Source organism: Telopea speciosissima, chromosome 2 (assembly GCF_018873765.1).
Source record: "Telopea speciosissima isolate NSW1024214 ecotype Mountain lineage chromosome 2, Tspe_v1, whole genome shotgun sequence".
In the NCBI taxonomy this organism is placed as follows: Eukaryota; Viridiplantae; Streptophyta; class Magnoliopsida; order Proteales; family Proteaceae; genus Telopea; species Telopea speciosissima.
In genome coordinates this window covers 63,490,685-63,634,863 of record NC_057917.1, presented here as the reverse complement: position 1 = coordinate 63,634,863, position 144,179 = coordinate 63,490,685, and the positions used below count along the sequence as shown (strand labels likewise).

Below are 144,179 nucleotides of genomic sequence, written 5' to 3'. Positions count from 1 at the left end.
CTTTTCTATGTTTATTATGTTTATTATGATTTCTTATTCCAATAGTAAGATAATTCGCCCACCTTATTTTTTTTTGTTTTTTCCCTCAAATGCTTCCTCTTTCGTTGTAGGATATTTTTTTTCAAAAACATTACTGTCGTTCTCCTTAATTATAAACTTATAGTGTAGAACCACAGAAAATCCCACACCGCCTGGGGATGTACCATGATATGTGCATATATATGCTTTAACCTCATTTACTTAATGTGACATGTTTTGAAGCTATAAGACACACTCACACACTTGCTAAAGCAGGCAGTATCGTACTATTGATGGGGTCGGTTCTTCGCACTTCATACAGATGATCCACAAAGCAAGGGCCTCCGCTCCAAGGCTTAATAGACTTTCAGATCCCCAAACCTGTCCCCATCCACTCTCCTACCCTAATTCTGGCTTTTTTTGGGTGGTGTTTAATTTCCATCAAGAGACACGGAGAGAGACAGAGAGAGATGATCCAGCTGGATCATCCCTTCCCCAATTAAAAGCAAGCTTTTGGTTGAACAACTACCTGACCTCCACATGACGGCTATTCTCTCACTTTCAGAGGCCAACTCAATGCTTATTCCTAAGGATCAAATGGAAGATTTGGCAAGGAATATTTGTGATACATCCAATATTCATCGGGCCAATCAACGATCGCCACGTGTCACAGGTGACCCATTCCATAGCCAAGGAGAACGAACCGGGTCCCAGCACCCGGGCGCGGCCTCACCCAGGCGCAGCCACCACTCGGGCGCGGCCTCACCTAGGCGCGACCACACATCAGGGCGCGGCCTCACCTAGGCGCGGCCACACATCAGGGCGCGGCCACCACCCAGGCACAGCATCGTGGGCCCGTGAGGTGGGGGCTACCCATCTACGATCCGATCGTATCGCTAAGACTCATGCCCCTATCGGGACTCGGACCGCCGCTTAGGTCACGCCACCCGCATGCATTCAAGCACCAGGGCGTTATCACCACACGGGTATCTATCCACCAAGGATCCCGATGCCACCGGGACAATCCCTCCCACGGGAGATGGCCAATCGAGATAGAGCCCCGTTACCCAGGGCCTCTATCCACCCAACGGCACAATCGCCATCAAACGGGACTCTCCACACCGCCATATGCTACTATAAAAGGCAAGGTACACAACCCCATCGGGGACATCAAAACTCATCTTGAATAATCACTATTCATCTATTTGCGCTGGGGAGATCTAACTTTGGCATCGGAGAGCCCTAGGCCGGGACCACACCGGTTCTCTCTGTTGACCCTTTGGTCCACTTGCGGTGGCGGCACTCGTAGGACCGCCGGCGATTTCTTGACGCACAGTTAGCGTCGTGTGGGAACGACGCTAGCCATTACGCTACTAGCTCGCTTCCATACTCATTCAATGGCACGAAGGAAGACTACCACCACCAACAACGGAGCAAGGAATGGATCACCACCCCGAGTGCTCTCGCCGCGAGCCAACGACCAGGACCATGTCCCTCGGAGGAAGAGATCCCCCTTAATGACCGATTCGTGATCGCGGCCCAACAATGACGAGGCCGACGATGTGGTGGTGGAGGTGACACTGACCCCAATGCTCCGCCCACGGGGTCGGATCAGCGACCGCAACGGCGGATCCTCGATGAACAACGACTCTTTCGAGAGTACTTGACCCGGCGTGCGACGTCTCACCGTCGAAGGACTTCACCATCGGCCAAGGGTGGAGTCCGTACCTCGACAAGAGCCGAACCCTAGGAGATCATCTCCCGGGCGTGAGATCGAGAGACTAGCGCGACGAGTGACCCCCACTCCGCATGGGGGAACCTTCCCAAAGATCCCGGGAGAATAAGGGACCTCTCGCCATGGTCGAACGTGGGAGGACGCCAACACCCAGGGCAAGGGTGTCTAGCCGCGAGAGATCGGTCCCAGGTCTGTGTTCGACGACGATGGAAGAAAGTCACATACCATGATGAAGCGGACCTACAGAGAAGAAAGCCCCTCACCTTCACGACAGGATTCATCACGGCGTGACCATTCCCCATCCCACCAACACTCAAGGCGGGAGGGGACATCCAGAGAGAAGCGTGAATGGGGTCGCGGCCGAACTTTCGGCCAGCGTGGGGGCGGACACGGACGAGGAGCTCGATCAAAGACTCGCGACCTGGATGAGAAGGCTGGAAGGGTTGAAGAAGCGGACCAAAGGCGAGACGCATTCCATACCTAGGCAACACCCTTCTCTCACAGAGATCATGTCGACCACACTACCTTCCAGGTTTCGACTACCCACCTTTGAACTCTACGGTGGTACCACTGACCCCAATGACCACATCAACTACTTTAATGGCATGATGACGCGTATGGGGGTCGGACGTGGTCTCCTATCGGGCATTCCCGGCATTTCTCAAGGGAGCAGCCACATCATGGTTCTCCAGGCTACGATCGAGATCTATAGGCTCGTTCGCGAGCTATGCGAACAATTCGTCACCCGCTTCCAAAGCGTCAAGCGTAAGAAGACCACCGTCAATCTATCAACGTGGTACGAATCCTGGGAATCTCTTAGGGAATACGTTACCGAGGTTCACCAAAGAGTCCCTGGAGGTTCGAGACTTGGATGACCAAACACGACATGTAGCCCTAGCAGGAGGTATTAGGGACCTGGACTCGATCAAGGACCTGGCACGTCATGAGACCAGGACTATGAAAGAGCTCTTGGAGCGGTGCAACGAGTTCGCAAATATGGCCGAGGTACTACAAGCTAGAACGAAAATAATCGAGGCCAAGCCACAAGACAACAAGAGGTCGGACTTTGATGACCACAAAGAGGGTAAGAGGTCGAGGACAGGGCGTCGACAAGGGAAGGGCGACCGCCCATCTAGGAGGACAGACGCCGCCCGAGAGAGAAGTGAGAGGGCAAGCACCCCAGAGTTCACACCATCGAACACCACCGGTCCCGGATACTCATGCAGATCCAGGACCGTGACTTACTCCATTGGCCACGACCCATGCTAGCAAGACCAGAGAAGCGGAACCCTAACAAATACGCCTCTTCCACAAAGAGAATGGGCACGACACGAGGAGTGATATCAATTGAAGAGAGAGATAGAGCAACTGGTAAGAGCGAGAAGCCCGAACAAGTATGTGAAGGGGAGACGTGACAACCGCTCGGAGGCTAAGGAGATAGAGGTCGCGACGGAGATAGAGTGGAATCGAGACGAGAAGAGAGAAGAACAGATCGAGAGAGAGACCTCCCGGAAGAGCGGAGAGATGCAACAGAACCTAGTGGCACCAAGGGACCTCCTATCCTCACCATACTTGGAGGACCGGGACAAGAGTCCACCGTAAAAGCTAAAGCTCATGCCAGGTTCGTGGGAGTGGCGAGAAAGCCCAACAAGATAGCCAGGACCGAGGTGATGATCTCCTTCTTGAATGAAGACTGAAAGGACTAAACTTCCCACATGAAGATGCCCTGGTAATACAGGTGGAGGTAGCCAATCGACCATACACGGGGCGTCTGGCATACTCTGACGCACGCCCTTGGACGCCATTCGGGTTCGGGACGACCAGCTCAAACCGAGCCCACTTATCTCCATGGATTCTCGGTGCCACGCCTCCATCGTAGGTACCATAGAGCTACCCGTCACCTTGAGTACACCCTCAACAAGTAACCATCATGGTGAATTTCATGGTAGTCAAGTTCGTGGTGTCCTTCAACGCCTCTTAGGGCGACCATCACCGATGCCCTTAGAGGAGTCATATCACCACTTCACTGAAGATGAAGTTCCCCACCGAGAATGGGGTAGGCGAAGTTCGAGGAGATCGAAGAAAGCAAGGAGTGCTATGCCACCTTCATGAAAAAGAATAATGGCAACACCCGTGGAATGGCACTCTGCCTAGAGAGCATGGTCGAGTGACCGAGAGAGATGAACCGACAGAGAGAGGGGAAGGCCAGTGGAAGACCTCATCACCTGGCCCTCGGCCAGGAAGACCCCTCCAAGGTCGTTCAAGTTGGCTCGCGCTAAACAAGGAACAAAGAAGGGCTTGGACACCTCCTCCAAGCGAACATAGATGTCTTCGCATGGTCGACCTCCGACATGCCGGGAATACCACGTTCCATAGCCGAACATTGACTACATGTCGACCCAACCAGAAGCCTGTTCAACAAAAGCGGCGTAACTCGCCCTCGACCGACAAGCGGAATCAAGGAGGAGGTCGAGAAGTTAAGCCGATCAGGGGTTCATCGAGAAAGGAGAAGTTCCCAACCTCGGCTCGCCAACGTGGTCATGGTACCAAAGCCAAATGGGAAGTGGAGGATGTGTGTCGACTATACCGACTCGAACAAGGCATGCCCAAAAGATGAGTACCCACTGCCCAGGATCGACCTGCGATCGACGCCACCGCCGCCATGAGATGCCGAGTTTCATGGACGCCTACTCCGGATACAACCAGATCCTCATGTATGAGGATGATGAGTCTTACACCGCATTCCGGACGGACAAAGAGAACTACCGCTACAACGTCATGCCGTTCGGGTTAAAGAATGCGGGGGCCACCTACCGGAGAATGGTCAACAAGATGTTCGAGGAGCAGATCGGGCGCAACATGGAGGTGTATGTGGATGACATGCTCGTAAAGAGCATCCACGCCAGCCAACACCGACAGGACCTAGAGGAGGCATTTGCGGTGCGAGGAGGAACCAGGATGAAGCTAAACCCTGCAAAGTGCGCCTTGGCGTAACGTCAGAAAATTCCTGGGGTTCATGGTCTCGGTCAGTGTGGAATAGAAGCCAACCCATCCAAGATCAAGGCCATCCAAGAAATGGCACCTCCTCGAAGTCGGGGAAGTGCAGAGGTTGAATGGAAGGGTCGCTGCCCTTTCCAGGTTCGTGTCACGATCGGTGATAAGTGCTTACCATTCTTCAAAACATTGAAGAACCTCCGAAGCCCTAAAGATTTCACATGGACGGAAGAGTGCCGAAAGGCGTTCGAAGAATTGAAGGAGTACCTAGAGAGCCCACCACCGCTTTGGGGCGACCGTAACCTAATGAAGAGTTGCGGCTCTACGGCCGCCACCCTGTCACGCGGTCGTGCATCGTCTTGAAGGAAAAGACAAAGTCCGAGGCCCATCTATTACATCAGCCATGTCCGATCGATGCAGACCAGGTACACTAGGATCGAGAAGGTAGCCTATGCATTGGTAATGGCAGCCAGGAAGCTACGACCATACTTCCAAGCCCATACCATCATAGTCCTCATAGACCTACCCCTGAAGAAGATATCGCACAGGCCTGGACGCCTCCGGAGATTGATAGCATGGGCGGTGGAGCTAAGTGAGCATGACATCGGGTTCCAACCAAGGACAGCCATCAAAGGCCAGGCTCTTGCAGTTTCATTGCAGAGTGTACCCTGTCTCGAGATCGAGTCGAAAAGCAGGGGAGCCGGAAGAGAAGGATCACGGATCGTGGGACATGTTCGTGGACGGGTCGAGCAATGCGACAGAAGCGGCGTGGTCTCATATTAACCAGCCCCGAGGGATTTCGTATCCAATATGCTCTCCGATTCACCTTCCAAGCATCCAATAATGAGGCAGAGTACGAGGCATTGCTAGTTGGACTCCGGGTGGCCAAAGCCATCCAAGTCACACACCTATCCACCCCGAGCGACTCCCGGCTACGTGGTGAATTAGGTGAATGGAGAGTACGAGGCGAAAGATGAAAGGATGGCATCATACCTAGCACGTGCTCAAGCATTGATTGAGGGTTTCATGAAGTTTGAGATGGTTCAAGTTTCCAGGGAGGAGAACACCGCCGCTGACGCCCTATCCAAGCCAGCCAATGAGGAACTCCGAAATTTGGCCAGCGCGATCTATGTTGAGATCTCGCATAAGCCAACGTATAAGGAAAAGCAGGTTAACGAGATCATGGAGGGACCTAGCTGGATGGACCCTCTACTCAACTACCTCCGAACGATGTCTTACCGAAAGACAAGGCCGAAGCGAGGAAGATTAGGATGAGAGCTGCAAAGTACACCATCCTAGACGGGTCTGTACAAGCGGGGGCAACAAGACCACTACTCCTAGGTGCCTAGGACCCAAGGGGGCGAGTACGCCCTAGCCAAGTCCATGAGGGGATATGTGGAAGCCACATGGGGGACGAGCCCTAGCCTACAAAATCCTCCACCAGGGACTATACTCGGCCACGAATGCAAGAGGAAGCCATCCAATATGCCAAGAAGTGCGAGCAATGTCGGTTGTTCGCCCCAAGACCCCATCTACCCACCACCAAGTGACATCAATCCTCAACCCCATACCTTTTGCCATGTGGGGACTAGACATCTTAGGCTACTTCACCGCAAGACCGAAAATGGAAAGTACCGGTCGTCGCAATCGACTACTTCACCAAGTGGGTTGAAGCTAAACCCTTGGCCAAGATAACAGAGAGAGATGGAGAAGTACGTCCGCGATGACATCATCTACGGTTCGGGTACCACGGATCCTCGTCTCGCACAATGGAAAACAATTCAACAACCCTAAATTCCAAGCATTCATCACACTACACAACATCGACTATCGGCCGTGTCGGTAGCATACCCACAGCCAATGGTCGTGGGAGGTCACCAACGTAACGCCATCGAAGAAGTCAAGAAAAGGCTAGAAGGAGCCAAAGGCAAGTGGGTAGAAGAGCTACGCAAGCGTCTTGTGGGCATACTGAACTACGACGGACGCCCACAAGGGAGAGCCCATTCCGCCTAGCATATGGCATCAAGCATTGGCGCCGGTAGGAGTCTGCGCCATGTCCCATAGGGTTCTCGCACTTCAATGAACGTACCTATGTCGACGGATGCGGGCGAACCTAGACTTTATAGATGAGGTCCGCGAGAGAGCACTACTAAGGAACGCCTACCGAAAGAACGCTTCGCCAGTACTATAATGCCAGGGTCAAGGAAAGGCTATTCCACCAGGGAGATTTAGTACTACGAGGGCAAGTGCATCACGCCTGAGGCTGTATATGGGAAGTGTCACACCCAATCGAAGGACCCTACATAGTCTCCAAGCGATACGCCCAGGGACTTACCGCTTGAAGACTCCGGGGGGCAAGAAGGTAGACCGCACTGGAACTCGGAACATCCAAGAAGTACTACCAGTAGAAGCATAGCGAAGAGTGGTAGTGATAAGAAAGAGCAGAGGAGTAGCAGGAGACGACATCAAGGACAATGTGAATTTCATTCAAAATAAAGAAATGTTGCAAGAATACTTATCTTTTTCTACCACTCAATCGAATCACGGCCACTACATTAAGGCGATATGCCAACACTGAGGCTCCATGCCTCAGGCGATATGCCAACACTGAAGCTTCATGCCTAAGGCGAAATGCCACCACTGAGGCTTCATGCCTAAGGCGACATGCCAACACTGAGGCTTCATGCCTAAGGCGATATGCCAACACTGAGGCTTCATGCCTAAGGCGACATGCCAACACTGAGGCTTCATGCCTAAGGCGACATGCCAACACTGAGGCTTCATGCCTAAGGCGATATGCCAACACTGAGGCTTTATGCCTAAGGCAACATGCCAACATCGAGGCTTCATGCCTAAGGCGATATGCCAACACTGAGGCTTTATGCCTAAGGCAACATGCCGACATCGAGGCTTTATGCCTAAGACAACATGCCAACATCGAGGCTTCATGCCTAAGGCGACATGCCAGCACTGAGGCTTCATGCCTAAGGCGATATGCCAACACTGAGGCTTTATGCCTAAGGCAATATGCCAACACTGAGGCTTTATGCCTAAGGCAACATGCCAACATCGAGGCTTTACGCCTAAGGCAACATGCCAACATCGAGGCTTCATGCCTAAGGCGAGATGCCAACACCGAGGCTCTACGCCTAAGGCGATAACCAACCAAGGTCCGAGGATCACCAAGGCACGACACCACTAACAAAATCCTATGACTACCAAGGGTCGAGAGTATCAACGCGCAAACAACCACCAAGAGACAATGCGGTCAAAGAAAATCAAAAGCGATCACATAGAAAAGTCATAATATTTACAAATTCAAGTTCAAAAAAGGAAAAAGGTTGAGACGTCTACGGGATCCATACAGCCGTGGGGTCAAGGGATCACAGAGGGATGGGTCACCTCCGACCCAGCAGGGGACATCATGTCCACCTCAAGAGGACGCGCAGCGCACCCCCTCGAGGCGGGAGATGCCCTCCACCTCGACACCGGGACGCTCTCCATCACGGCTACACCCGGAAGCGCCGCAACAAACTCAGAGAACCCCAAAACCGAGAAGTCATAATCGGGGTCACCTCCAGACACAAGCGGCTAAGTCCCGACCCCTCCCTCATAGGCGGGCTAAGCTGCGCTGATACAACGTCGAGAACGCAGAGGATGCCTGAACTCGGCCACGGCTCGCTCACTGCAGATGCCGGCTCCGCCTCATGCCTTCCCCTCAATGAATGAAGCTCCTCCTCCAAAGCAAGAACCCTAGCCGAGCTCTCGGCCGCACCAAGAGAGGTCACACGCAGCTCCTCGAGACACCTCTAGGAGCTTCCGGACGCCCGCGAGCTCCCGACACCCTCTGCGCGTCGGCCTCGGCCCTCTCACGGACATCGATCCGACCACGGAGCTCCTCTCCACGTCACGCAGTGGTGCGTCAGATCTCGCACCTCACGAGAAGCGTGACCCTCGTCGAAGCACCGCCTCGGAACACGGTGATGGACCTACAATCAACAAGGCAAGCGATAAAACATTATAAAAATAAATGGAGCAATGGACATGATGAGACAGAAAAGGAATAACTCACCGAAGCCATATCATGGCAGAGGGTCCGAGCGACAAGCATCGCTAAGCCTCTCGCAAGGCCATCCTCGCGGTAGGGAGCCGCCCCTATCCACCCACTCCGCGACACGTCGGCTCGGCCAAGGTCGAGCCCTCCAAGCACGCCTAAGGTGATCACCAGGACTCACCAGGCGTGGGAAGATCATGGCGGCACCACCGTAGGAACCCACACCTTTCCCCTTGAAAGGGGCAATACGAAGATCCGAAAGGAACAACAATGGGAGGCGAGGCACAGAGGCACGAAACACCATCGTCACCGGGAGAAGTACGGGAAGGAGGACCCGCACGCCGAGCTCGTCACGCGGGCATGTCCTGGTCCCCCTTCCGCTTTGCTCCAACAACCACAGCGCAGGGGCACCACTAACGTCGGTCACTCCAAGAGACGGACCACCCCGAGAAGCGGCCTTCCTCCCAGTTGCGGGAAGCAAACTAAAGTCCGGACATGTATCCACCGCATAGACCGCCCAACCAATCGAGATGACATATACATTCAAATACCAACATGCCAATCAAGTACAAAAGACAATGCTCTTACCCGGACTCGGCTTCGGAGAGACAGGAAGGCCTCCGAGTCCAACTCCGGGCGTGGAACGATCGCGACCCAGGCACGGCTAGGGAGTCACCCTCAAAATCACTCGCTTCAAGCCCCTTATTGACCCTCTTAAGGTCAATAACTTCCCTAACGGTCCGTAATGGGCATCGGGGGACCGTGGCAAAAAAGAAGCGATCCCTCCAATACTTCACGTGACTAGTGATCCCCGTGAGAAGCTCCACAGAGGCATAGGGCCCTTGAGCACGCGGCGAGCAAAGTGATAGCATCCATGGTTCCCCTTCTTCAATGAGATAAAAGTGGGAGAAAAGGGGAACAGTGGCGTACGCCCTAGCGGGCAAAGAAGACCTAAAAACCCAAAATCACCCTCCAAGAGTTGGGCAACACCGCCGGGGGTGAGGTGCCAATGCTCTAACACTAACTCGACAAAGCGAGGGATAGGAAGGCGAAGGCCCTGGAGAAAAATGAACGGTAGAGACAGATCTCACCCGCACGGGAGAGAAGGCATACTCGCCGGCCCAGGAGCACGCAACATGACCTCGGCGAATGTGGAACTCCTCACGAAGGAGACCAAGTCGAAGGTGACAAGATGCTAGTAACAGGGCCTAACCTATCGCCAGGACCGGCGGCCGAGGATGCTGCCCAGAGGGTGCCGATCCCACGGGGACCGGAGACACTAGAAGGTCCCACTCTTCCATCGTATCACTAGGGGAGGGTATAGAGGGGGAGTACCTACGAAGAAGGCGATCCGGGAACGCTCCTCTCGAAGATCCAACCCGATCAAGCAAGGCCAAGGTCACCCGGAACGACATGAAGGACAAGAGGGGAACGAACTACTTACTCGAGAAAGCAATCTCCCCAGTGGCAAGAAAAATGAAAGGAATGTCACCCGCAAAATATAAACAAGCAGATCCATCACATACAAGAGGAAGAACAGGGAAGAAGAGCGAGGGTCCATCACACCCACGCCGTGGCCACCATAGGCGCGGCATCACCGGCAAGGCGAGGGCCACACCCAGGCACGGCCAGCCAGCCGGCCACCCTCGCAAGGCACAGCCATACCCAGGCACGGCCACCCCATTGCGGCCACCCCGGGCGCGGCCATCCCAGCGCCTCCAGGCGGCCACACCCACAGGCGCGGCCTCACCGAGGCGCGGCCACCCCGCAGCGCGGCTCACGAGGCCCGGCCACACCCGCGTGCGGCCTCACCGCTGAGCCACACCAGCAGCGCGGCCTCACCGCGGCTACACCAGCAGGCGCACCTCACCGCGCCACACCAAAGAAGCGCGGCCTCACCGTGGCCACACCGCAGCGCCGCCTCACTCACCCGCCACACCCGCGGTAGCGCGCCTCACCCGGCCACACCGGCAGCGCGCGCTAACCGCGGCCACACCCACAGCGCGGCCTCACCGCGGCTACACCCGCAGGCACGGCCTCACCGCGGCTACACCCGCAGGCGGCCACACCTCACAGCGCGGCCTCACCGCGCTACACCCGCAGGGCGCGGCTACACCCCGCAGGCGCGGCCTCACCGCGGCCACACCCGCAGCGCTGCCTCACCGCGCCACACCCAGCGCGCCTCACCGCGGCCACACCCGCAGCGCGGCCTCACCGCGGCTACACCCGGGCAGCGGCCTCACCGCGGCCACACCCGCAGGACGCGGCCTCACCGCGGCCACACCCCGCAGGCGCGGCCTCACTGAGGAACCACCCTACAAAAAAAAAAAAAAAGGGGGATCGATTTACCTCAGAAAAAAGGCGACCGCGCGAAAGGACAAGCACGCGGCGATGATGTAGCCACACCACGAGGCACAATCAAGGGATAGAGGTCACAAGAGGCAAGGCACTCAAGCCAAGCACCACTCAAGCCTTCCAAGCAAACCAAGGCACCAAGAGAACACAACTCAAACACAAAGACCCAAAAACAAGCACATGGTGGGCACCAAAGAGAAGACAAAAGACAAAAAGGGGAATGCAAAGGGGGAATTAAAGGAGAGCAAAAGGGGAGACAAAAAGTAAGAAAGAGAAATGAGAAGTGAAAGAAGAGAAAGTGAGAGGAACATATACCTACAAAAAAAAAAAAAAAAAAAAGAAAAAAGTGTAGGAGGAAAGGTTTGAACCCCAACCTCTCCTACCTCATTAGTGGATTTCTGAGACAAACCCCACAAGGAAAGTCTATTCGCGGGACCCCTTACTATGCAAGGCACTTACTCTCTTGGACATCCTATCCCAAGAGAGGGGGGGCAAATGATACATCCAATATTCACCGGGCCAATCAACGATCGCCACATGTCACAGGTGACCCATTCCATAGCCAAGGAGAACGAACCGGGTCCCAAGCACCGGGCGCGGCCTCACCCAGCGCAGCCACCACTCGGCGCGGCCTCACCTAGGCACGGCCACACATCGTGGCGCGGCCTCACCCGGCGCGCCACCACCCAGGCACAAGATCGTGGGCCCATGAGGTGGGGGCTACCCATCTACGATTCGATCGTATCGCTAAGACTCATGCCCCTATCGGACTTTGGACCGCCGCTTAGAGGTCACGTCACCCGCACGGATTCAAGCACCAAGGACGTTATCACCACACGCCGTATCTATCCACCAAGGATCCCGATGCCACCAGACACTCCCTCCCACGGGAGATGGCCAATCGTGATAGAGCCCCGATACCCAGGGCCTCTATCCACCCAACGGCACAATCGCCATCAAACTGGGACTCTCCACACCGCCATATGCTACTATAAAAGGCAAGGTACACAACCCCATCGGGGACATCAAAACTCATACTGAATAATCACTATTCATCTATTTGCGCCAGGAGAACTAACTTTGGCATCGGAGAGCCCTAGGCCAGGACCACACCGGTTCTCTCTGTTGACCCCTTTGGTCCACTTGCAGGTGACGACACCCGCAGGACCGCTCGACGATTTCTTGACGCAACAATTCGGGTACCCAAAAATTTGAATTTGATTCGCATCCGTATTTGTTTAGGGGGTATCAGTATTTTTATTCAGATAATCTAAAAAAAAATTTTCCGATTCAAATAGTTATCCAACTTATGATATAGAAGGTTTTTGAAGATTCAACATGTGCTACAAAAAAAAACAAAAAACAAAAGAAAAAATTCAACATGTTTTAAAGAATGAGGAAATGAGAATTATGAGTCTAAAACATGGATTGAGAGTTAATCGTATCTATTGGAGTGGGGAAGGTCTGGGAAACACAATCAGAGATGTAAACGGATAGTCGAAAATCTGAATTTGATTCGCATTCATTCAAGGATATATGTATCTGGATCAGATCACATCTGATCTGTATCCAATCCGTTTACATCCATATCCACAACAGAGGCGGTGGGAGGAGAGCAAAGGAGAAGGGTAGAAAATGACAAAAATGACCTTCCTATAAGAAGTTGTAAGAGATATAACTATGACCAGTTACATATAGATTTTGGATCTTTATCCCCTGCAATTCCCTGCCCGATACAATTCCTACGGATCCCTAACAAGGGGGGGGGGCACAATGACCATTCCACCCTAATTGAACACTCTGCCCGGGTGGGATCCACCCCCCTCTTATTAGAGGCACTAGGGGAATTGTACTAGTCAAGGAATCGTAAAAGATATTTTTCCATAGGTTTTTCCTTAAATAGTAATTACAATTTTTTTAAAAAGAATTTTCACTTTCGTTCCCTATATTTATTGGATTAAAAGCCTCTCCACTTCTCTGACATATGGAAGGCACTAAATCCAACGGTGTCAAGCTTGATTGACCTAATTTTTTTTTTTGGTTAATTCCAAATGCCCCCCTAAAAATGGCCAAACGTATGGTTGCCCCCCTGAACTTTCACTAATGCAACGTGCCCCCTGCTTTTCAAACTGAGTACCAATATAGTTTCTCCCGTTAGATAGAGACGTTATAATCTAACGGATCCCAATTTTTAAACATCGATGGACCATTTTACCCCTTGATTGGACAAATGATCAAAATGACCTTGCCTGGAAAAAAAAAAAAAAAAAAACCACCATCTTCCCCAAATCGTTTACGGTTTGAGGAAGATGAGTTCTTGAGCAATTGACCTTAGAATCTTCAATTGGATATGAAAACTAGTTGAAAATTTTACCAACATCGATCTGATCGAGAAATTTTTTTTGAAAGAAAAGCCAATGATGGAAAATTACCTTATTAGAGAAGAAAATCCTATTTCCTGGATTGAACCCAGGAGTTGCAGACGAAATGAACAGGACCACAAGCAAACCCTTCGATGGTGATGGTCTCCAAGAAGAACTCGTTCTGGTGCTTGTTGCTCACTGCCATGGCGACTGATCGGTTCCGCAGAGGACTTTCAAGGGTATTAGCTCCAGCCTCAAAGCTACTACGGGCTCGAGCTCACGCCTCCGAAGCTGAAGCCCAACAGGTCAAAGCCAAGGCATAAGACACCTCTTTGCTCAAGACCTTCTCCATCTACTGATGGAACCCTGACAACCCTTCCAAACCCCAACTCCAAGATTTCCAGATTGATCTCAAGGATTGCGGTCCCATGGTCCTTGACGCTCTCATCAAAACCCCAATCGATTCACATTTCACAATTCTCGTTCCCGTCTTGAACAAGAGAACCCTAAAGGCCCAAACACCATCTCTTTCCCTTGCCGTTTGCTGCAAATCTTCCCAAATAGATGCAGTTGATTAAATCTCCATTGGTTTGATCAGAATAATACAGAGTCGCCTTTTTTTGTTGAATATGAAATTAGTGTAAAGAGGACTCCAAAATCTATCCATTTTTTTTTATCCGATTTCGCTTTATTTTGCAGTTTTGACGCTGAGTGGGTCCTCCTGTCGAGAGTCCAGATTACCTCCCCAGATCGACGACGATCTTTATCCTGACGTTCTTTACTTGCGACTCTCAGACGAATTCAATTTCCAGAACTCATCACTGATTTTTGATTTACAGGTTTGTATCTGTTCGTCCTTTAAATTTTGGATTAATTTTATTTTTTTTGGTAACTTGTTGTCGGTAGATCGTCGGATAAGCTTATGCAATTCAGTTGTAGCTAGGTTAGGGCTTTGATTGAAAGTTCTTTTCTTTTATTTGTTTGCTGCAATTCAGATGTAGTTGTTCCATTTCAAATTAAAAAATTCATCTTCCCCAAACCCTAAACGATTTGGGGAAGATAAATTGTAGGGATTTTTTTTTTTTGTGTTTTTTTTTCAAACAAGGGTATTTTTGTCATTCTACCCTATCAAGGGGGCAGAATGATCCATAAGTTTTCAAAAACTAGGTTCTCTTATTACTTAACGTCTCAGACTAACGGGAGAGACTATATTAATACTTAATTTGGAAAGCAGGGGACACGTTGCATTAGTGAAAGTTCAAGGGGGCAATCGTACATTTAGCCATTTTCAAGGGGGCATTTGGAATTAACCCTTTTTTTTTTTTAACTTAACACCATTGAATTTAATATCTTTCACGTATCAATCTCTCAACTCCGAACTGTACTTTAAGGGAATTTGAGAGATTTTTTTCTGTATTGTGGTTATAACTTGTAACCACACAGAGCCAATCGATTGAAATTTGAATGACCAATACATTTTGGTTTCCTACATCTCTGTATGTTCAGCATGTACATCCGCACCGAGGACACATGTCAATACTGATGTGCTTTGCCAATGTTTTGGGTCTGAGCCATTAGTTAGAAGTTTCAACACAAGATCATGCCGTACAATAAAAAACTGTAGCGCCAACACGCACCGAAAGCTATCTTGCCACGCACGCAAGGTTTTTAATCATGCTGCGTCTGTATCGGTATCCAATCTCGCGCGTGCCAACTAACTATATTAACCTTTTCTGGTCACGTGTGAGAAGTACCATATCACACCGTCACACTCTCTTACTTTCTATGACTTCTGTGTCGCACAATTTACCATGGCTGGAAGCGTTGAAAAAAGGTATTCAAGTCTACTGCTCTGGTTTTATATAATAACTACCGTTGGATTACTATAATTTCATCCTCCGACTACAAAATGTTATCATATTTTTATTTCATCATCACTTCGAGATCCTTTATTATCCTGACGAAGATTCCAATCGGAGCATCCGAATGTGGGTTATATACTTATATCTCAGTGGAAGCAAATCTAAGACATATTGAATTTACACTTAAGCCCTAAGGCTACGAAAGAGGCGGGGCTGTCAGTGCCACGTGCCTGTATGTATGTGGGTCCCTAGGGTATATTTGTGAGAACTGAGAAGCCCCAGGGAAGAAGACTCAGAAGAGTGGAGGGTGGGCATCTACTCCAACAGTCCAACGCCACATAAAAGTGTAAAACCGGAAATCCGGATGTATAAAATTCATTATTTAAATCCAACAGGTTTTCTTCGCCACCATATTTCTTGGCTTTGGCTTTGGCTTTGGCTTCTCACTCCGCTTTATACCTCTTCTTTCCTTTCTCTCCCCGCTTTCTCCTCTTTCTCTGTGTGCGTGTGTCTTTGCTCTCTGTGTTTCTGTGGAAGATGGGGGAAGACGAGTGGGTTAGAGAGGCTATGACGGACGATTGGATGGTGGCGGAACTGCTGATGCGGCTCCGCCAGTCGAAAGAGCAGGCGTCGTTGTTGGCGAAGAGACTGGTGGTCGTGTTGCCTGAGTGGGGGATGAGGCAACCGCGGTCGAGGCAGATTCTGAGATGCAGTACCGTTCAGGCGAAGAAGGAAGGGGAGTCGACGAGGGCCAGTCCGACGACGCCACTCTCCTGGAGTGGGGGTATGTCTTTAAGCGGTAGCGGCACTGTCGATTGTTACGAGGAGTCCAGCTGTCCTGTGAAGCGCAAAAGCGTTGTTAGATCTAAGGTTAGCTTCACTTTTCTGTGCTTCTTTCCGTCTCCCTCTCTTCCTTCGTCGCCAGATCTCTCAGAGTCCGAATTTTAATCTTGTTGGCGAAGGAGATGTGGTGGTTGGTACTTGGTGGTGTTCTGTTGTCCGCCGACTGGAGTTTCGTTTGTTTGTTTGTTTCATTCGGAAAATTATTTTTCCCTTTTTTTTTTCTTGTTCTTTTTGGGTTTTGTTCAATTTCTCGTTTGTTTGTTGACCATAAAGCCCCTCTCAATGGTCGTATTTACTTGGAATTGTTTTTGAAGCGAGAGACTGCGAGAGGGACCTCCTGGAGTCCTGGTTCCCAATCTCCTGTCGCATTTCATCGTTATTTTTTCTCAGCAACTTTTTTTTCTTTTTCACCTTTTCCAACAAGATACGTTCCCTTTTCTTGTAAAAGGCCCATCGATCTGTAGAGCGTTCCCGTAATATCACAGAACAGATCAGCCATTCTCGTCGTCGGCTATTTCTCAGATTCCCAGTTATCTCTTTCATTACCAATGGATTGATGACTTTGAATTCTCCGGGTCAGAATAACGGCAGGAGTTCTGAATTGTCTCTTCACGTTTTCTCGCCGCCTGTTTTTGGTCACCTGTCATACCTAGTTTCTATTTTAGTATTGGAGTTGAGAATGGTGATTTCGTTTTAATGACATATATACCCTTTCCATAATTCCATACTCCCAACTGCTCCGCCTCCGTTACCATAAAAACTGCTCCGTCTCGATATAAGGGTATTTTTGTCAAAATGCGATGGCTTTTGGTCCTTACCGAGAATCAGGAAAGTGTCCAGGACCACCAAGTCGTCGTCGCGGTCTACGACTCTAGGGTTTTGAATCCCATGTTACTTTTACGTCGCGAAGATGACGAAACTGCCCACTGTATAGTCAAAATCTTCTTCGGAAGGGAATAATCAAGAAGGGCCTTTTCGTCACATAAAGAGGGCGGGATTTTATTTAAGATAAAACTATATATTCTCGGTGGCGTGATGTCCTGTGTGTTATGGATAGAGAGAGAGAGAGAGAGAGAGAGAGAGAGAGAGAGAGAGAGTGTGGGTTAGGTGGTCCCCACCAAGAGAAGGGTTGTTGGCAGAAAAGAGGAGAAGAAAGAAGAGGCGCAGAGGGAGGGAACTGGGAAGGAAGTGTTGTGGGCGTTAGGTCTGCGTTTGGTTTGATGAAATGTTATTAGTGGAAAGGGTTTATTGCTGGAAGAAGAAAAAGAAAAACTGTTTTTTGTGTAAACGTGGTGGTGGTTTGGTGTTTTTATGCGGCTCTGGCACTTTGCCTATCTATCAATCTATTTGTCTACCCGTTAATGTCCTTTTTTTTTTAATCTTAAAAACTGAAAGGAATTTATTTCCCCTTATATGGGGCATTGGAGAAGACGATCCAGGAATCCTCTCTCCAGTCACTTGAAAGTGTTAGTGGAAGAACAAACTAGCTTAAATATTTGGGAGGCGAGCATTCTAGAGGAATGGTTATCTCCAGTCAACCCCTTTGGATTTGGATTTTATTTACCCATTAATAATTGTCTTCTTTTTATTTTATGAATTGGAGAGATAATATCGGTTGAAGGGTTCCTCGTGGCCACTGGAGACTGGATCAGTGTCTCGTGGGTGGCAATTTTCCTTCTTTTAGAAAGTAATGGATAGGTATGGTTGATGGTTTTACAGTATAGCAGCACCATTGCAATACTAAATATATAAGCGATGGGGAAACCCATTATCTGGTATTGGATATGGATTGGGTCACTGAGAGTTATTGGGGGTGGATCTGATCTTTTGCGCGTGAAGAGTAAGGATAGACAGATGACGTAAACCAGATGCTTGTGGGGTCCACATGATGTGATAACCAGATTCATCCGTCTGAAGACCGTCGGATTAGTATAAGTAGCGGAACCCCTGAATGAATTGTTTTCATCTAACGGCTGTCGGAGTAGGTTTTGTTTAAGACTCGGTCATGTCCAATTATTTTCCATTCTAGGGATATGGGTTTGTGCCAGGAAGCCAATCAGCACTGCCTCATGTGATCCTTTCTGTCAGCCAAGCTCGGGATTTCAGTTACTGAATTTGCTCCTTGGCAGCTTTTATTCAATTTAGAAGGATTTTTGATCTGATCCTCCCAAATTTGTTTCTTGTTAGAAACAGTAGAATAAAACGAGTTCCTTTCTTACCAAAAAAAAAACGAGTTCCTTGATTTAGCCCTCATTTTAGATTAAATGCTTATTAATTCTGAAAATATTCGTCTTTCTAGTAATTAATGTCATAACTTTGTTTCGATTATATGTATATTGGGTTTTTATGGATTTTATTTACTAATTAGTGATGCTATTTTTCAGGTTATTTCTACTGGTGAAAATAGCGGAAGAAGGTCAAGAAAAAAGAAGGTACTTGTACATAATTTAACGATGACATCTTAAGTACAAGCCGGCAAGAAACCAAAATCCGCCTTGTGTCTCTCTGCAGATTTGATATGCCAAAATGTTAATTTTCTCGACCATCAAAAAGGATTTGATGTATTGGGTGGTTATCATGTTTAATTTTGGCATAGAAAATCTTATGAGGATTTCTTCTTCCCTGGTGCCTATTATTTTACCTAATTGGAAAACAGATTTCAATTTATTAAAGGAGATTTATTGCTTGTTAACAGACATACGCAGAACTTAAGGAGGAGGAGAGTGAGTTGTTGAAGGAAAGGATACATTTAAAGAAGGTACCTTTCTAGTGTATCTAGGATTCAGTAGCATTGTTTTTTCTTTTGGGATTTCCACGATTGACACCTATGTTTCTTGGGCAGGAGTTAGCAACACTTAGAACCGACTTTGGGGAACAGAGGGCTTGGAATGTGAAATTGAAGAAAATGAAGGTGAAGTCCATCTTCCTTTCTCTTCATTGTACTTATTCTTTTTGTTGTATTTCACTCATCTTGTCGCTTCACTGTTTGAATATTTGGGGAGGAACATTCCTGACATGTTTGCATATGTAGTTGCAGAACATGAAAAAAATGAGTTAATTTAAGTCTTAGTTGCCTAGTCTTTATTTTCTTGGAAAAAGTATAAGGGAAATGACTAACATGTATGAAGATAGGTAATACTACATATATTGCTTTCTAACTACTGTAATGAATCAAAATATTTCTGGTCTTAACTTATCTGAATTGTCCTCACTGCTGTAAGAAACCCTTTTGAATTTGCTGGTTTTGTCATCGAGGTCATTATTTTTTTTAAGATATTCATGAGTTTGAGTATGATTAATACACATAAAGTTGAACTGCATCCAACTATGTTTTGGAACTGTTTATAATTTGACTGCAAGCTATGTTACATTTGATTAATTTGTGCTCAACTTATTGCAATTTATTGGTTTCATTTTTACCTTTTGGGCAACTGTACGCAGCCTTACCCCCAGCCCCACCTGCGAAGCAGGGGGTTTAAGGCTTTGTACATTTGCCCCTCCCAGACCCTGCAGTAGTGGGGTACTCGTGCACTGGGACGCTCTTTTTTATTTTTACCTTTTTGGTAAACCATATATGACATATTGACCTGTAATGAAACATAACTAGATGACTAGTCATTGCATTGGGGAAGTGATGCCGTGATGTCACTCCAGCAGGCAAAGATCAGTAAGTTCAGTCAAATATGATATGGCCTTGTTGAAAATACAATTGATGCAATCAAAATTTCATTCCTGAGAGTATACAGCATTTCATGTGTAGCCACATTAGAGGATTGTGAAGCTTAGTTCTTATCCCACTCAAGTAGTAATCTAGCTCTCCTAACTGTCAAATTATTTGGTGCAAAACCTACTGAATTGTCAGAACAAGACTCAATCATGTGCAGTTATTGAATTCTGTAGCATGTAATAACTTTTGTAATCCTTTCTCTTCTTGTATGTTGATCATAGAAGGATTATTTGTTATTTTTTTTAGTAGCTAGAACAAAAATCTGATGAAACATCTTGGAATGTGTTGCTAACAAGAATTACCTGTGCAACTTGATTTTCAGCTCCAACCAGCAAAAGAAGAAGCTACAAATGTTGACTTGAAGGAAGGAGATTGTGATGTACTCAACCAGGAAGAGGCTTATTCAGTTGATCACTTTCCTTCAGTCTTGCCAAAACAGGACGTATCTGATGAACGTGATGCTGTTGCATTCCCATCTTCTGTTCCTGATTCTTGTAGAATACAAAAGGAGGATGGTGACAAGGCCGATAATTTATTTGTGCTACCTGATCTGAATCTACCTTTGGATGAGGACTCAAACTCTGAGGTATTATATGGAATAAGCTGATTAAAGGAAAGACGAGTTGTTTATGGATAATCTTCTTAAAAAGCTGGTTGGTTTGATGGGTTCAAGATCAGTAACTGTTACTTGGCTCAATTAAAGATGATAAGTGAGACTGATAACCATGTCATTGAGGGAGCATAATTGTATATATACTAAGAATGTGTAGTCTTCTGGCGCTGGCGAAGTTGGAAATAATGCCACAGCTGTTGCTGATAAAAGGGCAAGTTGGCTGTGAGTGATGGAGAAGGTAACTGAGGGTCTAATGTAGAGAGCCTAACCATTAGATAGATAGAGATTGTTTTTTAACTCAGGTTTCTACCTTCGTCCGCAATTCTTTTGGGGCTAACCCTCATTACCGTTTTTTTTTTTAAAAATTTCCTCTCTTGTGGGAATATTTACTTATTGATGAAATTGTAATTAACCATGGAGAATTAGATCTTGAATACCCTATCCAGGGAACTCTTTGAATCAAAATTTTCAATTTTTTGGTTGTTCACTGGGTTTGTTTGTTGCTTTTGTTTCCCATTTTGGCTGCTGCTGCTTCAATTTTGATAAGAAGATTGAGGCCTGCTTTGGTCTATGATGAACCAAACAGGCCTTTCCCTTTGAGGAAACTGAGAAAAAGTGAATTAAATATGTGTAGCATTCAATGTACAAGAGGAGGATAATGTATAGATCTGTCAAAAGCGTCAGCAGGCACGTCTTGGTGTTTTTGAGATCCGACGAAGAAATGACACGACAAGTCAGCCACTAATGCTTGGAATTCCTTTTGGAGTAAAGCTCGTCACAAATGCCCAACCTAGTTTTGGACTTGTGTCAAGGTGGGGTTGAATTGTCAATGATGGAGCAGAAGTTGGAGGCCTTGATGGGCCAGGGGTCTCCATACTAGATTAGAATGTGGGCCCATGTCCCATTCTTTTGTTTTCTTCCTTTCTCAAACTTAAGAGGAGCTTGTCAAACCCGTGAATGTACACATACTGTATAGGAGCTTTGGTGGTTGGGCGGTAGTGGAGAGTGGAGTGGAGAGGAGAGGAAAGTCAATAGCTTCTGTTTTGTGGACCCTGTGGTCTCTCTTTCTCTCTCTCTCTCTTCGAGGCTTTCAAATTCACAGATTGAACTATAAGCTGGCAAGATAAGATAGGTAACTGGGTCCTACTGGTTTGTTCAAGTTCAACACGAAGAATAGAAGGCCTTGATTGGAATTGCTTACAGCGTCAACTGCAGACTCAACACGGGGGACTTCGGACCGTGGGATTTCACCCACCCGGCCTGGGTCATTGGCAATCTCCCCTTTTGGTCAACATGGTTCAATTGGTACTAAGTTATTAACCTACCATAACGGCATTGAGAGAGAGAGAGAGAGAGAGAGAGAGAGAGCTAGAGCTGTCTTTGGCATAGTTTCTATTTATATGTAAGGAAGGATAATGGCACCCGCTCATGTAGCGCACGTTGTCCCTACACTCTGATACATGGGTCATTTTGGATGTCACTCGATCGGATGGTGTTTTTTCTTCCTTATATTTATGGCCTATTTATGAATAATCAATTATGATAAAATAGGTTGTGGGTTATAAACAATATTTGTTTGGTTACTACTAGATATAATCTAGTGAAAAATAAGTTTGGTCATACAAATATAACAACTTACCAAAGTATATATATATTTATGCTATTATAATATATAATAGTATATACATTAAATAATGAGATATATGTTAAGAGAGAGAGAGAGTGGGGGTGGGGGTTGGGATTGGAGCAAGAGAGAGAGAGAGAATTAGAGATGGGGGAAAGAGTTTTTGTTCTAATTTTCGTTAATTTTAACTATTTTACCTCATTTAAAATAACAATTTTGCACATGTTCATTATGCATGAACAAACATTAACAGTTTATGATGATTTATTATAAATAATTCTTGATCTGTTTGTTTATATTGATTTATTTTAAAGAAAAATAGAAATCATATATCATACCAAACACATCTATTTATATTTATATATCAAATAAAAATAAATTTAAAATATACCAAAGAGAACCTAGCTGTTGGATTAATGCTATATCAATCATGGGATAGATTACAGGTAGAAGCAAGATGCTGGGAGTTTTTAATGTTAATTTTTTAGACTTTGAAGATCAACTACTTTCTGTACAGCTAGCTCAAGTCCACTCCGGTATTGTTTGTGGAATTCCTTATTATTTATTTTCCTCTCTGCAGTCTGCAGACCCATTAAAATGGTAGTGGTAACTTTGACTTTTGAATATGGATGTATTACACATTTACACGGGCCACGCCACGGTGTCACCGACTGGTTTAGTGACGTTTATCCATATCACTAAAGTTGTGTTGGTTAAACATGGCTAGAGACTAAAGGGGTTAATATTTAATAGTCCTTCAGAGCAGTCTCATTGGATTTTTTTGAAAAGGGAGCGGGAGGGGACAAATAATACCTAAGGCATCAAGGTCGGCTAGATGGGTCGGCCTCAAATTCAACACTTATGAGTGGATAATCGTCTGAGGTCACATTATAAATATTCAGATATGAGGTTCAAACCTCATCTAATTTTTCACTAAATAAATGTAAACGTTGTTATTTTAGGAGATCTGATGTAGGCATCAGAGAATCTTCGATCAGAATCACATTGATTCTTTTTTGTTCACTCAATTTTTTATAGATTCAACCCAAGTAGATCAGACTAAAAATTTTCTGACGCAACAGATGAGGGGAGGGTTGTCATGCAAGGGTAATGAGCCTCTCATTTGGATTTGGGAGCAGGCAGGGATCCAAGGAAGGAAGATCGATCTCTTCTACTTGCGAAGAGCTATTTGGCTTTTGTATTCTTTCAGGGTTCGGTAGTGGCGTGTTTGACTTTTGACTAGTACAGGAGGTAAAGGAATAAAGGGCGTGAATTGATGAAGGAGGTTTTTTTCCCAAAAAAAAAAAAAAAAAAAAAAAAAAAAAAAGGATTTGGTGCGAAGGAGAGGCTCGGGTGCGAGGAAGGTGGTGGTGGAGCAGCGGACAAAAAAAACCAAATCAAACTTTAAAAAAAAAAAATGTAACTGAAAATTGGGGTTGATCGAATGGAAGAGAGAGAGACAGTATACAGTTGTTACTTTGTTAGGTTCTTTATCTTTTTGACTTTTTTACACAAAGCTCAAGGCGTCCACCACTACAACCGACGCGGTTCACGTCATGTTTTTAGTTTATTATACATCATAGTTCCTGTTCTACCCCGAAGAAACAAATAAATCTCCATTCTTCATGGGTAGGAATCCACCGTGACTGATACCTGATCAATACAGATTGGTGTATACAGTACGTATGGATATAGTTTGCTTTTTATAATTAAAAAAAAAAGAGAAAATGAATGCTACCTGGTTTCTTGGCCCCTGTGCTAGACATAGGAGTGCGGCAAAAATTTTGCTTCACCTGTGAAATAAAAAATCTCTTCCATATTGATGTCCTTATATTCGCTCTCTTAGGTTTTCATGCTAGTGTGAGTCTCGCAACCAGGCAAAAATATCATCCCCTTTAAAAAAAAGTGGTTTTGATATAAAATTGGGCTTATACACTTGGTGGATAGCGTGAGTTAAATCTATGCTCCCATTAATAAAATTTTCTTAGGTATATTCATCACCCTGGCCATCTTCTTAGGCTGTCACCCCTAGTGGCCTATGGGCCCTTGGTAGGCTCTGATAAAAAACAATTTTGGTAGGCAATTCTTAGAGGGATCAAGATCGTCTCCAGGAAGCCCAACACCTAGGGTGCTGCCAGGGGACATCCAGCGGCTGAGCTGTGCCGCACACATCTCAGTGCATGCCTAGGGATGTGTGATACACAGCCCAACAGCTGGCAGCACCCTAGGCATGCTGGGCTCCCTGGAGATGAGTTAAATTCTTCTTAGAGCCGACAGGATGGGAGTGCTAATCAATGTTAAGAGAGAGAGAGAGAGAGAGAGAGAGAGAGAGAGAGAGAAAACCTCTATAGGGTTTAAGGCTGCGTTTGGTATGCATTCTTGGCATGCATTTCAGGTTGAGTTCACATTCTCGAACGATAAAAACAACTATTTTTATCATCCAAGAATGCGAAATTGCCTTGGAATGCATACCAAACATAGCATTAGTATGTTTCCAAAAGGAAAATAGTGAATAGGTCTAGGATTGGATTAGTCACAAGTCAAATTTTAAAATCCAATTTAATCAAATACCCTCCTATGTATTAGCATTCATATTTCTGTTTCTATGTCATCCATGTATACCATGCACCCTTTTGTAGTCCTTAAATTTTTTCCGAGCAACATTTTGTCATTTGGTGAGTTTGTTTGAGCCAAAACTTGACACATCTACTGGACCTTTGAGGTTTATCTACAAAATTTGAGTCTCATCTAATCTACTTCCACAAGACAAAAATTTGGATATTCCTAAAAATCTGATAAAAATTACCAGTCCTGAATAACTTACGATGGTTAGACCAAAATCGATACAATTAATTCAACTTTTTAAAACCTTTTTTGGCTGCTCCAGTGGCAATTTCCCTTCCCAAAAGACACCCAGACACAGCCCAAGATGAAATGATCATTGCATCCCTCATGAAATTAAAATACCCCGTTTCTGTTGATACTCCCGCACACACTGTGATTGGTTCCTACGGCCATGCTGCCGGTAGAGAACCCTCTCCATAAAAAAAAAATCAAGATATATAATAGATTGATAAGGGACTATTAAAAGAAACTTAAAAGATCGATACCAATCAATTTTGATTTGGATTTCGTAGACCTAACACTTTATCGGTCCGAACTAAAGGGCCCCAGACCAACAAGAAAATAGAAGGACATTCTGTTTACTGAAAATAGAACTCTATCATATGTTCATACGTAGATAAATCCAATTGGCTATCTTTCTTCAAGTGAGAGTTTGGATCAAAAAAACATCGACCAAAGGGTGCTGCTCCGGTGGTGTTCCAAACCATTTCTATCTGACCTGATAAATGTAAAAAAAAAATACCAAAAATATGATTGAAACTGGACCAAACCGACCGTTTGACAGCCCTAGGTGCAACTCTGGTTGGCCCATGGGAATTTCAGGCCCGAGTTCTAGTCTATGTGAATTCGGGCATTGAGCTTTTGTGATACTCAAAATTATTTGCTCAACCAAACATGGGCCTAGTTGCAGCCCTGATCGATCTCAAATTAGTCTTCTCTACTAATTCCCAGTGGTTTCAACAAACTGCTCTTGTTGTTGGCCTTCAAATACCCAATTATAATTGAGCATTGTTCTGTGTTTGGGCTCTCCCTGAACAAAAATGGGTCAAAGTTGGGCTTTCATGCCGGTATAGGCCGCTCTGATCCCAGTCGGGGTTGGCTAAGGTAGAATCGGATATACAAACCCAAAGATGGTTATCTTGGGCTTGGGCTTGGGCTTGGGCTCAAGTGTGCTTTGGGTTGCCAGGGGCAACAGTCATAGCCCAACCCAACTCATCCTTAATTTTGTTTTCTCCACTGATGGTGGCCCACTTAGAAGTAGAGTAGACAAACACATTCAAAGACCTACTAATATGCCCAAAAGTGCAAGAACTTCAACTTCAAGATATCAATAACTATAGTGGAAATACCAGGAGAAGGTGGTTCCCTTGTCGGTTGAACCTATCATTGAGGACATTAGGTTTCTAAGTTCTTTTGTCTTGGATTGTAAGTTTTCTTTTGTTCTTAGGAAAGCCAACTCTAGCTGATTATCTAATCCGGAAGGCCCTGCCAATGCCGTGTACGATAGTTTGGCCAAACTCTACTCTGTGGTTGGTTGAAATTTATAATTCATCCATCACGTGTAACTCATGAGTTAATAAATAGATCTTCGTTTACCATAAAAAAAAGAAAAAAGAACTATAGTGGAAATACCGATTGGGGATTGACTGGGGGAGGGAGAAAGGTACCGCACGAAAACTTGATAGTTAAAAAAAGATGGTAACATTTGATGATTTGATCTGGAGAGCAGACGAGAGAGCCAATCTGATAGCAATAGCCTCACCTAACACAACAGGCATGAGAACAAGGTGATCAGAAGTTATCAGTCAAAGCCCCTCTTCGGATCAAGAATGATATAGTTATTTAATGATTGTTGATCTCTTTTTCTTCCTCCATCGCTGAGTATCTCTTAAAAAATTATCTCTGTTGTAACCAAGTGAAAAAGAAGTTGTAATCTTATTTTTTTAGCCTTTTATTAAAATAGTAAAGTTACTTATGTGTTCTTTGTGTTAAAAAACAATGAAAATTGGAATCGTTTATGAAACCAACAAATCCTTTCCAATCACGATTTTAGGGATTTGTATCGGGAAAAAGTTTGATTGCTCCATATACCAGTCATGAGTTATTGCTCATGCCGTCAGAGGCGGAAGCAATCGCTTCTAGGACGAAACCAAGCCGATATGATAGGCAGGCAACGGGAGCGAGACCAAGCCGAGCCACTAGTGGAGTGACGAAGGAGGCCTACTATTCGTATACTTGATTAGTAACAGGTGAAAGACCCCAAAAAAGAAGTCAAAAAAATTTTAGTGAACTGTTGAAGCTATCAGTGTGATTGACCAGACAAGTACCAAGGGCTTTCGGTTGCTATAGCCTATAGTCTGAATTGATACCGAACTGATCAACCTACAAATTTGCCCATTGTTTCAATAAAAATATTTTTTTGGCCTTTTTACCCTTAATCAATACTGATCCATTGGTACAGGATCACCCCACAATCAATATCACCCTCCATCAATTTTAATATGAATCGCCCAATTCAAATGAACCAATACTAATCCCTCAAACCGTATTTGTAATCCCTTAGAAAATATTATCTAAATGGTATTTATTTCTTGTATTTCAAATATTTCATAGAGTATCAAAACCTATTATTAATGGTTTTAGTATCTGCCGCATCATTAACGCTAGCTTTTTCTATCGAGTTAGTGAAAACTCTCAGGCTAATAGAAAATATGTAGCCTTCATTCTATCACTTTCAAGTTTCAATAATTTTTTTTTTGGATAATCATATGAACCACACGCCAATCCGAATAGATTAACCAAAAGTTTCAACAAGTTAATTGAACCTCATTGAGAAATACGAGAATCTCTTTCTCATCTCAAGTTATTATTGGAGTCAAGTCAAGTGGACTTCGTGAGTTAGGATGAGTCCCCAAGTTAAATGAAATGATATAAAATGTTTGAAAATCTGAATTTTTTTTCTTTGAACTCTTGCAATATTACAAATTAGAATTACATGATGAACCCCTCAATGTATGAGTGAGAGTAAGAGTACCCTCTTTTTTCTCTATTTCATGTTTTAAATTTGGGACAAAGTTCTTTGTCTGGGAGTGTGAGCTATGCCAGCACTCTTATGATTCTATCTCTCTCCTCCCTATATGAAAAGACACTTTTGCCCCCTTATTTTGAGGAGGAGAGAGATAGACACATGACTCTCACAGAGAACTACTTTCCTTTAAATTTTAATGCTTTTTTCAGTTGATTTGGATGGGTGTTATGTTTCATACTTTTGAGTCCACTTGGTTAATAGTATGTGTTATAGTCTTTCATTTTATACATTGATAGCGATGTATTTAAATGTTTGTTCCAAATTTATGAAGAAAAACATATATTTAATACTAAAAACTATATGGACTCATATTCTTTGTGCCACAGCGTAGGTTGCGCCCAGACACATGGGCCTGCCACTCAGGGGCAGGTGGTCATTCTTAAAACTTTTTTTCTCTCACAATTTTGTATGAATAAAAACTCCTTATTTACATGAAACCTCGAGTCGATTTGAGGATTCTTTACCTTCGAATCGACTTCAGAGTTTTTAGACTTCCGGAGTCGGCAAACTACTTTTTCTCTCTCTCTTGCTCGTGTCCCTAATGAATTAGTTTTCCTATCAACCATCTACTATATTTCATTTTCATATTAATTGAAGTTTCCAAATCTACCATTTTTAAGTTTTAATAAGTTAGCCGGAACTTATCCATCTTAAAGATCAAACCTTCTTTCTCTCTCTCTCTCTCTCTCCTCAATCACTTTCCCTCTTCAATCCCTCACCCGTTTTCTTCACATGTTCTTTATATTGAAAATTGGGTTTCTTTTTATGTTTTGAATCATATTAACTTTTATGAATCGGAAACCATAAGATAGTGACGATGCCTTTAAAATGCAGTTTTAAATAAGTTCTTGTTTTTCATTATTTTAAATACGTTTTGTCATTTGTTTCTCAAAAGGACAAACGACAAGTATTCCCATGTTAGACTCGTTTAAATATATTCTATTTTTTATTTTTTATTTTAAGATCTTAGATTTGTTGAACAATGACTTTTGAACTAACCATAACTCTCCAAACTTTGATCGACCTGATTCTTTCGTCGACATAAAGCTAACTCGAAGTGCTATATTTCTCATACTATAATCTTTAACTCACGTTCAATGCACAAGCCTCAAAATTGAGCTACAAAATTGATACATCTGCTGAAAAGGGTTTCTAAAACGATGACTGCCAATTCAAATTGGACATGCATAATTCTGGGAGTATGTTGGCTATGTTGACAACAATAAGCAACACTATAACCAAACCACATTGTCCAATAGGACTTTGGACATATATATATATATATATTTTATGATGTATTAATTTAGAATTGTACATTGGATGATATTGAATGTATGTCTTGGAACTTATAATGAGTATTGACATTTATAGTTGTTTTGAAACATTAGATACATGAATTCAAGTAATAATTCCTCAATTTATGTTTGTGTAACGTCGTTTTTTTTTTATCTACACGTATAAAACTTGTATTGTCCGTTTCCTTTTTTGCTTTTTTTCAATTTTTTTTAAATTGTACAATTTGGAGTTTTACACCGTTTAATACTCGTAATGTCCATTTCGGTTTTTGTTGTTCCCGATTTTACAATTTTTTTCCCACTGGTTGGTTTCAATCATGAAACCAAAACCGAATTGATGGAAAAATCCATATTAAAATCAAAATCGAAGCAATTTAATCCGGTTTGATTCAGTTCGTTTGATTTTAAACGATCGATTTTACTTTCAGTTTTAAATTGACACCCTTAATCTAGGGCTGCAGCTAAAGCTCATAATCTGACAATGAAGGGTGTTGCTGTGGAGGATGCAATTACTTTTTTATTTAATATCACCTTCTTTTAATTGCCCCTTGTTTTATTCCAAAAAAAATTATTAAGATAGGGATATAAAGAGGTTTTCAAACTTAAATTGAATAAAAGTGTATGTCATACTAAAAGGGTAATAAAAGTAGGAGAGAAAGAATGCTACTTGGGCATGTGCAGTGCACTGTCCCTGCACAGCTGCACCTAGACACAAGGGCATGCGAAATGACCGCCGTGCCCCCATGGAAAGGCAAAAATTCCTGGGTTCATGACAGTCATTTTGCATGCCTTTGTGCATGGGCGTAGGGGCAGCGCACCGTATGCACCCATGTAACATTCTTTCCCTAAAAGTAAAGTTACAACTTACTTAACACCTTGAGGAGTGTCAATAAGAAAATCCCTTATTTAATTAAGTTATGTTAATTTGTTTTTTTTATTAAAAAATGCAAAAGGGAATTTGTTCGATTGAGGCCATCTATGTCTATGTTTCCATGTTTATGTTGTTCTTCATGATTTTACATATCTCATATTCTATGCATTGTACTCTTATGGAATTATGTGCATGTTTCCTCAAAACAAAATAAATTTTAAATGCGTGTTAAATAATTTGTTTTAGATTGTTGGAAATTCATTCTTATCCACACTATTTAACTTGTATGGTTATTTTCCCCCCTTTTTTGGATAAAATATTTAAATCAATAGTTATATTTTGCCTATGACGTTCACTAAAAAAAAAAAAAAAATTTAAAAAAAAAAAATAAAAAAATCCTTCCTATCTTATGGGTGTGTCTATAACTTGTCACAGCACATACTTGGGATTTAATCCACCTTTTTCTTTTGGTAGGAATATAGTCCATCTTCAGTATGCTAGTTGTGCATCTCTCCCTCCCCCTCGACAATAATCTAAGTAAATTATAAGCAATTTATTAGAGCTTTTGAAGACGATTTGAATAACAAATTTTTAATGGTTATTAAATCTGATTATGACTTAGTTTTAGTAATATTTATAGTAAGAAAAATTATAGAACACAATAATCATAGCAGCATATTTTTATTTTTCAATCTTTCAAATTCTTAATGCACTGAGGGACAAGTAATTCGACTTATTTACGAATAGATCATAAATGTTTGGAATCCATATTATGCAAAAAGATGTTGCTTTTATTAATTCAAATTGAAAGATGATATCAAATCGATCTATATTTAACGTCACTTACATAGTTAGCACATTCGTCATAATCAATAACTCCATATTGATGTCATTATCCGTATCTTTACTATCATTAACATGGTCACTTAAAAAAGATTCCCCTCTTCTATTTGACTGATTAGTTAAATCTTTAAATCACCTTGAATCATATTGATTTAATACTAATTTATTAAGTTTTTAATTGTTGTTAAAGTGGACCTGGGATCCAATCCCACCTCATGTGAAGGAGGTTGGGTATTTGGGTTAGGGATGGGAGACTCTCTCTCCCCCATCTCTCATTAACTAATTAAATCCTTCCATCCTCTTAAATCCGAGTCACTCTGGCCACCACAAATTTATTAAATGGGAAAATATACTTTGTGGGGGCGCAGGCCTCCTGCAGACACAATGGGGCTGTTAAGGAGAGAGGGGGGGGGGGTGGTGGTGAATTTTTATCATCTCCAATTTGCTGCCCGTTCCAATTCTCTTTAATCCCTCAGATAGGAGTAGAAATGATCACCCTACCCCACCTTGGGCAGTGTGTATAGGTAGGGGATAAGGTGATTATTTTTGCCCCTATGTGAGGAATTGGAACAGGCAGTAATTGGAGGTGATAACAATTCACGGGGAGAGGGGGTTGGGTTGAGGTGAAATGATCATCTTGCCCCCATAAAAAATAGAAATCTCGCCTCCGAGATGTCAATACGCTCTCATTGGCTGGCGCATGCATATTTCGCTCCCATGTGCTCCTTCACAGAGAATGCTCCTTTTTATTAAATTCACAGCAATTCCTGGTTTGCATCGTCCATCATGGTGCTGACATAGGGAACAAATCTGCACTACTGCTACATCGAATCAATCCTTGCTACTGAATAGCTCAAACTTGAGACCAGTTCTTGACATTTGCATACAACGAGACAAAACCCCACCTTTTGAAGTCAAAATAAACTTGAAATTAAAGACCTTGATGTCACATGCATGGTTTGAGGAATCGGTATCGGACTGTTCGATTTGTATCAGTATTGGTGAAGACTGATATTGATTCATGATCAATCTTGTATTGATGGATTGGTATGAAAAGGGTAAAAATGTAATTTTCTTTTAAGAAAACATGATCGATTCAAACCGATAAGTTCCGATCTCACATAGCATTGATAGAGATCGACACCGATTAATAAAACCCTCATCACAAGTCGCTGAAAAAAGGGTTATTGACAAATCCTTGATTTCCCTTTAGATCCTATGAGATAAATGTTCATATGAACATATTTTATCAAAATCTTCTCTCATTTTATCAAAAAAACAAAAAAAAAAAAAAAATCTTCTCTCATTCTCTCTCTCTCTCTCACAAGGGTTTCATTCAGTTGATTTGGTCTGGTTTCTATTGCATTGAATCGGTTTTGATCTATTACTAGTCCCATCTGTTACCAAACTATTAAGAAAGTTTCGGTTCTGATTGGTTTTTTCGTTATCAATTTATAATTGGACTACTATTGGGTTTGGTCCAGCCCAGTTTCAGTTTCAGTTTCTTATCAAGTTACTATCGGTCCTTTCCCAAATTTTTATGGGGTTCGATCTGTTTTTCAGTTTCGGTTTGATTTGGTTCATTCAATCAGTCTCATTTAGTTTCAAGATCTACCAGTTCAATAAAATCCAACCCAAAACAAACCGTCAAAGGTTTGTTTTTGAAATGAACCGATCAGTCTCGTTTGGTCTGTTCAGTCCGGCTGAACTTTGATACCCTTAAATATTTCTGGACCAGTATTATTCACACGGTCAACAATTCGACCGTTGGATTACTGTATCCAACGGCTAAAGTGTTAGACGTTTTAATACCGTGTTTAAAACCTTCCAACTCGTAAAATCCAAACTTTCCAGCCAGGGGTACAGACAGCTGTACAGTGTAGTGTAACCACTGTCACGTTTCAATGTTTTATTTTATTTATTTGCCATTTTTTCCATTTTCGAGAGTGTGTGTCGACGAGTGTCTAGAGCTCCTCGAAGGCTCCGCTCTTCTCCCACGATCCCCCACCGTCCCCCATATTCTATAAACCACTCATCTTCCACATCTTCCATTTAGCTGCAACAACAAACAACTCCTACACATTCGCAGACCAAAACACAGAGAAAGCGAGAGAGAGGGAGGGAGAGAGAACGAACCCTCTCGCACACAAAGAGAAAGTGAGAGAGAGAGAGAGAGAGAAGGATGGAATCTGGTGCGGTAGAGGGATTGATCCAATCTGTATTCGAAGGATGCATATCTATGATGGACACAGAGATCGAAAGGAGACCATATCATCGCAATTGCAGCTGTGCTCTGCATAAGAAATCCAAAGAAGGTGGTTCTTCCAAGGCTTGTTCTCGCTGCGGTAAAATTTCTTTCCCTGTTCGAAGATCGAGGAGCGATGGTAGCTTGTTGACTCTTGCGACTTCTCAATTCTCATCTAGGGCTTCTTCTGCTTCATCTTCACCTGCTCATGGTGTTATGTTGGGAGGTGGATTACGTTCTCATGGATCTCAACTCGGACTTTCCTTATTAGAGGAGAATGAGTAAATTTTGTGAGGGCGTAAGGTCGTCTCTCTCTCTCTCTTCTTTCCTCTTCTTTCTGAAATCTGTAAAAATGGAAACAGGAAGAAAAAAAACTCAATTAGTCTACATTATAGATCAAGCATCCCCTTCCCCCTAAATAACCAAATCCAATTTTTTTCGTATGTTACTAATAATTCTTGTATCTAACTATTAATTCCCCGTATTTGATTGATTCTCTTGCAATCTACCATTCTATCTTCTCTCTCTCTTTCTTTGCGAAGAACTTAAAACTTCCAAGTAAATTTGTGTGAAAAATACATAGTTTTCAATTTCGGGATCAGAACAGGTGAATTGGTTGTTGATCCTGCGGTGTCCGGTCGCCGTTCTCCGATCCAATCTTTCCGATCCCAAAATTCATAAGCTTCGATTGGAATATTGAAACTGGATTGCCACAACTTTATGGAATGATCGAATTGTGTCATTCACCAACAGTACGTAATACCTGGATTTTTTGGAATTCAAATTCAATCCCAAAATTAAGTTCTCAAATTTTAGACATATGAACAGGAGACGCAGAGGTTCATTTTGTCCACAAAATTAAGTAGAGTCTCATTTTCACTTATTTTGTAGCAAAACCAGATAAAAAGATCAATTTGCATGACCCACATTAGATAGATTAATATAACAAATTTGTTATGTGGAAGAGGTACACTATTGTAGTCTGTACTAACCCTAATATGTGAAATTTTACATTTTAGAGTCTAATTCATTCACTGGGAAGTTATGTCCGCCATTGAAATGCTCTCATGATGAGAAAACCCTCTATGATCCGATATGTTGGAGGGTTATACCTAGATTCTTAAGGCGGCGGCTCTGAGTGTAGAGATATTTTCAACAATATGAAGGTATCAAGGATCAAACATGATAGGAATAAGTGTACAAAACTTCCCTACACACACAAAAAAGAGAGGAAAAAAACAAAATGGAAAGCTCAAACTCCCTTATTGGAACTTTTTCTATTTCCTTTGTTAGAAAAGCGAACTTTCAATCGTCTTTCTCCCTTGCTAATTCTAAATTCTTAAATTACCCTTGCTCCCTCTCCTCCCATGGCCTCCTTCGTAAACCAACTCCCGCAGCCTCTCTCCGGCATCTCCCCTTCCCTCCGCCCCTATCACCTCAATCCCCCCCCCCCCATTGTGAGCCACCCCTCTACAAACCCTAATTCTAAATCTAATTTAGGGATTTAGAATTAGAATGAGAGAAAGAGAGGTGAAAGTTTGCTTTTCTGATCGCCTTGGCATCCAGCCACCTTGACAATTAGTGTCACCTTGATTGCCATGCGTCAGGCTCCCTCCAACACCTTGGCTCGTCTAGGAGAATCATAAAAGAAACTTTGAATAGATGAGGTTAGAGGGTACGTATATGGGTTTTATTTTTTGGATCAATGGATTCTGGGGCATTTAATTTTTAGATCATTAAAGTGATATTTTTCCTTGTATTTTTGGTTGCCTATTTATTTTCAATTATTTCTCTAGAAATTTGATTAGTTAATGGGTTCTAATTTCTAAATAGTTATAAAACTTGGTTCACCGTTGCCTTGCGAACAAAGAAGTGTGGATCAGCCTCATCATTTTTAAACTAAAGGCAAGAGAATGTAGTTCCTAAACCACTGCGGGAGCCAATGTGGTTGAGTATAAGGGCATCAACGTTCTTTTTCCCTTTAAAGTAAACTTGAATTCTTTAAATTGATTGCCAAGTGACTAGATCCAGCCAATTTGGTTGAACCATCCAAATACTGGACCGGACGGTTATTTGACCAAGACAACCGCTTTTTAAGAAGAGGATCGATACCGCTAACCGTTTTCAAGGTTAACAAGAATGTCCTTTTCTTTTGGCATTTTTAGTTATTGACAACTGTCCAGTTGATTCGGTCCAGTAGTTTGGTTTTATTAGATCGTGAAGATAATGAATACAAAATCAAAATAAAGATGTGTTAAAAGAAAAGAAAAGGTAGAACTTTAACCCTGCTTAATATCCACCTTAACTAACTGCTAATTGATTGGTATGGAGACATTTTACCCAATTTTTTTGTTTTTTGTTTTTTGTTTTTTGTTTTTTTTTTTTTGATTGGCATATTGTGGAGGAAAAAAAAAATGTTTGATAATTAGAAAACCTTTTATTGTTTTAATGTCCACCAATAGACGACCTATGAAGCATGAAGAACGGAATTTCCGCCTTTCACGTGGGTTGGTCATTTTGCCCCCACTGTGTTGGGCATGATGTTCTATGCGGTCCCAAAGAATATTTTTCCTTAAATTGAATTTTGCTTTGAAATTTGATATCTGGATAATGTAGACTATGTACTCTCTCTCTCCAACAGTTAGAATTGTTACATTATCATTACTAGTGACACAATGAGGGTTGACAACTTTGATAAACTTATCAAGATTGGGCTGCTTAACCTCAAAGGGTAGCTCAGTTGATAAGGATCAAAACCCCACAATTAAGAGGTAATGTGTTCCTCTCCTCGGGGCTTAACCAGAAGAAAAAAAAGGCCGAACCACTCAAATTAGTTTATCCTCATACGACAAGGTTAATAGAAATTATAAAATGCACATGATGTATCATAAAGATGAAGTACCCAAAAATGATTGTTTTGAGAGCTCATTTGATTTGAGCCATGTGGATGATTGCTCTCGGTCATTTTGATCAGTCAGTTTAACATCTCAATTGTATGGTTTGTCATGTATTGAGTCTAATTTTAAATAAATTAGATATTCTTCTTTGTACTATTAAGAATAAAATAGTTTTAAGATATAAAAATTTATCAAAATTAATCAAACAATTATGGACTCTTCTTGTTTTCGGACCTAGTGGTGCCATGATATCAAGTAAAATCTTAAATTGGATAAATTTAGAATTGAGATTTTTTTTTATTCTTTTAGAGAGAGAAAAAAAAAAAGGCCCAATTTTTTCCAATGCAGGTAAATACTGTCATTTCATGACTTAATTGAAAAATATGCATGACAATTACAATTTTTTTGATAATGACATTATGATAAATCATTTTTGAAAATCCTTTTATACCCTTAACATAAATTACTTTTAGGAATAAGACAAGGGATTATTAAAAGATGTCTTAAGTTCTTCTAAATACACCTATAGAAGTGTCATTTAGACAATCCCTTCAGAATTTTAACTATTTCATTCATATACCTTCCCATATATTGGCATGTTTTTAATTGTCTATTCTTTTTATTAAGTTACATTATTTTCTTTTGATTTTCTAAACTTTGGTTTGCTACTTGTTCAACTTTGTTCAAACTAAGACTTGACGTAGGAACAAGGGACCTCAGATCTTTCTATCTTTTAACAGAAAACTTCAGACCCCTTTGACCCACCACGTGGCAAATATTTGTAGTATCCATGGATTATGGATCTTCATTGATCCCCTCTAGTTCCCTGCTTGGTCCAATTCTACAGTCCCCCTAACAAGGGGGGGGGGGTGCAATAACCACCCTGCCCTTATCCGAACACTTTACCCAGGTGGGGTCCACCCCTTCTCCTCTTATTAGAGGGACTGGGGATCTGGACAAGGCAGGGAACTGATGGGGATAATTTTCCTCCATAATATTAGAGCTTCCATAAACCAAGATCAGGCCACACCTCCATATTTGGTTATTGTCCAATGAAGTGTGTGTGTGTGTGAAAAACTCACTTATTTTAGAGTACTTTCTCTTACCTATCTTGCTGATCAGGTGGTCCGACAAAATGATGGGCTCAAATTAAAGTTATATCTCTTGCTGGAAGTAATTAATTTCTTCCACTTCACTTAATTACTTCCACACACTCTTGGGCAATTTCTAAACAAACAATATAGTGGGTATGAGAATGGTTTTATATATAAGACTATTGGAACTGCTAGCTACTGATATCATGTCTAATTAATTATTAAGCTCACATTTGATGCTAAAATGATATAATTAAATATATTGGTAATTAATAAAATCAGGTCACCCATGAGCACCTGCTTCCACCTTAACAAAATCCTGATAGATCTAGTCCCCTCTTCTCAAGTCTCAACCCATGACCCTTGACAATGGAAATAGCAGCAGGTGAAATAAAGAAGAACTAACTAGATGTGTAGAGTGTAGACCGTCTGATGCTCTAGAAGTAGAACCCCTCAAAAGTGGGTAATTAAAAGATATGCCTTGCTTGGTGTAACCATATCCTAATAATTTGTGCAATTAAAGGTACCATTAATTAACACAGCTACCTAATATATGAAGTATATATCCACTGCTAAGAATTAGACCTAATTAGTGTGCGTGAGGATTGCGATAGCGTGTGGTGAAATCGTGGACACCACTTCCACCTGCTGCTGCTGCTGCTGCTGGTGGTTTTGATTTTGCTTCAACGGATTGCTACCTACAAGACAAGAGGTTAGGGTTTGTTATTAATTAAAAGGGTGGTTTCTCTGCTCTGCTCTCCTCTGCTCATCTTGATTTAGGATCCAATATATATGATACTTATAGAAATCGATTCCCAATAATAAGGTGACACGTGTAATAAATTTGGACCAAAGGTAACTCATGAAGTACAGGCCTAATGTCCAAATAAACTGCTAAACCGCAGCCCCTCACACAGTATCCATGAATAAGGAACTTTACACGTGACCTGCAAGTAGGATATGAGTCCTCATTACGCCAGTTGCTAGTGCGAACAAATTCCATTAATCGTTTCCGCTTAGATCTCCCGTCAGCCTAAGCAACACATGATTTAGATAACAAAAGGGACATTCCGAGAGAACCATATATATAAATAGAGTTACACTACGGAAGAGAAGGTAAGTTCACTCTGATCTGACTCAATCTATCTTGTTTGCCCTTGATCTCCAATACTAATTTTTCAAGTCTCTGATTTCGATAACTGTTATTTATTTGAGATCTGACTTAAGCATCAGAGAGTCTCCCTTCCTGTGTCTCTTGATTCTCTTGTGTGCATATTAACCAGACCCCCCCGGGGAATCTCACCACCAACAACAATATATAATAATCCCACATAATTAATATTTGAGATGGTCAAAACCCGTTCCCTTCTCTAAAGGCAAACTTATAAATTTAATCACCAATTCGTCTTGGAAAATTCGAATCTAAGATCTCCCTTATTGGCCTTGTCACGTACGTTCTCTCCTAAATATCCTTCCAACCTGAACCCACCATAGATTCTCTCTCTCTCTCTCCTCTATTTCAAGATTGTGAAGATTGTCTTATATTATTATTACAGACATAGACGTACATAGTCTCATAGTCGTGCACGAAAGATGATTGGAATGGCTTGGGGGGGGGGGGTGGTTAGGACAACAAACTTTGGTCCGTTGGACGAACCCTCCAGAGTACAAACAGAGGAGTCTGGAATAGTTCGGTGCACTACTCATCAATCCAAAAGCTACAAAAAAACAAAAATAAAAATATTACTTTTTGGAGTGCAGGAAACCTTTTCTTCTTTCTTGTCTCTCTCGATTACTCTCTACTCTTCATCTGGCCGCCCGCCTTCAACCCACTCTTTCCCATATAAGAGAAAGCACAAACGCACATAGGAAGGGGAGAAACAGAGAGAGAGAGAGAGAGAGATGGAAACAGCAGCAGGTGTAGAGGGATTGGTTCGATGTGTAATGGAAGGGTGCATATCGATGATGGACATGGAGATTGAAAGGAGACCATACCATCGTAACTGTAGTTGTGCCCTTCACAACACTAAGGAATATGGTTTGTCCTCCTCGATCAAGGCCTGTTCTAGGTGTGGAAAGCTTTATTTCCCAAAACCTAAACGTTCTTGGAAAGAGGGTTGCTTGTCCTTATTGGTCTCCTCTACTCATCATCACTTCTCTAATTCTCAACTTTCTTCTTCATCTGTTAATCATGTATTGGGAGGTGGAGTTACATTCTATGAAGGATCCAACTTGGATATTGTTGATTAGAGGGCGATTCGACTCTCTCTCTCTCTCTAAGCACATATTTCTTCATCTTCAACTATATATATATATATATATATATATATATATATATATATATATATATATATATATATATATATATATATATCTCCCTTAATTTGTTATAAATTTGTTATACCCTAATTAATTTTATTCATTCAATTAAATTCTATATGTTTTTCTTTAAGTTTTGTGATGTTTAAAGATGTTATATGACAGATCTGAGTTGTTCATTTTCATTAATTTTTTAAATCTAAATCATCTTTTATTATTCGCGAGAGTGTATCGTAATTGTCTAGAGTACGTACTGGTACACATGCATGGGTGTACACATGATGTATGTCAATACAAAGTGATATTATTTGATTAAATTTACATTCTGAAATTTAACATGCGACCAATCTGGTCTATATCGATGCTCTCTATCTAACAATCGAAATGAACACATCATTTGTAACATGTAGAATAAACACTTTGTGATATGTTTTTTTCTTCAAAATTTTAACTTAATTCCCAACAATTATCTAGGTTGTGTTTTGTATGCGTTTTCATTCTTAGAATGCGTATTCCCATTTTTATAATGTAGAATGCATTTTTAACCAAAAATGAGAAAACTATTTGGATATATGTTTTGGCTAAAATTAGGGTTGTAAACGGATTTGATTCGGCTCGGATAGTGCTATAGCCGCATTTGCATCCGATTAGCTATCGGACAGATTCAGATAGTGCTAAACGGATATGGATCGGATATTTTATCCGTTTACATGTAAATATAGCTTTTCGGATAACTATAGCCTATTCATATCCGCATCCGTTTAGCTTTCGGACGGATTCGGATAGTGCTAAACTCGACTATTCATTTACACCCCTAGCTAAAGTGGATTCTTCATATTATATGTTGCCTTGTTCAATTGTTCCCAACCTATTAAACCATCTTACTTAGCTCCCGTTGTCGATTCTACAGCTTTGTTTTACGTCGTGGGATCCGAGATCACCATGTAAGCGTTTCACTATTCTCCATGAGTCGAAACTCGAACCGACGCAAGATGCAAGAATGAGAACACAAAACGGGCTCTTGGGCCTGTTCTAGAACGATGCCCATTCTCAAGAATTTAGAATGGGAATGCCTACCAAACAATAATTTTATCATTCCGGAATATATTCTAGACCTAGAATGGCCTAAGACCTAAAGTTTTATTATGATACAAAAAAAATTTTAATTTTTTTTTGGGGTGCAATATTATGATACAATAACTACACAAAAAGAAATGCTAAGACTACTACCACTTTTTAAGTCTCAACTAGCCTTTAATTTTGCATTTAATAGGGTTAACCAACTCCTAGGGGATGCTCAATTGTTAACCTAATTTCGGTACATGAATGTAAGGGCCGGCGGAGGGTCTCCCAGCACTAAGTGCAAGATGACCAATGTGAATGTAAGGTTGAATTAATATACATTGAACCAATATATATATATAATCAGCTTTCATATATTCCATTAGTGCATCATCCATCCAAAGATTTCCTCCAAAAGCAACATCTAACACCACCACCACCCTATCCATTATTAATTGAAGCGTTCTAACATATCACACTTTTTTGTTTTAAGAAGTTAGTTGAACCCCATTACCATAATTAAGCTCTCTCTCTCTTGGAAAATTATCTTCTCCAATTCCTTAAAGTGCAACAGTATTAGGTGGAGAAGTCAACACCTGGCAGTTGTCGCATCTAGTCGTCCATATCAATGAGCTCGGACAGTTGGATGCGACAGCTGCCAAGTATCAACATCTCCACCTAGCACTGCCGCACTGCCAGGTATCTTTCTTACAATTTTCTCTATCTCTCTCTCTCTCTAGTTGTCCCCCTCAGTCCAATCATCTTCATCCCTCTCTTTGAACCCTCTCTCTCTCTCTTCATCAGAATTCACATGGAAAATGTGTTTCTTTCTATTTTCATATTATACTAGCTTTTATGAATTGGGTCTCTTTGAGCCATAGATTCTTTTATTCATATCATTGAGTTGTAAGAAAGATTAATATCTAAGATGCATGTACTTAGTTTTTTGATAAACCATTTACATCAATATTACTTGATTTGCATGTGTTAATTATGGGAGAATGTTCTCTGTGCCGGGGGCGCCGGCTGCGCCCAGACACATGGGGGTAGGCGCAATAACCACATGTGTTTGGGCGCAGCCTGCGCTGCGATCCTGCGGCACAGAGAATATGAGCCCGTTAATTATATATATTGTTTTCAAATTTATAATGCTAAATACCGTAAAATATGTCTATTGATATAGGTTATTTAGAACAGTCTACCCATTGGAATGCACACAGACGGACCACCTAATGTGCCACATGAAAGGTCTGGTGATTTGGCAAATCTAACCGTTGAATAGCAATGAAAAAATCTTGATTAACAAGTCAAATTCATAGCAAGAGTCAAAATTTAGTCATCATCCCTTTGTTTCTTCAAATTACTAAAATTTTTGGCAAAAGCTTTTCTCGGGTGGCTAGTACTCTAAAACTTATCTCTAGTCAGGAACTAAATTTTTGCCATGCATGTTGAAGGATGATGGACAATTTCAATTGTATGAAGATCTAGTATATTGTAACCACATGTCAAATTTTAGACTCATATTCAAATATATATCCTCCATTTATAACTTATTAACTTTGTATTTTGAATTATCCTTTTCTTTTTTTTACCAAAGTTTTGTTTTTCTCATTGGATTTTAAAATCTTTAGTTTGTCGTATGGCCAACTTCGCTCTAGCTGAGAATTAGACATATGAGCAGGAAATCTTGGGATTTCACTATCCACAAAATGTCAGCTCTATCCTATCTTCCACATGACAGAGAGATTGGTACAAGTATTTCTAAATCAACTGGACTAGAAAATTGTGACCCTTGTGCTCTGACATATAGAAGTGCAAAATGGTCGCCTTACTCTCCATGAATGGCAAAATTCTCACCCATGTTGATGTACCATGCACACTCCTATTGGTCCCTCCACCAATGCAAGGGTCACACTGCCTTTCAAAGGAATTCTCTCATCTTTTTTAATTTATGAATCTACGAAGTTTCACATTTCCATGTTGCCAATTTTGATTGCGTTTACACTCAGACGTTTATTAAAGTATCATGAACAAGCTCTTAAAATTCGAATCCAAGTTTTAAAACCATGAGACCTACTTGCACATAAAATTTGGCCCTAACATTTTCAATCTTTAGTCTCTCCATTAATCTACATAAATGGGTTTTTTTATAAATTAAAAAAAAAAAACACCCATCACCATTTGACTATCCAATTAAATCCCTAAATCCCCATTCATCACATCCGATTAATGCTAACATATATTTTATCGAAAAGATTCCCCCCTCTAAATCATCTAATAGAGTATAGACTAGAGGAGGGACGACTTTGAAAACGAAAACCACGAACTCTCCAAAGTTTAAATTAACATGCGACGTGCAGTACTAATCCACGTTTTCCTTTCCCACTTTCCATTATGGATTTTCAAATAATTAGTTTCTCGATTGCTCCGCTCTGCCTACAATCCTACTCTCTTCTCCTATATATAACGAACCTGCTGCTCCAACTCCCCTGCCAAATGAAAAGGCACACGCTCTACACGCATACAGAGAGAAAGAGAAAGGAGAGCGCTTCCATTCAAGTTGGAAACGTTCTCACTTTCACACAGAGAGAGAAGTGCGATTTATATATATGGAAGCAGTTGGGGCTGTTGAAGGATTGGTTCGATGTGCAGTGGAAGGGTGCATATCTATGATGGACATGGAGGTAGAAAGGAGGCCATACCATAGGAACTGTAGCTGTGCCCTCCACAACAAGACTGGTACGGAAGGTGGTGGTTCTTCCAAGGCTTGTTCTCGATGCGGGAAGTTATCTTATCCTGTTAAACGGTCGTGGACCACCCAGGGTTACTTGTCCCTGCGCGTGGTGATGGCTACTGATCAGGTCGTTTTTTCTTACACTGATTTTTGGAGATAAGAGGAATTTAGGTGATTGTGTTAGCACCTCGTTGAGCTGCTCTCCACTTTTTTACTTATTTTTATCTTTCCTCAACTGTACCAAGGAAAAATAAATAAAAAAATTAGCAAAAGTAAGATCATCCCCATCATCAAACCGCGTCGGGCTCCTCTCCAACGAACCTCATCGCCCAAGGAGTGCCCAGTGAGCATCCATCGGCTGGGCTAACTGAGCCCATGCCAGGATGCGTGCCTGTCCACATCTCAGTGTGCGTCCAATCAGCCCAGCCGGATCCAACAAAATAAAATCCCAAAAGCAATAATTGTAGCAAATTTTTATCCAACAACCCCTTTCTTTTTTTTTCTTTTTTTTGATGTTGTTGATTCCAGTATTGGGCTCAGGTCATTTTTCGGTACAAAGCTTAAGTCAATTCTACGTGAAAAACAATGACTATCTCCATTAAAAAAAAAAAACACAAAGAAGAGGGGAAAGGGTTTCCTACGAGGTCAGCCTAAGAATGAATCTGCACACTACAACCAATGAAAGGTTAAAAAATGGTATCATTCATATGGACTCTACTTGAGGCTACAGGGACAGAGAAATGTTAGTGTGGGTTCTACTGTTTAATTTTGTAATAGCATACTTCAGCAATTGGAGAACCTATAGACTGCAAGACGTCTAAATAATATTGCTCTTCTTAATAAACTATTTCCAATAATTTACACATACATGTCATATACATGGCAGGCTTAGCACATCCATGCAAGTACAGCAAAAATTCAGCCATACCTTAACCACAGACCAGAGTTAAGCAGGATTCTTCAGCTTGTCTTCAATGAGTTCAATACAGCGATACAAAACCAACTCAATGGGATTTAAGCCACATACTATGTCAAATGCAAGCTGACAGTAATCCTTCTCATTTTCTGCCATAATCCCTGTAACTAACGTCCGCAAAGGTAGAAGCCACTCCATGTAAGCCCTACGTAAAGTGTTCTCTGATAGCACCCCAGTGTAGTTTGTCTTTCCTGCAGTTCATCAATCAAAACAGCCTAGAAAATCAGTTGAAATAATAGATCAATTTATTCATGACATGCAGGTGAGTACCTCATCATGCATTCATTCATCTCTGTACAATTTTAACATGACCCATTAAACCCCATTCCTACCAAGCTATCGTGGCTCATCTACTCATTTTTGTTTCGTGCTTATGAAATAACACTATACCTCAGAGCAAGGTGAAACATTCAAAAAATGATTAACTGTGGACATCATTAGATATCTTAGTCGTAGACACATGCACAAGCCAAACAAAATCTTCAGTGGCATATATCAAGCAACTCAGTTTCATGCAACAGTTCAAAACTTTACTGTTCTAAGGGGTGAGGTAGTCATCACATAGTAATCATGTGACACAAATGAATATTACCTAGTTATCTTCAGTTGCATAACATTAATCTTTTAGCTCATCGGTTGTATACATGGCCTTAAATTCTTAATCACTTATAAATTTTAAGAAATGGCTAGCATTGTTTGCATTTCTTATAATATGATGCCCACCCCTACTGGCCATCCATCTTGACTCAATTATCAACAGATAAATATCAATTAACCCCTTGGAATTCCTTATGAGGGCACACCAAATCCATTATACAATACTTGATTGAAAAAGAATCATCCACCATAAATTTAAACTTGCGCCAATTATTACGGATGTCCAGGATTCAGAAAAAATGTCATAAAGCTCTAGGTGGGACATCCACACCATCCCAAACAAAAACCATCAAACCTAAAATTCTTATTGTCAATTCAAATCCATTAAGCACACCCTTGAACCCAAGATTTCAACTGACCAGATAACCTATGATTGTTTTAACTACAGATTGCAATGTCAGATTGAACAACTCAGAACCAATACTTAACTCTGCCCACACTAGCCAGCAGGTTGCTTGACACAGCAGGATCATTTTGAACCATCTGAGTGTGAAATATAATAAATAATGATTAAAGGTAAAAATAATAACTGGTACCAGACTACCAAGGAACAGAATATCAAGAAATTAAAACAAACTAAATAAATTATGCATCTTTCATCTCACACAGAGTAGTATAAATGAACACACTTCTACTCCAATCCTATTTTTATTATTATTTTTTAAAAAACTTTTGAAAAATTACTTCTACTCTGCTCCTTTCCCTGATAAAACCTCTCTTTATGAAAAGCGTAAAACTCAAAGACTGCAAGTGATATATGATAGAGAGAAGCAAAGCTCCAAAAGGAAAGCAGAGGAGAAAACAGAAGAACATCCAAAACAACAACCAGCAACCAAATCCAAAACCCAAAAATATGAGCAGACAACCCAATAAAACCAACACCCATCAAAAGGCAGCCTGAAACCAGAAAACTCAGCACATCAGAAAATACACAGCTCCTATCCCCCCCCCCCTCCACACACACACACGCACCAAAAAAAAACCGACCGAAAGTACCATTTTCTCAGGAAAAACAAGTATATGGTCATGACCTAGCAAACAAACTGAGAGAGCACAACAATCCTTCTAGTACTATGATATGATGCCCCTGCTGTAAACCTGTAATTAGAATGTCCACAAAAAGATTGATAAGGATTTTTCTGCTTCTGGTGCTTCTCTTCCTATGTGTTTTAATGTTTATTTTCCCCTTTTTCACCTTAGGGTAGTAGAGCCAAATTTTTCCCCATTTTCACATTAATAAAATCTGCAACTATAAATCAAAATGTCTACAGAAATGATGTTATATTATCATCATGCAAGCACAATAAATAATAAAATTATCACACAACATTAAATTATACATAATAAATAATCAACATCTAAAGAGCAATAATTGAATAACAGAAACCTTTTATTTGTTCAATGTCACTACCTGTTGACTCAGATATCAATATGAATCTGTACAAGTTGAGAGCGGATAATACCTGCCCATATGATGTAATAATGTCATCAATAGAAGGAAAAACCAATTGCAAAAGAAAATAAGTGAATGCTACACCTCTGCCTGACTAATGGAAGGATCTGGCTTAATGGACCAGATTTTTAATCTGAGCGTGTCAAACCCTATCTAAATCCAACATGCCCATTGACAACCCTACATCTCACCAACTTTACAAGTATATAAGACCTCAGGCAGATAATTAGTGAATGCAACACCCCACATCATTGAAGGTCCCTTGCCCCAAGAGATTTCCATGCAAAAGACCCAACTGGGCCCAGCCTAGGGTACACCAACCCCACAAACCCAGTTTTTCAAAACTGTTGAAAAGTCAAATTAGTTCAGCCAGCTGGTTGAAATAGTGAACTGACCTATTGAACCATCATCCACCAATCACCTGGTCATTCTCATAATATTTGTACGTGAAGTGGATCTCAGCCCGAGAGTGTGGCCTACGCAAGCGCTCCCGGTGTCTATCTCTCTCCTCCCCAAAGGGCAGAGATGTCTTTTTATATGGGGAGGAGAGACATATGAGAGCACTAGCGTAGGCCACAGTCCCGGACAGAATTCTTTTCCCTATTTGTATATTAACATCAATGAAACAGTGTTACTAATTTAGTCCTACGAGTTGAAAACCTAACTTCCAACTAAGGATTTGATTAAACAATGTCTTGCCATTGCAGTAATAGCTGAATTGTAATAAACTATGGCTTTGTTAGTTATGTATATAATAGTTCGGAATATTTGAAGTTCTAAGCCTTAAACCGTCCAACAGGCCATGAGACCTTCAACTAATCTGATGACCCGTATGTGGCTTCAATAATGGGTGGGCAGGCCAAGTTTCAGAACATTGTTCTATGAAGTACTTTCAGGTAGAGAATTTTCAGCTCAATTGAAGTTAAAAACCAAATGGAAGGTAAAACCAACTAAAAGTTGAAATTAACTGATTTGAGAGGGGAGAGAGAAAGACCGCATCACTATCCTCAGGAAGGGAAGGAGGCCCTCCCTTTGGAGGCTTCAGGACCAGCTCCACAAATTCAAGGACATCAGCACTCCAAAATGGCGTGCTTTTATCAGCAGTATTCTCTACTTTTATGATTTCTATATCTTTTCGCATTTCCTCTCTAACAAGATCTAAAAGAATTGCAATCTGTAAAAAAAAAAAAACCACACCACCAGTTTAAAAAGATGTTAATGCGACTCCAGGGTTGAATGACTATTACATATAGCTTGTACTCTTGACTTGAACTGGCTTACCATGGAAGGAAAGTTATTATTTGTAAGCAAACCCTTTAAAATGTCAAACCTTTGATAAGATGGAATATCAGCAAGTACCTGGTCATATTGTCGTACAGAAATCAGAATAACATGAGAAAAACAATAAAAGCAAACATAGTCAAGATTGAAAAATATATTAATCAGGAAAATGATAGCCAGGGAATACTTGAAGTGAAAATCCCAAGGTAAATAGTTCCATGATAGTCAATGATTTAACCTAATACTATAAATTTCATGTCTACTAGTTCAAATGCAATCCACATCAATCTTCTATTTTATTTATTTTTGGTTGGGGATTGCCAAGAACATAAAGATTCCATTTAGATTCAGACTCAAGTCATGGCTAATCCTTTTGATTTAGTTGAGGACTCAATGATGTAACACATTCGATTTCCACCCAGGAAAAGGAGAAAAAGAAAAAGCTGTTTGGCGAAGAAAGACAGGAATCATTAAATATCTTATTAAATATATGGAGATTTCAGGAGTAATCTTGCAGTAAAAGAACAACGTATAAACAAAGTTAATGTAGCTGAGATTAAATAGTGGTAAAGAAAAGACAAGATAAAAATAAGAAAAGAAAATATTAGAGGTAATTTAGGAGTGGTTCCAATCATAGTTTTAAAAACTAGACCAAACTGGCGGTCGAACTGGAGAATAATCGAAACTACCCTCTTCAAAAACAGACAAAATCATCCAGTTTTTTGTGAACCATACAGTATGGTTCAGCAGTTTTCATTTATTTATTTATTTTGAATTTTAACATTAATTTATTATTTTTCTCTGGTCAAAATCACAGTTCTTTCTGTCAAATCCAGTCTGAATCACCTGATCAGACCAGGCAGCTATTTTGGTCACCCTCCGGTCCAGTTTTGAAAACTAAGTCTCCAATATTTGATATGCTGAGTGTGCAGAGATAAATGATAGTCAAACATCTAAAATTATATCCATATATTTAACAGGATAAAAAGATATTGATACAAATTCAGATGTCTTTTTGGTATTTGGATGGTAATTAGATGGAAATTTAGATAGTGATGTACCCATTCTGGTAATAATTTAAGATTACAGATAATCATGGTTCATAGATACTTAGGCTCTCTTTGGTATGCCAACAAAAATATTTTTTGTCAAGAAATTGGAATTGTTTGGTTGCAAACATTGAAAATTTTCATGAATAAGAAATTTATTTGGTAACTCTAATTTTTGCAAATAGAATTCATCTCTGCTTCTTCCTCTACCGAACAAGCATCCAAATCTCTAATGTAGATGCCAGTTCAATTATGAACCAACTCTAAAGGAGGATTGATACACTGATGTGCAGCAACTTCAGGAACAGACTAGTCACTGAAATCGATAGAAAATAAAGATAACAAATAGAAGAAGAAAGGACGGATTCACCTCTCACTCTTCCTTGGGCCTCTTACCCTCTCAGAGGTCTCTCACCTCATTGCATCTCACAACCATTAATGGTTGCAAACTGAACCAAACTCAGAATTTTCTCTAAAATCGACTTGGCTGGTTATCAGCCTTTTCGTTTATTTATAAATCCAATCGATTACATCCTATGTTCTTTTGGAAATATCTTAAAACAAAAACCCCAATTAAAATAGAACTCCCATACCTAATCTATAATTAGAGACTAACCGATTAACTATTACATGAAAATAGAAAATAACTAAACTAACCAATTTCTAAAACCCCACACAAGGTAGCAACTGTCTTGGACTCCAAGTACTCCACGCAAGCTGTCATGGGTCCACCAAATCTGGGTAGATACCTCCTCTTTAGTCTTTACTGCAATGAAGAAAATAATCCTAAATTATCTCCTTAACAGCTCATTCACTTGGAAAGAAAGCCTCCACACAACTGACCATGGGGTTCACCCAAAATCTGGAAAATATCTTCCATGCGAGCTGGCCATGATCTTTTCCTTGTTTGATGGTCTTTGCCTTCCAAAATACAGCGGGTCAATCACCTTTATAGCACAAATCAATATGGGCTGATGTGAACAGATGCACTGATTTGCGAACTGTAAATCATATAACTGCAACCTGTGAGGGACATGATTTGATTTGAATCTGGTCATTGTATGTAGCAGATCATGAACATAACTGAGTAGCAATGAAGGTTTCTATTTTGGATCCTTTTGAGCACTCTGGATAATTCACCCAAAAAAAACTCTCCGGATTCTCAAAGCAAGAGAAGGGTGAGCAATCTCTGCGTTTCTTGGCCACATTTCAATATTAGACCGGCACTGCATTTTTAAAAAATATAAATAGGCCATGGGTTTCTAATAACACGTATATAACCCAACCCTAGACTTATTCTTAATAAAACAAGCTTATTTTTGGTGATGAATCTGCATCAGTTTCTAATTTGAATTTGTAAACCGCAAACCTTGAGGAATTAATGTGCATTATGTATAGAGCTACAACTTACATAAGAAGACAGAATTTATACAGAGAACAGCGAAAGAAAGAAGAGTGAAATCATCAGCAGCGGTGAAATCTGTGAAGAAGACAATGATGGCAGCAAGACCAAGTTCAGATTGGGAATGGAGAGCCCTCTTGGCAATCAAATTTCTCTTGGGATTTCCAGATCCAAGAGAACCCATCGAGCCTCTGATGTGAGAGAAGGGAGATGCAAGAGACCAAATCGAGATCCTCACCTTGGTTCCCACCTACTTTTTTTAATGCACCTGGTCGTCCTACTCTCGTAATCCTCCACAATCAAGGGAGCGATATCCTGTAAAAGTGTAAAATGTTTCAAAGCACCAACAGAAAGAGAAGTGAAATTTCTGAGTGGATTGTGAATGTGGAACATCGTCACTCTTTCTCTTTCTTCTCTCTATATATACGATGTATGGGAGGTGGAAGAGAAACAGGGGGGAAGGGGGGATAACAGGGAGGGGATGGGGCGGGATAACAGGGATGGGATGGGGATCCAAGGTCACAAAAACCCAGTTCGGATCGCTTTAGGGCCCACCCAGATATTAAATACCAAATTGTTAATAAACCAGACTTTGCAAGGGTTTAATTGAAAAGTGGCTGTGGGTTAGGACACAAAGGTCTTTTGTATTTTTTGTATGGGGACAATATTGGAAGCAATTATAAGGTGAGGGATAGAGGATAATAAGAGGCACAAGGAGGGGTATTTTGGCAACACAAGGAATAAAGTTAAAGACTAAAGGATCGTGGGATGAAGGGTCATCTTCAACCTCACTACACAAACAGAAAACCAGCGGTAAAATAGAGTTGTTTGGGATTTACTACTCTTGTACTCTCACGATTGACACCACAGCTTGACCTGAGGGTTTAGTAATGAATTACAGCTCACTGCTCTCTTAAGGATAACTGAAGGTCTCCCTAAACAGCAAACCCAGCAAGAGTTTCAGAGTTCTGAATCTAACCTTGGCGGTAAACAGTACCCAGGTTTGATTTACAGGTTAATATATTAGGGTACGAATGGGATGGGCTGAAATTACAGAGATTGGGTCGCTCAAAGGAGTGCTTCCTTCAACCTAAACCTAGGTTGAAAATGAGAGTGTAGAGAACGATCAAATATCAATATGGCTGGTTACAGTTGTTGCTGGAACATAGGTAATAGTAGGTGTGTTTCAGAAATTCAACAGGAAAAGTAGGGAGAAGAAAGAAGGGAAGAAGAAGGAGAAAAAATCACAGAGAAGAAGATGGTCACACGACCTGATTTGTATCAATGCGGCACTACCCAAAATAAAACTTCATTCCAAATCCGAAAATTAAATTACGATTACAAGAATATTTAAAGATAAATAAAGAGATTCCAAATCCAAATAATCTTAATCCTTAACTAAAACCATTAAAACGGGACTCTAATTTGGACTCAAACTCTTTCAATACTTGGCCTATTAAAAAAACAGCAATTACAAGATAAACTCAACTAATAAAATCTAAATAAATAAATAAACTAAATATTCTGCTGGTTCCAAAAAAAAACCCAATTGGATCGGGTTAATCTTCATATGGAACCAACGGGTTTGGGCCGGTCCAAGGAATTGCTCTTGCATCAGAGGGGGTGGGGGGGTTACCTGCTCCACTGCTTCTTCTTCTGTAGAAAATCAATAGGTATAGAGTGGTAGTAGTAAGGTTAGAGTTAAATGACAAGTTTGCCCTGTTGCAACATGTGCTCATTGAACAGTAAAGCACAAAATAAGTTTGAATTGATTTCAATCAAATGAGTGAAATAGCTCTCCACAAATAAGGTGAAACAGCTCTCCAACTATTTCACTATTTCAGATAAAATTGATTTCAATTTCTCATAAATAAAGTGAAAAAATCATACCAAACATGACCCCATGAAATATTTTACGAAATCATACCAAAGAGAGCCTTAGATGAAACATCCATTGGGTATCAAATCAAATTCACATAATTGGATATGCTAATAATGGTATATCCACTCTGAATTCGTTCCATTCAGATCCCTAATTAAGAGAAAGTCATTTGAGGAGGCATGAACATCTGGAACAATCGTCTCGAAATGCACTTGTGACTTGTGAGGAGTTATCTGATTCAAATTAGAGAAGCTAAAAGAACAAGAGCAGGACTAGAATGACTTTGGGAGAGTGGTTAGGAAAGACACGCATGACTTACAATTAACAAGAAGTATGTCTCTGAATAGAGTTGAATGGCAAAAAAGAGATTTGTGTAGCCAACCCATTTTAGTTGTGATAAGGCTTAGTCAAGTTGAGTTGGAGATCTAGGTTCATAGAACTACTAACAAGTTCATACATCACATATTTCAGTGGCATGTAACCATGAATCTTACATTACAAAATATCAGAATGGTACAGGTATTATCAGTCAGTTTATGCATGGGAACAATGCTATATACAACAACTTGGCATGACGTTAAACTTGACAAAGCAACGTATCAATTTTATGTTAATGACTCAACAATAGGAGGAGCATTGAATGGATGATGATAGTTTCAAAAACTAAAGCATGAAGAAAATGTTAAAAAATTAAAAGAATAGCTCACCCTCTTCAAAGCAGAAAAAGCATTCTTCCTTAATTCTGCATCTGGAGCATATATTATGACCATTTCAATTGCCTGGAACATTTATTCCAACTATTAGCCAACAAATAAATCAGCAATGAGCTCAAATACACAACAAACAAAAACATGAATACCTTTATGGAAGAAAAAAGACTAGGCATATAGATTAAGCAATCTGTATGGTCATCAATACAGTTTTGAGAGGTATTTCTGTCCATAATACACAATAAGAAGTCAATAGCATGTTTCTTTAGTAACCATGGTTGATCCACTGAGGAGAGTATGTATTTTAGCATGCCAACAGCTTCCCACGTTTTAGTTTTACTACTACAAAGTTTATCCTTGACTCCAGCCAAATCCTCCTCAGCAGCCTTTGAAACCTCATCATAGGTATAGCCCCAGATTACTGCATGAATTAATCAACCGATGACAAGATACAAGTAAGGACAATAAAGCTGATCTCAAATACAAAGATAGTTTTTTTTTTAATAAAAATACAAAGATAGTTCAGATGAAGGAGAAAATACACAAATAAAGAAATTTAGTGGATGTAATGTGACAACTTAAACCTGTAAGAGCTCCTCCATGCTTGACATAGGAAAAGCAACTTGCATAATCATCATCACTGTCCTCTGTACCAATTTGTTGACAATGAATCAGAAGCTCTTTTGAATAAGTGAATAAACGAAGACAGAAGCCACACAAAAAACTGAATTTGAAAATACCTCCACAAACACTGTTAGTGAAGGCATCAATGTCACATCCAGTTATAAGACCAATATATGACAAACCACAAACTGGAAGGAAGCGTGACAGTTGAACCACCAGGGGAACACAGCTTTGCACTTGAAGTTCGTTTGTCATGCCCCGTGAAAGAAGAGCCTGCACATCAAGATTGAATGGCAAAGAAACCATGAAATTATATAACCGAACAAATAAGCAACTGAGAATAAGCATTGGAAACTGAAATATAAAAATAGTAGCTTGCACATCAAGGGCAAAATTGAGGAAAAATAAGTGAAAAAACATGTTATGGGCATAACAGCAACGATGAGTGAGTAAATAAGTGAAGAAGCTGCCCTTAGGGGGGTGGGGACTCTCAAACTAAAACTTAAAATTTGCTATAGTGGAGTGACAACCATTATTTGCAGCACAAAAAGGCCAAGTAGAGCATTGAGCTCTTCTTTTCTTCTGCCCTCCTGTTGAATGAAGTGAAGGTGAAATTAGAGGGACGTGATACAATGTGTTGTCAAAATATCCGCAACAATGTTATATTGCACAAAGAAAATTTTGTTGAGTGTCACAGACCAACTTTTGGGAAGCTGACTGCATAGAAGTGGCAATGCCTATTACTCTGCTAATCAAATCCGTAATGGAATTTTTCTCTTCATCATCCAACTCTGAAGACACAACCTTTAGAGCATTCAGGATTCCAGGGACTGCTGCTTTTAATTGTTCAAAGACACGTCTCTGAATGCAAAGAAAGACTGGGGGAAAAACAAAAAGAAATGAATGCATCAACAGCTTCCTTGGAACTTTGTAGGAAAATTATGGGGCTTCAAAATCTTCAGGACAAGATACTGGACCATGAAAGAGAGAAAGGGGGGAAAAACTTTATTGGCCTCATTAAAGAATAAAACAGAAAAGTACAAACAACAAATACATTCTTATTCTTCTTGTTATGGATACAATAAGAGATCTGGATCCAGGATGGGATCAGCTGACCCTTAACAAATCCTCAAGGGAAAAAAAAAGCCAGACAGGATCACCAATCCTAGGCAAAACTAGGATCAATCGGCCTTGGCAATCAAGAACTGATCTGTGACTGGATCCATGGATCCTTGAAAGGAACAAAGAAGCACAAAGCATCTTAAACAACAGTTACTATTGATTGTATGAGTTGAAAAGAGTCGTTAAAGACAGTTCCACCAGAAAACAGACTCCAACAAGTGATGATGGCTTTATCCATTTTTATTGGTTGTCGAGTTTTAAACTTCAAAATGAGATAAGTAGTCAAAACTAGGTGAGTCCACTAAACTCAGGAAAACATGGCTCAAGGTACAGCATAAAATCAAATCTAAGAAAGGAGGAGGGGGGGAGGGGGAGATTGAAGTTTAACAAGTCTGAAATCAAGTTTTGCTGCTAAACAGGCCCAAGATTTCCATGGTAGAAGAACCAACCGAACTCAGTTTTCTGCCCCCCTCCCCACCCCCATCCCCACCCCCAAACAACAACAGTAATATCCTTAGACAAAAAGATGTGTGGGCAGCTCACCCACATAACCTTACATGGAAGGCACACCTAATTGTGCCACGTGAAAAGATGTGGCAATTTCGACTATTGGATATCTAAGGTGTCCTCCCCCCCCCCCCTCACACACACACAAAACAGAGGCTTTTTACTTCTCTTTATAATCATCAAGGGGAAAATTTTGAAAAAGGTTTGAGTTAAAAAGGGGAAAAAATTCAAAGGCTGGACTCACATATAGGGTTAAGCTATGTTTCTTCCCACCCATCTGACTGCCTGGATCTCCTCGCTTTTAATCCGAGTTAAAGCTGAAAAATCATGCCTGAAATCTTGCCAAATCTTTACACCAGGTTGATTATATGAGTGTAGGAAATTCTTCCTAGATGACCTGCCTAACATTCCTTGATTTAAGCCACATAAAAGGGTTATCTGGCCATTCAAATACGGGATATGCAAGGTGATTCTCTGGATTAGCCAATTGACAAATTTTCTAGCCCACTGAACAGTATGCCCCATCACGTACTCTAACTCTTTTGTCGCAGTTTTAACTGTGAAAATGCTCACATTATTTGGGTCAACCATACCCATAAGGCCATAAGGGGGCTTTTATTTTGCACGTGGTGAGGGGACTCTGGATAGAAACTTACCATGAGTAGAGGAGGGTCTCTGCAATATGTTTACTTTTTACAAGAATTACCTAAGCTGCCATGTGGTTTATTTACCATCCATCAAGGTTGGTCGTGACTCATTTTCTGCTGATCCAATTTTTTGTCATTCTAGTGAAGAAACAAAGCCTCCCTAGACAGTCCTTTTGCTGAGTTTATCATTGGTTTAACCTTCCCAACTATTATGGCTGAGTTCATTTTGGAAGTATCACAACCTGATCCTACCAAACCACTCAAAAAGCCGAAAAGACCCGCTAAACCAAACCCACTTTCACTTTATCTACAGCTGTATCTTCTGTAAATCATAAACACTTATGACTTCTCCCATATATTTAAACAAAATCATTTTTTACCTTTCTATTGTCAATTTGACTCTACAATTAAATCCAATGACCATTAAAAAAGAAAAGAGAAGAGGTCAAAGAAATGAGCATTAGATGTTGTTTTCCACACATTTAAGCTTTTTGTCAACGATTCAAGAAGGACCTCATAGTATCTTTAACCCAGCATACAGCAATTTTCAGGTGTTACTATATGCTGATCGTAAAATAACATAAATAAATTTATGTGCTCCTAGGAAACATATTACTCTATTCGATTGATCAGGAACAATCGAAAAAAGCCAGACCAGTACAGTATCTCTTTGAATCCTTTTGTCAGGTGATCTATGAATTATATTTGGACGGTGACAGAAAATCACAGGAAGTTCATGCGCTACTGTTTCTAAAAGACTTATCGTACATGGATCACCAGACAAAAGGATGTGTTTCATAAGTACTACAATATTTATCAGCTATTTCTCTGCACTCCACTTAAAACAAAATTTTCTCCAAACATTAAATGAATGGGCAACCGCAATTTGGATGATACAGTAGTACATTGAAAGATTACCTTTTGAAAGCCCAGTCAGAATAGGAACAACGTAAGCAGGTGTCAAGACCATCTTATCAGGGGAACCTAATGCCTGCTTAAGTGAAATGAAATGTCATAAGTACACCAGAGGCACAAAAATGAGATAACCAGACAACTTAAAAAATACCAATACATAGGATGTTTTTGTGTCTTATAAGTGTCATATTTCAATATAAACATAGTATAGAAGCAACCAAGAAGAACAGACCAAATTTTGGCTTATGTCAGGGATATCCCCCCCCCCCCCCCCACACACCCACCCACCCACCCAAAAAAAGGATCAGGGATATCTTATATAGAGAAATTTAACAGGAACTTTTGATGCTACCTACTCCATTTAGCAAAGAAAATTTGTACTCTCGGGTTTTTGCTATATGCAGCTATCCCCCCCCCCCCCCATACACACACACAAAAAGAAAAGGATCAGTGATATCATAAATAGAAAAATTTTACAGGAAATTCTGATGCTACCTACTCCATTTAGCAAAGAAAATTTGTGTTCTCTTGGTTTTGGCTATATGCAGCTAGGAGGCAGTGGTGATTTCATGTAGAAAAACAGGGTTTTGGAGATTCAAAATGAGTTGATTAGCTAGGGTTTTATGGCATGTACTGCTGCTTGCAATGGAAGATCAGGATTTGAATATTTGATGATAACTGAAAGATCTGACGGTGGTTGATGGAATTGGATGTGTTTGTGGGGTTATAATGGCCAGCCATATGGGCTGGAAGTATCAGGTTTTAAAATAAACGAGAAAGCAATTACAAAATCCATTATTCACCTCAAAAAGCTTTATCCCAACTATTTCAGTTCAGCTAGAAAACAAGAAGAGAACAAGAATAGAAAAGAGAGGGGGAAAGAGAGAGTAGGAACGTAACTTCAACACTGAACATCCTGAAGCAAGAGGTCAATTAGATTTAAATTGGTTAAAATTTTCACTCCATCATCACTCTAAAAGACGCAACTACAGCCTCTACTTCTAAGCACAGAGTCCTAATTGGGCCAGAACTTCTACTCTCAATAAGCGCATTATCCATGCCACTTATTATGCTCACAATTAATTTTTAAAATCCTAAAAACATCCAGCATTTGAAAAAAATTAGTAATAAGACCATCTTCTGATTATTTACATATATATGTCTGCAACCATTAGACTGAATAGTATTCACTAACTAATGAATCTTTTGACAAACCACTACAGTCACACTATAATACCAACCAAACACTATCACCAAACATAACAACTACATCATTTAAATCCAATCTATAGACCCCACAATCAAAAAAGACTTCAAGATGGCTCAGAATATGTGCAAAAAAGAAACTTTCACCCCTTTTTGACTCTATACTTCCCTTGGCTTTAGGATTTCCACCAACCAAATTAAGAAAATTCAATATTTCATCAACTTCTGAAAAATGTGAGAAGCTACTCAAACTTATTATCTCTCTTGCAATAATGTTATCTATCCGTAAAAAAATTTCCATCAACTTCCACTTTAAATGCATTTTACCTTTGCTTCCAATTACAGATTCAACTAGGGGCAAATTAACTTCACCCACACTCATAATTGTTCTTCAAATGCAGATAAAACATGGTCCTCAGATAGATCATGATGGAAATGAAAAGGCTGAAACATTCAATTTAGGCACATTGAGAGCATTGCCACCAAAGTGGCTTGAATTCCTTGTTATATTTCAGCTTTTCTGGTGTTACATTTAACTCTTCTTTCCGCAGTTTTACATGAAACCCCAAAACAGAGGAATGAGCTCATACTAATGCTCTGATATGCGGCACATAGGGAGAACTTACATCGCAGAGAACCGAAAGCATATCCCGTGGATTGCAAGTTGATATAAGGTGGCTTACTAAACTTTCGACAAGCTCCTGGCATTTATGAGACACTCCTCCGAACTTGGCAACTGCCTTGGGCAACTCAAACGACAAGGCATCGATCACTTCCTGCAATATTGGAGAATCCAAGTTGAAAAAGGAAGTGAAGACATCAGCTAAATCAAACTGAAAGAGCTCCAATATAGAAGAAGACAAACCTGGTCCAGTGAAGGAGAGCTAATGAAGCGCATTAGCTCAGTCAGAACCATTACTGCATCCTTCTCCTTCGAATCCTGGCTGTCAGGGTCGGATACAGCGGCACTGCTGACAGAGTTTAGGAAATCAACGACCTTGGAAACGGCTTCTGCGGACTCATTTAAATCTCCAGTTTTGACTGACTGAAGAGAAGAGAAGAGAAGAATAAGTAGATAACACTAAGACTAAAACCAAACGAAGACAGAACCTTACACGAGAAAGTTGAGAAGTAAAAGTTCTTACTTTGGAGCACAAGTTCAAGATTTCACGGAGACGAAGGGCGAGGGGATGAAGAGATGCATCTTGATCCCCTTCGCTATGCGAATCGATCAAGTGTGATGTTCCTTCTGACATTGTTAATTCGAAGATTGTGGTTCAAACGAGAGTTGCCGCGAGTGGCGATCACCGGAATTTAAAATCCGGTACAGAAAATAAGCAACGGTTTGGAGAAAGTAGAGGTCGCCGCCGGAATCTGAGAAGCCACCAACCGTTTGGTTTCAGTGAAGAGGAACTGATGAAAGAAGGAGACGACACGTAAGGTTAAAATTCACCATGGTTGGAGAAACTACTGCTATGGCTGGTATATTCACCAGCTGCTATGGCCTATGGCAGGAAAACTCGTTGTTGAAAAACCGGGAATCGTACACACACCAGCCTCCATTAATTATAATCAAATCGGCTCTGAATCGTCGAAATCGGTCGTAAATCGTAATCAACCGAAACCCTAAAAAATAAAGACACTGTGTCAAATTCTTGTCTTGGGTTTAAACTCAGTTCCAATTAAGACACAAATCAAACCCAGCAAGACTTGCAAATAATGAGCAAACCCTTTTTCAGTTTCAGACAAAACAAATTTACTTTAAGATCAATTATATATCAACCAGAGTTCGAAAATTTGTCAAATTCCTAGGGTTTAAATTCAGTTCCAATTCGAATCATCCTGGAATCGTCCGAGAATCAGTTGGACTTGGTCGGAATCAGTGAGAATGTTCCATTATGACTCAACGTCTAACGATCGTGAATTCGAATTTTAAGATAGTTTTTCAGTAAAAAAAAAATCTTTTATATTGGAGTACACCTCGTGTATGTTCATGTATGTGTACCAGTACTTCATCTAGTTACAAGTCTAGATGTTGTATGTCAATTTTTAAAATCCAATTCTTTTCAATAAAATATCTTAATTGTATTGGATCACAACCTGTGTATGTTCATGCATGTGTACCAGGCATTGGGGTCCTCTATTGCCCAGCTGCCCCTATTGTCGTGTGCGGTCCAAACATAGTGAAAAGACCTCCCTACCCTTGCCCAAGCACCTTGCCCAAGCGGGGGTAAGGCGATCTTTATCGCCTTGCTGTGTCTGGGGAACACGACAGTAGGGGCAACCTCAAGAGGAAGAATAGATAAGCATCTCATTAGAACCTGGTAATCAGACAATACAGTCACCTGTGTCATCTCACCTCCTAATATGATTTGGGTTTGGGAATTGCCATTTCTAACACTCTAGGACTAATAAACTGAACAAAAGTAGAACTATCCATTGAAATTGAAGTTAACCGCTAACCAAGTTCATGAATAAGGCCAACTTAATTAATCAATCTAACAGATTCATTAGGAACCATCGTTTCAAACATTGAAATTGGATTGATCGAATCGATTATGATTGATCCCGATTCTGGACGTTCTCGAGTAGTGAATACTAGGGTTTTGGGACCGAATCCTTAAGTTTTTAGATCTAGAGGGTCAATTCTAGGGTTTTTAGGGTCGATTCCGGCCGGATTTGAATCAACAAGGACCAATTCGACCCCGTATTTGCATTTTAAATCCTTGTTAGGAACTGTATTTAGTCAAGGGATTATGATGTATGGCTTGAGGTTAAATTGATCTTGGCGACTCAAGCCCTGGACCATTACAGTTGGCTTGGTGAAGAGTGAAGACCTTCACAATTACATGATCCATTTTTACCATTTTGCCACACAAGAGGATCAACAAGTGGTGGCCAACAGGCCAAGAACACATATCCATCCATCGAAATTGCAATTTCTCTGTCTCTCTCTCTCTCTCTCTCAAACAAACAAAACATGTGGAAATCCATAATCCCAGTCCCATGGGCTCCTCTGCTACGCCTCTCCTCAGCTACTACCACCACCGCCACCGTCCACTGGCCCATCTCTCGTCTCAACCCAGACACCCTAACTCAACACCTGCAATACACTTCAACCGCCGCTCCATCATCTTCCTCTCCACTTTTCTCCCCCTGCCCTCCCCTCTCGCCATCGCCGCCGATGAGAATGTCGTCGACCCACAACCCCCTCAACCACCGCGGCCACCGCCGCCCGACACCACCATCACCGACCGATTCTTCATGGACTTCAGCATCTGCCCAAACTACTTCCGCTCAGACCGCACATTTGGTGACGAATTATCGGCCTGCCAAGACTCCGAGCTTCTGGGCCGTGTTGTTTTCGGCCTCTACGGCAAACACGTCCCTTTAACCGTCTCTAACTTCAAAGCCATGTGCACAGGCTCCTCCGGTTCTTCTTACAAAGGCACTCTGGTTCAGAAGATCTTTCCAGGTGAGTTCCTCATCGCCGGTCGGCAGGGGCGAAAGGATAAGGGAGAGGTGCGTCCACCATTGGATTTGGCAAGGAACACGGAGACCGTCGATCCGAGGTCTTTTCTGCTTACCCATTCGAGGGCTGGTGTTCTGTCGCTATGTTTGTCTGAGAACGATGATGATGAGCAGATTAAGCTTGACCCCAATTATAGGAATGCCGAATTCCTGGTTACTACAGGACCTGGTCCTTGTCCCCAGCTTGATAATCGAAATATTGTCTTTGGAGCTGTGCTTGAAGGTATGTTTTTTTTTTTCTCCCCCGATTAATGGGCATTTTTAGCTGCAGCTAAGAGATTCTGAACCGAATTAGCTCCATGTTTATCTGAACCCAAATATAAATTAGACTGGGAAGAGACTGTTTTGTTCTTGATCCATTGTTTGTATTGAGCTCATAAAATTTCAGTTCAAGATGACAAATCATAATTAGCCTTTACTGTTTTTTAAGATGCTTTGAATTAGTTGATGTACATTGTCATTGTTGTGAAACTTGGAGACTTGGACTATTTGATTTTGTCCAGGTTGCTTCTATTGATGCCTCTGGTTGATCTTGCAAATCACTTATTGAAATTCACTTTATCTGGTAACTACATTGTAGTGTGTTTTTTTTTTTTTTTTTTTTGCACGGCTTATGCTTTATAAGGGCTTGATGAACCAAATTCTCTAATTTGAAAGGGCTGCTGGTTATGTTCTTAACTTCTTATCATGCTTCAGCATGTATGTATTTCAATCATGGAACTTGGACTTTTAAGTCTTGGACTCTTAGCCAAGACCAAAATATTTTAGTGATGTCAACTTGAATTACTAGAAGTTTTATATTGAATCTGGTTTTTTTCACATCCAAATCACCATAGAAAATTTCAGCTGATATCACCGAAATATCAAAATAGTGAAAAAGCTTGATTTTGAGAAGTTGTCAACAAATTTGATTGGTGTTGGCATTAGCAGATTTTGATGGGTTCATTATTTGGTGGTCCTAGCACCTCTGTATGGTACGCATATTCTTTAGGGGAAGATATATACTAGCTATGTCCTCATCAACTTGTAGATGTGCTTAAATTCCATTTATTCTTTGGCTATGGAGTTTATTTGGGGACTGTCTTTATTCCTCCGGACTATGGAGTTCTGCATTTCTGCTTTTGTTTTTCTGCCATTATTTCCTCTACAGTTAGTAGAAGTGTAATGCCAATCCAGTTCAGGAATCTAGATAATCTGGTCCTGGGAAATGTGACTGTCAACAGATAACCCATGGCATACCTGTGCAGACCAATGTGAATGGATCATGTCAATCATTTAAAATTTTCATTTATTCTTGATTCCTGCCTTTGACAATCTACAGAATCTTTCGTGTTCTTGCTATTTATTCCAATTGAACTCCTGTAGGAGATGAAGGTATCATGGAATCATTGATTTCATTTCCTAACTCTTTTTTTTTTGTTTTGTTTTGGGGGGGGGGGGGGGGTTTACAATCCACAGAAACATCTAACTCAAAATTCAGAAAATAATCAATAGATTGGATGGTTGTGATTTTGATTGAATTTATGAACTTAGGAGTTCTTCTTTGTGGGCCAATTGAATGGAGGGGCTGCTATTGATGTTGTGATGGAGATGTTCAGTCCCATGTATGAGATTATATATTATTCTTATGTTTCCCAGAGGAATGGTAATCGTGTTAGAATTTGAATTTCTTGACACCTTTTGTTTCAATTGAGTTTCAGGGTTAGATGTTGTGACAGCAATTGCTTCCATCCCAACTTACAAACCAGGTGAACGGATTCGCCAATTCAACGACTTTGCTGAGTTGCTTGGAGATGAAAGAGCCCAGGTTGCACGCACAATATGGAACAAGCCTCTTAAGACTGTTTATATCAGTGACTGTGGAGAGCTTAAAGTTGCCAAGCCTTCACTGACCCCCAGCCTTCCATGATTTGATGGACATTATCAACCTATTCAGGTAGCAGAGAACATATGTATTTTCAGATTATGTTTGTTCTAACTCTTATTGAGAGATTTTGTTGTAAATTCATTTCACAAGAAACCACATTGATTATTTGAGAAACAGAATGCAAAGTCTTGCTGACTTCTGTACTTCCTTCTTTCCATTTCCATGACATATACACTTGTCTAAACATTTACTTGCTTTAATGTTAGGAGCTCAAGTATTTACAGTGTTAGATAATCATTTTTCTTTCCCTACCTTTGATCAATTTGAATTTTTGTCATCCGATTCCCCTAAACGAGGTGGCCCAGCTAAAATTTTTATTATGTTTTAGCCCACCGAGGAGGTGAACTGGTTGAACCTGGCTAATTGGGCCAAACTTGCTTTAGATCAAGACTTTGAGCTCGCTTGATAACCTTACGAGAAATAGTTCTTGGTGTTTTTCCGTTCCAAGAAACGGGAAAACACCCAAAAACCGCTTGATAACGAAGTGTTTTTGGAAACATAAATCAAAATTTATGCTCCTTGGAAGATTTTTGACAGAACATGTCCAACATGTTCTGTCATTCTGTGCTGAAAATTAAAAGTTGTGCCCGATAAACTGCTCACGATTCTAACCTCTCTCTCACCTCTCAACGTCTCTAACCTCTCTCTCACATCTCACGCCTCTAGCCATTGAAACCTTGTACAACCTGCAACTCATCTTGGAGGTAAGATCGACCTCGTACTCTATCCCTTTCTGTCTTTCTCTCACTCTATCTCTTCCTCTCTCTCTCTTTCTGTCGCTCGCTCTCTATGCGCGATTTGGTTCACAGAAACCCTAAGAACCACGGTTTCTGTGTTCATTCATTGGAGTAAACTGAAAGCCTTGGTTATTAGGGTTTCCAACTTGAGAACCTTCGCAGCAAAGTAGGAACCCAAGAAACCTTCATCGTTGCTACAAACTTCAACAAAATCACCAGTTCGATATGCTTTCGCCATTACTAGAAACGAGAAGACCTCCCTCACTGAAAGCCCAATCGAAGGGAAATTTCAGGGTAGGTATCCGAATGGACTACCCTCTTAAGTACAAAATACTTATTCACCCAAAAGATCAAGCCAGAAATAAAGCCAAGCCACTGAAATCATACCTAGTGGTAGAACAGAGATCAGATTTGATTTCAGTTTGATATATGACGGCATGGTTGGATTTAGGGTGTAAGAAACAGAGGCTAAGGTCGCACAAGAGAATCGATTCAGACCCTAGAGTTTGGGATGGAAAGATGAATAATTGAGAAGGACCTGTGTCTCTCTTGTGGAACCAGATCAAGCTAGGACTGAACAGAACAAAACAGGGATGTATGGGTAAGGAAAAAATAAAAAAGGGAAGAAATTGAAAGGAGGAAAAGGGAAGAAATATAAGTTGGCCAAGTCAGTGACTCGCCAAGCAAACACACATAGAAGGTACGATCCATTGATAAAAGATTTAAAAGCAAGTTGCAATTGCAGACAAGACCCATAACCAAGAGAAGAAGAAGAAGAAGAGGAAAAAGTGAAGAAAGAAAAACGTTTTCCAGAACAGGTTTACCAAGCGGGTCAAAAACGGTTTCTCAGCATAGAAAAGTAAAAAACGGTTCTACTGTTTCTCAGCACATAACCAGAACAGAAACAGCAGTAAGGTTATCAAGCGGGCACTTTGTTTACCTGTGATGACATCCGGTTAACCTCAGGTGGCTGAACCAGGCCAATCCGATTGACCGATTCAGCCCATTCTGTCTGATTAATGTCTGGTGACTCTAGTGCTTGTGAAAAATGGTAAATAAAAGAATAAAAACCATATCCACATGCTCCTTGATGGAAAATTATCCTCTCCAATTCCGTATAGCTCGGCAACGCGGCAGTGCTAGTGTGGATGTCCGACATGCGGCAGCTCGGACATCCAACGGTTCAAGCTCATTGACTATGTTGAGCTCAGCCCATTGGATGTCCGAGCTGCCACATGTCAGACATCCACACTAGCACTGCCGACCTATAGGGAATTGGAGAGGATAATAATCCCTCATTGATCTTCTCTTGAAATATTCTTCAACTGCTTGAATATGTCCTCAAGAGAAACCAATTTCCTTATTTCATTCGTGCTTACATTATACTTAAGAAATAAATAATGGTCCGAGTCTCCGGTTTCATTTCTTTTATTATTATTTTTTCCTATTTACTTGTGAATCCTAATGGTTTCAAGTAAAAAAAGGAAAGGAAAGAGAAGGAAGGAAAGTGAAATCAGTTTTTAAAAGAATTAGAAATTTTGTAATCATGATTGTGTAACTACTTTAAATTCTTATAAAATGTGGTATTCTAATTTTTCAAATGGAAGCTTTTTGTATTTTTAGTTCTTTTATTGCAAATGAAGTAAAATTTAAATCAAGTTTAAAATGTTTTCGATTTTTTTTTAATGCAATGTTTAGAAGTTTTTTTTTTTTTTTGGTATGAATGCAATGCTTAGAAGTTACACAATGATAACAAAAATTTACATTTTAGTTTTGGTTTAATGTCACTTCCTTTTCCTTTATTTCCGTCTCAACTAGATGGATTCAATATATTTTAGTATTTTCACATCTATATATCTCACGTTATTCAAAGTACAAATTCTTTGTTTAAATGGTGAATTCCACAAGTTTTCTCTCCTAAATCTCCCTATTTATGAATTCGTCACCCATCCCCCTCCCATTGGTGGAAAAAGATCCTGTCAATCCGGGCAGCGTGCAGCGCACCTGGGATTGATAGGGCGCTTTGACCGCCTTACCCCCTGCCCAAAGCCCTGTCCGAGCAGGGATAAGGTGGTAAAAGCGCCCTGTCAATCCCAGGCGCTGCACAAGTGCTGCACGCTGCCCGGATTGACAGGATCCAAGTCTCCCATTGGTCACAATTTGCATGCGGGCATTGTTGCGAACACGAGAGAGAGAGAGAGAGAGAGAGAGAGAGAGAGAGAGAGAGAGAGATTTTTTTAAAACTTTTTTTATGTGTGAGGTTAGCTAGGGAGTGATATACATTCGAATGTGACATTTTGGAAATCATGAGACAAATATGGATCATCCAATTTTATGGTTCTTTTAATCTTAATCGTTTGTTCCTACTTAGAGTTAGGAGAGTGCACAGTAATATCTATAATATTGATACATATGCATGGACATATGCATGATGCACGTCAATACAAAGATGAGTATTTGACTGAATTAGACTTCGAAATTTAACATGTGGTTAATATAAATCATGTCCTCTATAATGTCAACAGTAGAAATGAACACATCATTTATCCACTTAACAGAATAAATGTCATATTACAAAACATATGATCCTTGTGAAAATAATTATTTTTTAAAAAACAAATTAAAATAATTTATTAAAGTTTCCATCCACCATAGAAAGCGGTGCACCCACCACTCACCATCTTAAGGTTCACAAACCTCTTCTAGATCTTTAGTATGTTTCAAAATACTTTTATTAATCTATATTTTAACATTGAAAGCACAGATGCAAAGAATCTCAACAAACAAAGCGTGAAACCTAAAGTTAGAAATCGGCAACACGTGCAAAATGCCAAAAAAATTAAAAATTGAAATGACACGTGACAAGAAAGAAAATAAAGTTGAAAACCTTATCTTTTTTTGGTCGAGAGTTGAAAACCTTATCTTCAAAGTTTAATACATTGTTTATCAAATTATCTTTGAGTATCATTATTCATGACAGGCAGGTTCATTAGATTTCTGATAACCGAAAAGCAGACCAAGAAAGTAATTAAATAAAGGGAAAATATTCTCCGTGTCGCAGCGCAGTCTGCACCCAGACATATAGGCAGTCTGTGTAAGGGAGCAGGGTGGTCATTACGCCCACCCCCATGTGCCTACGTGCAAGCTGCGTTGCGGCACAGAGAACAACACCCCTTAAATAAAACAAATGACTAATACTTAGATTTTCTAACATATCTGTTCGTTTGTTTGGCTATTGGTAGAACCATAGTAAGAGTCAAATACTCTCTTTCCCTCTCATGCGGGGACACTCTTCCGAGGAAAATGAATCAACGTGTAATGTGCCCATAGTTACAACTGGGCTCTTAAACTTTAGGGTTGCCAAATAATCTTTTTTTAAACGAATATTGACCATTTAGGTCACTAGTTGCACTATTGCATTTTATTGGTTGCGGGTTCAAAACTTAGAAACAATCTCTCTTGTTGTGGAATTCGGATCAGCTACCCACATGGGGACGAGTGGGGACAGATCTGACCCCTCCATGGGGTATGGGTCCCACACCCTAGAGGCGGGTCCCACACCCCCATGGAGGGTTCAGATCTGTCCCCACCCGTCCCCATGTGGGCAGTAGATCTGAACTCCTTGTGTAGGAATCCGGGGTAAGGTTGCGTACATTTGCCCCTCCCTGATCTTGCAGTAGTGGGTCTATTATTTCCAATCTGGATCATCTATGAAACAAGAGAATCGATTGTAATTGGTCAGACTTGATTGGCAACTCGGTGTAACTCAATTAGACTCAATTTGCGAATTTTGAAACTCTGCTTGACATAGTCTTAAATCGTTTTACATACTGTTATTTACATGGGCAAAGATTATTGGTGATGTTTTGTCTTTCTTATAACTTACCACGTCATCAACCATGAATGAATCCATGTAATAAAAGATAATACATTCATCTCACTAGTCAAGTTTAATCAAATTTCTACCAATAGATTTAAGATTCATGACTTGGTGATAATCCCTCTCCATAACTTAGTTATAATAAGCCTTGAGGACAAGGTAGTTAGTTGCATAGATTATGATGATCTTTTATTTAATTGGGGAGGGGGGTTGGTAGTACGGAATCAGCCGTGATCATCCTGATTTTGACCAATTCAACACAGTCTATTCTTGGACCAATTGGGATCTATTCTGACCGATTCCGATCTTATTGAAATCAAATCAATCCCTCAAAATTGACGAGATCGATCCTATCCCTGATTCCGTATCTTGAAAATTAAGAAGAGAATAAGGTCTGCGGTGCCATCCTTACATTAATTTAGGGGCCAAACAAGTTGCAATTATAAATAACCCTTGTTGTGCTACAATCTTTCCAATTACCAACCGTAGATACGGTGCTTGGGCTCCACCATGATTTTCTTTTTTAATAATTAAGCAAATCCAATAATTAGAAGGAAAGCTTTTGCAATTAAAGTATGAAGCTATAGATGTTAATTAGATTGCTTATCTTATTAATCTATCATTAATAAATGGTGTTTAAAGTTAATTGGATAATAATGGTCTATTTATCAAAAATGAAACCCTACAACTTTTTTTTTTTTTTTTGGTAAACCATGAAACCTTACAACCACCAGTCACATTTTGTTTAGAACTGTCGTTGGAGGTTGGAGGGCTGTGGACTAATACAATTCTTGCGTCAGTTCCATCCTTTTCATGCATTGAATCCTAACGGCCTTATCTGCCATTCTGCCTCACAACCCCACTCACTCTTTTCTTTCACAGACATCCCACTATACCCTAGTTTGGACTCTTATCTTCAATTCACATAACCCTACTGCTTCACCTTGCTTTGAAAACCCTAATAAAAGGTTAATAATAGCTAGATAGCCATGGTTTTAGTGCATGGTATCGGAACGATTATCGGCAACATGGAAAACCAATACGATATCAATATGATATCGGCCTAGATCGGCTGTATCGGACAAAATTACCCCTTGATTTTCTTAAAAAATGAGTTTTCAGACCATTTTACCTCTTGTCTGTACCATGCTAACGATACGGTATCGGTACAATATCGGTATCGATGACTAGCAAAACCGGTATGTATCGCCCATATCGGGTGATACGATACCAATACTTAGAACCATGTAGATAGCTAGTATTACTAAGAAGATCTATGACTCTTTCATAATAACTGTTGGATTAAAATCTTTTTATGTCTTATGTTCTTTAGTAATTTGCAAAATGGTTGAATGTTAAAATCACAATGTGAAGTCAAGGCCTCATGGGTATCTCTTAGGGGTGTAAGTTTGGCCCTGTGAAACTGAGTCCGGCCTGAGCTTTTTAGTTCGTAGGGCAGGCCTGAGTCCGGGTTGGGCAGGGCCGAACTTGGCTGAAGCTTCAAGGTGAGCCCGGCCCGGCCCAACCCGAACCTGATTTTCTATAACTATGTATTTATTATTACACATTACGTTTAAGGTTTAAACCCTTGGGATTATTTTTAAGAATGATTGATGTTGATGATATCTTATTTTTGGGCAAGAGAATGCTAACCGGTCGTGTAGCCCTTGCACCAATGCGGTAGCCAATGAAAGTGCGCACAGAGGCATTGATTTGGATGCGATTATCGATTTCACTGGGGGCTGAATGGTTTATTCGTGCTCAAAGGCATTGGTTTGTGTCTTGGCGCAGAACCACACTAACCACGCGACCGCTTAGCGATCTTTTTCCCCTAATTTTGTTAAAAAGATGAAGTGAAAAACCTGCTGCATGATTTGACAACTCTTTCTTCTGGGGTAACTAGGAGGAACTAATGCATTTAATGTAGGAGTGCAATTTTCATTTTTAGTTAATGAATTTAATTTACCTATACAAAAAAGGAAGGTTGTTTGCTTGGTAAAATCCCAGGGCTTAGTTATCACATATATTCCTGATATCAATTCATACTAAATTTTAAGTATGGATAATAATAAATAAATTGGATTGTTTGAATGAAACTCATAGGTGTATTCAGTGCATGTAACCTACTTTTGATTGTCTTTTGTCATATACTTAAATTTTTTAAAAATTTTTTTGATGAAATAAATTTTTTAAAGTCAGAGATAAAAAAAAGGTTTTTAAAATAATTTGATGATAACTATCATCATGTCATTTTTATAAGAATTGTCATTATTTAGCATATTTTTCGATTACATATGTGAAATCATAACTCTCACTAAATGAAAAAAGGTGTTATACTAAGAGGGCAAAAAATAAAGTTACAAATTATTTATCATGTTATATGGTGTCAATAAGAAATCCGTAAATAAAAACTACAATTCAAGTATCCGATAATAAATATGAGGGTTGATGTTCTCTGTGCCGCAGCGTAGCCTGCGCCCAGACACATGGGCCTACAATTCAGGGGGGTAGGGTGGTCATTTCATCCACCCCTATGTGTTTGGGCACAGCCTGCGCTACCGGCACACAAAACATTCTCCCTAAATATGAATAGGGACATAATACACACTTGAGGTCCATTCAACCTAACCCTTTTCTTTATTTTTTGGGCAGAAAAGATTTAATTCATCTCTCAGAACAAGTAACTTAATGCAAAATTTGTCTATCAACCAAGGTGGAAAAGTGTCATCCAAGAAAAATATACCAAAAACAGATTTGAGCAAACTTTGCAACTACAAGTGCAATGGAAACCAAATTAACCGACATATAGAAAACAATCATCCTCTACCTTTTGATACCTAACTAAGTGATTCACCACATTAGGAGAGGTGGAGAAAACCAACCATCCATCCAACCACATAGCTTTGGTCCTAAACAATCCATCCAATACAGCATGTGTTTCTACTTCTTTACACTTCTTGAAGCCTAGCTTGTTTTCTTTTTTCACCCCTTGCACAAAACAGGAATTTATTATTAGTTTACATTAGATAACCAAAAGTACTTCTCATCCCTTTCTTAAAGCTTCCATCCAACTTGCCATGTGGTATGATATTTTGCAGTTCATAGATAGATGGGTGGGTGGTTTAAGCTGGATCCGGCTCGTCTCTAGCGCACATCATGCGGTTGGGGAGTTTCAATCCACACGGCCGCACACATCCCGGTGCACTGGCATGTGGATCAAGGCCTTCCCAGCCGCACGATGTGCACTGCACACCATGCCGCGCGGGAGAGGAGCTCAATCTAGAGAAGCTTCTCTCAAAATTCATAAAATACACATTAGATTTGTGTACTACTTTTACATTTATGCTCTCATGTGAATTATGAAGAAACATTTATTTTTGGGAGAGTATGTTTGGAGAATTAGAAGAAGGGTGGAATCAGGATTTGATCAATCCAAGGCCCTTACAAATGGAGCAAGTGGCACCTTCAAATTTTCAATGTTCCTTAAATCAGTTTTGAGTTGCAATTTTGAGATCTTTGTATGAATTCAATTTGTGTTTACATATTATTTTCCTCACTGATGACCTGTCTTTAATCCTCAAACCATCTAGAGAGAAGCCCTTTAATCTTCTTTCTTTTTTTTTTTCTTTTTTTTGGTAAGTCAAAACTTTATTGCTGGTGGGAGGAAAACAAGGGTACAAAAGAACAAGGTTCCTATAACCTAGGATTGGAAATTGGCCACTCTTTCTTTCCTGCCAAAGAGAGGGCCTTCCGGGCTAGGGCATGGACAATGCCATTAAGCTCCCTAGGGATAAACTCCAAAACACAAGAGTCAAACAAAGAGGAAAGGTGTCTAATATCAGCAACAATGCCAAAAATAGACACAGGAGGAGGGATGTGAACTCCATGCTCCGCTATAAGTTTAATGAGGTATTCACTATCGGAATGTAGCTGAACATTAGCGAAGCCGTTCTCATGAGCAAAAAGAAAACTGGCACGGATGGCGTAGGCTTCTCCCACTAACACCTCCTCGAAAGCAATTGGTTCCGAAATCGCAACTGCAAGATCTCCTAGGTGGTCCACAAGAAAATATCCGATGCCACCCTTATTCCCTTCAATAGGGAGCGCCGCATCACAGAAGATAGAGTAACACTCCCGTTGAGATGTATCCCCTTCGTTCCTCCTTGGGTTTATAGCACCCACAGCCACCGCTTTCTCGGAAGTGGGGGGGCCGCGACGCACTCCAGTTTTCATCGAAGGCCTGCTAAGCTTTGAGAAAGACGTCCTGAGGAGACCAGCTCTTGCTACCGAAGATCAGATCATTCCTGGCAAGCTAGAGATGCCAGCATAAAAAGGAGCACATGCTTAAGACCTCCTTGCGCTTAGCTTTGCTAGGGAAAACAAGCAGGTCCCACTTTCAAAACCAATCAACCACAGATGGGGTGCCGTTGGGGGGAACCACAAACGATAAGTTACTGTCGAACCACACAGCCCTTGCGAAGGGGCAGCTAAGCAGAATATGATCCACAGACTCGTCCTGGCAGCCGCATCTCTTGCATGAAGGGTCTATTGGAATGCGCCTAGACTGGAGATTCACCCCTGAAGCAATGCCGTTAGCACAGGCTCGCCAAAGAATCGATTTAATCTTAGGGAGAGAGTTGCAGTTCCATATCAGTTTCCAAACTTTAGAAGGGACATTTTCCCAGCTATGAACACGAGAGGACGAGCCTTGTGTTGTGGCAATATGATCGCTTTGGTTAGATAAGAAATGATAAGCAGTTTTTGTTGAGAAAACACCGTTCTTAGCAGCCGCATCTCTTGCATGAAGGGTCTATTGGAATGCGCCTAGACTGGAGATTCACCCCTGAAGCAATGCCGTTAGCACAGGCTCGCCAAAGAATCGATTTAATCTTAGGGAGAGAGTTGCAGTTCCATATCAGTTTCCAAACTTTAGAAGGGACGTTTTCCCAGCTATGAACACGAGAGGACGAGCCTTGTGTTGTGGCAATATGATCGCTTTGGTTAGATAAGAAATGATAAGCAGTTTTTGTTGAGAAAACACCGTTCTTAGCAGGACCCCAGACGAGCCTATCAGCTCTGGGGATAACACTTAACTTAATCTTCAAAATCTCCTTCCTATCTGCAGGGTTGAAGTATTGATTTAGGAGCTCCACTCTCCACTGCTTAGTTGTGCTATCCATCAGGTCCGAGACCTTGCACACTTAACAATTGATAGGGCGATATGAAGTGATTTTGTAATCCGGGTTGGAAGGAATCCAATTGCTCTCCCATATGTCAATAAGCTCCCCATTGCCCACATCCCAGCATAGTCCATCGAGTAGAACCTTTTGGCCCACTAAAGCACTCCTCTAAGCCCAAGAGGGCTTATTACCCTTCTTGGCATGAAGAAAATCTGAGTTGGGGTAATAGACGGCCTTCATGAACCTAGCCCATAAAGATTCAGGTTCACTATACAACCTCCAGGCCACCTTAGACAATAATGCTCGATTGTGAAGGATGGGGTCTCGAAATCCAAGGCCGCCCCTTTCTTTGGATCTACATAGCCTATTCCAGGATATCTAGTGCACCCTCCTTTCGTCCTCCTTTTGACCCCAATAAAAATTACAGATTCCCTTCCTAATTGTGTCATGGACCGAAGCTGGGAGAACAAAATGTGACGATGCATAGTTCGACATTGAGCACGCCACAGACTTGAGTAGGACCTCCCGGTCAGCCTAAGAAAGCAGTTGATTTTTCCAGCCTTGAATTTTCCTATAGGTCTTGAGCCCAACTTCCTTAAACACCTCTGATTTCGAAACACCAATCTCCGATGGCAAACCCAAATACTTAGAGGGACTGTCCCCATACGGTATTTTCAACACCCGAGAAAACCACCTTTTAAACCGAGGGGGTGTATTGGGGCTGAATGTAATCCCGGATTTTTTCAAATTAATCTGCTGTCCGCTCGCTTGGTAATATAGATCTAAACAACCCTTCAAATGGGTCACCTCATTCAGCTTTAATTCTGAGAAAAGGAGAGCATCATCGGCAAACAATAGATGGGAGATCCTAGGAGCTCGATTCCTAACTTTGATTTCTTTAGTCATTTGAGTAGATTCTACTGTCTCGATGATGGCACTTAGCACCTGCGAACATAGAATAAAGAGGAAGGGGGAAAGGGGATCCCCTTGTCGAATACCCCTGGTGGGGGAGAAGGACCCTTTCATAGCACCATTGACAAGAAGAGTATACGAGACAGAAGAAATACAATTCATAACCATACTAACCCAGGTGGTACAAAAGCCCAGCCTACACAGACTTTCCCTGATGAAGACCCATTCCAGCCTATCATAGGCCTTCTTCATGTCTAGTTTGATAGCTAAAAACTTTTTTTTCCCTTTTTTCTGATGTTTGATGTAGTGAAATAATTCATGTGCAATAAAAACATTATCAGAAATCAATCTATCAAGGATAAATGCTGCCTGGGTAGGGGAAATAATACCTTGGAGCATTACTTTGAGCCGTTCAACCATGAGTTTAGATATCACCTTGGACACGAGAGCACAAAGACTAATGGGGCGATATTGTTCTGCTGTTTTCGGAGAGGGGACCTTCAGAATCAAGCAAATAAACATTTGATTGAGCTCCTTTGGCTTGTCTGTCGAGAAAACATCCTTGACACATAAGTATAAATCTTCCTTGGTGATCTGCCAATATTGTTGAAAGAAGATAGGAGGAAAGCCCTCAGGCCCTGGGGACTTTAACGGTCCTATATCCGCAAGCGCATGGTGAACCTCCTCAATCGTGGGAATGGCACACAAGGAAGCATTCATATCTGCCGACACCAGCGGCTGCACATGGCTGAGGGCATGATTTAAAGGGGTGGAATCGATGCTCTGGGAATGGGCTGCACCAGTGAAGTGACTAAAGAGCTCTGCGCAAACTTCAGCCTCAGACTTTCGACCACTCCCCCGAAGGCAACTTGATTTTAAGAATTCTGTTCCTTTGCCTGCGTTGAATAGTGGAGGCATGGAAGTAAGCAGAATTCCTGTTCCCCTGCTTGATCCAATCCACACGGGATTTTTGATGCCACATAACTTCCTCTCGTTCCAACTCTTCTTCCTCAACCCATTTAGAGAGAGGCTTTTAGATCTATGAGTTTAACATTTTCGAAAGATAAAAAACATTTATTATGTAGCAAGTCTCAATATTGTCTATAGCATTACAATATGATATAATTTTGAAAGCTTTATTTTGTCATTTAGTCAATTTCAATTGAATTGAAACTTAACATATAACCAAGACTTTTAGGTCTACCTCTCTATAAAAATTCAGCCCTCATCCAAACCTGGTCTACCTCTCGATCCAGATCCTCTAATACCGAGCTGTCCCGTCCTGCCGTGCTGCACAGACACAGCAATGCGGGAAATGACCGCCTTACCTCCACTCGGGCAAGATGCTCGGGCAAGGGAAAGGCGGTCATTTCACGCCTTGTTGTGTCTACGCAACACAACGCTGGACGGGCAGTAGAGGATCCAAATTGTTACCTCTCTATAAAATTTCAGTCCTTATCCAAACCTAGTATTCTATGTTATACAAATAGATGGACTATCCATAAATACGTTATGGAGAGACTTGTCCATAAGACTTGCTTCCAAAAAATAAAAAAGTCTGTACTGACAAACCGACAAGGGATGCCGATCACATCAATGAACCATTTTTTCATAAGAGTCGGTTAGGTCCATAATGCGGATCATTAAAGAGCGTATGAAGGTCCAACTACATTTCGTAGGAAAAATGAGGGAAGAAAAAAGGGCCCAGTTCCATTTCCAATCAACAAACCTAGACAGTCCATTTCTTGTATTTTTTTTGGGCAAGAGAACGCCACCTGGTCGCATAACCCTTGTCCTAATACGAAGGCCAATGGGAGCATGCACACAAGCATCGTGAGGGAAGGATTTCCACCTTTCCATGAGAGTGGGGCGGTCATTTCACATCCACTTGTATCTAGGAACAGGGGCCATGCGACCAGATAGCATTCTCTCCCCTCACCCTCTGTTTTTTTTTTTTTTTTTTTCCATGTATAAAACTTCCCATTAAATAGTGTGGATGGTTGAATGGAGAAGAGTGGTTTTGAGCATTGGGTTGCTTTCACTGTTATTGGATTTAAACCTTACCAAGGGCATGGGATCTTCTTTGGCTTTGAGAACGTAGAGAGAAAATTTAAATGTCACAATTCATGCCATTAATATTAAGCAGTTAGACATTGACTTTGAACCCCAATCGTTATGGAATTGTTTTCTGAGAAGAAAATAAGAAGTTGTTGAGATAGCAAATGAATACAAGCTAGCAACCTACCTAGAACAATCAACACCCCCCTTCATAGGATCAGAAAACAGAAGAAACCTCACCAAAAAGGCCAAAAACAACATAATCCAAGAAAAAACACTTCACTACTCAATTAAACTCGGGAAATACCAGAAGAAACTATAATTTAAAACAAACAGTTGTTTTTGGCGTTTGAGAATATGAAATTGACCTAAAATGCATTTCAAAAATACATACCAAACGCAACTTTAAGTTTACTTTATTTTATAAATTTTACCAAAGTAAAAAACTCACTTTTATAAGTTTTGATTACACTATTTTTGAGAAGATAAATTTTCACCCTAAGATAAATTTGGTAAAGTCAGTGGAACTCTTATCATAGACCTTGCTCAAAAGCATCTTTTACTACCCATCTGTCAAATCATTAAACTGCTGACTTAGACCTGGCCCTCCTCCCCTTGCCCTCACCTTGACCCAAATTAAAAAAAGAAAAAAGAATAAAGAATTCCATGCATTAGCTAAATAATTCCACTATGTCACAAAATGTGACTCTTCTTTGATCAATTTATGTTGATAATTTTAAAAATGAAAACTTCATGTTTTATATTTAAAGTCATGTCCAACATATATTAGTGTATAGTGATTTGGATATGAATCTCAAATTTGGTTTAATTAGAGGGGAAGCTTTGATTTTCTATGAATGCAGTTGCTCCATGGTTTACTGTTAAGAGTTTCCCTTCTTTTGTACAAAAAAATATTATACACAAGGATGTGATTGATATTCCAAATCATTAAAAAAAGATTTCTTAAGCAGAATTAAGATCTACATCATTTGGAAGAGTTTTGCTTCGAAACACTTCCACAGAAGTGTTATGATCAGTAGATGGATAAAATGAAAAGAAAGTTGTCCATAATTCAGTCATTTCATTTTTAGCTTTCTTTCATTTTTTGCTAAAAGATCATGTGTATTAAAAGGAAAGAAAAAAGAAGATACAAAGACTCAAGCTATGTCTAGAAAGACACCAGAAACAAAAAACATAGCAACGCCTACCCCCCCCCCCCCCCCAACCTTCGGCATGCATAGCCATCAACAGGGGAAGGACCTACAATTTTCTTCATACCTCTAATTGTTTAATAGAAAATCATCACGAGGAAAATTTCTTATGAGACGGGTTTTTGTCAGACTTCTTAGATTGACCACTAGCCGATTGCTTCTTTGAAATAGACCATTGATAGCAAGGATTACTGTAAGCAAGCTGAGTTTGAAATAGACCATTGATAGCAATTGATGAAAATTGAAGGTAGATTTATAATATAGTTACTTGTTTCATTTCAAATGTGTATTCAAAACACGCGTAAGACAATTATAGTTCTTGAGAATGACATAATGTATTGAAACCCATTTTTACTCTTGACATAAAAAACTATTTAGAATAAAATAAGAGGTAATCAAAAGAAGGTAACATGTGCTAAATATCCTATAGAGGAGTCATTGTGGAAATAGAATCCTGCATACAATGCAGAAAGACCAACCAAATAATCACATAATACAAAGATATATGTGGTTCGACAATGTGCCTACATCCATGGAGAGATGAGAATAGTTTCACTAGCAATGGAGAAAGAATTAGAAGCTCTGTTGCCCACGCCTCTCTTTAATTGTTTACAAAAAATTCCTAATGACCCTAGTAACCCTATCATGACCAATTTATAAGGAATCCAAAGAGATGCAATTTTTTCAATTACTCTCATGTAAAACCTAAAAATTTTTCCTACGGTCCATCAGAGGCAGTCCACAACCCACAGTCCACAAAATACAAGACATCAACCCTAATAGTCATTCCTGATCTAAAATTCCTGTGAACTGCAAATCAGTTTAACGAATTATATGGCCAACAATGGTAGATGTTCTCCAATTAGATTAGCAAAACATTGTGACCAAGTAAAGGTTGTCAAAATAATTACATTGAGGGTGGGCCTGGTGCAACGGTAAAGATTACTCCATTTGGTCACGGGTTCGAGTCTAGAAACAATCTCTCTGTGAAAATAGGGGTAAGGCTTTGTACATTATGATCCTCCCCAGACCTGCAATTGCAAGAGCCTCATGCACTGGATATGCCCTTTTTTTTAGATTGGCAATATCTTTGGTTCCACTAATACAGATGCATGAACCCCTGGTGAACAAGACCAATCCTTTTTGTTTAGCTTCCAGTAGAAGTGTTCACACTAAAACACCAGTCAATGTCTGCTTTGGTTATCAAATTGTTTACACTGGTTTTGGCCTTTTCCTCTGATCCTCCTAGACCAACTTTTTTTTTTTTTTGGGGGGGGGGGGGGTGGTGGTGGTGGTGATAGAATCCTAAATTTATTGTTGAAACTTGATGATGAATGTGTTGTCTTCAATCACATGGACCCATTAACAGTAGGTGACTTTCAAACAACTTAATACAAAAAATATTTGTATTACATGTTTTACTAGTAAGTAAGATTGTCTGCAAAAGGTTTCAGGTTTCTTCAGGTATTTATGGATGCTATTGGATGAGGTTGTGTGATATCATAGTTATGTGTTCAAAACATGGAAGAAACTCTCCTTTGGGTTGCTTTCAATCTAATGTGTCGTATACTCCACATTAACTTGTGCAGTTGTTAGGGGTTTTCTTCTACTTATCTGTAGAAAACTCTTGGGAGTTTGAATGGGTTGAGTTTATTACAACCCAAAACTGTTTTGAGTTTAACAAAAGTAAGTCTGAATGGTTAGTTCATTCCAACCCAAAACTGTTTTGAGTCTAACAAAAGTAAATTGAAAGGTGAATTGTTGACTATTATCATCCTACCCAAAAGGTTTTTTGATCAAATACAAGGGAAAAGACAGTCCCTAAGGTCTTTCAAGGGGTCCCATTTACTTTACAATTATTTATGGAAGGTAGGTTGTTGAGAGAGAGAGAGAGAGAGAGAGAGAGAGAGAGAGATGTGTGTGGGAAGCGAAGAAGGTGGGATTTGGGATGATAATGATATTGATTGTAAGGATCAGCAAGAGAATGGAAGGGGGACCACTGGCATTTTGGCTAGTCCCTCTTAAAAGGGGCTTGAGTGGGGGGAAAGGAGAGGGGGGATGTAAAGGGAGTAAGGGACACAATGTGCAAATAGGGTCAGTTATAAATGTCATTATGCATGGACCAAGCTTCATCTAAGCTTTAATTTACCACAAAGTTCCCCTTTGCAAAGCTTAAAACCAAATCAAAGAACATTCTTTCATTAAAATAAAAAAAAAAAAAGATAAAAAATGAAAAAGCAAAAAAGGATTCCCTTATTCACAATGTTGTCATCTTAATGTGGTTACTGCATAACTCTGATCTACATCAACTTGAGCATCTTGATTGACCCTACTTATCTAATCGAAGTCATGTTATGTGTTAAACCAGCTAGAGCATATCATCGCAACCATTTTTAGCTATTCTCCTTATAATTTGTTACAACTTCTAAATTGACACATTTTGTTCAACATCACATTCATTATATCCTTCAATTCTCTCTTTCTGTTTTTTGTTTTTCCCCCTCTTTTCTTGCACAATCATTTAAGGGAGATAGTTCCCTTCTACACCCGTTTTCGGATGCGGGCGTATGAGGGTTCTTCCTTTCGAATCTTCAAAGGAGGAGCTATTTTAGATATTTTACTGTTCTAGATGAAAAGAGATGTGCAAAGGTGAGCTGCATATTGGCGTTGTGGGAATCTTTTTTCCATCATGTAAATACTACACGACTTTGAAAGGATATCTCGATTCTCGAAAAGTCTTTGAAAAGAAAATTCTATACCATGGAAAGTAGGGAAACAATTTGAAAAGCACGCTCTCATGTAGGGATGTAAATGGATAACCGAAATCCGAATCCGAATTCGCATCCGTATTCGTTTAGGGGCATCCGTATTCGTTTAGAGATATCCGGAAAATAATCCGAATACTCCGATTAAAATCTGTCCGAAAAAAAATCCGAATACTTAATAATAAAAAATTAAGTAAATAATGATTTTTAGGATTTTTGAAGATTAAACAAGTTCTAGAATATGATGAAAAGAGAATCATGATTTAAGAGATATGGATTGACAGAGAATTGTATCCGCTAGGGGGAGGAAGGTCCGGGTTACACAAGGCAGATATGTAAACAGATGGTCGAAAATCCGAATCCGATCCGCATCCAAATCCGTTTAGAGGTATCCGTATTCGGCCAGGGAATATCCGGCTCCGATCACATCCGATCCGTATCCGATCCGAATCCGATCCGCTTACATCCCTACTCTCATGTGCTGACGAGTTATATTAACCGGGGAAGCACCTCTTGGCGTGATGGTAGTTGCCACTGTAAATCTGTAATAGGGAACTAGACTCAGTCCAAGGGAGAGGTCATTGGTTTGACTTTGCCCCCATGCGCTGTTAGACATCCTTATTTTCCCCTCCACTCCCTCGGCCCCTCCTCCCCTAGCGGCCCTATCCACTTGGAGCTCGAATACCACCCTAGCCGGCCTCTTCGGCTGTCAACTCTAGTGGCTTATGGGCACCTGATCGGATCTGATAAAACAAAAAAATGTTCTCTGAACTGGTGGCTCAGGCTGCACCCAAACACATGGTGAGGGGTGAAATGACCACCATGCCCTCTGAAAGGCTGAAATGATTGCCCGCCTCACCCCATGTTGTTGGGCGCAGTCTGCTCCCCGTGTGTTGTGGTGGAGAGAGCACATGGTGAGGGGTGAAATGACCACCCCCCTCGTCCCATGTGGCTAGCCACAGTCTGCGTCCCATGTGCTGCGGTGGAGAGAACACATGGTGAGGGGTGAAATGACCACCATGCCCTCTGAATGGCTGAAATAATCACCCACCTCGCCCCATGTGGCTGGGCGTAGTCTGCGTCCCGTGTGCTGCGGTGCGGAGAACATTGCCCCATAATAATAATAATAATAATACACCTTTTTGTATCACTTTGTTAGATACATGGACGAATTTGTCAATGGATAAGACGAATCACCTCAGCGTGGGGTATCATCTGTCATCATACTTGATGGAACATGCTTTGAGTACATTGCACACTGAATCTAACCACAGTGGCACAGTACAAGTGAAGTCTAAGGGCATATGATGCCCTAAAAGGTGAAATTAGAACTATTCCACAGAGCCCTTAATAAAAAGCAATTTTCAATTGTTGATTAGGGTCACATAGATGGTGACAACATTTCAAGACATTCTTGTAACATCCATTACCTTTAATTTGTGAACTCATGCAAACATTTTATTGTATAATGTTGACCCCTTCCACCCCCCCCCCCAACCCCCTCCCCTAAATCCAATCAAATATAAAACCCACTATTATCATTCAAGAATACAAAGACATATGAAAATCTTATATTAGACTTTGGGGGCATGATTTGTGCTTTATTTCCACATAAAGATTTTTAGTGGTACCCATTCATACCTTTACCTTAACCTTATACCATATTTTAATTGTTATTTCTATATAATATAATCTTAACCTACCAAACACAAGAGCTCATTTTTAAAGTAAAAACACCTACCAAATAATTTTTATTTTTTAATATTAACTTTCTCTATCACCATCATCATCATACCATAAAGTATTAAAATTACTTTTGCTGAAATAGTCCTTGGACATTACACTTGTGAACCGTTCTATTGGTCTGGTACTTGTTCCTTTTGTTGGACTATAAGCGTATGGGACCCACTTACTAAGTGACGTGGAGTGTTTTGATTGGGTGGCCGGTCATCCGAAGCAGTTTCCACGTTGGCAAGCAACGTGCAACGTAGCGGATGCCCCACGAAACCTCAGATCGAAGATGCTCCTTGGCCACCTGATTCCTAATTATTTCGAACGTTTCTAAAGGTCAACCACGTGTCGAATGCTGAGCCGTTCAACACCGGGGGCATAGGATAGGTCTGGTAATAAAAAATACAAAAGGACAGTGACGTGGAAAATAAGATAGCACGCGTGGCGGAGAAAACGATTGACACGTACGTCTAACTTCCAAACGAGGAAAACCATTTGTCCCTGTGGTAGTGTGGTGGGGCCTTTGTACGTGAGAATATACGTTTTAGTAATCTATGTGAAATGACGAAAACACCCCCTCCCATGTATGTGATAAGGTCACTGATTCACGGGTTTCTCTCTCTCTCTCTCTCTCTCTCTCTCTCTCTCTCTCTCTCTCTCTCTGCATCTGAAATGTTATCAAAAAAATATACTAAGCTCATAAAAAAAATTGTCGTTACTTTACTAGCCTTCTTCTACAAAAATGGTAAGTTTCAGTGCTATTATAGCCTGAGAGAACTATTCTTCTTCAATATGCATAAATTGATGAAACAATTCACGTAAAAATAATAATGATGGACTGAAACAGAAAGATAATTCATTCGATGAATAGGGATAATTTTGGAAAATAAAAATCTACGCATTGGCCATTGGGCAAAAAAAAAAAAAAAAAAAAAAAAAATCTCCGCTGAGTAAATTGCCGTCCGGATGACGGCAAGAGAACACAGGATAGAGTCCATTAGTTTGGTTGGGGGGACCACTTTGCATCAAGCCACGTGGACATGAGGGCTGACCTGCAATAGTAGCTCGGTTGGCCCCGTTTCTTGGCAGTATAGGGAGGACTGAAGAGGGGACCGCTTTTGCTTTCGGCCTATATTGAAGGAAGGCAAGGGGAGAGAGCGGGGACCACGAAGCGAAGCATTGATTAAGCCGGCGGCTACTTGGAGTCTCAGACAGCAAAAGTAGGAGAGAGTCAAATTCTAGAGTGTGGTCCCCACCATCTCCGATGCTCTCTACCACGTGTACGATTTCCATTCGTCAAATCACGTCGCGTGCTACTACGTGGTCCCCACTTGTGGTCCACGCGACAAGAGGCCGCCGCGTGTCCATTGGATAGGTATGGTCGTTGTCCGCGAGTGGCGGGGAGAGAGAGAGAAGCAACGTAATTTAAATCGGGTTCTCTCTCTTTTTGAAAAAACCTTTGCTTTGTATGTCGTGGCTGAGAGTTGGCCACCGGCTACCGGTCACCTGTTACCGGCCACCGGTCAAGCCGAGACCAAACCCGCGTGAACAACGACGACAGATAACCCCAGCATTAATTCATGTCTCTCGTAAGTTGCAAGTTGCATTTACCGACATGACAAAGCTGTTTTTGTCTGATTACTTCTCCAAGAACATTGCAAAAACGAAAATTTTCGCCACGTGTAATTTTTTTCCACCGTTAGATTCATCCATTTCGATCATCGCAATTAAAAAAAACAGAAGCATTTCATTAAGAAACCTTTTTTCGTGTCCAATAAATGTCGGCGGCTTATCATAGCAAAGCTGGTTACGGGGATCGGTTTCACGGGGTTAAAACCACTCTTGGGAAACCACTTTTCGGAGTTACTATACGTGTGTGAGATATATAACAATAAAATAATCTCTTTTCTTTCTCTACTAGCTCTCTCGCTTGCAATCGTTCTACCTCTAGTTCGACTCTTGTGCAGAAAGAAAGAGAGAGAGAGATGAGATATTTGCAGTGAAACCAGGTCATCGATGGCGTTTCACAACCACCTCTCGCACGAGATGGCACTTCAGCATTTCACACACCAGCATTTAGGGGAAAATACAGCGGTCTTACGGAGTATTTTACCAGAGCAGCTCGGTCAGTCTTCGTCGGATGCTAACGCCGGTGCCGGAAAAGACCAGAAGGATTTGCAGAGATTGATGATCGAGACTGCTGGAAAATCACAACAGCAACAACAACAACAACCATCGCAGCTCGGTGGAGGAGGTAGTGGTGGACCAACGTGGTTGAACAACGCAATTCTCCGGCAGCAGAACCAGTACGTTGACGGAAGCTTTCTTCACTTGCAGACCAATTCGGACTCGAATTCTGGCGCTTCGACCCAGTGGCTTCCACGGCAGATGCTACAACGGAACACAAGTGATGTCGGTGGTGGTGACGATGTTCCGGTGTCTAGTGACTCGATGATTGCAGCTGCGATATCGCAAGGTTCGGCCGATATAAACGCTAATAATGATAACAGAAACAGTGGTAACAACCAGAACCATGGGGACAATAGCGGTGGTGGGGAGTTGGCCGAGAGCGAAGCTGGAGGTGGAGGGGACGGAGTTGGTCCTTGGCAGAATGCAAAGTATAAAGCTGATATATTGTCTCATCCGCTTTATGAGCAGCTTCTCTCGGCGCATGTAGCGTGCCTGCGTATTGCAACACCGGTTGATCAGTTGCCAAGAATTGATGCGCAGCTTGCTCAGTCGCAGCATGTTGTCGCCAAGTATTCGGTTCTCGGACATGGTAATCAGCCGCTTGTGGGAGACGATAAGGAGCTTGATCAGTTTATGGTTTGTTTCCTTCTCCTGTGCTTCGTTTTTTTGGATTATTGTTTGATTTTGCCCAGTATTTGGTTATGGTAGTATTACGTTGCTTGTTGGACCGGAATAAATTTTGATGTTTCCGACGTTCGCTTTCTGATTCTTATTGACTTGTAGGTATTTTTTTTACAAGTTAGAGTTTGTTTTGATTTTCACTTGGGGACTTCCCATAAAGTCCTCGTTTTGATTTGTTATCAGTAATCGAAACTCAATTCTGTTTGAATGAAGCTCTTTACACTTCTTGAAAAAAATACACATATTAATGGTAATTAGAATAGAGCAGCGACTGGAAGTGGTGATTCATCAGTTTGGGCGACGCTGTTTCCAGTGTTCCCTTCGTCGGAAGATGAGGCAGGGTTCGCGGGTGTGGCAAATATTAGAGTAAACTAAAGTAGTGAAGCATTGTGGACCCTCTGACTTCCTTCTTTTCATGAACTCTATGAAAGGCTGTGTTTCCGTTTTGACTGACAGAGACGAGAGTGCTCAGTTGACTACTGGTAATCGGATTCTCTGAGAACTTTTTGCGGGTTTCAGAACTAGTACTATAGTATGGGATTTCAGATAGCATGTCCTGGTTTAGGAGAGTGGAAGGAGGCTCCAGCATATCTAAATTATGCGTTAGAAACTTAATGGCAACATTAAGGGGGCTACTCTTTATACCAGAACTAGGATGAATCACTTACAAGGAAAATTGCGTTTGTTTTTCAACCGTTATTATCCCGACCATGACTCTAAATGACAATCCCTTCGAGGATAAATTGCTGATGTGGAATCGGAAGTGGGTGGTGCAGAAGATCTTGTGATGCTTCGATCATTATGAAAGAAAGCAGAAGGAAGAACACGATTGTAGCCAATTCTCTTTCTTTTGTAAAGTGTGAAAAATTGAGGATGGTAGAGATATCGTGGCCATGGCAAATAAATAAGGTCTGTATTAAAGTGCTACTAGATTTGGTGCATTTGAAGTTAGTTTTGAATTATGGTATGCAATTAAATGATTGACAGCTTGTCAAAGCTGGAAAGGTTGGTCTGAGATCTTTGAGTCTTGTGGAGGTGATATAACCAGATACTGCTGTGTTGGGTCAATGGTGGCAAGAGGGCCTTTAAATCTTGAATTGCAGTAGGCAAAGTATTGTAGCATCTCGTTGTGTCTAGTTTTTACTTGGATGCTTCAAAAACTATACATCTATAAGCATATGTCAAATCTTCTTTGAGATTTCATTGATGATACGACAAACACTGCCAGGTTGGGTACCCAGCCAAGTCCCTGACTTTACAGGAATGGGCTACTTACTTCATGGTTGACCTTAAAGTTTATTTCTTTCAATGTTATCCTCTGATCACATAATACTCAAAATTGATTGGGAGAAACCTGTAGCAGTTGCAAACTCAGCCAGAATAAGAAGCCTATTAAATTCCATTTATCATGTACAGCCTTCTAATATTTTTGTTTGTTTGTTTGTCATCTTTGCTATTTTCATATTTATATGGATTGTCTTATATATTGGGTATTTATTTATTTATTAGATGTGCCTGTAAGAATTACACCTCATCTTTGAGGCAATTGAAACACCTCTCTTCATGTCTTTGCATTTGAATCTCGGTTTTAGACACAAGGATGAAACTAGCTTCATAAATGTCGATTTATGCCTAGGAATAATATTCTTGTAATTAATTATTTGGGAAGCGGAACTCTGCTTCTCTCTTGATCCACTGGAAAAATAAAGGTGATTATTTTGATTTAACGTGTGAATATGAATGTTTGTCCTTTCCTCCCCCTTGTATCCCCTTATGATTCTGCTTTGTCTGTGGATGGGGATGAAAAAGGATAATACGTGGAAAGAGAACACAAAACTAAACAAATAAATGCCTATTCTATTAGTCTTATATTACCTTCAAGCAATTGAATGGATTTGGCAAAGTGTTAGTGGGCAGATCAATAAATTTGGCTCTTCCTATTACCTCCGGACTTTGTTGTAGTCTGTGGTGTTGAACTTTTCCAAGTAAGTTGCATAAGTTTATTTCTTAGAGTGAAGAAATAAACTACACTGTTTGGGGTCTTGGGGAGATAAGGTAGGGGGATGATTGGGATTTACATAATGGGTCTGAGGAAAATTTCATAATTAAATTATTTGTGCTCTTTTAGATATTTGTTTTAGGGGACATTGAAAGTATTAACTTTGTGGTGCAAAGGTTTCTCTGTCTGTATCATTTAGGTTGTTTACAATTAGCTAAGATCTTCCACATTGTTCGTCATAGGTGAATTGGATTTTTTTTTTTTTTGTGTGTGCCCTTTTTTTCCCCCTTTCTTTGATTTAGGAGCATAAAAACTCCTCTTATAATATCTATGAGAAAAATGGTTTTTGTTTTTAGGGTTATATTCTTTGAGCCTAATGTCTCAAGTTAATGTTTTATGGGGACTGCTGTTCCCTTCTTTAAATGCCAAGCTGGGAGTTGTCTTCTTCTAGGATACAACTATGCAATCCTCAAAAGATTGTAATGGCATTGTTTGATATTTTTCATTAAATTGTTTTCTAGTTGTAAACAAATTGATTGCATTGATAAAATCTAAAATGTAGGATTCATCATTCATGAACATGATATTTTGGTTTAAGGAAACAGTTAAATAGTCAGGTGCCTTACTCACACAAAGATGCATTCATAATAGTGAGGTTTATGCTGTTGTGGTCTATCTAGATCTGATTTATATGATATTTCCTCAGATATACTGTTTGGAATAAATAAAAGTTCTGTTAGATAGCCCACTAAGTTTATTTGCAGATTGAAATCAAACCAGGGAAAAAGCGGACTCCCTACTTATAAGGGCTTACAAACAAATTAAGGGAACTCATAACAAAATTATTTAGTGACATAGATACCTCCATAATTTGACAAGGGATGTTACACCTTGTGAATGCAATAAATTGGCTTGATTAATGCCTTACTTATCTTCTTTTGATAAGCAGGGTTTTATTAAATAAAAGAATAAAAAAAGGGGCTTTCTATTAATATCCCCATTCAATGATTGTCATAGTGAACTAACAAGTATACTCTTTTAAATTAGTTGTTTTTTTTGGGGGGGGGGGGAGGAGGGTGGGCTATTTTACCCTACATTCCGGTAACGCTCTATCAAGAATGCTGCACGTTCGTGTGGCCTCTTCACCAGCACCCGGGGGGCAATGAGGGGACGTGCAGGGGCATCGACCGGGGGAGGTTTTCATTTTGGAGGGGGCAGGGTCGGTCATTTCAGGGGGGCTGTGTCTGGGCGCAGGCTGCAAGCGACCAGGCAGCGTTCTTTTTCCATTAATATAATTTAGGTATGTAAGAGTTTATTTAATTGACTTCCTTAAGATTCTCTATCCATTAAAGTTCTCTATCCATTAAAGTGTTTGAATTGTCTTTAATCAGTTTTGCAATCTTCAAGAGTTATTTTATCTTCATGTTCCAATTAACTCCATTAAATAGAAAAAATTTTAACTATGAGTCCTCTACATTGTCAATGTAACAGGTAAAATTAATTATTTGTTAAAGGATAGTACCTTTGTCTATCAGTAACTTTGAAAAGAAATTAAAAAAATACCTAGGTTGGTTAAGATGTAGGACATGTTATTTGTGTAGCTGGACCCTAATGTTTGTGACTTGCGTACACACAAATCTACAGTGTACTTAATATCCTCTAGACAAATAGAAGATTTATGCAAACCTCCCCCCCCCCCCCCCCAAAAAAAAACAGAAAATGTACATCTCTTTTTGGGAAGTGCTCTGATTTAGTTTTTGATGTACAGTTGTGCATTTTGTAACTGTACACACAACAGCAACAACTCTGCCTTATCCTAACTAAATGGGGTTGGTTGTAACTGTATTGAGTATAACTCAACTTCTATAATTTTAGGGAATATGGCATACTACCACTGGTAACATTTCTGAGTGCAAATCCCTTAACTGTTTCTAAAAGATCCTGGAATCATTGTTTTTGATGAACTTTCATAGTCCGTAAGTTTACCATGGATTTATTTTCCTATTTTACATGTAGTTGGCTAAGATTTGATTGCAGAGGGACAAGACACAATTGGTTCCATTAATTTCTATCCAAGTCAAGTTCTTCTTTTATGGACTGCTGCATTGGTTTGTTCTCTTTCAATCGACCATTTAAGAAACAATAGATGATCAGAAGTGTCTGTGCCAGGCAATATACTATGGTGATTTAGCGGGAAATTATGAGCCTTTTTTCACTGTATTGATCTATTTGCCTGAAACATAATATATGCATATGGAGCCTTTTCAAGATGGAAGAGATTATGTGCACTTGCTCATTGTAAAGCAAATATTCTGCCAGAGGAGCATTCTCCTTGTCATAACTCTGTTGGCGCTAAATAGAGTTGTATGAAAATGCAATTCCCTTTTTTTTTTTTTTGGGAGTGGAGGGGGTTTCCACCATGAAGAGTTGGGCAACTTTATGTGTTCAGACTTCAGAGCCGGAGTCTTAACTCTTGGCTGACTTCTTTAATAGTGAGGGGGTTATTCTTGGCTAGATCATTCCAGCATTCAGGGGAAGCTGTCTAACTTAATTGGTGGTCTACTTTTTTCTTTAGATTTAGTGTCAGAACTGAATCTTTTGGTTGTCTTTGAGGTTTACTATTTTAAGCAACAATAATGAGACTCGTCAGTTGGAGCTTCTGTTCTTGGCATGAACTGAACAAAATGGGATGCCTTTATACAACTTTGGATATTTTTTTCTACATAATAGATCTTAGTAGCTACTCACTATTGAGGGAGGAAGCATATTAATATATCCCTTTCTGTTTACAGGATTTGCTCCAATGTTAGATGTTGATATTAATCTTTGGTTTGAGTGTTCTCCATATATCCACCCATTTGATGATTCCTATGTCGTTGTTGTTAGTTGATGGGGTCATACACTCTCTTAAGGAATTGTTTAATTTTCAGACAGATTTAACATTTTGACCAAGTCAATAAAATTTTAAAAACTATTCTGATGGAGATTTGAGTATATGAAAATTTCTCACTTATGGTGTGTCTTTATTGTTAATGTAACATAATGGTTGTCTCAGTGCTTTCCAACTGATTAATTTTTATTCAATCAATTCAATAAATTTTTTTTTCTGATTTACCTGATTCTGTTCTTCTGTTTTCTGGTTTGTAGACACATTATGTTCTACTGCTTTGTTCCTTCAAAGAACAACTGCAGCAGCATGTTCGTGTCCATGCAATGGAAGCAGTTATGGCTTGCTGGGAGCTTGAGCAATCTCTACAAAGTCTAACAGGTGACTTTGGGATCCAGAAAGTGTTTTTGCTTAAACAAAAATTTCATTCTAACCTGAGGTTACATTACACTAGTAGTATTGTGATCACCATTTATATGATCCTTCTTTTCTTTTTTTCCGGGGTGAATGGTGTTGCTGATTGTTCAGTGAGTTGTATCATTGATTACTTAAATTGCAAGGGTATGGACTTGGAAATTGAGATCGGATGTGCTTCACTGAGTCTTAACACAATGAGCTGTACAGGGGAAAAGAGAAAAGAAGATGAAAAAACAGGGGATTCAGAGGCTCAAAAAAAATTAAAAATGAGAGTAATTTTTATGATGGGACTATATCTTAAGTTTTGTCATTGCAGGAAGAAAAAAGGAAATCGAGGAAGTATTGAAAGCTTGTAGATTGTTGGAATTTTTTGAAATTTCAAAAAAGCCCATGTCAGAGTACAATTCAGTAGGAATTTAGGAAAACATAAATAAACTTTATATTATCCTAAGGAATATGATCTTTAAGAGAGCTATGGCTTGATTTGTGTGGTTGAGCTCTGAGATCACCTACAGTAAAGCTCACACAAATAATAAAGGATTTCTCCTTAAAACTAATACTGAATTGAGAATACTACAAGAATGCTCTATTGCAAACTCTACCATGGGCTCTTATACGTACAGTTTACATTCACACCCCTCTCATAATAAATGCTGATTTTGACATGCCTAATTCTAGACTAAGTTAAATTTATATTTGAAATCTATTGCACTTAAAATTGAAGGAGTTGATGAATTTGAGTAGAATGGTGCTTCATAATTCTGTGACAAAGAAATTCTGATGAATAAGAAAATTCTGAGGACAGCATTGTGGATGGAGCAGAGTCTTGGAAATGAATAAAAGTGGATATAGAATGACTGTAGCTGAGGTGTTAATGTTGAGAGTGAGAAGTGCTACCCATAAGCGACAAAGATAAGGGAAAGTCAACTGAGGTGGCTGGCTGTGTGCAAAGCAAATCAATGACTGCTACAATAAGGTGTTAGTGCGACCAATTGTTGAGTCATTTTTCACTTTCTAGTATGAAACCCACCTGTTAATCAAAAGCAAATATGTTCCAATTTTGATAATTTATATGCAATCTTCAGGTGGATCAAATGGGTTAGCATCATTTATACCTACTGCTTAAATGCCACTCACATGCAACTTTGTGAATACTTGTGCACCCATGTGGCAGGATGGCATTTTGATTCTGACGGTTGGATAGACAGGTCTATGTTCTGATTTAGCCATTTCAATCAAATCCCTTCTTGTGTATTGGCATGCATCCTTCTAATTTTCAGACATCTGTTTATGCCCATGCACCTAGATTTTTAAAGCTTTATTTTGTCAATTGATTTTATCAGTTTGGGCTGAAACTTGGCATGTAAGCAGGGGACCTCTGGGTATACCTGTCCTCCAATTTGGGCCCAATCCGATCTGCCATGTAGCAGATGTTTGGAACTGATGGCTGAACTGTCACTAAGCACGATTTTGGATTAATAAAGTATTTGACAATTAAGTGTTTCAAAATCCAGAAAAAATTTTCACTGGTCCTGACTAGTTAGCATGCTTAAATCTGCCACGATTTTGTCCGACCGTAAAACCCTAAAATCGTTGGGGTATATTGTAGTCTTCTCTCCTCTCCTTAGCTATGTACTTATAGAAACTGATTTCTTAGTCTGTGTTTGGTTGCATTCCTGCTCTGCTAGAGTCATTCTGTGCCATAGATCCATGCATCAGAGTAACTGTTAGGATAGTGATAGTTTTTCCTGGCATAATATTCTTGTGACGATCATAAACTGTAAAACTTTTACATTATATGTAGCTGATATGCTCTGCATGAATGAACAGGTGTATCCCCAGGTGAAGGAACAGGTGCAACAATGTCAGATGATGATGATGACCAGGCAGATAGTGATACTAACTTGTTTGATGGAAGCTTGGAGGGGCCTGACAGCATGGGTTTCGGCCCTCTTATCCCTACTGAGAGTGAGAGGTCCTTAATGGAGCGTGTGAGGCAAGAGCTGAAGCATGAGCTGAAACAGGTAAAGATTGAATACTTAACAGTTTACGTTTTTGCATGTTCAAGGTTTCCAACCAGTTCACATCTCTTTCAGGGTTACAAGGAGAAGATTGTGGACATAAGGGAGGAAATTCTCCGGAAGAGAAGAGCAGGAAAACTCCCAGGAGACACTACCTCACTCTTAAAAGCCTGGTGGCAGTCACATTCAAAGTGGCCATACCCAACAGTAAGTCTGGTTAAATCCTTGCAATCATTCAATTGGCTTTGTTAGGCTATTGACTTATTAAATGCACGAGTTTTTGGATCTTATTTCAGGAGGAAGACAAGGCAAGATTAGTACAGGAAACTGGGTTGCAATTAAAGCAAATTAACAACTGGTTCATTAACCAGAGGAAAAGGAACTGGCATAGTAACCCCTCATCTTCTACAGTTTTGAAGAGCAAACGGAAGAGGTATTCTGGCTAGAGCATGTCTACCTGTTGAAAAGTTTTGGTCATTTCATGGACTTCTGCCAACTTAAATTTGAAAAAGAAGTAATGCAGGTGAAAACAGTGGCGAACGCTTGATGTAGATAATATTCTGCTCGCATTTGATCCCCAAACAAACAAATGTTCCCTCCATGCTTCCAAATCCAGTGGGTGATTCGGCATATGGCTGCATGAGGACACTGCAGAGGTCCACATGGAGATATTAATATTGCTTATACACTGAAGCCTAGTATGGTAGATGAGGCGGTTTTCTATTATTTGCGAGTGGTTGCTGCTGTGAACACTGAGCACAGTTCGATGCCAATTGACAGGTATGCATGCAGTCACACGATACCTATGATGCATGTTGTGCTATATTCTTCAGGTTCAAATTGGGAAAAAAAATATATAATATTGTAATAGAGCCTTCTTCGTGGATATTTTCTTTCTCCTTGTGTAGGCAGATTTGAGAAATCCTTTCGACATGTGAATAGTTATAGTAGCAGGTTGTGGGTGTACAGTGTAATAATCTTGTGCATGTTTCTTCTCCAAGCAATTCAACTAGCTACTATTGCATGTCACAATAAAATGCTGCAAATATAAAATGCTCTTCATAGTGTTGGTCCTCAAGGATATGCGAGTTATTGGCACTATTACATTTTCTCTTAAAATGAAATATGACTTTTATTCAAACCAGAAGGGAAGTATGAAATAAGCAAAAAGGACAAAATCCAAAATTTGTGCCACCTTACAAATTTTTTTAGTGCCAATAATATATGAAGTCCATAGTAGCACATTGCTTGACCACCCATTAGCAGTCTCCTTGGCGTTTCTAGTTTATGGTATGCAGAAGGGAGGGGGAGAGGGATTATCTATAAGTCCATTTTTCGTATTTTTAGGGGTTTTCAGTCCTTACATCCCAGGAGGACACACATAAGGGTGTCAATTTGGGACCGGAACCGGGAATCGTCCTAATACTATCCCGCTAAAATCCGGTACCGGACCGTCTCATTAGTAAATGGGACGGTACTAGTATCTGATTTTGGTACCGAATGATAAATGGGACGGGACGGGACGGTTGTGGGACGAGATTCCCAACGGTACCAGTATCGAAATACCAATTAGGTATCGGATGGTATCGAAATTATAAGTACCGTTTAAAAAGAAAGAGTATATAAGATTTTTTTTTTAAATAAAAAAAAAGAAAAGAAAAAAGAAAGGGAATAAGAATTACGATTCATTAAGGTTTCATTAATTGCCTTTTGAATACGAAGAGGAACAACAGGTCAATAGCCGTTGCTTGAAGTCTCTCCTCACAGAACCTGTTACAGTGCTACTCTTCCCTCCTCCTTCCTCCCTCGACCAATTACATCTACCAGGTTCTTCCTTTTTGCACTTCGTACTTTGTACCATACTAACATGTGATATGTGTAATAAATAGAGTTTTGTTTGGAAAAATCAAAGAGGAAACACAACAGGATTCTTCTATTTTGTAGGACTTCTCTAGATTTAAAAAAATGAGAAGCTTATGACATGTGATCTTAGGGAGTTTGAAGAAGTAAAACTATGATTTTATAATTTAAATTGCTTTATGAAAAGGAGTAGACAACTTAGAATTCATGATACTGAAAAAATTCTACAACACTAATAAACCCGTCTTGGTAGAAACAATTAAACTTCTTGTCTTGTTTTTTACAGTGTCTAGAACCGTTTAAGAATCGATGCCGTCCCGTCCCACTAGTAATCGGGATTGGGATTTAGGTTTGGTCCCGTTAACTAGATGGGACGGTATTGGGATTGGCACTTTTGGTACCGGTATCGGTACCGTCCCATCCCAAATACCGGGAACCATCCCAATTGACACCCTTAGATAACAGTTAGTACAAAAGAAATAAATCAAAAAAATATCTTATTTTGCTATTTTAAGCATGCAAACTAGTCAGGTCAAGTGAAATAAATTAAGTTTTTATTTTTCTAGATTTTGAAGCACTAAATTGTCAATTACTTTATTAATCTAAAGTGCCATCAGCTATCTATTCCCTGCTAACCATGGAACAAAACTCGATCGAAACCTGTCGAAACCATCGAGTTAACTCGGTTTCCTAGGTTTCCGGGACTAGTTGAAGGGGGATTTTATAAAATCCCTGGATTCGACCAGGTTTCGATGGTTTCGATCAGTGTCAACACATATGCCCATCCAAACTAGGGGAAACTTGGCTTGAAACTTGGACAGATAGGTATTTATGCTAGAAGTTGTCGTAAACCAAGACAGACACTTAGTTATGTCTAATATCATTGAAATAAATGTTTCATTTACTTAAAATATTATTCATAAATAAGAAAATACCCTCTATTTGAATCCAATAAAAATAGTTAAAAAATCAAATTCCAAAAAGAAAAAAAATCAACCTCCCAGTTCAAGAACAAAATCTAGATTTTTAACGGTAAGTGCAATTTTCAACTTTCTAATGCTGGGGTTTTTTTCAAATCTAAAATTTTCATAAATGTCAATATGGCAAAACATTGCTAAAAATCAAAAGTGCAGTAAAATATTCATTTGTTTTGATGTTCAAAAAAATATTTTCATTCAGAGTGATTTTGACAGCATTCACGCACACTAAATTAAGTTTGATCGGTACATAACTCCTTCAATATATATTAGATTTAAGCAATCTTGGACTTATTAGAAAGCTATCAAAACAAAGCTTTCTAACAAATCCAAGATTGTTTAAATCTCATTTATATTGAAGGAGTTATGTTCCGGTCAAACCTTATTTGATAGCATGTCCAAGAATAATATACAATATCAAACTTGGATCAAAACCACAAGTAATATTTTTAGTATTCTCTATGTGAAATTAATGCATGGATTAAGTTTAAAATGTCAAAAATAGGCAGAACAACAAGAATCAGGGCAAAAAATCAATTTCTGGGCCTCGAAACCAAGGTTCGAGTTAGCCTGGAGAAAGTCCCAAATTTCGATCGAGATATGGTCCAAACCGAGACAAACTCGTTTTCTGGCTGATCGAAACCTAATCGAAACCCGAGTTTTAGAACCTTGCTGCTAACTAGGTGAAACATCTTCCATCATAACTCGAGGTTTAAAAAGTCGGATTGAAATTGCCGGAATTGTTCGTTTCGAATTGGAATCCATCAACTTTATTTTATTTATTTATTTTTCTGAGAAGGGTTGTTGGAATATATGACCATGAACAGATATGGATACCCCCATTTGGTCATTTCTCCTCCTTTTTTGTGGCAAAAAGTGCAGAAAAGCAATGGAACTTAATATAGGGATAGGAATTTTATCAAGCCTTTAAGGGCAAAAAGGGGATACAATGGCTAGGAGGTCCTAAGGAGAAGATGACTGACTCCCAAACCCCCCAAGAAGTGAAAAATCCAATTCCCCCATTTAGCAACACAGTATGCACTGTTGGACTTTATAGAAGTCTACCAGTCCGTGCAGTAAAGGTATTTCCATTGCTTCACTAACAATAACCAATGACCCACAATAGCCCTCTTTATAGTAGGGTTCTGCCTCTCAAGAGTCAAGATACTCCTCCATACTACAAAGGTTGAGAGCCAGATGCAGCCTTAAGAAAATCATAATTAGTGAAATATGTTAGATAGATTGTAATAAGATGAGAGATTAAATAAATATTATATTATTTGGGTAAAATGTTTTAGTCTCACATCGGAAAACTACAAGAATTATAAATGGTATTTATTATATTATTTTCTTTATCCCTTGAGTTAAACCGAAAAAGGGAAACATTCTATGGTATATATGCGAGGACGGCGACGTGGGTTGTAGAGGTGTTAATGGTATACGCACTTAGCACTGCGCTTCAAGCGATCTGTTTTGATATGGTATGACTATTGTGAATAGCTTCATCTTTGGTTTAATCTAGACCGTTAGATCGGATGACAATCAATCTAATGGTTTAAATGCAAAATGAATAGATATATGATTCAAAACAGACGTATCTATATAGTATCGGGTTTTTATAACCAATAACAACCCTTACTTGGCCATCATAAAATCATTTTGGATTCTAAAATCTCTCAGTCCAATTCATCCTCCAGTTTGGGGCTATGCACTCTTCCAATGTCAGGCGGGATATAATGTCCGAAATATTGCAGAGCCTCCACTTGGTTGCCATACAAAATGAGTCCCAATGTATAACAACACTCAAAAGGAGAAAATGGGTTAAGAGGTAAAAGAGTAAAACCAGGTGGGTCACGAGTTACGAGTCACAACTAGGAACCCCAACTCAGCTAGTACTGCTCCTCTTAAGCGAAGCAGCAAAGCGTGAGGAGAAATGAATTGGTGCACAGTACTCGTGATCCTTCCCTTGCCCTTCATCGAAATTGAGAGCGTAGCTTTGAAGATCGTATTGGAACTGGGGCTTCCTTCTCATGTTGTTGTTGGCGTACGATCTGATGAGCTTGCGAATGACGTTTTTCCTCTTGTTAAGAACAAACAACAATTCCGTTATCTCCTTCGTCTCCTTCTTCAATCTTCTCATCCATTGCAGTCTCTCATCCCTGTTCTCTCCTTGCTCCTGCAATAGAGACACCCGTTTACCCTTATTACATCTTTGCCATCTCAAGCACAAGAATAATTGCAAACACGCACTCCCATCATTGCCAAAACCCTCTTCGTAATCTTTTTCTTTTTCCTTTGCACGTTCTTCTCTTACTTTATCTGTAGTGTTGTCTACCAAGCTTGATTTCTCATGAACAGCATCCATATATGAATATGAGAGAGAGAGATGGAAGTGGAGTGTGGGTTTTGGGTGGAAGGAGGCAACTTGGTTTTTGTTGATTTTAAAGGGGAAAGTATTGAAAGGAAGGATAAGAGAACGCGGGTTGGACACTCATTGAAGCTCTAATAAGAGGGCCAGCTTGGGTGGTGGTTACACGGTTTCACTCAATGAAACAGTGTTAGGATTATGAATTGGACAAAATTGGTGGAAGGGGAGGTAGCTTTAATTATTTGCCTTCTTCGTCATTAGTCATTGATCCTTTCTCCTTACGCTCTTGTTTTTGCCAACAATTCTCCCTTATCTTGGTTGTTTTAGACAAAGTTTAAAGTATTGGTATCGAGTATTGTATTGGTCGAGTGCTTTTAAGAGATATAGTGTATCGTATTGGAGATACATATCGAATGCAGTAATTACACAACGACATGGTCAAGATACACATAGAAATATACTTTTGGAAAAAAAAACAATATATAACAAATGTCATGCATAAACACTAAAATGGAAAATAATGTATATAACCAAACAAATGCATTAAAGTGAAATTGTTATAAAAGATGAGGTTTGCGATGTAGAGTATTAGATGATGCAAAGGATGATGTTGTAGTATTCCTTGATTCCTTTTTTAGTCCAAAAGTATGAAAAACCAAGATTAAAAATAAGATTTTAGTCTTTTGGTTGAAAGTTTTCCTTCATTTTTTCTGTTACAATAAGAGTTGTATCGAGTCTGTGAGTGAAAATAACTTTTTTATGAAATGTATCAATGGTATCGGTATGTATTGGTACGTATCGAACCATATCGATCGATACGTATTAAACCACCCACAGAACCCTTTACTGGGCATATCGATACATATTGTATCAACTCGTATCGGCCGATATATTTCGATACAATCCAAGACAGTCCATTTTTTTTAAAAAAAAAGAGACATTGATATGTATCGTATCGGTACCAATCGATACCTATATGTATCTATTGTTAAGATACGAATCGATACTACGTTGGGCTCCTCTGTAACGTAACAGAGTGTAGAGCATATCCCACAGCTTACTGTGCTTGGGCATGTAGTCCAACACACTGGTTGTCCAACACTCCACCAGTGTGTTGGACTGCATACCCAAGCACTATGGGCCGTCTGATGGTGTGCTACACATTGTGTTACGCTACAGAAGACCCATGTCCACCGATACTTTAAACCATGGTTTTAGAGAGTTTCTTGTTAATAATTGTTAGGAAGGTGTGCTCTCCTCCCATCTGTCCCACCATTAAAAACCCTCTACGTGCCCGCAATTATGTAGGACCTAACGTCAACTAAAACTTTAAAAGCAATTAATGTTTAGTGAGATCTTTTCATCTTTTTTTCTATGGAGAGATCTTTTAATCTTTTCAAGCAATGAAAAGTTTCAATTAATGATGTAGGAGATCCCTAGGTGATAAGGCCTTTGACGAGCAATGGTTAGTTTGTCCTAACTTGAAAATACTAACACATATATAAATATGGGAGAATGTTCTTTGTGCCGGGGTGCAGGATGTGCTCCAACACATGGGGGTGGTAGACACAATGACCATCCTGTCCCGCTAAGTGATAGGCCCATGTGTCTGGGCGCAACCTACATTGCGACACAGAGAACATGAGCCATATACATATATATATATATGTTATCAACCAATTGAAGAGGGTGTGGAACGGCAGGGTGGGCATTTGAGCTGATTTACTGTGTAATTAATTATGGCAAGAGTCGTAGATTGGATTCAATTAATAAGTAAAAACTTTCCTTTGCAGCAATAAAAGCAATCATGGCTACTAAGGCTCCTGTCCAGATGGTTTCAACATTGGGAAAGCTTCTTCACTAATCCAGGTCAAATCAAAGAGGTTAACAAAACTTTCCTTTGCTTAATTCCCAAGGTTGATGCCTTGTGGGGTTGGTACTATCTTAGAATTCAGACCCATGACCCTATGCATCATCTTCTACAAATTTTCTGCAAACATCTTGGTCAATGGCTTCATCAAGAGGGTCGTGGGTGGGCTAATTAGTGTTAATCAGTCTGTTATCATTTAGGGTAGAAGTATTTCTGATAATATCCTTCTTTATAATGAATTCATCTAAGGCTTTGATATGAAGTCCAACCCCTGACGCTATGTTGAAGCTTGATATTCATAAGGCTTATGATATTTTCTGGTGAAAGTTCATTCGGGATATTATGACAAAAATGAAAAACGGCTTCAAAGACTTCAGTTTTAGCTTAATAGGAGGTCTAAAAAGCCAATTAACATTGTAAAAAATTGTGAAGAACAAGGATTCTTGTTCTATCACCAAGTCAATTGGGTCCAATGTCAAGTGAGTTTTATCCAACTCAGAAAGGGAATCTTCTGATGTTGGGTAGGCGTAAAAAAAAATCTTCATCCAACCTTGGTTATAAGACATCCGACATCGGATTAAGTCGGGTTGGATCATTTTAGGTTTATTTTTCAAGGTTTTCTTCTGTATTCTTCATATATTTTTATCATGATCGATGTCCAAATTTCACAATCCAAACATCATTGGAAGTCTCTTTCTGAGTCCTATCCAATAGTATGAAAATAAGAAATCGTTTTTTCCAAATAGGTTGGAAAATCCATTTGAAAGTGGATCCAACAATGCCAAAAAAACAAAATATTACATGAAATAATAGAAAAATTAAATATTCTTCAAATAACTTTCAAATACAAGGGGTTTTTTTTAAGATGAAATACACCTAATCATAAAGTTTAGACCAATTTCAAGGTCGTTTGACCATCCATTGACTTGATCAACATTTTAAATACTCTTATACTTATAAATTCTCATTTTCAAAGTCTAGTTTTGATCAATAGTCTGATAATGTAAATACTTCGCTTCATGCTAATAAAGTTGTCTTCTTCTTATACCATTTACAATTCTTCTATGAATAAGGATGAATCTTATGATGCCTCTTGACTTTTTAAAAAATGGCAGAACAATTAGAAGAGAAAAGGTTCAACCATCAATGGAAGAATCTAGGACCGTGAACATAGGTTCTTTAGTTTTGGAGGAAATTATGGTGTTTATGAGTTGTTAATGCCTACTATCACAATACACGTACCACAAAGTATTATTTTATCAGCATCTACAATAGTAGATCGATGAAATTTCTACACTCATCAACTGAGGTAGGCCATGAAATTCCCACAAATTAGGATTTTTCATATCACACTTGTTTTAAAATTGAGGGATTACGAGAACGTATAAAATCACAACCATACATCTAATGTATAAGCACATAAACACATCCATCCAAGGAAAATTAAATACCAATGGTTATGAGATAACATCTTTAATCAACATGAATTCACATCCAATGTAAACTCACTGTGATTACAAGATGGATGGTAGTAATTACAGCCTCATATATCACTCCCACACATAACAATAATCATGTGATAATGCAGATGCAACTAACTATTACAGAAAAATAAATCCAAAACTGTAAACAACTTGGACACTCCAAGTGAGCAAGTCTCTCCTCCAATCTTCTCACCAACGAACCGTCAAGATCCTTAATCCACGATCAAAATCACGATCCCGACCTTATCATGATCATTAAGCGGTTACAACAAATAATATAAACTAATTTAAAATTATTACAACCCTTTAAATGTAAATAAAATTAAAGAAACTAGTCCACCAATTTGAACTGCCTGAGGGGGAATTACATAACATTTACATGAGAGATGGGGAGAAGAATGAAAAAAATAATAATAATTGCATTCAAAACCACATCCATGCCATGTCTAACATACACATCCATCTAATGCATATAAATTATTAAATCCCATAACAATGGTCCTCATTATATACATAATGCTTAAAGATTATAGATTCCATATTTTATGTGATAAATACAAAAAACACATAAAACACCATTACCATAACTAAACATGTCACAATGGCCATGAGCATTTAATGCCCATCAGGATTTAATCAATACCACATACAGGCTTATCAAAAAATCAATACAATAAGTCATTATGTAAAATGGTGAAGATGGCTGAAGAGAAAACTCCCTTCTCTCATTTTCTCTAATGAGTCTCCTTTCAAAAAACCCTTGAAACTATTTTTTGTTTTTAATATGTTTGTTGTCCCATTAAAGGTAGCCCATGGGAAAAAGAAAAGAGGACCATCCTCTTTAAAAAAAAAAAACTTGAAAACGTTTTTTGTGTGTTTTTTTTTAATGAATCTAAACTAAGAGCATCACATGTAATAATAGATACAAAAAAATAAAACATTCCCGTTTGATAGCAAGACTCGGATACCACTGAAGACGATCAACATAGATCAGTGAAAACGTGGTAGGATCGATTCTATCAATGAAAAATACTATTAAATTATCAAGAACAACAGGGGAATCGATTGTTACCTAGAGTTCTACAAATGCAAAACCTCCAATAGATGATAGCCATTTCTCAATCGTTCTACGCATTACGTAAAGCTTTGCATTCCCACATAATCAAGCCAACTCCTCCACACACAAGGATTCTCAAAAATCCAAGCTTTCTCCAAGATCAAACACCAAGAGAGGGAGAGGAAGAGAGAACGTTTCTAGAGAGGGGAGTGCTCCACCGATATTCCAAGAATGAGAGAGTGCTTTTTGAATTTTGACAATCTCATGAATATATGTGATTTGCCTTCTCACTCCCAAATTGGTAGCACATATGGACAAGGAATATTGAGTTTCCTATTAGGACTCAATCACCAACCCATCAAATCTTTCCCACCAAGGAAAAATCTTTATTGCTAGAAGAATCCAATATTGGGTCCAATATCTAATATTGACCCAACATCTTTCCTTTTCTAACTAACACTTCGATTCATGCCAATAAAGTAGTGTCTTCTTCTTATACCATTTACAATTCGTCTATGAATAAGGAAGAATCTTATGATACCTCCTGGCTTTCTCAAAATGGTAGAACAGTTAGAAAAGAAATAAGTTCAAATAACAATGGAAGAATCTAGGGCTATGAACAAAGGCTCCAAAGAGGATCCTAGGGTAGAGGATGCCGCCCAATTCTTTGAACTCCTAAAGGAGGACAAGGAAGTTTTTCTTAGTCATATGATGACATGCCGGGAATAGACACCAAAATAATGCAACACTGTCTACCTTTATATTCAAGTGCAAAACCAGAAAAATAGACGTTAAGAAGAATGAGACCAGAGCAGATTTTTTAAATCAACGAGTAAGTCACCAAACTGTTTTAACGCTAGTTTTTTAGAGGTGATGGAATACCATCAATGGATAGCCAACATCGTGCCAGCCCCAAAAGACAGCTGAGTAAGGATATTTGTGAACTTTAGACACCCAAATAAGGTTAGCCCAAATGATGATTTCCCTTTACCCCACTGTTGACCCTTCATTTTGTCATTCCAGAGCAGGCTAAGTGATGACAAGTTGTTTCAAAATGTTGCGGGATCCATTTTTTATAGCTTTGGAGATTCCTCATGCTCCGAGTGGTGTTCTAAATCCTTAGGATTATAAATGGCTAAATATGAGTTTTTGAAAATAATGGTAAAATGGCTTTTCCATATATGTGAGACTTGATCCAAACCTAAAATACGGCTCGGCCTTGGTTTGAGCTCATACTTGAATTAAGCCCAAACTCCTATGGTCAGCCCAAGCTTGCCAGTGCACTGACTTAAGACAACATCCGAAAGGAATCTATCAACCTTGTCGACTAGTCAGTTGACATTTTATCAACATCGGTTAATGTTCATTAAGCATTTGAATATTCCTATTTGGCGCCATGTGAGACCTACGGGTTCAGATTGAACCTGGGGTCTTGGTCTCAATGATAAAGAGTCCACCTAAATCAAGGTTTATGATCCATTGATAAAACAAATTATTGAATTCACTCACTATTTCAACTGGTCCAACCAAAGATCACATCTATTTCAAGGAAAGTGTTAGGCAAAAAAAAAAGATTAAGAAGATCTATTTCAGTTGTGTTGCAAGGTTAGTATACTGAAAGTAAAGAATAATATACTAGAACTAAAACATATGCAATGAGAAGCCTAAAGACATCAAAAATGAAAGCTAACCTAAAACATATGCTAGAGCAAAGTTTATTAAAGGAAATCTGAGGGAGAGAACTCCTCCTCCCTTGGCCAAAAAATTTAGCCTCCTTATTATAGGTACAAGAAATAAAACTGAAAACCACAACAAAAAAGGATAAAATTAAAGACAAAACATCCTCCACAATGGCTCTAGCAGCCAAACCAAAGAAGAAACAACACAATTAAATGCACAAATTACAAATTGACAATAACTAAAGATAACCAACACAGAGAGGGTCAACAGAATCCCATCTTTGAAAAGCCTCAGCTTTCATGACAGATACTGACTTCATGTCAGTAGTAGGAGTGAACAAATGGTTTGTATTATGGTCAAAATGAGGAGAAATACTGCAGCAAGGACTGAAATGAATGCCCAAGGAGAGTTACAATAGTTGAGCATCAAACTTGCCTTCCACTTGTGCACTGGGATCTTGTAATATTTCTCCACTTCATGGCAAACACCAGAGAAATAAAAATTACCATCAATTACAGTAGGAGAAACCTCTTTGAGAAGACTATTAAACAACTCAACCACATCTTTTGGGTCTCCAAGCAAGATCTCAATAATTCCCTTCTTCTGAAGCAACTCAACATCCTTTGGAGAATCGATAAGTCCATCGATGAAAGCGGCATAAGCTGTGATATAATTATCATAGCTGTCCCTAGACTGTTCAAAGGCGATGAGATTTCTAAGTAGAGGCTCTGTCCAATCCTCAATTTTCATGGTTGGAATTTTCATTACTCCATTGGAGAATGTTATGTCTAACAAACATGTCTTTGGCCCTTTCTCAAACTTGATGCTAGCCTCATTAAGCTCTGTTGCAGTAAGGGTATGTTTAAATTCACCTGGATTTTGCGGCCTTCTTGAAGATGATTGGAGCAGCAAATCTCTTACAAAATCAAGCAAATGCTTTGCTTGAGAGTTTTCTTCAGGTTCTTCCACTGAATTGAGTAATGGTGTGTCTATGTCTACCCCTACTTCTTTTTTCCCCAATCTCCTTGTAACTGAAACAAAATCAGAGACATTCTTTGCTACTTCAAAAATCCGTCGAAATCGAGAACTTTTGGGGTTAATGGTTTGAGGTTGTGGAACAAAATCTTGGAAGAATAGACGGGCAATGGAGGTGAAAGGACCAAGTCCATTAGAATAAGAATTCCCTGTGAATAGGTCATATAGATGTTCAAGAACAAAGAAGGGAATTTGATTTTCAAGTAGAATTAGGTCACATTTTATAATATAAGACATCCATGTCGCATTCAATATCGGATCATCAAGGTGTCTGGGCTCATTCTTTTGTAAATTAGTTCTAAGGATGAGTTCAAGAATGAAGCAGCCATCAATTAGCATCATTTTCACAAATTCAAATTCAGATTTGAATTGGATGATTTCTGCGTAACATCGCCGAGTTCTATTTTCCAATCCAGTCATAGCCTTAACATAATCGATCAAGGTTGCCACCTGACATTCCCGGCCGAGAAAATCATTTAGGTATCGCAACTTTTGTGCTTCCATGGGCTGTAAGTGTTTCTCGGAACGGTGAAAAGGGCCGATGGAGACCATGCGAGGTGTGTAGGCTTCTGGTTTTACTTTGCGCAGAGGCGTGGGAACTCGGAATATGCTGCAATTGGGTGGCAAGGAAGGTACCTCTTTAAGGTCTTTCTGGATTGATTCCATCAATATACTAACTGCATCTCCTATATTATCACTAGATGAAGTGATAAGCTCGAGATCTTCAGAGTTGCTGTGTTCCCTTCCGGTGTAAGCAACATCGGCCATTGTTTTGCAGATCACTAGCAAAAATTAATGATCCATTTTATATTCACGTCAGAAGACAGAGAAGAAGAAGAAGAAGAAAAAGAACAAGGATCCAAAACGGATCTGCAAGTTGACTCTGTAGTTCTCTCATGTACATTTAAAAAATTTGATGCATATTGTTACAGGCCCGCCTAATTACGGCCAAAGGCCAAGATTTGCAAGGCCCATTGACATGGATCTTGGGCCAATTCCCTTGTTAGAGTTGTGGAAAGGCTGACTTAGTGCTAGCGTGAGTGCTAAGTGTTGGTACGGTTGCTTAGAGAGGGCTAAGTCCATGACAATATTCTCTGCAAGTTTGCCAATTTGGCCTTGTCACCTCCGCCCTGAGCTCAAATAGGGCTGGGGCTGAGATTCTTTGGCCCTGAGGATGGGTCAGAGTTGAGAATTTCTGGCCTTGAATCAGGGTTGGGCCAATCTAGGCTAGGGTTGAGGCTTTGGGTTGAGTTCAGCCTGACCTAGCCCAACCTTTCCCCGGTCCCATAGTTAAAGTTGATCAGGGTCAGCTCGACCCTAAGGGCAATTCAGGGTTAGATTTTCTAGGTCCTAAGTCAAAGCCGAACAGGGCCAAGGCCCCACTAAGGGGACTCAGCTCGACCCTGAGGATAGTTCAGGGTTAGATTGTATAATCATGTTGAAATGTACATCCGATGATAGTTTAATTTGTTTCAGATTGAACTAAACTATAAGAAGCTGTATATTCATCAAAACGTCGTTCCTTAGTTCTGTTTTTTTTATGTCGTACTTCTCTTAAATCTTGGTAACAAAAGAACATTGGGTAAAAAAACTGGAGGGAAACAGGAAATTGATAATTTCCTAGATTTACGAAATAAGAAAAAGAATTACAAAACAACTAGGTTACAAGACAAAGTATTAAACAAGGTCAAACCTACTTGTTTTGCATTTAATTTTCTTAGGAGAAAATTGTCCTCCACCCATAAGGATGGTTCACCCAGTCTTAGGGTTTATAAATACCTATAAGGTTTTAGTATGTTCCCAAAATACCTTCCCCCAGTGCCCTTCCATGTCCTCTCCCATTCCATGGTGAATGAGATCCTAATCACTCTGAGTGGAGAAAAACTTAGTCCATTTTCTTGAATAGTAGATCTAGGCAGTTTTCTCCATATCGGTAAGACACATGACGGTTTACTAGTGTTACGTGGGACTTGGCTTTCCTCTAGCCATGGCAGGAGCTGGAGGATCCAGCCCAGCCAAAATAGGGGGGTCGGTCATTTCATAGGGTGGGGCCCACTTGCTACGTGAGCCCAATATCATCTTTTATTGGTGCCTGTCAAGTAGGGTTGTAAACAGATCGAATAGTGCTATATCCGCATCCGCATCCGATTAGCTTTCGGACGGATTCGGATAGTACTAAACGGATACGGACATGGATAGGGATCAGATATTTTATCCGTTTACATGTAAATATAGCTTTTCGAATAGCTATAGACTATCCGTATCCACATCCGTTTAGCTTTCGAACGGATTCGGATAGTGCTAAACAGACACAGACACGGATATGGAAACGGATTTTGGCTATTCATTTACAAATTTTTTTCCTCTACGGTTTGCTGACCGGTGTGGTTCCCTAGTTCCTCTCACAAGAGGGGAGTGGACCCCACCCGAACAGAGTGTTGGTGAGCTACCCCAAGTGGGTCCCACCCCCCTCTTGTGAGAGCAACTAGGGAACCGCACCGGTCAGCAAAACGTAAAGGATAATGATTCATTCATTTACGGATCCAAATCCTCTACTGCCGAGCTGCCTGGCAGGACCGTGCTGCCTAGACACGGTGCTACGTGCAATGACCGCCTTACCCCCACTCGGGCAAGGCGTTTGGGCAAAGATAAGACGGACATTGCGCACAACACCATGTCTGGGCAGCACGGTCCTGCCGGACAGTTTGGCAGTAGAGGATCCAAATTGTTCATTTACACCCCTACTTTCAAGTGCTATCATTTTAGAAAGATGGATCACTAATTATTCGATTTGAGTTCCTCTGCAGGTATTGGTTAGTACTTGAATTAGTACGGAACTGAACTCCCATTTAAGGGTGACCCTGAACAAGGGAGTACAAGCATTCCAGACACATGTGGGGCAGGGGTAGGACGGTTTTTTCGCTGCCTTGCTGTGTCTGGGATGCACACGGTAGTTGGGGTAACTCGGAAGTAGAGGATCTGGATCCTTCCAGACGCACATAACATTTATGACTACTACTGTTGCTGCCTTAGGAGGAGACCTTCTCATTTTAATGATCATATAAAGCACCCGATTTATATCAAGAACGAGCATGGGTAGCTAGCTAGCTATTTATTATCTGATATAAGAAAAGGATTAGTTAATTATCTCTCTACTGCACAGAAGAATATATAGAACGAGCTAGCTTACTGCTTACCTCGTAATCACCAAGTGGAAGTTTCAAGTGTACGCGACGACGGCTAGATCCAAGCTTGGCTATATCTCTATCCAATTCGATGTGAAAAGAAAAACAAGAAGTAGTAGCTAGGGCTCCCAATTCAACTATGTAAAGAGGAGTGTCAGAGAGAGAGAAACAATGCCTTCTCTACTCTTCCTAACATATAATATCAAGTATTGTTCATCTGTAAAAAACGACTCTCAGAGTTGGGTTGGGTTGGGTTGGGTTGGGTTGGGCAGTTGGGCTCTCAATATTGCAGAATATATACATGTATTACTCTATATATAAATAAATGATATATAGCTGTTCAGCCAATAGCAGCACACCCTACTCGTCATTTGTTCAGATGGACAGGCAGCCACAACCTACTAGTCGAGGGAGTCATGTGTTGAACTCTACCAGTCCAATATATTGTGGAATCCAAACTCCAAAACACTCTCCATCTCCACATTAAAACTCACTATTTCTCCAACCTCTCTCAGGCAATATTTTAATTCTGATCAGTGATTGAGCCAAATCGTCCTACATCATCACAAACTACTGCAATATTATATATTCATTTTGGAAAAGATTCTTCGAGTCTGAAAAGTACATTCGTCTCCCCACACACTGCAAGAATTAACAAACATGGAGCAAGAAGAAGTCTCACCATTGCGACCTCTCCGGCGCTGCGCAGCCGCCGCCCCGACCCCTTTTTCTCCCTGCCGCTACTTCCTGGTCGCTGTCCTACCCTACCGTGACCCTCTCTGGTTGCGCGCCTCCTATAGCGACTCCCTGTCGCTACTCCTACTGCCGCAACTCCCGTGGTCACCACACCTCACCACAACGACTCCCTGTCGCCTGTGCTGTCGCCGTTGCACTCAAATGCGACCCCTTCGTCACTGCCTTCTATCGCTGTTGCGCCCAAACACGACCCCCTTAGTCGTTGTGCCTTCCTGTTGCGGTCTCTCTGTCACAGTTAACTTCGAGTAGCAGGGGAAGGGAAAGGGGTGTGAAGTTCAGGCTTCCCTAGAGGTAAAATGATAAACTCACATTCCATTAAGGATATATTTATCATTTTAAGATATCAAAGGCCGAGATCAGATTTGATGAGTGTAACAAGTACCCTAAACTTAGGGTGTCGGGTGTATATTTTCAACCAGAGATCAAATTTGATCTCTGATTGAATATTCCATCACAGTGGAGGATGTGGTGTCGCCCTAGGGGTAGATATCACCATACCGAATTTGGGACAAAAAGGGCTAGGGATGAGAGAGATGGATCAAATCTCTATTGGTTCAATAATAGCTGAAAATACCAAGAATAAGAACGGAGAATAAGGAAAGAGAAAAGGAAAATCATATCAAAGATGAGAAGGGGAAAGGGACCCGTTGGCCAGGTCTACAACTCGCGACGCACAAGCACACAGCAACAAACAACTCAAAACTTTCTCTAATCCAAATCTGTTTATCGATTACCAAGCATACCCATATTTAAAGTTCTAAAACTAAGACTCCTAACTAGAATGTAAAACCCAAACTAACTCAAAGAAACACTGATTTTAGGGTTGATCTTCCCGAAATGATTTAGGTTTTAATTTTCAATTTCAAACTCTAAACGATTTGGGAAAGATGAAGGCAATTTGGCCGCTTCACTCTTTAATTTTGGTGGGTTTTTGTCACAAGGGCATTTTGATTATTAGATTCCCTAAAACTAACGTCTAACCTCCCAAACTAACGGACTGGACCAAAGTGCTACACTGTTTTGAAAGTAAGGGGAGTTTACAATTAGAAAAATTGTAGAAATACATTTGAACAAATGAGCATTTTCAAGGAGGCATTTGTAAAAAGCATTTTTTTTTTTTTTGGGGACACTTTCATTTCTTCAAATGATTCCCAACCCAACGATATCATTGATTGAGTAATAATTAAGTTCGTATAACTGGTATTACATAATCCTACAGCACCCGGACATGCAGCTCAATACCCCGCCCGTGTGTTGGCCTACGTGCCCAAGCACTGTGGGCCATTGGATGTGTGCTACAAGCCCTGTCACGCTACAAAGGACCCAACCAACAGACACACCCCACCCCACCCCACCCCACCCCACCCCACCCCACCCCACTTGACCTGAAACTAACTTGCCGGTAAAATTATGATACACCTAGGGGTGCAAGTTTGGTCCTGACGGTCCGAACCCTCCCTGAACCCGAACAGAACCTAGGTTGAGATACCTTAGCCCTGAGGGCGGGTCAGGGTTGAGATTTTCTGACCCTAAGTTAGGACCGGGCTGGATTAGGGTTGAGGCCTCAGGCTGAGCCCGGCCCAGCCCAACCCGACCCTGTCTTTTTCTTGCATTGTTCTTTCTTCTTTTTAATTTTTTGTTCTTGTTCTTCCTCTTCATCTCCTTCTTCATCTCCTTCTTCCCAACCTGGCCAGACCATACAGCTCCTATCCCAACCAGGCCAGCCCATGCATATCTCCCTTTCCCCCATGATCAAGGTCAATCAGGGTCAACCTGACCCGACCTTGAGGGTGGATCAGAATTGGATTTTTCTAATCCTAATTCAAGGTTAGATCGAACCTGGCCTCAACTAAGGGGAGTTAGGGTTGGACTAAGGTTAAAAGGCCGGACCCAATCCGACCCTGTCAAACTGGATTTCGGATTTCACCTCTGATCAATTCAAAGCCCAACATGACAGTCCTATCATTATTATGAGGTCCGAGCGTGTCGAATCCTGTGATCATGATACTAGTGATCCTCCTACTAACTACTACTAGTGAAGCTCTCTATATATATTGACTATTAATGGGTGCCACTGATTGGTTTTCCATTTCGGTACTGTTCAAAGATAGATCAACGGTCACGAATAAATCAGCTGTTGTGCAGAGAGAGAGAGAGAGAGAGAGAGAGATGAACTGTACGGCATTTAGCGCATAAAGTATAGTAAGTGAACCATTGTAGAACCATCTAGCGACTCCTGATCTCTTCCCCCCACCTTTTACTCTCCAGTCTCAGTGTTTTTTCCTAGGCGACTTCATGGCCTCGTACTCTGAGTGAAAGAGAGAGAACTGAGGTACTGAAAGTGAAGCTTCCAAACCCCTAACCAGAGCATTCCTCATCCTCGTACTGAAGTAAAGCTTATTCCTCAAAGACTCAAACACAGAGAGAGAGCATCATTGGTCGACGTTAAACCAAGAAGAATTTAAATTACCAAAAAGGAAAGAAACCGCTGAGAAATCCAAAGTCAGGACTTCACTAGTCGATCACTACATCATCATTCATTCATTACCACAAAAAGATTAAACATTTTCATGTTCTTCTATTCTTACTCTTGCTTTCCCACATGGATACATCAAGACTTCCTGAAATTCTCTGCATGCCCATGCCCATGCATGCAAGAACAAAAAGATTACTGATACTTACTCAGGTTGATTTCCTCCTTTTTTTTTCTTCTCCTTCTCCTTTCCCCTCATACAATATTTACAAGGACTACTTCCTAAACCCTCAAAAACGAACAAAAAGGGAAAACTGAAAAGGTAGGTCATCTCATCTAGATCCAAGTAGCAGTAATAGCACAAGTTCCTGCCTTGATATTCGAGAAACCCACACCTAACCCCAAATCCAACTCTACCTTACCAAGATTTCTTCCTTCATCACTCACAGTAGCAGTGGCAGTGTCAATGGAACTGAAAAGATGAGCCACAGAGGTGACCACGGCACATGCTCTGTTACTCTTACACCGGCTAGACCTAGCCTTTCCCTTACTACCTGAACCTGACTTCCTCTTACCCAAAGGCGACGAAGAACCAGAGGATGAAGACGACGACGACGATGATGGAGAAAAGTCCGGCAACAGAGAAGGGATCTCAAAATTAGTCCTAGCCTTAGACCCCCTGAGTCTCCTCGCCGCCGCATCGTAAGCCCTCGCCGCCTCTTCAGCCGTATCGAACGTGCCAAGCCAGTGCCGACACCGCCCTACACGGTCACGAATCTCAGCCGACCACCGACCCCACGGCCTCTTCCTCACCCCTCTGTAACTTTTCTTCACTGAATCAGCCCCGAAATGCTGCGAAGACGAAATGGTAACTGATTTATCGGTCCCGAAAAGAACGTGTCGGCCGACAACAGCAGCGATTCCTTCAAGAGCAGGTTCATTCTCCTTGTCAGATGGGTACTTGAACTCCGAATACAAAGGCAAAGCCAGAGATTGAGGAGAGAACGATGACGCTTCCTTCACAAACCCAAATAATTCAGGAACTTCGTTGTTGTTCATCATCTTTGAACTCTTGATCTGGAATTCTAACAGGGGTTTTGTGGGTTTCTACAGAACCTAAACTTCTGCTCTGCCAGTTTATATACGGGAGAAGTAGGAAATTCGGGTGGGGTTCAATTGATGAAATTAATAATAAAAAATGATAGATTATTATATTGGAAAATGCAAAGATATTCTGCCATTTTCGATCTTTCATGTTTATTTCATATGGGAATGGGAATTTGCTCTCTGAAAAGTTCCTTCTCCATACAAATAATATTTTCGAGAGGAAGAATGAGACACTTGGAAAGAAAGAAAAGAGGGGGATTTTGATTTGATGAGATGGTAACGACGTCGGCGGCGGTGCCAGGGCGAATTCAATGTTGCGTACACCTCGAGGGATCTGCTCTGCAAGGTGATGATGTTCTGCTTCACCCAAACTTGAAATGTGACAGGATGGATATTATTTGATCAGGTTTTTTTTATAAGAATGGGTGCGTTTGCTTGGTTTCTAGGTGATGCGACAAAATCTGTGCGGCCATAAAGAGAAAATGTAATGAGATCTCTCCCTCTTACTCTCTTGTGCTCTCTGTGTTCAGGCCAGGTGAGACTTGAATAATAAAGAGAGAAGAAAAACATTCGCTTGGAAGAGTAGAGCATGTCGGGTCTAAAAATGCAGTAAAAGCTTTGGCATTCAATAAAGAGAGGATGAAAAACCAATTGGACCAGGGCTGAGAGGGCAGAATGGAGAGGGACAAAATGTTTAAATTACAAATAAGGTGTCCTCTCAATCTCTCATGATCATGTTTTGAACCTTGAAGCATTGGTATCGTATCGGATCGCTCAATATGGTCTATACTATAGAATTTTGAAGGTGACCAATACCATATTGATGAAACATTACGACCAAGGGGTGAAATAGTCAAAAACCAGTATTTTTAAAAGAAAATCAAGTGTAAACTTGTTTGATATGGCAAATCCGTTTCGATACCATATCAATATCTTATCGGTTTTGAAAGTGACCGATACTCGATCCAATATATACATTTTTTTCCTCTTCTAGAAGATGCTTGGAAGAGAGATGAGAACCCTAAACGTGGGATTTTTTTTAGTGTTTTTCACTCTTTGAAAGAATCTAAATCCTCTTCAATGGCATTTAACTACTATATATATATATATATATATATATATATATATATATATATATATATATATATAGAGAGAGAGAGAGAGAGAGAGAGAGGGGGCTAGATTTGGTATGATTTCACGAAATAGTCAACAAATAGATTTTCAGCGAAGAAATTGAAAATGTATTGATTGCATCAATATGAAATGTATCATGAATAAAAAATCAATTTGATAGTTCAACTTACAAGAATAGATTCTCTATATTTCTTTACAAGAGGGCGGTGATGGCGGGGGTGGACCACGAAGGGTGTCGTGGTGGTGGTGGTGATGGTGACGGGGTAGTGTTGGGGGCATGGTAGTGGTGACACCATCGGGAGAAGAAGGATGGTGTTTATTTTAATATGAAATTACTTCTTTTGACCGTTATCCCAAAAACCAAAAAAACAGAAAAGATAATACTATCTTACCAGAGGATTTTCTACCCATAAGTCTTTGTACACTAGCATAAAAAACTATATTAAAACTCTTGGTAAAGCATTCAAAGGATTTCCTAAATAATATCATTACTTCTTTCCATTCTGCCTTAATTAAAGATAAGCAAATTTGTGATAACATTATTGTGACACGAGATCTTTCATTATAGGTGTCAATGCAATTAGGGCTAAATAGCCTTCAAACTAGACATGTCCAAGGTTTACGATAGATTAGAGTGGAATTTCATTAGAGCCATTTTTGAGTTTTTAGGGTTTTCCTTGCATTGGTGCAATATGATTAGTTATTTAGTCTTTTCAGTGTCTTATTCCATTAAGATTAAAGGTGGTGTTTTTGGGTCTTTCAAACCCTCTAAAGGCCTCAAGCAAGGGTGTCCCTTGAGCCATTATCTTTTTATCTTAGTAATGGAAGGACTATCTGATTTACTTGAATTTTGCAGGGACCTTAACTTATTTAAAGGCATTAAGGTTGCCCTAGGTGCTCCAGAAGTCACCCGTTTGCTTTTTGCAGATGACAGGCCATCTTAAATCTTTTTGAAGCACTTTCAAGACTCTGAATTAATAATAACAAAAGTGTTGTGCTTTTTAGTATAAATACTCCCGCCCTATGCGGAAATAGATTTGCAAACAACTTGAGATGATGGAGCTCTCTTCATCCTCTACATACCTTGGGGCCACACTTCTTCTTAAGAGGGTAAAAAAAGAATCTTTCCTGCCTTTGATTCATAAAGTGCAAATTAAACTCACATCTTAGAAATCCACCCTTTTTTCACAAGCAGGACCTTTAATTTTAATCAAGTCAGTGTTGGGGTCTATGTCCACTTATTTAATGTCATGTTTTCTTATCCACATAAGTATTTTCTCCTCACTTGACTCTATTAATGCAAAATTTTGTAAAAGGGAATCCAAAGAGGAAAGAAAAATTACCTTGATTTCCTGGACTCAGATGTGTAAACCAAAATCCTATGGCATCGTGAGTTTTGGCTTGAGTCACATCCATAACCAAACCTTACTTATGTATCTAAGATGGAGACTTGTTACCTCAGCTTAATACACTTTGGGTGCATCTTTTAAAAGCTAATTATTTCCCATATGCTAATTTACTTCGATTATACACCAAAAAGAGGGTCATGGGTGTGGAATAGTCTTGCATCTATTTTACCCATCTTTAGGAGCCTCCTTTGTTGGAATGTGGGTGAAGGAATTTTTATAGATATCTGGAAGGACCCTTAGATTCCAAACTGACCTCTCAAATTCATTGATGCTATAATGACTCCTAACCTTCTTTGTGGTTCAATATCAGATCTTTTTGTTTGACGTTCCTGGAATACTATTCTAATTCAATTCTTGTTTCCTGCTAATATTGCAACCCATATCCTTAAAATACTTTTTATCTTTTGTACCTCATTCGGATTTTCTTTTTTGTCCCTTGGCTCGGAATGGCATTATGACACGACTCAATTCTTAAGTACCTCTTCTACATACTCTATGGTTCCATCAAATTTGAAGGTCATTTTGTGTCTTTTATGAAAAACAAAAATTCACCCTAAGTTCCAATTGTTTATTTGGAAATTTTAAAAGGAAAAAGTTCTCTGTCCGAGAGTGTGGCCTATGCCAGCACTTCCATGAATCTATCTCTCTCCTCCTCATGTAAAAAGACACATCTGCCCCCTTGTTTTAATGAGAAGAGAGATAGACACATAGGAGTGCTAACGTAGCTCATGGGAGTGCTGACGTAGGCCACACTCCCATACAGAAAACTACTTCCCAACTTTTAAATGGCACTGGCAGTGAGATCACTAAAGCAAATTGTATCAATGGAGAACTCTGAGAATACTTCATCCTTAATTGGATCGATACAAAATTTTGTTTGAATTCTTAAAAAAGACAAAATAAAATCAATACAAAGTTGGGTCAACTTGGATTGAGGAAAAAAATAAGTCACGAAGAGAAAATCCAAATAGACAATATGTGTGGTTCCATGTATGTAATTTTTTTTTTTCTTTTTTTTTTTGATAATAAAGAAAATTGAAAGGAAAGAACAGCAAGCAAATTATCTGTTACAGTAGCATTTATTTTTTCTACCCTAGCAAAGCAAAGAATTTTCTACTCCACACGCCATATTGTGCTACATGGATTGGTGTGATATAGCAATTCTTACCAAAGACATCTGCTAATTCTGGGTGAGGAACTTGCAGCTGCTATGTTATTTTTCGGCATCTTTATGGGAGTCGAAAATGTTGCAGATCCAATATACATAATGAGGCCTCTAAGCCCACCTAATAGGCAATTGAGAAATAATGCATTGCCGAAGTATGCAGGTCAAGAGCAGAACCATTAAAAATGAAGGTATCTTTACTATAACAGTCAGGAATTTTTGTTCTCTTTTTTTTACAGTCACAAACCAAAATCGGCCAAACACTATTTATTTTACACCACCAAGACATCAGTGAACCTGGCCCTAAAGAACTCTAGCTTACTTCTTTCAAACACTTCTGTGGGAAAAGGCAGAAAAATTCAAAGGAAAAGAACAAATACAATATTTTTTTGAACAAAGCTATAATAATTTCTCAGAATACCCAACATAGTCAGCATTCAGAACAAAGATCCGAAGGATATATTCAATACGTAGATTCCATCTTTGCTGTTAGATTTTTGCCAAGTAGATGATACTTAGTCCTGTGGCCAAAGGAAATATGCAAAAGATGGACATGTTAAGCCCAAGATCATTTTTGAGCTTGCTGCTGTTGATGATGGGCTTGTCCCTTTAGAGAAAGCTTTGGTGCTATAGCACGTAGCTCGTTCGCAATCTCTGTGAAGCTTGGCCTCTCTGATGGCTCAGATGACCAACATCTCTCCATCAGTGATCTCCACTCAGGATCACAAGATTCAGGTACCAGTGGCCGCAATGTGTTACTAACAATGCCACCTGTTTTTTCATTTAAAGGACAACAATCAAAGTCCAAAACTTTGGCTCCATTTGGTTGCAAGGGAAATAAAGGGAAGGGAAATGAAACCAAATCAATACTAAAATTGAAAAGTTTGTAACTATTATCTAACATGATTGTGTAACTAACTCTAAAACATTAAAAATTTTCTTTACTTTGTAACTAAATCCTTTTATTTGAAAAAAAAAATAGACTGTGTCTAAACATATAATTATTAAATACGAAGAGTATTTAAAAATATATTTATTAAATACGATGAGTTTTAAATAGGTTACACAATCATGATTACCGAACATCTCATTTTCCTTTTTAAATCTTCTGCTTTTTTTTGGTAAAGATTTTCCTTTTTAAATCAAAGGGGAGGGTTTCCTACAAGGGAGTGTAAGAAGAAATCTACACACTCAGCCAATGAGGGGTTGGAAAATGGTATCATCCTTATGGGGTCCACATATGAGTATGAGACCCACATGATCATATTAGGAGAGAGAATGTCAGAGTGGACCCCTCTGCTTGTTATGTGAGTAAGGTATCAAGGAATCTGTACAAGGGCAGTGTAGCAATCTTTTTCCCTTGAATCAATTTCCCTTCCCTTCCCTTCTTACCAAACGGATTTGTATGGTGATTCTACTAAGAAATTTACCTATGATAGCCCCATAGTGCAAGTCTGCATACGGTTCTTCTCCTGTAAGAAGCTCCCACAAGACGATGCCAAACGAAAATACATCAACCTGAAACCACACCCGCAAATATCAAGAGTGATGGAAGATATCCAAAATGTTCAGGTCAGAGAGCATGGTGCATCAATTGCCAACTCAAAAAAGAAGGGCACAAAAACCTTCTCAGAGACCAGGCTGCTGCCGTCATTCAGAAGCTCTGGAGCCATCCATGGTAGTGTTCCCCGCACACCACCAGAAATTAGAGTCTGACATTTCACTTTTGACAGGCCCAAATCACCAACCTGCATCAAAACAGAGTGTAAGGATACAATAATATTTAAAAATTTAAATGGCACACCAAATTTCTTAAATGGTGCATAATGCACATGGGTATGCTGAAAAAAGAAAAGATTAGATCTTTGGTCAAGGAATTAGCATCTGATTCTAGAAGGAAACAAAATCATCTGTTACTTTGTGGTGAAGATAACCAGTTGTCCTATTCTAGACAAGTAATGAACAATATGGAAATCTCCCCATGGTTATTGTCCTTCTACAAGGCAGGAATAACAATAGTAGTCGACAAGGTCCAACGCACTTCCCAAGTGGAAAGCAAGCAACAATGCAAAGTAACGACCTCGAAGAATAACATAGACCGGTCCAATTAAGAGATCAAACACTCAAATCAGAAAGGTGAGGAAAAGATAGAATTATTTAATAACTTTTCAGACTAACTGGTTCTTCCACATTTCTAAAATCTCTAGAAATGGGTTCTAGCGGAAGAACAAGTCAAATCAACAATAAAACATACTCAAAAATGGATCGACCTTGCAGAGGAGGGAATATGAATTGGAACATTTTTTTCCACCAAATATAATTTAAAAATCTAATCCCACAAACTAGATCTTAAAACAAACTGCATTTAAAAGGACAGACGAGAGAATAGTATCAACAGTGTGGAGGCCAAAACAGGTCTGCTATATACCCTGATTGGAAACCCACTAATTGAAATCTACTGCAGTAGATCCGAATCACTAAGAACCAGATTATTGAATCCATGTGGAGGATCTGCACAAACACTACAAAAGAAAGGCCATGTTTCCCCTGATGCTACCTAATTCATACTCATCTCTATTTTGGTCCGCATACTTCCACCAACAATGTGATCATATCTCCTCACTTTCCTACCAAACATCAACTAGTTCTCATTACCAATTTTGCATGGAATGTGAAAACAGAACTCCAAGCAATCTCAAAGAATTAATAGGGTTGACTATAAGTAACCAAGGACTCCAACTTTTTTTTACTGAACACACTCCTGTTATGAGCACTCCAATTCAAGATTTGCCTACTTCAAGCAAAACACCAAGAAGAAAAATAACTGTCGAACTGGATTTTAGATGCGACCCTACTTGATCCAAATCAGTGATGCATTTAAAATGACTGAAGGGTTTCTTCGACAGTGAAATTGTAGATGGCAAAATGAATCCATTATTTCTATTCAATTTCACACCAGCAATGCTTGAGGGAAGTTATGTTTGACAACCAAAACTTAATGCATGGACAAACAATACCACAAAGCAATGATGTTACATTAGCTTGAACACAAAGCGAGGACTAGGTTGGGGATAGTTCTCAACCACCTCATCATATGAGGGAAGAAACAGCCATATGCTGACACAGTATATGACCTCCCTATCTCTTACAGTTTCATACCCATTCCACAGAGATTAAGCCTCCTTAACAAGTGCAGGGAAACAAATTTTAGAAAGGACAGGCCACAGGGCTGCAACTCCACTCTCAGCAGAAAAGTTTTAGCTATCCTTCCTTCTACTTCGCCTCCTTTCTCTTCCTTTCTTTTCTAGCCCCGGACTAATTGCTCAAGAGAGGCAACTGCTTTTGGGCTTATAGTCCACTATCATATTCAAGAAATTTCATCATTTGTTCTATCCCCTTCATAATTTTTTTTTAATCAGCAACCAAAATATTTAATTAATGTTGGAAACAGCAAATACAAGTAATCTATCCAAAAAAAAAAAGCAAACACAGGTCAGAATTCTAATGTAGTCAACACACAGCCCTCATCATCTTCAAATACCCTCCTGTTCCTCTCAGTCCATTAACCCACCAAACAGAACAGGGCATCATAGACCATAAAAGTCCAGGTCTAACAGATGATTGAAATCAGACCATTGAGGAAACATTTGCTTCACTGCAGAGTGGGAGACCAGCCACAGCCAAACATACCCAAATAGTAAGACCATAATACTACAGCCAACTCAATTTCCAAATACATGTGTTGGGTGACTTCTCAGCCTTGCCACACAGATAACATCTAAAAGCTAGCATGCAAACTCTAGATTTGAACTGTTAAGGAAATAGCTTCTTTAATTCTATAACCTAAGCAAATGCAAACACTTTGGAGGGAACAAACTCTTTCCTATGCAAGCTCTGTAACTGGTTTCCAATGCTTCATTACAGACAAAGTTATAGTAAGATTCAAAAGAACACAGTCCTCCACCTCCACATTCCTTCCTTTGAGTAAAATAAAAATTAGGCACTCACTCTATCAACAAGAAGTAGGGCCTGCTACATTTGTGTGATTTTTTCAAAAGTTCATTCCTTCCCTCATTCTTTTGTTTCTTCTTGACAGCAATTTTGTTCTCCTAATTCCCAATTCCCTAGTCTCCCTGTTACAGTCAATCCACTATTAAGGGCCGCTTCCTTAATAATTTTTAACAATCTTCCACTTCCTCATAATTTTTTGGAGAAATGTGCTAATATGTCCTCATCAATTGGGGAAGGAGGCAAAATTCTTGCTTTAGTTTTCGTTTTGAGTATACCTGCAAGGCCTGGGAAGCTTGTCGTCTCTCTCTGGTACAATCCCTTTCTTCTTCATTCCTTATATTCTTCTTCTTCCCTAATTTGCGATACTCTATTTTCCAAGCTATTTTCAGACCTCTCGATTTAATTTTAACTGCTGCTAGTGAGATCTGCTTAGTCTGTAACTTAGCCTACAAACATGCGTTGTTGTTTCTTGTTGAATCCCATCACCACAGTGGGATATACCTCATTGTTTTCATGCCACTCACTCGTCTGCTCTGTTTCTGCACGACCTAACAGCCACCAACCAGTTGGATCGATTTCCCTTGATTATTCTTCTTTCCCTTTAAGAACTTGGGAGTTATATCCTTACCCTAGGGTAGGGGTGTCAAACCCCTAACCTGAACCAAAACAAAAAATGAAGCATATCGAATATTGCGAATCGAACCCAAACTGGACCACAACAAACCGACCTTAGAAAACCAGACCGGAACCAAACCCAAATAACTCAATAAGAAACCGATATACAATTTTTCCCATATTTATATGTACATGTCAAACCAAACCAAACCCAATACCAGACCGAAACCGAACCGGTGCAACCTTATTGGATTGGCTTTGGACTCACCCATTGTCGCACCAAAACGGCCCAAACCGGCCGATTGACACCCCTACTAAGGGTGTCAATTTAGAACCGAAACCAACCGTTTAAAACGAACCGAAGTAAATCGGTTCGGTTTTGGTTTCCAAAGCTGGAATCTTTTCTAGGCTCAGTTCTGTTTCATGCGTAAAACTGTTAAACCGAACCGAATTACCTATTTTCAAACCGAATAAGGAACCGTATAAATTATATTCAATTTTTTTTTTAATCGAATATACTCTGTCTTTGTTCTGCTTAGCTTAAAGCCTCGTGATTCAAAGTTTGATCTCCATAACTCCAGCTTTGCATTAATCCCTTCCATTGTCTCATCTATCAAAATAATATCATCAGTGAAAAGCATACACCAAGGGACCTCATCTTGGATGTGCCTGGTTAAATCATCCATTATGAGTGCAAACAAATAGGGGCTTAGAGCTGATCCTTGATGTAACCCAATTGTAATAGGGAATTCACTACTTTCTAACATTATTTAGTATGCTACAATATATACCTTATATCCTCAAAAATCAACATTACGCAACATCAAGTCATCAAAAATCAACATTACGCCACATCAAGTCATCAAAAATCAACATTAAGCCACATCAAGTCATAAAAACCAATATTAAGCCACATCAAGGCATCAAAAATCAACAAAGAATTACAAGACAGCAGAACTGAAGAAGCAAGCTATTGGAAGTTTGAAACAATCAAAACATACATTTGGTTTATACTTTTCTTGGAATTGGTCATTGTCCTGGTATACCTAGTCTCACATTTGGTTTATATTGTTCTTAGAAAATATGAGCTTATCTATAAGTAATTAAACTGCTCTCGATTTAGAGAAATTTTCTTGTTCTCTAAGAAGTTTGACTAGTCAAATGATTTTATTTTTACATGATTTTTTGGAATTAGGTAGAGCACAAAACCAGCTTTCCAACAAATCCAAGATTGTTTATTTCTGATTTATATAGGAGTTATGTTCCGGTCAAACCTTATTTGGTATGTGCGAATGCTATCGTAATTGCTCTTCAAGAAAATATTTTTTAGATATCATAAAATTAATATTTTACTGCTCTTTTGGTTTTTAGCAATGTTTACCATATTAAGATTTATGGAATTTTCAGATTTGAGAAAAACCCCAGCATTAGAAAGTTGAAAATTTCACCTACCGCCGAAAATCCAGTTTTTGTTCTCTAACTGGAGGGTTGACTTTTTATCCTTTTGAAATTTGATTTTTTAGATATTTTTATTGGATTCAAATAGGGGGGTATTTGCTTATTTATGAATAATAACTTAAGTAAATAAAAACAGTTACTTAAATGATATTTGGCATAAATAAGGGCCAAACCGGGTTCAATACCACAAAGGCGACAGTCGCCTAGACCCCACAAAATCCACTTGGATGCCTAGGCGACGCCTTGACAACTATGGTTAAGGATTGGGTTAGGCCTTTCCTTTTTAGTGTTTGAGTTCATTTATGAGTTTTATGTACAAGGTTGTAAAGGGGCCCACAATTGTACACGAATTTGATAAATAAAGTTGTTGCATTTGCTTCTCTCTTCTCCATTGAAGATCCCTTGTGTTTGATCAAGGAACCCCTTGTTTGCGATCAAGGTAGGTTGGTGTTTGATCCAACTGAACCACTTTGTAGTGTGAAGCTCAGGTGTTATTTTCCATTGTTCTTATTATTCCATCATCTTCTTCATCCGTTAACAAGTATTCTTCTATTTTCCTGCAACTTGAACCCTACTTTCTAGAAGATCATGCGTAGCACTTTTTTTGAGATTAAGCAAACCAGCCGTTGGATTTGGCTGAAATCTGGATTGAATCTTAAGAACCCTAACTTAAGAACTCGATTGAAGTCTCACTCAATTCTGACCAGCAAATTGGCTGCTGGAGTGAAATCTCTATTTTGCCCTTTACCTTGTTAAACCGTGTTTTACATCTGAATTCTGATTCTGATTTCATAAACCTAATTACCTACTGATTATAGGTTAATTTCATATCTGAAATCAGCAACCTATCTTCACCTTCAAAACCTAATTTCATTAGTTATTTTACTGTTTTACCCCTAGTCCTAGTGCTACTAGGACTTGGAGTATTTGCTGATCTGGCCATCTGATTAGCTTCAGAGTTTCAGCAAACCTTCCCTATGCTGTTTGGTAAGCTAGATCTCAGTTTCAGCCTTGTTTGTCCATCTGATTTTGTTTAATTTGATTTCTCTTAAATCTAAATTTTATTCTCTGTGAAAGATCTTGTTTGGCTATTGTTTTGATCATTCACATTCAGTACTACATTACCTACCCTAGGGCAATTTAAACCCTAGAGTTCTATCCCAAACCAACCCTTCTGTTGTGAGTTTTTAACTTGAGATCAGACCTGGTTCCTAAACTACCGCCAGGACCTGTTTCAGTAAGTTTCTATTCATCTTCAAGTGGCTAAATCCAGATAATGTTTGCTGGGATTGATAGGGTTGTGGGTTAGCAACCTACACCTGAAACCCCACCTTGAAAAGGGCTGAATTGAAGGAGTTCATCTAAATGAAATAGAATTATAATCTCAGCTGGTTTGCTGAAACCGTGGGGTTGAAAGCAACTCTTTATGTTATAATATATAATGAGTAATTTATGAACTTACAATAAAACCCTTTAACTCTTGTTAAACCGATGGTATGATTATGTAAACCACGATATAGGGACTAGGTATGATTATGTAAACCATTATGCTTTTCTGATTTATTCTGCTTTCCTAGTTGTACTAGGAGTTTGTTAGTTTAGTTTTCTTTCTTTTGCTCTTTCCTAGTCTGAATAGGAAAGCTGCCTGTGTAGTACGTTTCTTTCTATAAGTAAGATTGAAAAGGAGGAGGCTTGATGCAGATTCATCATCAAATAAGGCTTGTTTCATTGGGAATAAGTGTAGGGTTGGGATATATATATGTTGGGCCTTTGTTCCCAAGGGTTTTCTATGTATTAGGCCACTTTAGTGGGCCTGAAATAGGGGTATATAGGTTGCATACGGGATTAGCCCAATACTTAGTTTTTATTTTGTGTTTTTAATTGAACCGGTTTAAATTGGTTCAATTGGTCTAATTTAAGTGAAGTGATCCTATTGGCTAAGAGGTTCTTATATCCTATTGGCTACTAGGGAATCTTCTTTATTCTAAGTAGTTTAAGTTGTTTTAAGTCATTAGGACTCTATTTTGAGTCTATTTGAGTTTCCTAGTTAGTTTAAGTTGCCTAATAGGTTAGGGATAAGGTTAGGTCATTCCTTTTTAGTGTCTAAGTCTATTTTTGAGTCTTCTATATAAGTTTGTAAGGGAGGCCAGCATTGAACACGAATTTGATTAATGAAAAGCTTTTTGTTTGCTGCTGCCCTGCTCTGTTGAGTGTGCATCCTTGTGGTTCTATCAAGGTGGAAAGGGACTGGTGGAATCCGGTTGACTCCTTACGCCGTGACGGCTGGGAGGATCTTCTTCAATTCGAAGGTGGTTCTATCCTTCACATCTGTTCAAGCTGCTGCCAGTGGAATCTCCAGTAAGTTTGACACCCAATTTCTTCTTCTAACCCTCTAATCCTTTCCCCCAATTGATCCCCTTTATGTTTTGTTTGAATCCCATAAACCCTAACTCCATTAAACCCTAGATCTTGCTGTCCAGTTTTACAGAATTTTCAAAACACTTAAAACTCTATAATACCTACATTATTATTGTCCTATAAACCTGCCTAGCCATACCCCCTAAGCCCCCCTTCCATTATCCTAACCTAAGCCCTAGATTTGACCTAAAACTGCAATTCTGTCCTACTGAAACTGTAGAACCAGCAGCCCCTTTGTTTCTTGTTATTGGTCCTGGTTTAATTGGCTTCTAGTAGGGCTTTACCCTATCTAGAACTACATTAAGGCTGCTATCGGTTGTTAAACTCTCTAGCAGCCTCCTTCTCTTCTTCCTCAATCTCTTCTCTTCTCTTGTCTACTGGTTCTCTTATTCTGATATTGTCACATGGTATCAGAGCAATACACCAATAAATCACCCTTTTCAAATCCGGGTTTGATAGTTCTCTCTCAAACAACTCTCAATCCTTGGTTGCAGCTACCATATGTACCTATCTGCTACAAGTTTCCCTAGTTATTGATAAATATGAATTAAACTAGGGCACTCTTCTTTTTATAAACTGCTGGTTATGAAGACTATGGTTTTTTGAAGACATTTTTTCAAGTTTATGAAGCCTGTGGTTGACTATTCTGGAGTTCATGAGATCTGAACTTTCTTATGAGCCATTTGATGCCTCTCATAATTTGAGGATTATTTGGCCTATATCTAAGGTAGACTCGATCCAATTTTCAGAAGTTTTTAACGGTCTGATGTTCTGCAATCTGCCTTCTCCAAGTGACCTGCAGATCTCTGTTTTTAGGGCTATCTTCAGATCACACTTTCTTGCCATTGATTTTAATCTAACCATTTGCTTTGGTTGAGATTTTGGGAACTTACACATATGCCCCTCCCCAGACCCTGCAGTAGCGGGAACCTCGTGGACTGGATACGCCTTTTTATTCTCCTGCATCAGGCTCTCCTTCGATCAGACCTACTATTGTTCTGAGATTTGAATTCACCCAAATCTGGGTGTTGACTCTATCGGCTACTGGTTATCATCAACATAAACTGCTGCTGCCTATCAATTGTGACTCTACCATTGGTTGGACTGTTTGATTGAGCATCATTATTCTGCTACTTCTGATTTCTTCAACTAAATCAAGGTTTATACTATTCCACTGACTGTGGACTACTCGGTGAATGCTATCTCTAATTCCTATACTACCAGCCTGTATAATGGCAAAAGCTAAGGCTCCTGTGGACAATGTCCACATACAGATCACCAATATCAAGTTGAATGGTGTATCTAATTATACGTTGTGGTCTCAGGCAGTTCTTGTTTAGATACATGCTAAGGGGAAGATGAAATATCTCACTAATGATCCCCCTTCTGTTGATTCTAAAGATCCTACTTCTCCTACAGCATATGAAGACTGGATGCGTGAGAATTTCACACTCAAAATATGGTCTCAGGCAGTTCTTGTTTACATACATGCTAAGGGGAAGATGAAATATCTCACTAATGATCCCCCTTCTGTTGATTCTAAAGATCCTACTTCTCCCACAGCTTATGAAGACTGGATGTGTGAGAATTTCACACTCAAAATATGGTTGTGGAACAGTATTGACCCTGCCATTGTTGCTAATGTCATGTTTCATAATACTACAAAAGGAGTGTTGAATGATTTGAAGGGAAGTTTCTCTCTAGAAAAAATATTTCTCGAACTTATAAGTTGCATGAGAAGTTATTCAATTGTAAGCAGGGTGATAAGTACTTGAATGAATATTTCAGCAGTTACAAGGGCATTATTGAAGAACTTCTGGTGCACCAACCATTTACTACTGATTTGAGCAGTTAAAGCTGCAGCGTGCAGAATTTCATGTTGCCAAGTTCCTTGCTGGTCTGAACCCTGACTATCAGTCTATCAAAAGCCAGCTTCTGGCCTGTGAGAAAATACCTTCACTAAAATTGAAGCTTCACCATATCTAAAGGAAGGTCAGCCTTTACTGCCGGTAGAGGTTGTGGTCCATCCTTCTTTGGACGAGGTCGTGGTCTTGGAACTGGTGGTTGTCGCACAGGTGGACAGTCCTATAAAAATTATCGACCTTGCTCCTATTATGGTAAGCAAAATCATACTGTTGATACCTGTTGGGCTAAGCAAGGCCGATCTGAATGGGCCAATGAATTGGTCAACACTGCTATGACTGATAACACTAAGCGAGAACCTATTGGCGACATTTTATCTGCATCTGGAGCTTCTTCCATTGTGACTGTTCCTCGAGATGATTATAATCAGATCCTCAAGCGTCTGCAATAACTTGATGCATCTACTAATACTTCCACAACCACCCTAGCTCACACAGGTAACTCCGCCCTATTTACTACTACTACTTCGTGGATCATTGATTCCAGCGCTTCCTCTCGCATGATTGGTAAGGCTGATTTATTCTCCTCTATTGCTGAACTTTGACAGTCCTCTCCAGTCATCCTTGCTGATGGCTCCTCTACACATGTGACAATCATGGTACCGTTTAATGTAGCTCACAATAGGATAAAGATCCTATTAGAGGCCAAGCAATAGGATTAAGAAAGGGTTGCTGCTTTGATTGGGCTGTTTAGGGCTGTTTAGGGCAAATTTAGGGTTTAGGCTAGGGTTATGGATGAAAGTAATATATGGTAATGATCAGCAGGCCTATGGAATTATTTTGATATAAAAAAAATAAGATTGATTAGGTTTTATAATTCTGCAGATTTAGGGTTAGGGTTTTGGGTTTTAGAAATTAAGAAAAATTACCAAAACTAGGGTTATGAGTGGGCTGTGAAGGCTGGGCTTGGGTTCGAGTTTACCAAACAAGGAGGGGAAGGTTCGATCCCAATATGGGAGGGTTTTGATGGTTAGAAGTACTGATTCTGGAATTTTAGGGTTTTTAGGTTTATGGGGGGATGAGGGGATTCTAGGGTTTTGAACTAGGGATGGGGGCAGCAGTCAAGATCGAGTGGAGGGGTTACTGTAGTGATGCTGTATCTGAAGTTTGAAGGGATTTGGGTGATAGACTATGGCTGGACAGAATTTAGAACACTAGGGTTTATGAAATTAAAACAGAAAATAAAGAGGGAATTGATTGGGAAGGAGAATGAATAGAAAAAACAGAATTTAAAGTTCAAACTCATCACTAGAATCCACCGGCAGCAGTTTGAATGATGAAGGATGAAGCCACCTTCAGAGAGAGATCCTCCCAGCCGTCACGGCGTAAGGAGTCGCAGGAATCCACCCACCCTTTCCACCTTGAAATCCACAAGGATGCACACTCAAAGGAGCAGAACAGCAGCAACAGTCGGCCAGCAGCAGAAAACAGTCTTTTAATTCAAATTTCAATGTGGGGAAGCCCTCCACGATTTACTATATTAATAAGATGGCTTTATGCCAAGTCCTAGTACAATTTAAAGTCTTTTCCTTCAAAAATCATGGAAGGAAGAGATTTAATCTAACTTAACTAATTTAAAACAGTAAAAGACCTATTTAACCCTACTAACTTAAGTTAAAGATATCTAACTTAAAAAAACTAATTTAAAAGAAGATTCCATATTAGCCAATAGGATATAAGGACCTATTAACCAATAGGAACACTTCACTTAAATTAGACCAATTGAACCAATTGGATGCAACCAATTCTAAACCGGTTCAATCTAAAAACAGGAAAACAAACTAAGTATTGGGCTAATCCCATATGCAACCTATATACCCCTAGTTTAGGCTCCTTAAAGTGGCCTAATACATAAAAAACCCTTGGGAACAAAGGCCCAACATATATATAACCCAACTCTAGGCCTATTTCTAAAGAAATAAGCCCTATTTGGTGATCATTCTGCATCACCTTTTCAACCACTGCCTCCATGACACAGTCATTTGTTCTCCATGTTCCTCGTTTACCATTAAGTCTCTAATCTGTTAGCAAACTTACTAAAGCTCTTAACTATTCTGTTAATTTATCCTTCTTACCGTGTTTTTCAGGACTTTCAAACAAGGAGAAAGATTGGTGGTGGGGTTGAGTAGGCCGATCTATATTATCTGGACGACACGAAACCTTCTATTGCGGCTGCTACAATTACTGGTGGTACATCTCGTCTTCAGTAGCATCATCGTCTAGGCCATCTATCCTTATCCAAGCTACAGCTCATGGTTCCCAGATACCCGTCTCGAGTGTGAAGCCTATGAACTGGGAAAACATCACATATCGTCTTTTCCCTCTAGGAGTGTGTCTAGGAGTCCATCTTTATTTCATTTAGTTCATTCGGATATTTTGGTACCATGTCGAGTCTGGAACAGATTTGGTTTTTATACTTTGTTACTTTTGTTGATGATTACTCCTGATCAACTTGGGTTTATTTATTGAAAGATCTGCCTGAATTTATTACTGTATTTAAGAATTTTTACCATGAAATAAAAACTTTGTTTGATATTTCTATCAACATTTTCAGATCTGATAATGCTCTTGAATATGTTCAAACTGAGATTTCTCAATTTTGTTTAGGTAATGGTATGATTCATTAGACTAACTATTCCTATACACCTCAACAAAATGGGGTGGCTGAACGCAAGAATTGACACTTATTAGAAGTTCGATCTCTTAGGATACACATGCAGGTTCCCAAACATTTTTTGTGTGACACCATTCTTGCTGCTTGTTTTCCCATAAATAGGATGCCCTCTTCTGTTTTAGGAAACCAATCCCCCTTTTCTATGTTTTATCCTACTGGTTGTCCTTTTTCTCTTCCTCAAGGGTGTTTGGTTGTGTTTGTTTTGATCAAATCTTATCCCCTCATGTTGATAAATTGTCTCCTCGTGCTGTTAAATGTATTTTTCTTGGTTATTCTAGAACTCAATAGGATTATAAGTGCTATGATCTTGTTTCTCATAAACAATACATTAGTGCTGATGTCACATTTTCAAGAACACATCCTATTATTCTTCTCCTGCTTCTACTCTACCTTCTCCTGCAGGTTCAGCCAGTCCTCCTATTCCTGCACTTATTCCTTTGGATTTCTCTCCTACTAAACCATTATAAGTTATCAGCGGCACGAGAAGATTGCGCCCCCTACTAGTTCGGCCCCGGCTCCACCTGCCATGCAATCGGATCTTGGCTCTGTGGTCCCTGTTCCACATGCCATACAATTTGCTCCTAGTTTTGTGGTCACTACTGATCTTCCCGTTGCTATTCGCTAAGGTAAATGTACCTGTACTCACAAGTCTTTGACTGCTTATACTATTGAGAATTATGTGTCTATTTCCCATCTTCCTTCTCAGTTCCATAATTTTGCTTTTTTCCTATCCACTAATTATGTTCCTCACCATCACCGTGAGGCTTTATCTCACCCTAGTTGGAAGGTAGCTATAGACACGAAAATGGAGGCCTTAGTGTCAAGGGGAACATGGATACTAGTGAATTTACCTCTCAGTAAAGACCTTGTCAAGTGTTGTTGGGTGTACACCATCAAGTGCAATCTTGATGGTACTTTTGAACATCTCAAGTCCATGCTTGTTGGAAAAGGGTACACACTTAAATGGTGTTGATTATTTTGAGATGTTTTCTCCTGTTGCCCGTCTGAATTCTATTCGTGTTCTCATATCTCTGGCAGTCAATTTGGACTGGCCCCTCTATCAGATGGATATTAATAATGCCTTCCTCTATGGTAGCCTATAGGAAGAATTTTACATGTTGCTCAGGGGGAGAATTCTACCAAAGTGTGCAAGTTACATAAGGCTATCAATGGGTTGAAGCAATCCCCTAGAGCTTGGTTTGACAAATTAAGCACTATTGTTACTCGTCGTGCCTTTTCCCATTGTTATTCTGATCATTCTATATTTGTACGATGCAAGAATTCCAAAGTTGTGGTGATGGTTGTTCATGTGGATGATATAATTATCTCTAGGAATGATGGATCAGGGATTGCAGTAGTAAAATCATATCTGCAACAGCATTTTCAGATGAAGGACTTACGTCCTCTCAGGTACTTCCTTGGAATTGAGGTCCTACGCAGTAAGAAAGGAATCAGTATGTCACAGAGCAAGAACGTATTAGATCTTTTATCTGAAACAGGTATGCTTGCTTCCAAACATGTTGACACTCCTATGGACCCTTACCAGAAGCTTGAGACTGATGATGGCGAAGATCTTGAGGATAAGCATCAGTACAAGAAACCAGTGGGTAAGCTTATTTATTTGATTGTTACTAGGCCAGGCATATCCTTTGTCGTTGTTGAGTTGGTGTCGTCATTCAATTTATGCAATCACCCAAGAAAGCTCATTCGAAGGTAGCATGTTGCATCATAAGATATCTGAAAGGGGCTCCAGCCTCCAAGAAAAGGGCGTATTTATAAATTTCGTCAGAGAGTTGATTCGATAGGGTTCTCTGATGCTAACTGGGATGGTTCTGCCAGTGATAGAAGATCAACCATTGGATATTTGTTGGAGGTAACCTAGTCACTTGGTGCAGCAAGAAGCAAACAATTGTGGCTAGGTCCAGAGCCAAAGCTGAGTATAGAGCTATGGCTCATACTGCCACTGAACTTATGTGATGGAAGTCATTACTCTAAGAGTTGGAACTTCCAATTACCTCTCCTATGAAGATGTTCTATGATAATCATGTTGTAATCTATATTAATAGCAATTCAGTGTTCCGTGAAAGAACCAAACACAATGAAGTTGACTGTCATTTTGTGCGGGATGCAATCATGAAGAAACTACTAGTTACTCCATTCATCGCCTCTGCTGATCAGCTTGGTGACTTGTTCACTAAGTCTTTGTTCGGTCCTGCATTCCAGAAGGGTTGTTCCAAGCTGGGCATGGGTGATTTGTATGCTCCAGCAGTCCAGCTTGACGGGGAGTGTTAAATCGTGGGAATGATTATGTCTATCATGGATTTTGCTTTTCTCCTTCGTTCTGTTTTCCTAGTTGTACACTTGTACTAGGAGTTTGTTAGTTTAGTTTTCTTTCTTTTGCTCTTTCCTAGTCTGAATAGGAAAGCTGCCTGTGTACTATGTTTCTTTCTATAAATAAGATTGGAAAGTGGGAGGCTGCTATCGGTTGTTGAACTCTCCTTTCTCTTCTTAATCACCTCTCTTTTTTATTGGTTCTCTTATTTTGATATTGTCACAACTCTCAAACTTGTTTCTGTTTTATCACTATCCTTAAGTTAACTTTCAAAGTTGCCTCTCTCTTTTGAAATAATTCCTGATACAGTCCCACACCTTACTCTTAAGGGCTTGATTCCTCTCCAAAATTACAAATTGCCATTATCTTTTTCCTGAACCATTTACCATCTGGGTGGGCCCATAGTGACCATAATCAGAGTTTTAGGGCCCGTGGTCACATTATTACCAAACGGGTTTGTGTCAGTCCAATGGAAGCATTGCTGCATCAATTCCCCCAAAGTTGAGAAAAACTTGTCCTCAAGTTTTGTAGAAGTACAAAAATAGGAAAGCTGGGAAGAATGTCTCATGCTCCACACTATTTTCTCAAACCAGGTTCAGAAGATGAAGCACTGATGGCGCATCCTCATCTTGAAATATAAGGGGAATAACAAACTTAATATCTAAAACACCCATCGTTGCAGTAGATCTTTTGTCGCTTCACCCACAACCTCATGTTCTTCACAAGGGGGTTCAATAGGTAGAGTTGTATCCACGTCATGACCCATAATCTTCTCGTCTTCCTTTGCCGATACAGGCTATTCTTCTTGTCATTGGATTGTTGGTGTCTTTAGGCTTTGAACATACTTCGTCAAGCAGCCCTCGAATAAAATCATTTATCGTAAATGAGGGGGATTTAGGATACAGAAATTTTGATCGCGATCAACTACACCCTTTATCGCTTCCAACCATTACTGACCAACTTTAATGATACATTTGGAGGAATCAAACAATTGACAACAAGCACCATCAAAGTATTGAGAAATCAAAAATTCGACAAAGACATCACCTTCAAAATGATGATCTCATTTATATCAGACAACATCTACACCACGGACTACAAAACGAAATTTTCACTTCGCCCTTCATCAGTTAATAAAACAGCAGTTCTTACATTTGGGCAAAAAAAATACTCTGGTCTTGAAAACATAGGTATCCGTGACCAGGTTAGCTCTAATACTTAATAATGTGACCACGGGTCCTAAAACCCTGAATTTGGGTTGCTATAGGCCCACCCAGGAGATAAACGGTTCAAATGAAATAAATAATGACAATTCTATAATTTTTTAGGCAAATCAAGCCCTTGAGAGTAAGGTCACAAAATGTGGGACAATAAAAAGAATTATTTCAAAAGAGGGAGGGAAATTGTAGAAGTTAATTTAAGGATACTGATAACACAAATACAAGTTTGAGAATTAAGGGCCTTATTGTAAATTCATGAAGTACTCATTATCTATAATAACATAAGGAGACACCTTCAACATCACAATCACAGCAAACCAACAAAGAATTTTTTTTTTGTTCCAGGTAAGTGAACTCCTTCGTTTCAGCTATTTTCAAGGTGGGAGCATAGATTGCTAACCCACAGTCCTTTCAATCCCAACAAACATGATTTGGATTCAACCACTTGAAGATGAATAAAAACTTGTTGAAACAGGACTTGACAGTAGTTCAGGAACCAGGTATAATCTCAAGTTAATAACTCAAAGGAGAAGAGTTTGTTTGCGATAAAACTCTAGGGTGTAGGTCGGCCTAAGGTAAGGATTTAACTCCCAAGTTCTTAGAGGGAAAGAGGAAGAATCAAGGGAAATTGATCCAACTAGGTTGGTGGATTTTAGGTCACCCAGAAACAAAGCAGGCTACTGACTAGCATGAAAAAGTGAGGCATATCCCATTGTGGTGATGGGATTCAACAAGAAACAGCAGCACACGTTTGTAGGCTAAGTTCCAAACCAAATAGATCTCACTAGCAGCAATTAAAATAAAAACGAGAGGGCTGAAAATAGCTTGAAAAACAAAGTATCGTAGAATAGGGAAGATGAAGAAAGGGATCATACCATGGAGAGAGAGAAGGGAACAAGAGCCAACAAGCTGTACAGGCCATGCAGGCCCACTCAAACTGAAACTCAGCATTCATTACATTCTCTGATTACTACATGGTTACAACATGTATACATAAAGGTAAAACTCCTAATTACTTTGTATTACAGAGATGGAACTCAATTAGAAAACTAACACTAAAACATAAAGGTAAAACTCCTAATTACTTTCTAAAACAGAGATAGAACTCAATCAGAAAACTAACACTAAAACAAGGAAACCAATCTCTTACATATTCTACCTTCCATAAAAATAAAGATTACAAGATTAACCCTAAATAATAGGGAAAATTGCCTAGATCTACTAGATAAGAAAATAAATTACAAAACAAGTAGGGTTGACTTTGTTTTACATCTATTTCTTTGTAAACCTACTTGTTTTGTAATTATTGTTTTGATCTAGAAGATCTAGGAAACTGTCCCTAAATAATAAACCCCTACCCTACTGGAACAAAACTAAATTTGGACCCAGTTCGTCCAGGTCAACTCCATTTTACGGTCGGTTCAAGGAAGTGTTATCGCATCACCCCCCCCCCCCCCCACTTTCCCCCAGAAGTAGGAGTAACAAGTCCTCATTAAAGGTAATTGCTTTAGACCTCTCAAATATGAAACGTTTTGCTTCCAGGTTCTTTATTAGACTGACCATCCTATCTATCACCTGGGATGTAACTAGGGGCAGCACATAAGAAATCCTCACTCAAATTTGAACTTACATCAGACGGCTCAACCCTATTCCAATATTCATCAATTTTATAACTGAGCTAGCCAATCTGCACCCCAATCTATCACTAACACCTTCCACTGAATTGCTTTAGTTACACTATTGACACTATATACTGAGAGGTTTGCAAGGGAGTCTCCATAACAAATTTCCCGAGAAGAGCAAATCTCTCTCCTCTCTTCGAATACCAAAACCACTTCACTTGACTCCCAATGATCCTCCGTATTATAAGATAATCATTTTGACTTCTACAATTCCAAAACAAGGTCCTTCCAATCCACTTGATCCTACTGATCATCCTTCATTGGGGGATAGTAAACCGAAAAGTAATAGACTAGAAGAATGGGTTGGTTTAACCGAAGTAAGCCCCAACCCAAGGAGCATACCCATTTACAAGTTCCCTTCCCAATGACTGGCAAACTGGACCCAGAATTAATTATACTATGGTTATACGAAGGCCAACCTGCCACCTTCAGAAGCTATAAATGTTGCTTAACCCATGAAACATCCTCGACATAATCCCTCCCAATTTTACTGAACCCTATTTTTAACACCAAGCATCCCCACTCTGTTCTATTTACCTCTCAACATCAATAACTTTTCAAATCACATGCCTTTTAAGGAAATTAATCATCATCTTCAATTCCCTTCAATAGAAATGATAACAGCCAACAAATTTTTGTTGAGCCACCTCAAATGAAGTTTGGGATTACAACCGTGCATGGAAACCACTTTGGCATCTACTTTAATCGTGAATAATGAGAGAAATTGGATCCCCTTATCGAACCCAATAATGGTTCTGGAATAATCAAAACCATTTATTAGCTCGGACTTCGGATCTGACAAAATGAAATAAATAAAATCTCTCTCAACAACAAAAGATAACCTCAGCATCATGTGCACCAGGGGTAAAACGACCGCAAGAAAGGGAAACAGAGCCCTGGATATAAGGGATGCTGGTTTTATAACATCATTGGACATTTATTTTGTCCCTCCTGATTTTCTACTTCGCCTCCATATGACTTTGAATCTCACAACTCGTCCTGTTCACCTTAAAACCAAAAAAAAAAAAAAAAACAACAGAATAGCCTCATCGGTAACATTTAGAATACGAAAGTCATAATTGCAAGTTCAGCAAGGTCATCACAGAATAATAGATTTGATCTTTATTCACAGCCTACAACATCTCCCATAAGATAAGAACATTGTCAAGGTGATGCTTTTTCGCCTTGGTTGCCTAGGTCGCCTTGCGTTTGGGCCCCCTCCAACGACTTGGGTCACCTAGATGCCGTGACAACTATGATTGTATAGCTTTTGCTATGAGTCTAATCTAAGAAAGTATCACTACCTAGCCCCAAGCAGGATCACAGACACATCAAACACTGGTACTAGTTTCAGAATTACAATCACTAATAGAAAACCAAACTCTAGTTTATAAACAGTAGGTTAAGAAGGCTTTTGAACTTCCAACAATATCCCAAAATAGGATAAAAGAAGGCTTTGTGAGATATAGACTCACAAAGTTATAGCAGCAATAACTCGCAGAACAGGTCAGCCGGCAGTAATGATGGATCTCCTCAGAAACGTGATTGTTGCAGAACAATAAACAAAGGATTGAAGGGGAAGAAGACAGGAAAAGTTAGATAGGGGATAGGAGGGGGTAGGCTATCTCAGCCTTGGGTCTCTCACCCACAGCTATCTCAGCCATAGTTATCAAGGCGGAAAGACGACCACGGCGTTGGAGAGGGTCCAAAATCGAAGCAACACCAAAAAGGCAGACCAAGGCGTCCGCCTAGGCGACGCCTTGATAACTATAATCTCAGCTGTTGAACAAAGATCTCTCTCAGATCTCAAGCAAGCAACTGCGATTTTCATTGATTTTTGAACTGTTGGAGGCCTCTAAGAGCATTACATTACATATAGAGTCAAGGGTTGAGCCCAAAATAAAAGTGTTTGCACCAAGTAGCATACAACCAAAATAGAAGCTTCCTATAAAATCTAGCTGTCATACATCAAAATAGAAACTCCTATTTTAGAGAAGAAAACAAAATAGAAACAACTGAAATTAGAAGCTACCTAAGATTCTACTATAATGAAATAAAATATACTTTCTAAAACTGAAATAGAAACTACACTATAGCAGCGTTAGGATAGAATCTTTCTCCACTTGATGGGCCCACAATATCGTCTAAAAAGCATCCCCACACAAGGCAAATATGGGCTGTGACAATGTTCACGTGAACAGTGTTTTGGTCTTTTTTCTTCATATTTCGATCTACATCAACTCTCCTCCACTTAAAAGAAATTCGACCTTGAATTTTGATAAGTGTAGGGCTGATCTCGTGTTGTGCACGTCTGTCTTCAATCCATAGCAGAAATCATGTAGTGCTTTGAAGATACGATACGAATGAAATGCAAAAGTTGTGGAGTTCGTTCTTCAAAGTACTTTGGTGAAATAACAAATTCCACATGTTCAACTTCCACATCATCAGTTGTGTCCATGGGGTCGTCCAAGAATTTGTCTTCAAGCTTCTTTGCTTCAAACTCGAGCTCTTTAAGTTCTTCCTTTTCATTCACAGTCTCCTCAATGGTTTCTTCATCCACCTTGTCAACTGTAGTGCCAAGTTCCACATCGTCCTCTGCCTCAACTTTGCTTGCTTCAAAATCTTCAATGTAAGCCTCAATATTCGAAACATCAAGAACTGACTCTTCCTTGACGACTGAAATTTCTGGAACGTCTTCAACATTAACCTCAATTTCATGTTCTGGTTCACTAATGGAAGGTTTCTTCTCTTGTTGCTCTTCCATCTTCAAAACTTCAACGATTGCCACGGCAGCATCCATTGGAGGTGGAGGGCGGTGGACACCAAAGGTAGCTTTAAAGGTTTGCTCAAGAGAGGCCACTTCATCCATTAGTTGCTTCATGCTCTCTTCAAGTGTAAGTACCTTTTGGGAGTAATCTTGTCAAAGGGAAAGTTTTCTTCAAATATGTTCCAGTAGGTACTTGTTCTCCAACTCGTACTTCATCTCTTCCCAAGTCCTAGGTTCACATCTAACTCTGGGTTTCTCTTCATGGAGTTTCCATCATTGTCTAGCATGACCAGTCAATTAGGAGTAAACAAACTTAAGCTTCCGCTCCTTTGTTGGGTTGTACCAGTCAAAATATTCCTCTAGAGAATCCAACCAATCAAGGAAGAACCGAAGAAGAATAGATCCCCCTGCCCAGCAAAGGAACTTCTGATTTCATCTTGTATTAAAATCAACCCGAGAGGTGATAGGCTGTCATGCCAAATAATGTAAGACTATATCACTACCTAGCCCCAAGCAAGAACACAGTGACATCAAACACTGGTACTGGTTTCAGAATTACAATCATTTTTAGATAACCAAACACTAGTTTTATAAACAGTAGGTTAAGAAGGCTTTTGAACTTCCAACAATGTCCCAAAATAGGATAAAAGAAGGCTTTGTGAGGTATAAACTCACAAAGTTGCAGTAGCAATAACTAGCAGAACAGGTCAGCCAGCAATAATAATGGAACTCCTCAGAAATGTGATTGTTGCAAAAAAAATAAAAGGGGAAAATTTTCATACAAGCCGTGTATGTGAAAGGGTCTCTCACAAAGAGTTGGAAAAGTCATAAATTCCCACCCATTAATGCCTTGAAACTCCCACCCTCTCACATACACGGTTTACAGGACCGTGTATGAAAACTTTCCCCAAAATAAAAATAGTAACAAAGGATTGTAGGGGAAGAAGAAGGGAAAAGTTAGAAAGGGGATAGGTATAGGAGGGGGTAGGCTATCTCAGCCTTGGGTCTCTCACCCACTGCTATCTCAGCTGTTGAAACAAGGATCTCTCTGATGTAGATGCACTACCTTGGACCGACCCAAACCCAGTTGGGTATCCAGCTGGTGATGAACCGGGTCCAGTTTGAGTCTTGGTCTAGTGGGATTTTAGGAAGTTTATTTTATTTGGAAAAGTATTATGAAATCTTTTAATTTGGGTAGGATATGTAGTAGATAGATAGCAAGTTATTTCAGTTTCAGTTTTAGAGTCCAACTAGGAATCGTTGAGTCTTTGGTTTTTGTCTTTGTTTTTCCCCTTTAAATACTTGCATCCTAACCAACGTGAGAACAGATTGAATAGAATGGAATAGTTATAGTTTGAAGTGCCCCTGTGGCTGTGTCTTGTGTGATCTCCTTCTTCCCCCCTCCTTTCTCTTCTTGTGTGTTCCTCTCCCCGCAACTCTGATTTCTTCTCAGGATTTCCCTTCTCGCCTACCGGTCCTCCGCCACTCTCTCATATCTCAAGCAAGCAACTGCAATTTTCATTGATTTTTAAACTATTGGAGGCCTCTAAGGGCATTACATTATATAGATTCAGCCAAAATAGAAAGTGTTTGCTACCAAGTAGCTTACAACCAAAATAGAAACTTCCTATAAAATCTAGTTATCATACATCAAAAGAAACTCCTATTTTAGAGAAGAAAACAAAAATAGTAACAACTGAAATTAGAAGCTACCTAAGATTCTATTGCAATGAAATAAAATATACTTTCTAAAACTGAAAATAGAAACTAAACAATCGCAGCAATAGGATAGAATCTCTCCAGTTGATGGGCCAGCAAGATCTTCCAAAAAGCATCCCCAGTCCCCACACAAGGCAAATATGAGCTGTGACACTGTTCATGTGAACAGTGTTTTGGCCTTTTTTCTCTTCATATTTCGATCTACATAGAGTCTCAGTTCTATAGAATAAACAGCCAAAATTAGAATTACTATCATTTTTACGGAAATATTGACTTCATTCCACTACAATTTAGCACCACAATAGAATGTTCGTCTACAACACGCTTCAACTAGCAAAAACTCACTCTCCTAGCCCTAAGGGCCAGTCAGTTCATCTGTCAGCAGTTTACAAGGCATAAAAATAGACCTACTACGACGTTATTGTACTACAATTCTAATATCTATCAGCCTGGTAATGTTAGCCTCCTATCTATTTCTTTCCATCTCATTCAATTCATGGAGAATTGTTGATCTCTTCGTCAGGACACAAAATCTGAAAATGTTAACAAAGCATGCTCACTAAACATGATGTGCCTACAGAGTAGTACTACATGGAAGTAAATGCAGTAGAACAAGTTATCCAAGCTACCATAAAGTAGTTGGCACCAAGAAACCATAGAATCTCAACCCCTCAACTTACCTTGCAAATTGGCCGGTGAGGATCTCTAAGATTGACAAGTAGGTTGTCACTTTTTAAGTCAAAGTGTACTATTTTCTTCTGATGCAAGTATTCCATTCCAAATGCCACATCCATCGCAATCAAAAGACGCTTCCGCTTATCGAGTATCCTGATAATAGTCAAGATCAAATTTCCTTCGATATAAGACTTCCACCCTTAAAAGTGCATGCCAAAGTCACATCAGATATTTATAAACAGAAAAAATATTCAATATAAAAAATCAATAAATAGGATAGCAAAAAAATCATTACTTGTCATTCTTTTGTAAAGCAGTTCTAAGCGATCCATTGACCATGTATTCTGTTACTGTAGCCACAGAACCCCCAGGGCCATCCAGCACAACACCATAAAAAGCTACCACATTAGGATGGTGCAAGTCAGCTAGCTTGATTGCCTCATTCCAAAAGTCATCTCTCTGAATATATAGAAAACAAAGTTTGGAGACAAAATGAGCATAAAACATGACCAATGACAATAACGTCACAGATATTCAACTGTGCAGGTAAGACAGAAACATACCATGCGCTCTTGCTCCGATGGTTTTCCAGCAAAGCACCTATCATTGATCCGTTTTATTGCAACATCAGTACCCCTCCATTTTCCATGATAAACAGTACCAAAAGTTCCAGAACCCAGCTCCCGCAACTCTTCAAGATCGCTATTTTTAATAATCTGCCACACATCATAACCCCCCCCCCCCAAAAAAAAAAGAGATAAATCTAAATTAATAAGCAAGATAAGCAACAAACAAATCCAAAGAAAAAATATTATCAAATCAAATCTCCAACCTGCAAGCGACCAATGCCACCTGAAATAGGTAAAACAGCACTAGTCTTATCTGATAGTTTGGTCTTCATATCCTGAATTGCAGTTCCATTGGACTAGTAAGTTCACTGTAAGACAATGAAAAGAAATAAAATAAACACCAGGCAGCTTAATGCACCTCGACTTTGGCTATACTATATGCTTCAGAACCACAATCATGAACTTCTCTGCCTATAGTGGCTTCAGTTTGGAGCTCATTATTCTCATGAATGGGTGAGTCAGGATTAGAAGGCAAAGATGACTGAAGAACAGAAGCCGCCACACCTTCCGCAACAGCCTGAAGATCTTGCTTGATCTGTTCCTCTGCAGCACCTATGAGATGGAGGACAGAGAATGAATATTCGTAGAACAAATATTTGTAGAACAGCCTCAAAATAAAGCTAAATAAATTCTTACTATAATATCTGATTATAAAATCCGTTTTCAACAAACATCTAACCTTTCACATGACAAAGGTTTTCTGAACTTAAATCTTTGTTAAGATTGCCTGATGACTGGCTGAGAACTCCTTCCAATCGCATTTTTGCACTAGATTCCCCATTATTACCTAAACGATTCTCCCCTAATAAGTCCCTTGTAACAAAAGGTTCCTTGCTCATTGGAACCTTGTTAGACCTCGGAGGTAGGAAATGGGAGTCATGTCGCAAATTCCAAGGATCTCGACTGCTGAAAAGCGAGTTTGATGGGGCAGGATTCCAGTTATTTGCAATCACCGCAGACTGCAGAGGTACAGAAGATGGTACATTACTAGTTGCAGCAACGGCAAAGGAGACAGCATCATTAGGAACCATCCTCGAATACAATATTGCATCATTCCATTCACCAAATGGTTGTGATACCCTATCAGGAGCGTAGGATGAATCAACTCCTGAAAATGCTGCTTTACCATGACATACTTCATCAGGAACTATGAATGGATGTCCCATCTGTAGATGCAGATACTGTCCTGAGTTTCCCAAAACAGGAGGTTGAGCTAATTGATTGCACTCTACAGGTAGAACATGACCAATCTCAGTAGAGGAAGCCTCTACAGTCTCAATTGGCTTTAGGTGATTTCCATCGGGGGCGATCCCAGGCTTGATAAAGGAATTGGCGTGAAACATTTCCTTCCCTGCAATTTGTGGTCTGTTCTCCAAAGTCTCATCCTTCTTAGGTCTATTGACAGGTGACCTACATTGCTCATTACTACCAGAATTCTCAGGTGAATTTATTTGGAGTGCTTCCATCCTTCCATCGATTGTTCTAAGATGGTCATATGAAGTGGAAGAGTCCAAGACATCTTTCTGAACAAAGCCAGGAAGGTTACCAGAGTACTCTGTTGAAAACTCATGAACCAAGGGTTCAGAAGTTTGGAAAGGTACAACTCTCACAGGAGGGTTATCATTACTAACGGGTCTGTTCATGAAAGCCTCCTGTTTAACCGGGTATTGGAATGGCACAGAGGGCTGCTGCAGACCGTCTTCTTGCCGGCCCTGAGGGATATTGCCCATGAATGCACTGTAAGACTCTGCATCCCCTGGCACCCCCATCACACCTGTGGGAAACATCCTTGGATGACCACGACTGTCTACTTTCTGCAAGAGGACTCTGTCATTGTCATGTTGCCCTTCTACATTCGGTGAAAACCCAAGCACCCCAAACTGAGGGACTGTAACCTCAGGATCCACTTGACCCACGACGACCCTGGGGAGAGTCCCACTTCCTTGGGGTTCAACTGACCCATCCACCAAAGCTCCAGCCACTGCTACTCTGTTTGCAAGTCGGGCTCTCATATTATCCTCTGCATTGAGACTATGGAAAGCCAAATTTGTGTCAGAAACGCTACTCGCACTGCTCTCTCTCTGGTCCTGTACCAAAGTATCAGAATGTGCATGAGGTAAAGCTTTTTGACACATATAACAGTCCTCCAGTCTCTGAATTTTATCCGAAATTATTCCCTGTTGCTGCGGTACCCAAACTTCATAGGAGACTGCATGCTCTGGTGGCTGCACCTGATGCCAACCATATCCTCCTGTCTGAGCTGCCACAGGGACCTGGGGACGGGTTGAATGGGTTTGATAACCTCTGAAGTTCTGGTCACTAGGAGGCTGAACTACCCTTTGCCCATATGCATTCTCTTCGGTATCTGGATCCATCCGGACTTGTTGAGGCTGCATGAATTGCTGAACAGCCTGAACTCCAATCGGTTTAATGCCCACATGAGGAGATGGGGCAGCCTTTGTCATGTGTACTGCAGGTACAAACTGATGAGGCAGCTGTTGCATGTTATCAGCAAGCCTGTACATGGACCCTGGTGGAATACCTATCAGCTGAGGATTTGCATACCCAATTTGGGAAGAAAGGTGGGGATCTACATAAGCCTGCATGTAAGCTGAAGCCGGTGGAAACTCCATTGTAGTTGGCTGATGCATTTCAAAACCCAATTGTGGCTGTGGTTGAACCACTGCAGGCAATGTCCTCTCTATCTCAAGCTCCGGTCGAGAAGAAGAAATCTGCGGCAGAGTAGCCAATACCGCCGGTGGAGCACCTATTGACATGGCTTGAGCATCTGTATACCTTACAGGGTTGGGACCCACATAGAAAAATCTAGTGGTAGCATCATGAGCAGCAGTAGTAACTCTAGGAGATGCTGACACAGTGGGAGAGGATGGCCCGCCACCACCTAGACCGGGACCTGAGCTATCAACGCCATCACCACCACTCAAAAGGCTGTCTGAGTTCTGGGTTGACGCTGCACTCTCCTTCCTTGTGATCCCACCGCCCACAATCTCCGGAATTCCATTGACAGCATCGACATACTTCTGCCCAGTATCTGGTAGATCACCAAACTGAACAAGCTCAGATGAGTCAAGCTCAGAAGCTGAGAACAAGAACACCCGAAGCTTGGCTGAACCATCCGAAGAGCTCTCCACCAGCTTCTCATACTCTTCCATCATGTTCTGAAGATCCTCCTGACAGGAAACCGATACAAGGGCATCAAGATCCTCATCAGGGAGTTGATACTTGACGACCACAGGCTGCCCAGAGGTCTCCACCATCTTCTGCACCAGGTCATTGAAACTGATATCACTCCTTAGTCCAATAATCCGAGTCTGCCCTCCAACATACCTCAGGGTCCCGTCACTGGGCCTGGGGAGAATCTTTCCTCCAAAACTGCACAAAAGCTTGATTTTTTTCGCCGAAGACAAATCGTCGCCACCCTCATCGATGGCCTGATCGGCCGCATTGCCCCAAATCCGGTTTCCAGAATGAGGTATGTCAGTGTACCCAGAAGGAGCAGTACCAGCAGGTGGTGTGCGATGCAACCAAGCCATTGCAGGATTCCCAAACCCTAATCCTACAAATCCAGCATCAGAAACCGTCGCCGCAGGATAGTAAGCCTGTCTCGACCTAGGGCTGCTCCCATCACGAATCGGATTCGATGGGAAAAACCCCTCCACGTTCCTCCCAGAGACAGCAGCGGCAATGCGATGCTCTTCGGGAATCGTACGAGCAACATTCAGAGGCCGGAGATCTTTGAGTATTGAGTTCTGATCAATCGCCATTCAAAAAAGAGGATGCCAGAGATTGAAACGAAGACGATATTAATCAATGGACAATCGAACCTAGGGTTTGGGATTTTGCACGTTCGAGCTGCACGAATAACATAGCAGCCATTACTTAGTACCCCTCAATAGACCCTACTTACGTAAAACGAAAATAAACGATGCCCAAATGGGAAAACGCAATAAAGAACAAGAAATGAAAGAGCAGAGTGGAAGAAGAAAGTGTTAAGTATAGTATACCCAATTGAAATGTAAAGGATGAAGATTGACTAGCAAATAGACGGGAAGAGGGTCGGTGTCGGTGCAGCTTCAACAGCCCAACAAGGTGGCAACGCCAGGCATCCCAAAAGAGGGCGAACCACCAATGTTGATGACGGTGATGATTCTCTCTCTCTCTCTCTCTCTCTCTCTCTCTCTCTCTCTCTCTTACTTTTGGTCTTCTTTATTTAGGCACCACTGACCAGTATCTGAGGGTTCTGGAGTTGTGGAGTTCTAGTCTTCTAGAGCTCTGGACCATGTTTATTATTTACAAATTTTGGGAAGAAAGAAGAGCACCACCTGCTTCACTTCGGTTGTGCACTGTTTAATTTGTTTTGTTTTTCGTTTACTTCGGTTTTAAGAAATCCGGGGAAGGGAGATGCGAAGGGCACGTGGAGTGCCATGCAGAGACTCTGTGCGTGCGTGTGTGTGCCAAATGAGTTACGAAAGGAAGAGGAAGAGGAGCGCAGATCTTTTTGGCTAATTGGCTTTGCGGGAGGACTTTATTGCTAATTTAGATAGTCTCTCGACTTATTAATGATTTTCTCATCTCCCTCTCTCTCTCCTTCTCTGTAGTCAGACGCGCTGATTTGGTTACGCGCTGGATAGGCATGCTTTAACAGTTTTAAGCTACT

At 40.2% G+C, this 144,179-nt stretch overlaps 8 protein-coding genes across 13 annotated transcripts; 3 read left to right on the top strand and 5 right to left on the bottom strand.

Moving 5' to 3' along the window:
* The first annotated feature begins 15,829 nt into the window (after positions 1–15,829).
* LOC122650985 lies at positions 15,830–39,465 on the top strand. Its single transcript, XM_043844337.1, has 7 exons — positions 15,830–16,251; positions 18,609–18,656; positions 18,920–18,982; positions 19,067–19,163; positions 20,039–20,107; positions 20,248–20,629; positions 39,446–39,465. Exons 1-6 carry the CDS (start codon positions 15,919–15,921, stop codon positions 20,556–20,558), a joined length of 921 nt encoding a protein of 306 aa, XP_043700272.1. The 5' UTR covers positions 15,830–15,918; the 3' UTR covers positions 20,559–20,629; positions 39,446–39,465.
* Positions 39,466–44,198: 4,733 nt separating this feature from the next.
* On the bottom strand, positions 44,199–59,014 carry LOC122652518 (aberrant root formation protein 4). Of its 3 annotated transcripts, none has more exons than XM_043846280.1 (14): positions 58,838–59,013; positions 58,558–58,737; positions 58,319–58,468; positions 56,490–56,562; positions 53,995–54,173; positions 53,826–53,885; positions 53,412–53,568; positions 53,256–53,318; positions 52,821–53,092; positions 52,669–52,740; positions 47,629–47,706; positions 47,342–47,521; positions 46,306–46,357; positions 44,199–44,428 (listed from the first exon to the last, which is right to left on the bottom strand). In XM_043846280.1, the coding sequence occupies exons 1-14, from the start codon at positions 58,946–58,948 to the stop codon at positions 44,208–44,210; spliced, it is 1,848 nt and encodes a 615-aa protein (XP_043702215.1). In that variant the 5' UTR covers positions 58,949–59,013; the 3' UTR covers positions 44,199–44,207. The 3 variants fall into 3 exon arrangements, with proteins under 3 accessions (XP_043702215.1, XP_043702216.1, XP_043702217.1); XM_043846282.1 differs by lacking the exon at positions 44,199–44,428 and adding an exon at positions 46,082–46,114 and having other exon boundaries at positions 58,838–59,014; XM_043846281.1 differs by lacking the exon at positions 46,306–46,357 and having other exon boundaries at positions 44,214–44,428.
* Positions 59,015–60,666: 1,652 nt separating this feature from the next.
* LOC122652062 (peptidyl-prolyl cis-trans isomerase CYP28, chloroplastic) lies at positions 60,667–63,293 on the top strand. Its single transcript, XM_043845718.1, has 2 exons — positions 60,667–61,446; positions 62,924–63,293. Exons 1-2 carry the CDS (start codon positions 60,699–60,701, stop codon positions 63,130–63,132), a joined length of 957 nt encoding a protein of 318 aa, XP_043701653.1. The 5' UTR covers positions 60,667–60,698; the 3' UTR covers positions 63,133–63,293.
* Positions 63,294–82,248: 18,955 nt separating this feature from the next.
* On the top strand, positions 82,249–92,879 carry LOC122650235 (homeobox protein knotted-1-like 2). 3 transcript variants are annotated; one of them, XM_043843583.1, is made up of 7 exons: positions 82,249–82,293; positions 83,602–84,450; positions 89,642–89,762; positions 91,629–91,822; positions 91,895–92,026; positions 92,116–92,252; positions 92,343–92,879. In XM_043843583.1, exons 2-7 carry the CDS (start codon positions 83,641–83,643, stop codon positions 92,344–92,346), a joined length of 1,398 nt encoding a protein of 465 aa, XP_043699518.1. In that variant the 5' UTR covers positions 82,249–82,293; positions 83,602–83,640; the 3' UTR covers positions 92,347–92,879. The 3 variants fall into 3 exon arrangements, with proteins under 3 accessions (XP_043699518.1, XP_043699517.1, XP_043699516.1); XM_043843582.1 differs by having other exon boundaries at positions 92,335–92,879; XM_043843581.1 differs by having other exon boundaries at positions 92,332–92,879.
* Positions 92,880–96,541: 3,662 nt separating this feature from the next.
* Positions 96,542–97,021, bottom strand: LOC122650984. The gene has a single exon (XM_043844336.1). The coding sequence runs from the start codon at positions 97,019–97,021 to the stop codon at positions 96,542–96,544; it is 480 nt and encodes a 159-aa protein (XP_043700271.1).
* A 6,361-nt stretch (positions 97,022–103,382) lies between these two features.
* Positions 103,383–104,877, bottom strand: LOC122650983 (UPF0481 protein At3g47200-like). Its single transcript, XM_043844334.1, has one exon. It carries the CDS (start codon positions 104,814–104,816, stop codon positions 103,431–103,433), a length of 1,386 nt encoding a protein of 461 aa, XP_043700269.1. The 5' UTR covers positions 104,817–104,877; the 3' UTR covers positions 103,383–103,430.
* Positions 104,878–110,900: 6,023 nt separating this feature from the next.
* Positions 110,901–111,626, bottom strand: LOC122650982 (ethylene-responsive transcription factor ERF084-like). Its single transcript, XM_043844333.1, has one exon. The coding sequence runs from the start codon at positions 111,624–111,626 to the stop codon at positions 110,901–110,903; it is 726 nt and encodes a 241-aa protein (XP_043700268.1).
* Positions 111,627–115,540: 3,914 nt separating this feature from the next.
* Positions 115,541–143,492, bottom strand: LOC122651841. 2 transcript variants are annotated; one of them, XM_043845394.1, is made up of 9 exons: positions 140,180–143,492; positions 139,860–140,061; positions 139,705–139,776; positions 139,436–139,588; positions 139,168–139,331; positions 138,878–139,025; positions 117,005–117,127; positions 116,810–116,897; positions 115,541–116,150 (listed from the first exon to the last, which is right to left on the bottom strand). In XM_043845394.1, the coding sequence occupies exons 1-9, from the start codon at positions 143,284–143,286 to the stop codon at positions 115,948–115,950; spliced, it is 4,260 nt and encodes a 1,419-aa protein (XP_043701329.1). In that variant the 5' UTR covers positions 143,287–143,492; the 3' UTR covers positions 115,541–115,947. The 2 variants fall into 2 exon arrangements, with proteins under 2 accessions (XP_043701329.1, XP_043701330.1); XM_043845395.1 differs by having other exon boundaries at positions 139,860–140,053; positions 140,181–143,488.
* Positions 143,493–144,179: the final 687 nt, after the last annotated feature.

Excerpts from the sequence above, each read along its gene's own strand:
- LOC122650984 (XM_043844336.1), bottom strand. The coding sequence starts at position 97,021 with ATGGATGCTGTTCATGAGAAATCAAGCTTGGTAGACAACACTACAGAT.
- LOC122652062 (XM_043845718.1), top strand. The coding sequence starts at position 60,699 with ATGGGCTCCTCTGCTACGCCTCTCCTCAGCTACTACCACCACCGCCAC. Across the intron at positions 61,447-62,923 it reads CTTTGGAGCTGTGCTTGAAG|GGTTAGATGTTGTGACAGCA; the intron begins GTATGTTTTTTT and ends ATTGAGTTTCAG.
- LOC122650982 (XM_043844333.1), bottom strand. The coding sequence starts at position 111,626 with ATGATGAACAACAACGAAGTTCCTGAATTATTTGGGTTTGTGAAGGAA.
- LOC122650235 (XM_043843581.1), top strand. The coding sequence starts at position 83,641 with ATGGCGTTTCACAACCACCTCTCGCACGAGATGGCACTTCAGCATTTC. Across the intron at positions 89,763-91,628 it reads ATCTCTACAAAGTCTAACAG|GTGTATCCCCAGGTGAAGGA; the intron begins GTGACTTTGGGA and ends ATGAATGAACAG. Across the intron at positions 91,823-91,894 it reads TGAAGCATGAGCTGAAACAG|GGTTACAAGGAGAAGATTGT; the intron begins GTAAAGATTGAA and ends CATCTCTTTCAG.
- LOC122651841 (XM_043845394.1), bottom strand. The coding sequence starts at position 143,286 with ATGGCGATTGATCAGAACTCAATACTCAAAGATCTCCGGCCTCTGAAT. Across the intron at positions 140,062-140,179 it reads AACCTTTGTCATGTGAAAGG|TCTCATAGGTGCTGCAGAGG; the intron begins TTAGATGTTTGT and ends CTCTGTCCTCCA. Across the intron at positions 117,128-138,877 it reads CTCACCGGCCAATTTGCAAG|GTTGGTGATTTGGGCCTGTC; the intron begins GTAAGTTGAGGG and ends GTTTTGATGCAG.
- LOC122650985 (XM_043844337.1), top strand. The coding sequence starts at position 15,919 with ATGGGGGAAGACGAGTGGGTTAGAGAGGCTATGACGGACGATTGGATG. Across the intron at positions 18,983-19,066 it reads AAAGGATACATTTAAAGAAG|GAGTTAGCAACACTTAGAAC; the intron begins GTACCTTTCTAG and ends TTTCTTGGGCAG. Across the intron at positions 20,108-20,247 it reads ACAAGACTCAATCATGTGCA|AATTACCTGTGCAACTTGAT; the intron begins GTTATTGAATTC and ends GTTGCTAACAAG.
- LOC122652518 (XM_043846280.1), bottom strand. The coding sequence starts at position 58,948 with ATGTCAGAAGGAACATCACACTTGATCGATTCGCATAGCGAAGGGGAT. Across the intron at positions 56,563-58,318 it reads TGCTTTCGGTTCTCTGCGAT|GCATTAGGTTCCCCTGATAA; the intron begins GTAAGTTCTCCC and ends TCACTTAAGCAG. Across the intron at positions 46,358-47,341 it reads TTCCTGAGGATAGTGATGCG|GTATTATCCGCTCTCAACTT; the intron begins GTCTTTCTCTCT and ends TCATATGGGCAG.
- LOC122650983 (XM_043844334.1), bottom strand. The coding sequence starts at position 104,816 with ATGGAATCAATCCAGAAAGACCTTAAAGAGGTACCTTCCTTGCCACCC.